At 39.6% G+C, this 144,179-nt stretch overlaps 7 protein-coding genes across 10 annotated transcripts in view; 4 read left to right on the top strand and 3 right to left on the bottom strand.

The window, feature by feature from the left end:
- Positions 1-1,552: 1,552 nt before the first annotated feature.
- On the top strand, positions 1,553-24,626 carry tet2 (tet methylcytosine dioxygenase 2). Its single transcript, XM_026359746.1, has 10 exons — positions 1,553-1,928; positions 17,745-20,699; positions 20,780-20,870; positions 20,960-21,053; positions 21,159-21,367; positions 21,587-21,737; positions 21,820-21,909; positions 22,228-22,365; positions 22,562-22,916; positions 23,218-24,626. Exons 2-10 carry the CDS (start codon positions 17,789-17,791, stop codon positions 24,555-24,557), a joined length of 5,379 nt encoding a protein of 1,792 aa, XP_026215531.1. The 5' UTR covers positions 1,553-1,928; positions 17,745-17,788; the 3' UTR covers positions 24,558-24,626.
- A 2,745-nt stretch (positions 24,627-27,371) lies between these two features.
- On the bottom strand, positions 27,372-33,251 carry ppa2 (inorganic pyrophosphatase 2). Its single transcript, XM_026359751.1, has 12 exons — positions 33,010-33,251; positions 32,198-32,262; positions 32,058-32,102; positions 31,925-31,978; positions 29,745-29,864; positions 29,374-29,460; positions 29,074-29,200; positions 28,594-28,721; positions 28,336-28,421; positions 28,170-28,239; positions 28,029-28,068; positions 27,372-27,927 (listed from the first exon to the last, which is right to left on the bottom strand). Exons 1-12 carry the CDS (start codon positions 33,194-33,196, stop codon positions 27,905-27,907), a joined length of 1,032 nt encoding a protein of 343 aa, XP_026215536.1. The 5' UTR covers positions 33,197-33,251; the 3' UTR covers positions 27,372-27,904.
- A 3,460-nt stretch (positions 33,252-36,711) lies between these two features.
- Positions 36,712-47,470, top strand: arhgef38 (Rho guanine nucleotide exchange factor (GEF) 38). Its single transcript, XM_026359747.2, has 14 exons — positions 36,712-37,052; positions 40,799-40,983; positions 41,154-41,271; positions 41,375-41,522; positions 41,678-41,695; positions 41,894-42,093; positions 42,221-42,354; positions 42,603-42,707; positions 42,801-42,920; positions 43,781-44,140; positions 44,226-44,363; positions 44,623-44,824; positions 45,943-46,217; positions 46,850-47,470. Exons 1-14 carry the CDS (start codon positions 36,836-36,838, stop codon positions 47,030-47,032), a joined length of 2,403 nt encoding a protein of 800 aa, XP_026215532.1. The 5' UTR covers positions 36,712-36,835; the 3' UTR covers positions 47,033-47,470.
- Positions 47,471-47,556: 86 nt separating this feature from the next.
- On the bottom strand, positions 47,557-51,922 carry ints12 (integrator complex subunit 12). The gene is made up of 7 exons (XM_026359749.1): positions 51,791-51,922; positions 50,754-50,917; positions 50,451-50,609; positions 49,940-50,121; positions 49,621-49,780; positions 49,346-49,489; positions 47,557-48,361 (listed from the first exon to the last, which is right to left on the bottom strand). The coding sequence occupies exons 2-7, from the start codon at positions 50,907-50,909 to the stop codon at positions 47,798-47,800; spliced, it is 1,365 nt and encodes a 454-aa protein (XP_026215534.1). The 5' UTR covers positions 50,910-50,917; positions 51,791-51,922; the 3' UTR covers positions 47,557-47,797.
- A 227-nt stretch (positions 51,923-52,149) lies between these two features.
- On the top strand, positions 52,150-93,936 carry gstcd (glutathione S-transferase, C-terminal domain containing). The gene is made up of 12 exons (XM_026359748.1): positions 52,150-52,276; positions 52,362-52,795; positions 53,420-53,878; positions 55,520-55,789; positions 58,889-58,982; positions 78,307-78,422; positions 78,786-78,830; positions 79,134-79,262; positions 84,219-84,352; positions 87,339-87,369; positions 89,267-89,336; positions 91,090-93,936. Exons 2-12 carry the CDS (start codon positions 52,379-52,381, stop codon positions 91,257-91,259), a joined length of 1,935 nt encoding a protein of 644 aa, XP_026215533.1. The 5' UTR covers positions 52,150-52,276; positions 52,362-52,378; the 3' UTR covers positions 91,260-93,936.
- Positions 93,937-94,799: 863 nt separating this feature from the next.
- npnta (nephronectin a) lies at positions 94,800-134,803 on the top strand. 4 transcript variants are annotated; one of them, XM_026359974.1, is made up of 14 exons: positions 94,800-95,301; positions 102,010-102,110; positions 106,760-106,810; positions 109,101-109,193; positions 113,549-113,644; positions 118,184-118,303; positions 119,630-119,749; positions 122,048-122,182; positions 123,376-123,498; positions 124,853-125,248; positions 129,686-129,775; positions 130,958-131,056; positions 132,824-133,083; positions 133,311-134,803. In XM_026359974.1, the coding sequence occupies exons 1-14, from the start codon at positions 95,231-95,233 to the stop codon at positions 133,419-133,421; spliced, it is 1,866 nt and encodes a 621-aa protein (XP_026215759.1). In that variant the 5' UTR covers positions 94,800-95,230; the 3' UTR covers positions 133,422-134,803. The 4 variants fall into 4 exon arrangements, with proteins under 4 accessions (XP_026215759.1, XP_026215760.1, XP_026215761.1 ...); XM_026359975.1 differs by lacking the exon at positions 106,760-106,810 and having other exon boundaries at positions 94,801-95,301; XM_026359976.1 differs by lacking the exon at positions 113,549-113,644 and having other exon boundaries at positions 94,803-95,301.
- Positions 134,804-141,433: 6,630 nt separating this feature from the next.
- Positions 141,434-144,179, bottom strand: part of LOC113161829 (hydroperoxide isomerase ALOXE3-like) — a 2,772-nt gene continuing 26 nt past the window's right edge. Inside the window, exons 2-6 of the mRNA XM_026359633.1 lie at positions 144,013-144,131; positions 143,190-143,311; positions 142,973-143,073; positions 142,172-142,342; positions 141,434-141,981 (exon numbers count right to left, since the gene is read on the bottom strand). Coding sequence (XP_026215418.1) covers positions 141,802-141,981; positions 142,172-142,342; positions 142,973-143,073; positions 143,190-143,311; positions 144,013-144,131 — 693 coding nt within the window. The 3' untranslated portion in view covers positions 141,434-141,801. The remainder of the gene's footprint in view (positions 141,982-142,171; positions 142,343-142,972; positions 143,074-143,189; positions 143,312-144,012; positions 144,132-144,179) is intronic.

The raw sequence follows: 144,179 nt of genomic DNA, 5'->3' as shown, positions 1-144,179 counted from the left end.
TTACACCGAAATGCAAATGAGAGGCTACGTTCTTATACAAATAATTTAACATTGGATAAACTGTAATTCACTGAAAAATGCTAAATTAAGTATTTCTTGACACAACAGGAGGATGCTGATTAAAGTCCGAGTACATTAGTGCAGAATGTGCAGTGAAGATAACACAGACTTTATTCTAGAGTATATCTGCACCTTTGTAAGCAGAATAGATTGAAAGGAGGATTAATGAGAGCTTTCAGCTGGATTCCTCTCACTGCTGCTCCTCGTGAAAAGGATATGTGTTCCTGATGGTTTGGAGATTTCTGTGTAGGGTTTCCTGCTGAATGCTGAATAGTGAACCACTGCCACAAGCAGCAAGAATGACACAATTTTAATTAATTGGTGCTGCATCATAAGGTTTAAAGACATTTGACTCAAGCGGTCACCTTTACCAATGAGTTCTGTAAAGACCAAGCGTCAGGCTTGTTGGAAAAGGCCCTGTTTTGTTTTTGTAGTATATGGATTGCAGTTGACTTCTCTTTCCTCCCTCTGCCTCTTCCCCTCCCCCATTCTGTGAAAAAACAAATCTCCTTTTCTGCTCTGAGCCTGAAACTATTGAGTCAACAAATGTCACAGCAGCTAGGCAAAGGCTTCTGGGAAAGAGGTGGGGTCTGAGTTTTAAGCCTACACAGCAGCTAAAGGCAGATTATTTTCAGATAAGACCCACCTGTTACTAAAGAAGAAATGAAATGTTAAAGTAAATAGAGCATCAACTCAATATGTTGGTAAAAGCTGAAGAATGACTACAGACTATTTAGAATATTTTCTTGCCAAAACGTGTGTTGAAAATTTATGATCCTCAAGTATTACTGATTACTGACATCATAGCTAGAGATGTGAGATTATGTTCTTAGCAATAAATAAATGCAGGTGCCTCATTAAAACCCATTTTCACTCAGTACTCCAACAACCTTCCAGAGCTAAATTTGTCTTTTAAAGCACCTTCAGCCCCTTTCACTCTCACACTGGTCTCTCTATCTCTTTCAAGCCCCACGTGGCCAGTGTCAACAGGAGGTGGGTCTTGGCAGACACACGAGGTAAAATATGCTTCCTGTGTGCAGGCTGGAGAGTTGTCTTACAACCCCGCTCTAAAAATGAGTCAGACAGACAAGGCGTGCCAAAATAAGACACGGCCGTTGGAAATGAGCGCATTGCTCAACTAGTTGGACTCCAAACTGGCTTTGTGTGATTGCTGTTGTAATACTCTTCAAATTGAGTGGTGTAACACTAAAAGGGGGAACATATGTAGGCAATGACAGAGGAAGAAAGAAAATGAAAGAAGGAAGTTGAGAGACAGTGGAGGGAAAAAACCCTGAGTCACTTGACTTCCTTTCTGAAAAAAGGTAGGGGGGGAGGCATCTTCTGTTCTGCCACTGAGACAGTTAAAACCGATGCAGTTTTCAACATAATGTTCACTAGGGGTGGAGTCCTTTCCCGCTCACTAAATCCACTCCAGTGCTTGAGGGCAGCCATAGCTGTAGTGTTCACTATTGTGTGCGGCTGAGGGAAGAAAAAAAAAAGAGGAGGGAGCAGAGAGGGCAAAGAAAACCTGTCTCTTTGTGTAGGAAGGACTCAGCAGGAAAGTTATTTTATGATTATTTGAGGTTGCCAGCAAAGCAAGGCTCCTTCCCCTGACCTGCAACATCTTGCCTCTGCGCCGTTGCACTAGAGTCACATACGAGTGTGCTTCACAGGCCGGCAAACAGCGACACCAGGGCTTCTCCTGATGATGAGAGCTGACGTCAGACTGGTTTCCATGAATATTGATGTGGAGGATAGTCTGTTTCATAGAACAGAAGGAGGCAAGATGGCTGCCCTTTAGGATTGGTTAAAGAGGAGATCCAGACGTTTTTTGGAATTTCTACAAAGTGGAGGGACGTAAAAAGGAGGTGAGAGTTTGCTCGGTGTGCTAATACCCTGCTTAGCCTTTTCCACTTAAACTTTGGCTGTATTTTTGGTGGGTTTTGTCAGGCGAGGCGTAGCAAATGTCCCCCACCGTATAAGCAAGAGCCAACATAATAAGGAGGGGATATTAGATAAAGGTACTCCAACATGGCTGACAATTTTCTTTCTTTTTTTTTTTGCCAGCTTGAACTCAAAGACACCCTTTATGTTTTCCTGTGTTCTGTGTTCACTCAACTTCCTACATGCTTTTGAATGCATCATAGGAAACGGTGTACTTAGACTGCTTGTTCAGGAGTTTTTCTTGAACCATAATGTATGCATGTACAATGCTCTTTTTCTCTTCTTAACAATTCAATCTTTCTTTCTTATGAGCTATATATTATTAAAGAGGTGTTTGAGTGTGTCATATATATGTGTTTTTGCACGAGTGCCTTTGTTTTAGGAGTGCGAACACATTTTTAACATTTTAGTGCAATTAAAGATAATTACAGAAAGATTATATTTTTTATTAAATATGTTTATGTGGATGCAGTTTTATCTCCTGTAACTTATTTTCTATATAGTTTGTGGTGTTCAGGAGGGAGACTGTATGTAGGACAGCAAAAGTCCAACCTGGACAAGTCTATTAAGTGCATATTTGTCTGCACAGCGGTGGAGCTGAAATTGCTTCTGGCTTTGTGTATCTCTGTGAATCAGCTTTTATTGATTTCAACGCCGAATGACAAGTAGACACAATGGCAAATCAGAAAAAAAAAGCAAACCAGAGGAGAATAGTGGTGATAGAGTGAAGAGAAGGGAGACAAGGTCAGAATGTGCTGAAGGAACTGAAACTCAATCCTACTGCACCATTAACTGAATGGTAATTCTGGAGCAGGTTTTCTTTGCCCCCCCCCCCTCTTTTTTTTTAACTAGAGGCTAAAAAGGGGATTGTTGCAACAACAAATATATTAAAATTTACTACTTAAACCAATAGTATCTTTAGTGGCAACACTGTATTTTGTTGGGAATGCAGTGTAAGCAGTAAATGTCATAACAAACATACTGGTGTGTTGTTTTGAACACAGACTTATTGACAACTAGATTATTGACAATACAAAGAGGAATGTGTGTCTTGTTTGTGTGTCTTGTTTGTGTGATTTATAATCATTTTAAAGGGGCTCGTTTAGAAAATGGTGACCAAGTATTTGTGGAAACAGAGAAATACACTAGAGTGATATCTGGGCGATATATATTGTATTTGTATATAGAAATGTGTTAGTTAAGTACATGATAACATCAGATTAGTTATAAAACATCAGGACTCATCTCAATTAGCAGATAGCTCATTATTATTTCTTTGCTTGAATTCACAAAGTTCTACTACAAGATTAACATCTGAATAGCCCATTAGAATATAACAGATCTCCCTCAGGTTTGTGTATTGGGTTGTATATTCTACTGACTGCAGTCGTAATGTAGTCACAGCATGGCCTCAGGTGAAAAACAAAGTAAAGGCATGACTGCAAGAATAATGACAGACTTTTGTTTGGGCACTGTAACTTAACAGTGTTGGCTGCCTGCATGTGAAATGCAGGACTTTAGCTTTATCTTTCAACATTGCCCGTGTTTTACTGTATGATATCTGGAGGTTAAAGCTAGCAGTAAACCGTGCTTCACTGATCAAGCGAAAATAATGGCAGAATGAAGAAGAAGAAACCTTTGTGTTGTTTGTTGCAACGCTGCACAAGTATCTGCTTGTTGTCGAAGAGAATGCCAATTTTTAGTCCAAGTGACCTTAGTCCTGTCAGAAAGCCTTTGAAAAAGCAATGGTAGTTTACCCCCTGAAGCACCAGCATCGTTATGTTTTGATTTGTCACTGGCTTTGTGCTTAAGCTGGATGTTCTCCATAATATTCATAAAGCATATTGTGTCTGCATGAGATGTCATGAATGTGTGTGTGTATTTCCATGTATGACCATGCCCTTTTCATAATGTTAAGGCAATGTAACCATGTCTCAAAGATCTGATTAAGTCATGTCAACATGATTAGTCATTATGTTGAAATTAAAATTAAATGCTAATAATTAAATTAGGTAACTACTCTGTAAGCACATCACATTTATTAAATACCTACTACATAGTTTCACTGCATTTCATCTAACATTGCACGCTAAGATAAGCTCAACAAGCACAGTATGTATATATAAATATATATGCACATATTAATAGTTGTCATATTGTAGATGTACAAGTTATGTTCCCCTTTGTGTTCAGTTGCAGGATGTGCAAATGCTAATCCTGCCCTAACTCCACATTATAAAATTAAAAAATTAAAACACACTATCTTACTGGATGTGTTTTCATGAGTCTCTGCATGCACACCAGCAGCTGAAAAGGCACCACAACATTAATGGGCCCATAGGGAGCTGACTGGGGGAAGGGCCACATAGATCAATCACATGCACATAGCTTCTCTCATCTATCTACACCTACAGATAAAACTGTGTGGTTGGATTGCTCTTTCGTCATGGCTGTAAGTCCCCTTTATGTCATTCCTAGGGCAAAGACAATATCACCTTTGGGAAGAATGTCCAGTTGCCATAGCATTCTACAACAATGCTGTCCACTTACATTACCGAAGCCTTTACCCCAAGCCCTCACCTTTGACCCTACTCTATCCAGCCCAGGCATCGTATTTCTACCCAGGGGCTGTGGCACAAATGACACAAAGAAACTGCCCCAGTGGCAGGCTAGACATTTTAGATTGCACTACCTGCTGGCTGGTCATAGCTCGACTGCTTTCCTGAAACAAAATGGCAATACACTGAGCACTGTATTGATTTCTCTAATATTGATTTTCTTCTTGTCTGGGCGTTGTTTGCTCACAGAGAGCAAGGGAGAAGCAGCAAGGCACATTCATGTGTTTCTGCAAAAGAATCTGAGCACTATAATGTAGATTTACACAGATTTGTTTATATTTGCATTGAAATAACCATCAATAATGAAGTGTGAAATTAACGAAAGCAAACATGCAAACTAGTACTAAAATGCAAAAGTGCAAATAAAAGTGGATTGGTTGGATAATGCTGCACAAGTGCCTCTGGAATTTGAATAGCACAGGTTTAATTTCAAGTTTTTTTTAGCATGACATGTTGTTTTACCAATTACTGGACACTTATCCATGATGTATAAGTTGACCAGTTCAGATGCATAAAACATATTAACAAGCATATTTGTCAAACCAGATATACACCAAACACCAACAGGAATCTTGGATTTCCATACTATCAGGGCCCTACACTGTTAGAAAGACTTCAGTTTAATTAGAACGTGGGATTAGTTTATTGGTCAAAGCTGCAAATGTGTAAATGTGTTTAAGTTGTTTAATGTTTGAGATGCAAAAGTGTTCCAGATCCATTGTGAATCTCAAACATGACTCTTGTCTTTCTTTTTAAACAAGGCCGCGTGTTGTTAGCGGGCTGAGGCGTAATTATGGAGTGGGAGTGATAAGGCCGTGTTTGAGTGGCACAGGGCCGGAGGGAGTGTTGCTGGCCCTGTGAGCATGTATCGATGTCAGGGTTTACCTCAGGGGTGAGACAGCAAGGGCAGCGACTCAAAAGCTTCCTCCACGTGAGCACACGCACATGGCCGCTGTGTTTACAAACACTATCCTGGCATTCTGCAGAGAGGGAGGCAAGTGAGATGTTGCGTAACCACCCCAAAGCGAATAGCATCACTTCCCGCCTCTCGCCAAGCCGCTGCTACTACGCTTGAACAATCTTCTTGAAAGCCGTTTTCGCCAGTTCCGCTGCTAGAAGTTGAGAATAAAAGAGATATTAACATCAGAGCCAGAACAGCGTGTGTGTGTGTGTTTGAGAACGTGGCGAGGCTAAGAGCAGGCCTTTTCTCATAGTGATGCCACTCTGATCGCTAATAGCTCATGCCCAGGTGAAGGCCTTAACAGTGCCAGATGCAGGAGATGAAAGTGTCTCTTCCAAGTCCGTTTACAGGTCTACAGCTCTTTCTCTTACATTGCACTCCTTCAAATAAAAATTTACTTGGATTTATTAGAATGAAAGAACCTTTACTGATTCAAGCTCTTGGGAGGATTGGTAACATCATTCACTTGGCTTGGTTGAAAAACTGCTGGTGTTTTTCTGTGGAGAATGGAAGATGCCTTCTTACCATAAAAGATGTGGCCTTTTTAAACAATGGTGTAACAATGTGCGATGACACAGCAAACTCGCACACAGGCCGTCAAGGCCCCTTCCAAATCTTGAGGTGACCTAACCTCATAGTAGGGTCTGACCTTTAGTAAGACTCTAATGTCAAAATGTATAAAGGTCAGTTCCAGTTAAATCTAATCTGTGACAAAGAGTTTTAATCCCTGAACGGTTCATTGGAAAAGAGTTTGCTTTCAGGACAATATAGCTCATCATAAAGCATTTTCTGCTAAACAATGGGCTAATCTAGATCTATATCTGGAAAGCAATTTCCATGGCTAATGCCCATTACATGATGTGCAAAGCTCTGTCATTTTAGTGCAATCTCAAAGGGGTCTGCAGTAATCCAAACAACTGCTTCTGATGGCAGTTTACTTTTATTTAAAATGGCTGTCAGACAGAGACAGTTTGATTACTGCAACTACTACTGAAAAGGTTGGGACCCGTAGCCCTTTGTTGTACACAAAGAAAGACAGCTGGTCCTGAATGTCATTTAGAAGAGCTACCCAACGCTTTGAATGACATCACTATGTACTACTCAAGCTTCTGAGTTGCTCAGGCTCAATATTAAGTTTCCTAATTGGAATGAACGAATGCAGCAGCTGGTGATTTTCTGAGCCGGGCTGCTCAGTGACAATCACTTCCACAAGCCTTCCACAGACCTTATTTAGGACCCTAAATAGTTAAACATCTCAGTATTTCCTGTTGATTTGCAAAGCTGTGCAAAGGGTTAAGAGCTGAAGCAATGAATCACTGCAAATCAGAAGAATTTGTGATTTTCATTGAATGAGAGTCACATAGCTCCCACTCAGAAAGAGGGAGCTTATCAACAGGGGTTTAAGTAAGGCTGCTTTGAATCCAGTGGGGGGAAAGAATATGACTACATTTGCACTCCAAAAGACAAAATAGCATAAGATTGCATATGAATTTGTCTTTGTCTTGTTGTCTTTTTGTCTGATAAACAGAAGCAATAAAACTAGATGACCAAACTTGCCTGTTGTTCACAGTAACACTATCTGTAGTTCGATCTTGCATAAAACCTAAATCTGCCCTGGTATTTAGCCCATTTAGAATTCCTTCACTGCCATGTTGTGTGCCATGTTTTCATTTCCCCCTTATAATAATGTTTCCCTTTGCTCTGTTTACTGTTCACCTCCGCTTCCTGTTTAATTGGAAGCTGGTTTGGATTTGGATCATGCAAACAGAGAGAAAATATTTGCTAAATAAATGTGCCTGTGAGTTAATCACATGCAAAAAGTAAAAAAAAAAACTGGAGGGTGAAATTAAACACAAGAATTGGAATTTGTACATCACTTGGTTTTTTGTGTGTGTGTTCCATTTCCTGGCTGATTGTAGTGGATGTGAAAATGAACAAAGAGGAAAATGCCAATGTAAAGACTTCCTTCCTTATCCTTACTGTTTTAGCTGAGAGCAAGTAGAGTAACTTTCTAACCTAAATTCAGACAGAAGTGCACTAGAATTGTACCAATTAAGGTTTTATGGCTCAATATGCACAATTTCAAAGCTGTTAGTCCGGGTTTCTAAATATGTGCCATTATTGATTTCCTGGCAGGATCAATGCATACAGAGCACATGTGCACGCCACAGCTCAGCCTATTCTGCTGTCAGCCACTCTGGGATAATGTTTAGACCAGATGGGCTCTGGAGTGCTCCTAAGATGGTCGCCATGGCTACCATACACTCTGAAAGAAATTAACTTGGTGAACTGCGCACAGTTCACCAAGTTAGTCATTGACTACTGCATAGACAAAGGGTTAGAGAGGAAAAAGGACAGGCAGTTTGGAAGGAAAAGTGAAGGGTTGTGGGGAGGTTACTGGGTTTGTATGCTCAAAAGCCCATTACTTAATTAGAGCCTCCATGTGATGCAGCTCGAAGGCACAGAATAAGGATTTGACTCTGCATGTGTAAGCCTTGCACAGGGTGATCCCATGCAGGGTTAGGGTTATTTTTCAGGTTGTGTCAATTAAACAGGAAAAATCCAAGACTAACGGGTTTATGATGTCAGATGTAGGCTAATGTTCAACTGCTGTCAACTATGAGGATTACCCTGTAATGGAAAAACATCCTACACTGACTGTCTTTGAGCAAAGTCACTGTTTCACTGAAATGGTTTTTGTATTTGGAGGGAAAGTTGATGCTTAAGAGATCTGATCTATGATAGTGCAGGCTGTTATTAGCAGTAACTTAGACAGTTTTGGTTTTAGTCATTTCATCCTATTTCTTTGTTATATTTACAAATAAGTAAAGAAATATATTTATTACTGTTGAGTCTAAACAGATCAGGTTGAGCAAACAAAGTGTAAATGTCGACTGTTCCAGCAAGATCTTTTGTGCATATTGGAAGTTTTTCTAGAATACCTGTCAAACAAGTTGTATCAGAAATGTACAGACGTGTGGGTTGTCACCGGCAGCAAAAAGCTGTTGAGTTCTTCACACCCATGTCATCTACAAACACAAGAACATCTTTTATCAAGTTATGAGCACATTACAATACGTGAAAGTAGAAGACCAAACTTGCCATTTGGTTATAATAACACTATCTGTAGTTCAGTCTGGCATGAAACTTAAATGTGCCCTGATATTTAGAATGTGAATATTTTCCATCTCTCACCTTTGCAGAAATCTTCTTCATATACACTGACTAATCACACATTTAAGAATCCAAACCTTAATGCACAAAATAAGGTAAAACTCAGGTATAAAATAAATAAATTGTGTCTGCTTTAAAATTCCCTATCTAATTTAACAACCTCAAGACAAAGGTCCTGAAGGATTCGTTGATCAGTCTGAGGGCTTTGGATCCACAATATGGACTGGGTCAAGTAACTGTCAGCAGACCAGCCCGTTCAACATTGCTCGACAAAACCAGTCGTGTTTTTGAGTCCTTTTTAGGTTGACACAAATCACAGACTCCTGTATTCCTTGGAAGAGAACCTTGGGATTATTTAGGAGTAAATATGTTTTACAGTCTGTTCTGAGCTCCACAAACAAATAGACCACTTAACCCTGCACAACATTATGAAATAATCTTGGATTAGTGTTGACATTGATCTTAATTATGGCTTTGAGCATTTGGATAGAGCTTATTATTATGATGCAAGTTGATATAGCCTGTCTTTTCCATTACAGTTTATCTTTTAGACATGAAGGGAGGTCTACTGAGCAAATACACAGACTCCTGTGTATTTAATTCAAATACAACAATAAACTAAACTTTTTCCAGCTTTGCTTGTTTCTCCTTTTGAGTATTTGAGCTTTACAACAGAGCCATTTTAGCCATTGAACTATGTAGTTAAGAAATGTGTTTTGTAGTTATTAATACAGCCTCTACTTTAACATTGACATTGTCTTTTCTGTCTCCACGTATCAATATATGGGCCTGAGACCTTTTTACACATTTGTTATATCAAAACAGACATATATTATTCAATGCATGAAATAATAACTCAATAATAAATCAATACAAAGAAGGTGAAGAGACAAAAAGCTACAGGAGCACGAAGTCTGCCCCGGGATCTGCCCAAGTCGGCCACATCTGTCTTCCATTAGACATAAAGAACAATGTAGATTGTACAGATTCTTTCTTCTTTCAGTGGGGGAGGAGGCTCTCTAGGGAAAGAAAGAATTACAAACAGAATTGCATGTCCTCTGTATTTGTGTGGTAACATTTTAATCTTATCCTCACATGCAAACATGAAAAATCAAGATACCACGTAGCATTTACACATATTTGCATGCATACTTAGTTAAATAGCTGATTTCCCAACACAGGCCTTGAAATTTAGACATGTAAGAATTAGATATGTAAGAAGATTTTCTGCCTTGTCTTTAACTGGAATAGTGAGTCTGTTTTTGTCTGTTGAGAAGAGGAAAGAAAAATAGAACTACTGCTGCAGGCTGTCATGAGACACAGCCATCATTACGTCAGACAGTCCTAGTTACAGTGAGCATCAACAGGAAACTGCACTACCTGGCAGAAAAACATAAACTGAAGGCTGTACAGTGCAAAATTAGTATCCTTCCTCTTGCATCAAATGTTAGTGTTAGTGTTAGTGCATTTCAATGTAAAATGGAAAACTTTACATGTCCCAACAGATATGAGCAGAGTTAATGTATATGAATAAATTTGGTTCACAAACATCCTGGTATTAAAACCACCAGGATATTATTGCAGGTGGAGTAACAAGAGAATAAACAAAACACCTTTGCTGGTAACACGGCTGCTATGGCTAGCTGCTGAAGCAGAATGAGAGAGTGGGATGGACCTCCAGGTGTAGAAGTCACATGGTGGGTTGGGAGGAGAACACCTGCTTAGTATACCCATCCGCTTAATTGCCTTTTGTTAGATGAGAAGATTGGTTATTGTTGTTGTTAAATTAGCTCAAAGATTGGAAACAGATGGAAAAAAGTCTGATTCGGTTCAAAGTCTAGCTCTGTCTACAGTATAGGTTGCAAAACAGAACCTCTACAGCTCACTAATGAACACTAAATGTCATATACGTGTTACACAACCTTTCCTTCCTGAAAGAGACAAATGTGGTACAATACCAGAAAGTATGGTAAACATTTCCCATCACTTCTGGTTTTGTGCTGAGAAGATCAGCTTAAAAGTAATAGTCATTTGCTTGCTATGAATCCTTCAGACATATTTACACTTTTTAACTCTTAAATTTTTTATCAGCTGCTGCTTTGCGTAAAATTTCACACAAACTTTGACCATTGTAGAGCTGTTTTTCCCTGCTTCAAGTCTCTATGCTAACCTATGCTAACCAGCTGCTCATATAGACTATGTAGACTTGAGAGTGGTGGATCCAAAAATGTCAAACTAAATTTTTAAAGGAAGAGAAAATGATGGGTTCATAGATTCTACAAAAACAGATTTGAATATCTACTCTTCTTTGGATCTGGCTTTAATGCACAACAGATGAGGAAAATGTCCAGATCAGACCAGTGCGTGTGGTATACTTTTATCTATTATGGTCTTGTTCAAGATTTCATTTCCATGTTTAGTTTGTTTAGATATTTAATCTTTCTATGGAAGCTGAAGTTCTATCAAGACTGTAAATGCCACATGTTTCTAAGGATTATAGAAATGACTGCAGACACAGGAGGCCTTTGTTTCATAGCCAGAGTGGAGTGTGTCATATGTTTAGAATGAGACAGGGGGCACAAACAACCATGTGATGTGAAATGTACAAACTGCATGAGTGTGCCGTGTGACATAAATCAGAAGTGTTGAGATGAATGACTGAGTGACTTGGTGGGATACAGAGGATGAATGAACATCTGTCTGACTGTGCCTGACGAGCATTTGATCATCAGTTACAACACATGCTACTCTGCCTTTACTTTATATTGTGCTTTACGACTGGTGTGTTCTGACCTTTCGAATACAATCCCTTAAATTTTCACCAAAACTCTCCAGGAGACTCATCTCCCAAAGTTCTTACACCATCTATATGTCTTAATATAAAATATCTACACTGATATGTAAAAAGAATAATTACACACCACCTTAAATCACACAAATATGTATCCATATGGTGTTGACAGAGCTTTTTCAGGCTGTTCAATAATCATTGGCATCAAAAACTGGACCTAGTACATAGCCTGAAGCATGTAACATGTATGTCAGTAATTCACATTTAGATTTTAATAGGATCTTTGAGAGATTATGTACTGTTTTGAGCCCACGTCTTTGTTTACATGGCCAGCTGGAATGCAGGATAGTGGAAATGTTGTCTGAGGTCATGAGGTTTGCAAAGCAGCGATCCCAGCTCTATATTTGCAGTAGGGATTTAAAACAGTGTAGAATGCAAGTCATCTGACCTAATTACACTGGTAAGGGTTGCTAGGGATGAGGTTTCACTCGCAGCTCTACTGAATGCACTCTTACTGTCCAACTCCAGCCTGTTCAGTCTATACACTAATTGTCAAATGTGATGTTTCCATACCATGATTTGTCTTTATGTGTGACTGAGTAAGAGGTGAGAGGTTATTTAATTTCCTAAATTTCTAGAAGGGTATCTTACTTTATTTTATGCTGGCTCCCCTGAGGCTCATACATTTAAACTTTACTGACTAAATATACAACAGCACTGGCACCGTCATAGTCTAGAGATGTATCCCAAACCATTACATTTACAGCAATGGCAAAGTTTTTTTAATTTTAGTAATTCTTCAATGGAAATAGCTTTTTAAAAATATGTTTAAATACTTTCATGTTTTCATATGAATATGTAACTGAACAATTAAATAAAAAGATATAGTTTAATACTTACAGGTAGTCATACTTAAGAGCTTTAAATGCAGTTTGTACAATTATTGTCAAACTTAGCCTGGTCACTTTAAAATTGTGTTAAAAGTTGTAGCTCGTATAGCATTAGAAATTATTTATAATGGTAGAGGTATGGTTTGTTAAAGTTATATTATTCTGTCAGGTTATATTTTGTTGAAAATTAGTGCATGTGGCTTTTACCTTTACAAAGCAGTCTCAGAATTTATAGTCTCTGGACTGAATGCAGTCTCCATGTTCTTATCTTTTAAACAGGAAAACACCAATGAGCCCATTTATGCAAAGAAAAGGAAATGTACACTTGAGATTATGGCTTATTCTGGGGACTATACTGCAAAACAGTGGTGTGGCTTGGCAAGTGTGTGTTTGATTTACAGAGCTGCTCTACATCGCCCCTTCTTTAGTTGTTGCTCCTCCTCAGCAGGAGCTGAGCCTAGCCTAGATGCCTAGGTCTTACCCTGAAAGTGCAGAGACCTGAGTCTCACAGCAGCTGTCGTTAATAGTGAATGTCACATACGGCTGCCAAGTCACGCCAAATAGACCCCATCTACTATGGCAGCTCTCATATTTCACTAGCTCTGTCTGCAAATAACAAAGCATAGCACAACTCCAATGCATTAACCTCTATTAAACCAGTGCTGGGAAGATAAAGCATCACATCAAACTACTGAAAACTATAAAATACCCTTTTGTTTATAATTAATTTATTATTCTCTAGTAAAGACAAAAAGATGACCTTTCAGAAAGTCTATGGACAAAAGAAATTAGACTGTATATTAAAGCAAAGCATATTAAACACACTCAGCTGGCATGTGTATTAAATCACACCCTTAAATAACTCTAAAGTAAATCTATCTTTGCCTGCAAGCAAATACATAACTACAGAGGCAACAGCTACAACAGTCCTTAGCAACCAGGTTCATAACTACACAGGCTAGACTGAACAGGAGGGAAGTGCTGTAGATGAACAGCAGATACAAGTACAGAGGAAGTGTAATTACAGGGCAGAGGACTGGAGGTGGGGCTGTGGAAGAGGGAGGGAAACCAAACAACAGCATACAGAGAAACTGACTTCTGGAGGGAAAGGAAGCTTTGTTGGGAATCTAGTTCAAGCCAAGCAAGTCGAGTAATTTCACAAACTGAAAAAAGGGCCTCGCTTTCCTGGTGGACATTAGCTACTAGAAAGAAAACCAAAATAGATCAAAGCATGATCGTTTCCATCAGTCGGACAGAGTAAAGCCCCTCCAAAAGCAGTGCCTCTGGTTTAGTTTAAGGCTCTACTTCCGGAGCAAAAATAGATCTCCATGTGAATCTAATAAATAATAATGAATAATCAGACAATACACCAAATAACTTGAAGCACAGTCAAATTGGCGACTCTAGGAAATGTGTGTGTATTTATAAATTTGTACACGTATAGACGAGCACACACTCAGCTGGGATCTCTGGCTTTGTTCTGGCTTTGCAAAGATTTTTTTTGTTGTCAGTGTGGGTGTACCCAACTGTGACAAGCTGCTTGGCTCGGCTCAGTCCTTTGTAAATCCTGGAGTGTCCCATAGGAATGGAGCTGCACAGAGAGAAGCTTAGCACTGGTGTTCACCTCTTCACTTATTGTTTTACACACTGCACGGAGACAAGACAAACAAAGGAATAGTCATGTGAGCTTGCTTAGCCCACCGGAATCAGATGCTTTATGTGTAACAGTTCAAAAAAATATTAAAGCATTAGTTTACTTCTTATTCCCTAATCAATTAAAGTTGGCTACAATGAGAATACATACAAATTCTGTATATGTTAAGCGTATATGGGACATAACTCAGCACTTTTTTTTTTAGGTAAGGGAGAAAATAGTGGCTAATACAAAAATCTTTCACAATCAATTTGCAACATCCACACAGACTGATAGATTGCTGTGTTGTAACCTTGTACAACACAGCAAATGTGTAACTCTGCGCAGCTAAATGCAATGTTTGACTGATCATAATCAGCCTCCATTTCTTCATCTTCTTGCTAACAAGCAACAAAAAACCCAACACTAATTCCCACAGCACATTAGCTGACTTGCCACAGACAGGAACGTCCAAACATCACATTGTATGAATGAAGATGCCTTCTGGATGAAACCAGCATTTGCCATTCATATAATGAGGCATGCTTATTTCACAACTCCCACTTGGTTGTTGCATACTAATTTGTCAAAATAATACGTTTCAATTTTAATAACTTTGACGTAATCCTAAAGAGATCCCCTGTCACTTCTGATTATAGTGCTGGTGGTTGTTTCCCACTGTGGCACTTTACATACAACTGTGTATGACAGCAGGAAAGGGGGGTTTAGTTCTCCAACTTGTTGCCCGAGCAGCTGAATACATTTTCAGGTCTCAGTATTTCAAAGTTTCAGTGATAGAGCTGATGGTGATTTTATTTCAGTTTTGCAACTACATTGCTACTAAAGTATATAATGCTTGATGAATGTTTTATTTTATAAATGTTACATATTATTAAAATTTTTAATTTATTTCTGGTAGATGGATATTTATACTGTATCTGTTACATAATGAGTTCCGTTTTCTCCATTAACTAAATAGTTAAGTCTTTAACTAAATTCTTAATTTTTCCTCTGACATTAAGCAGGCAGTTTTTTTAAAACAAAGATGTGTAGTGAATATTTGTGTTGCAATATACCCAGTTTTTAGACACTCTCAATCCAAGCCACCGGCATTAGAGCTGGCTTTGTTTTCAGTGTGTTTCTTCAGTTTTACACGTGCCAACAGGCAGCTGCCTGCTGTTGTGACAACGGTGGGAGCTTTCAGGCACTCTTGTAACAGCCTGGCTCGTTAGTGGGAGATTTAGCACTCTATCTTTGGGGATCTGGAGGGCTGCTAATGTCCTGGAGGGGTGATTGACACATAGAAGAGATCATTATGTCAGCTAGCTAGTGTGCCTGGGCAGCGCTATGACAGTTTACTTTGTAGAGAGTTTTGGTTCAGACAGTGGATTGGACCACAACTGCAAAAGCATGCTTGTTGCTTCATTCATGGTCAACATAACGAGCTTATTCACTGTGGTAAAGGCAATACACAAGCCTGCAAAAGACTAAGATAAAAGTACACAGACTTTTAAGGTCTTAAATTTCTGTATGAAGTGAAGGCCTTATTACGTGTGCACATGCATGTATTAAATATTTTTTTTCTAACTTAAGTTACCCACCTGCTCAGTGAAACCTAATTTATTTAGGAAGCTCCCATGCATCGCAAAACATTGTAACACATTAGATCAATTTTAAGTCATTATCCAAACAATGTTCATGATTAATATATAATTTTTCTTCAAAAAATGACAGCTCTTCTGCCAGAATCACAGGCAGCTAAAATAAGTTCCAGCTTTAAAAAACAGGCCCAGGGATGATGCATGATTACTGTATGCCAAATGAAACATGCTATAGTGCCTCAGATATTTTTATATATTTCTTCCCTTCCTTTTTCCTTCACAAACATCATCCTGTGTCAGTCTAATGTATGTTTAGAATAATAGCAGGGCTTTGTGGGAATCTAAACCTGTATTCAATTATGTTTTCCAAGGTTATATGGCATAGTTTCCTCAACCATAGCAGGCAGAAGTTAAGTACACACAGATTGTTTAGCAGAGTTAAATTTCTAACATTAATCAGGAAAAGTCAAAATCCACACAACATTCTCTATAACTTACTGGAAACTAAACTGCCTTGATTAACATTTCTTCCCATATATACTGGAGAACATGCTATGCCAAAGCATTTCCATAAAACTAATATAAACTGACCCCCATTTTGACCACCAACTATGTAGTGTGATTGCAAAGATTCGAAAACGGAACTGCAATGCTGTACAGTGCTTGTATGTAGGAAGAAACAAAACCATGACACTAATTAAAGTTTTCTAATCTTCAAGATATGTAGTTAAACAAGTTTGAGGGAAAAACATGACTTATTTGAGAAGATGGCAGTTTGCAGTCTGTGCTATATTTGGTATTGATTGCCAAAATCTTTGCTTAAGTCAGGAATAAAAGTCAAAACCAGGTAAATGAACTTCAGCAGAAAACAAAGATATAAGTGTAACTGTATTGCTTATTGTATATTTAAAGATGACTGAGGAGAAATTGTATTACTGTATTAGGACATCTGACTTATCTTCCTCTCCTGCCAATTATAAATCTCCATAACCGGTACTGTCAACTTCTCTCTTTTTTCAACAAGCTTTTATGTCCAACACTCAGCCAAAACAGTCTTTTACTTTAACACTTAACATTCAAACTGGGTTCCTCTCGGTGCTCATCAGCTGTGATTCCTTCAGCGTCTGCAGGAGAGATGCTTATAATTATGATGGATTAGACTGCAGCTCTTTGTTCCCGCGCACTGCAATTGTTGTGCAGATGCTGTGGATGTGACATGCATTAATAATGGAGCACGGCAGACAAATCAATGCTGTACTGGAACCATTGGAATGTAACTGCTTTGGGCAGAGAGAAAAAATGTTAAATACTTAATCACAATAAAATCAGAATGATTCTCAACCCTCTGTAGATTTTTGTACAAAGTGTTTTATTACCTTATTTGTATTACTTTGTCAATGGACCTATACTTCCTAATTTACAAAAATATTAAAAGCTAGCTTGTCTCATTATTTCTCTCATAATTATGTTATGTTTTGTTATGTTCGGCACTTTTAGGCTTATGTAGCTTCAGTTGTAATTTAAGCGAATACATATGCTTAAATGACAGCTCTGAAAAATAAAAGTCACAGAACTTTATTAGGATGCTTGAGACAGTGTGAGAAACATTTGTGGAGTGAGTTTAAATTTACTCATTACAACTTCATGAGACATAATAGTACAATGCTATAGTTTATCCCTAATAACAAAAAACTGAATTGTATTTGCATATTTGACATTACAATGTGGTAGGGGTGAGGAATACCACAACTCGACAGCTGACAAGCAGCCAACTCTTCCTCCCATCTAGCATCTGGGACATTAACCTTATATCCTAGTGCCTTCAATCAAGTAGACATATGTTTTGTATATATATTCTGTCTTTAAAAATTCTAACTAATGAACAAAACTATTTAAACATGTCCTTAAAATCTCTGAAAAATCTCTGAAGAAAACAAGACATATCTTCCCATTAGGATAGAAGTTTGTATATTTATGAGTAAAATAAATGTATTGAAAGAACATTTATTAATTATTGACTATTTATCTTCTTCTTCTTATCCCCTTCATTCTATCTATCTATCTTCTTACAGGACAGACAAAGGGCAGCTCTGTGGATGGACTCAGAGCAAGCCAGATGGAAACAGAACAGGCCAGACATGAGACGGAAGAAGGTCTGATATTAGCACAATTTGGCACATCCCACATCTCCCACAAACTACAGAATGGAAGTGTATCATCAGAGGGAGATTCTCTGCAGGTCACTGGGGATACGAACTGGAACCATTTCAAACCCAGTATAGGTGCAAACTCCATGAAGAGGCACAAGGACTGCAACAGCCCTTCTTCAATGCAAGGACTGTTCGATCAAGGACCCTACATGATGAATGGAGAATTGGTGAATGGAAATCTAAAGCATGCACTTGCTGAGCAGTCTTTGCTTGTCCACCAACCTAAAAAACTTAAAGTAGATTCTGAGATTAAAATAAATAATATGACCTCCACCTTGGTGGACAACTATTCTGAGTTGACAAAAGCAACAGACTTTTTATGCAATGTCCCACAGACAGATCTTACATTAGACAAGAGGACCAGTAACTTTCCTAATGGAGATATTTTCTGTATGCCAAGGAATAAACAAGTTTCAAATGGTGCTGTATCATCACCCTCAACCATTGAAAGCACTCCAGGTGATCTGTTAGAGAAAACGTTGTCTCAGTATTATCCTGAGCAAGTATCAATAGCACCACAAACATCTGCTGCACAGATAGATGCTGTCAGAGAGTCACTGGCAAATAAGATACCCATTGAAGGTGCTCAGCCCCCCTCTTCAACCTCAGGATTGCCCAATTCAGCCCAAATGCCTGACTCACAACAGCAGCCTGGAGCATCTGGCAATGCTGAAGGAGGCAACAATTACAACTCTGTGAACTATGTAGTGAATGGATACTCCAATGATTTTGGAGCAGCCCACCAGCAGCAACAACACCAGAATCAACAACGGCCACCATCTTACTCTAAGCAGGAGCTGTCTTTATGTCAGTTGCCTGGCATGATTCCACATTCAAATACTGCCAATAGATCAAAACAAAATCAAAATAGCCTACAGTGTTATTCAGATGGTACAAATCATCAAGGTATATACGCAAATGCCAACCAGGAGTTTAATCAGAACTCATTTCGAGAGTGCAATGCTCCTCTACAAGCAACAAAGGCAGATAGTTACGGACCCTTTTCCAACTCGAGGATACAGAAGATGGAGCAAAGTGAAGAACCTGGATCTGGTCAACATCAGCATCATAGCACTGACAGGGGTCATCAGTATGGGATTCAATCCCCAAAATTCAAACAAAATGCTGGAAACTTGCATGGAGCTGACAATGCAGGATCAATAGCACCTAGTCTCCAGCAAGCAGGTCATGGTGAGTTAGAAAATGGGCTGGAGAACATGTCTCAGCAGAGAGATGGATTATCAGGTTCAACTCCCCAACAGAGAGCATGGTTAGAGATGAACTCACATTCCCAGCAGCAAACAGCAAGTGGCCCATCATCTCAGGCACAAGAGCAGGACATGTGGAAGGGGTTCCCTGCTAATCCTCAGTCAGATCAGCAGACAACTAAACCCCACTGTCAGATGTTGGAGCCAAACCCAGAACAAAGATTCCAGACACAGGGAGTTTTCACATGTAGCAGCCATGGATCTAACAGCTTCCAGCAGCAACAGCAGAACTATCTCCAAGCTCAAACACACCACCCTCCAGCTCAGCACAACACTGCCCCTGAGTGGCAGCACTCAAATTCTAAAGCACCTCAAATACAGCAGCATCCACCCCAGAAAATGCCTGAGCAGTGTAACCTCCCACAAAATCAGCAAGCAGAAAGCTTATATCACACCCAGATGAAGTCAGTGCACTTATCTGATGACCCTGACGTTCAGGATATACTGACACCTGGGTTTTTAGTGACACAGCAACAACAACAGCACTGTCATCTTCCACGTCCTCTGTCCCACCCACCACAATTTGAAGAACAGCAGCTCAAATCTCCCAATTACAGACCTCACAGTCAGCCTCAGCCTGGCCAGCAGCAGCTTCAACCCAGCCAACCTCTTAGAAACAATTCTGCGCAATCCACAAACCAACAGCAGAGTGACCACCCAACACTCAGTTACACAACAGAAATGCAACAACTACAACAACAGTATCAAAACTCAGGCAGCAGTAACCTCAAGCAACTTCAACCACAGCGGCCTGACAACCACTGCCACCAGCCCAACCACATGGACTTCCCCCAGACCTCTACACAGTCACAACCTCACTTACCACAAGGTGCGTTAAACCAACAGGTGTCAATGCAGATGTTTCCTAAAGCTGAACAGCAGCTGAAGTTATCATGCGATCAGTTCCATAGAGGACCTCGACTACCTCAAGGACCTGTAGGTTCTCATGGAGACTTTCAGAAGCATGCAGCCCTTCGCGTGCACCTATTACAAAGGCAGGAGCGCCAAGGCCCTCCTCATTCCCCTCAGAGCACTAGTGACCCCAAACATGCCCTGAGAACGGTGAAAATTGAAAATGGACACCGATTTGAGTTTCCTGGTTCACAGCAGCAGGAGCAGCAGTTCCACATGCGAGAGACAGGCATAGGTGGAATTCACATAAAGCAGGAGAATCAACAGTCCATGTGTGAGCAAAGTAAAAAGCAGGGCAGCATCCTGGCCTCTATGGAACAAAGCCTGAGGCAGTACCAGCTTTCACCTGTTTTTGAGAAGAAATCCATTGTCATCAATTCATCAAATAAAGTCAAGGTTGAATCTTCTGGGCCTGTCACGATCCTGTCAACCAACACTGACCTGAGTGGAGTGGAATCATCAGCTGCTGCGTCAGCCACAGTAGTACTAAAGAAACCACCTGATTCCACTCCTAAGAAGGATCACCTCCTACAAAGCTTTGTGGACTCTCCTATGAAGCTACTGGATACCCCTATAAAGAATCTCTTGGATACTCCCATGAAAACACAATACGACATTGCATCCTGCCACTGTGTCGGTGAGTCCCATGACATTGGCTGTAAAACATGATCGACGACTGGAGTACAAATATGAATGTTTGTTCTTTATTATATTTAGAACAAATCTGTGAGAAGGATGAAGGACCATACTACACTCACTTGGGTTCAGCACCTAGTGTTGCTGGTATACGGGAGCTGATGGAGAAAAGGTTAACCACAAATCTGCCCTTTTGAAAAATGAATGTAAATGTAACCACTGTGTAGTGTTTCACTTAAATATCTGCATTCTGTTTTAAAGATCTGGTCTTACTGGTCGTGCCATAAGAATTGAGAAAGTTATATACACCGGAAAGGAAGGAAAAAGTACACAAGGGTGTCCAATAGCCAAATGGGTAGGAACCACTTTTGTATATTTTTTCTTTATTTGTAGTAGAATACTCTTATATTTTCCTGAAATATCTTCACATTGACAAAATCCTATATTAATAATGTTTCAGGTAATTCGTCGATCCAGTGAAGAAGAAAAGCTTCTGGTGCTGGTACGGGAACGTAATGGTCATAAATGTGAGACAGCCTGCATTGTTGTAGTAATCCTGATGTGGGAGGGCATCTTGCCCAGCCTGGCTGACCGCCTCTACCTCGAGCTGAGTGAAACTCTAACAAATCATGGAACCCTCACCCAGAGACGCTGTGCTCTTAATGAGGAGTAAGTGACAACACTACAGAACTAATATTTTTTTCACTAAATCACAGTTGCCCATTTTAGGCATATCACGTGCATTAGCAGTGCTTGGTTCTTATGTTGACTTATGTAGACTTTTTTTATCTTCAGTTCCCAATTTGATTCTCAGTCATCAATTTGGGTCACTAGTGAATTAACCCAGACAGCAATGACACAATATGATTTTTTTTTGTCCTCCTTCAGGAGAACCTGTGCATGCCAGGGGTTAAATCCTGATGCCTGTGGAGCATCTTTCTCTTTTGGCTGCTCCTGGAGTATGTACTACAATGGCTGCAAGTTTGCCCGAAGCAAAATCCCAAGAAAATTTAAGCTATTAGGAGATGATGTGAAAGAGGTATTATAGACTAAATGCACACTATTGCAATATCAAGGTAATATATTTAAAGAAACTCACTATTGCTTATTTTTGTATTCAGGAAGAGAAACTGGAGCACAACTTTCAAAATTTGGCAACCTTATTGGCACCCTTGTATAAAACTTTGGCACCTGAAGCTTATGGAAACCAGGTTGAGTATATCTGGACATTTTACTTGTTGCTTATCAAGTACATCTAAGTATTATAATAAAATATGTAGAATAAAAATGCCCCAATAGTTTAATTGATATTCAGATCAAATATAAATCAAGTATATTTTTTATTTCATACAATATGTATACATTTATTCCATAAGTGCAACCAATATGGGGTATTTCTGAAATTATCAACATTATGGGACAAAGTAGTTGTGTAAAGAAGATTTATATAACTCAATGACTTTTAACAAACCACAGTGTGAAGTCTAAATTTCTCATTAAGATTTATCTACTATTGTTCCTGGAAACAGGTAGAACATGAACACAGAGCAACTGACTGTCGTCTGGGACTCAAAGAGGGCCGTCCCTTTTCTGGGGTCACTGCTTGTCTGGACTTCTGTGCCCATGCTCACAGAGACCTCCACAATATGCAGGGGGGCAGCACTGTGGTAAGCAAAATCTAGGGAATGTCTATGTTTTTAAGTAAGTCTAAAGATGTTATATATGGGACTTGTATTGTAGTTCAACTATAGTTTTGAGGTCTCATCAAACCATGGCTTTAGGGGATATATTTGAATAGCAAAGGCAGACTTATATGATGTCTATGACCTGCCCACCAAACTTTAACTATCTTTGTTTTTCCAGGTGTGTACGTTAACAAGTAAGGATAATCGAGAGATTGGAAAAATACCAGAGGATGAGCAGCTCCATGTCTTGCCTTTGTATAAGCCTTCCAACACTGATGAATTTGGCAGTGAGGATGGTCAGCAAGAGAAAATCAAGTCAGGGGCCATCCAAGTCCTCAGTGTTTTCCGCCGCCAGGTGCGCATGCTTGCAGAGCCCGCCAAGTCTTGCCGACAAAAGAAGTTAGATGCTAAGAAGGCAGCTGCCAACAAGAATGCCATGCTGGACACCTCTAACGAAAAGGCAGAGAAAGCCCTCCTAGCCAAGTCAAAAGCTGGCACTTATGAGAATACTGCACAGAGCACTCCTATGGCAGGTAAAGTAACATTTGTTATGATACATTTAAAAAAGTGTGTCTTTGTTGAGATGTACTGCCAACATATTTAAGTAACACTGAAAACCCAAGAGCAATTAATTAACCCAGTGATTCTCAAAGCCAGTACTAAGGCTATCATGCCCCACTAGTTTTACAGCAGGGTAGCTGGAAAACGGGCAGGGAGGGGGAGTTCGAGGACCAAAATTGACATATGACTGGAGATTTGTGCATTTTTGTTTGTCTTTTTATGCTGCTGCTGCTGCTGCTTATGCCTTTATCTTTTTGGGGTTTTTCTTTCTAGGACCCATTCCAGGTGCTGTGGGAGCAACCCTACAGCTAGGTCATCCAAGACACCCACTTGGGGCCCATCCTCAGCAACTACAGCAACAACAGCACCAGAGCATTCTTCCCCCTTATCCTAGAAATGCAGCCAACTACCCCAGATTTCCCAACCACCCTGGGTCTTTTCCAAGTACTTCCCCTCAGCCACCAACACCAGCCAGTCCTTACCCCTCCCCACTCCATGTACCAAACTCCCTCATTAATGGATCAGGTCGCCCACACCCAGGTTATCAGTCCACTGGAGGAATGCCCCTTGACAATTACCATCCATTTTATGCATCAAACCCAAAGCACTTGGACATGTATCGGCAACAGCGACCAGCGCTTTACTCAGAGCAGCAGTACAGCGTACATCCATATTATGAAGCAAATTATCCACCAAGATACAGTGAGCCAGGCTTACATGTTAATGGTTACAATGTCTCTGGCATGAGGCCAGTTCACCCCATAAGACCTTATGCCCCTTATGGTCCCAATGGAGTCCAAGAAACCCAGTTCATAGACTCCCCCTCAAGAGCACCCTCAGCCCATGGAGGTCTAAACTATCCGGCTGCTGTGAGTAAAAGCAATCAGTTTGGAGGATATCCTAATCCATACCGGAGCCCTCAAATGTTAACCCCAGGCCAAGATTCCTTACATATGCAAATCAAAAAAGAGATGGGTATGCCTGGCCCACAGCTGCTTTCTTCTCAATTAGGTGGTGGGTGTTTAAACCCCGAAATACAGTCAGGGTTAGGTCTGACAAATGGAAGCCACATGGGCGCTGGTATTAAGCAGGAGCCTGGGACACCAAAAACACCCGAAACCCCACAAAAGCCTGAAATGTGGTCAGACAATGAGCACAATTTCTTGGACCCTGATATTGGTGGTGTGGCTGTGGCACCTAGCCATGGTTCAGTACTCATTGAGTGTGCAAAACGTGAGCTCCATGCCACAACACCGCTTAAAAATCCAGATCGGCACCACCCAACACGTATTTCCTTGGTTTTCTACCAGCACAAAAATTTGAATGAGGCTAAGCATGGTTTGGCAATGTGGGAAGCCAAGATGGCAGAGAAGGCTCGAGAAAAAGAGGAAGAAGCAGAAAGGAATGGTGGTGAGGGAACACCTAGCAAAGGAAGCAAAAAGGGTGTGAAGCGCGAGCACCCAGAGACATTAGAAGCCATTGGGGAGCGTTCTTATAAGCGTTTTATCCAAGCACTAATGGAGGGGTCTTTGTCATGCACAACAAACACCTATGTCAGTACATCTCCTTATGCCTTCACTAAAGTCACAGGGCCTTACAGTCGGTTTGTGTAGACATCACAACATTTGAAGAAGAAAATTAAGGTGCTTAATTTCTGGATAAACGTATGTTATCAAATGTGTTGCTTAGAAAAATGAACCTGTGATCAGATGAGATATACATCACCTTTCATATCAGGTCTTTCACTTCTTTAGCAGCCAAGCTTTACTAGTTGACCCTAATAAGGACGTATTTATTTTTGTTTGGCAACTTTGCAAGACATGCTGTCAGAATCTCTGGTGCTTTTAGTCTGATACATAAGGAGCTATTTTTACTGGAAACAAAGTTTCGTTTTTGGTGGCTTTATTTTTCTTACAAGACTTTTTGAGATAAAACACGGTAAACACTTTGTAAATGACAACATTCACGGTGCTAAAGGATGTGCTTATTACCATTTATTTCGATCTGAATGCCTTCACACTATAACCATGACACATTCTACAAGTGGCACTCATTGACCTATGTTAACAGGACATTGAAAATATCATCCCACTCTTAAATCATCAGCATAATAATGTTAATGTCAGTGTTTAATGGAGCACTTGCTGACAGTGACAGTTTTGGTAATACTTTAAAATAATTAAATCTTGGTATATTGTATTGCTACAATGATAGAATCACAAAAATCTTATTTAACAAATTTATAGAGGGTTGGACAAGGAAATCCACAAAACCATTTTCAGTTCATGCAAAAAAGATTTTTAAAACTATTATTGCATTGGTGCTTCTTTCACTTTCCTATGTCATTTATACTGTAAATTGAGCCATTCTTATGGTGCATTTTAAACATTTTGCAGAAAATAATCTAAGTTTGTGTTAAATTACTTTATTCCAGGTTTATTTTGTTATCAGTGACTGTTTTAATGTCCCTTACTGTAGGTTAATTGAACAAACCTGAATTGTGAATATTACATGTAGTTTTATGTCTTTGGTGCTTAGTAAATGTGCTTTTAATACACTGAGGAAAATGAAACAGGGTAGGCTCAGTGTCAGTTTCAGAAGGCAGCTGGCTTGCTGTTGGGTCTATATTGTAATCTAACTGTAAGATAAACCAGTGACATTTGTACAGTAAATTAATTTCCCTTTTTGGAATCACTGTTTTAGATTTTGTGTTGTAAAGAATGCTAACAGCCTATTCATTCTATTTGTGGGGTTTCAACTGATTTTATTTCATAAGGTGCTATTCAACTTACTAGAATCATATAATGTGATACTCTTTGAACAGTGAGAAGGCTTTCAAATAATGTACAGTACAAACTTGCCACATACCTCAAAACTAGTTTGGCAATAGGATTATAATATTGTTTTCTTTCTTCCTTTGTATATTACTGTCAAAATTGTAACAACAACAAACTTCATGCCACGAAAAAGTAAAGCAGTTCATTTCTTACTCTTCTAGAAAGTATTACTTGAACTTAAATCTTTGATATTACTGTAAAATCAGGGACATTTTCAGCTGATTTTGTGTGCATCTTTATCACTTGTAGTCATTGTCTATTCTTCATTCAGGGATTTGCCATTGCATCCTGAATCCCAATATACTATACTTCAAGAGGAAATAAATACTTCCCTGCTATTCTCTACATATCCAATAGGTAATAGGATGGGGGTAAATGTCTAAAAGTAATATGAATATACATGCACTGAGTTGACAAAAGGGAAAGTATGATTTTGAGGCTGACAATAAAAGCAACGCATTTGCTTTTGCCACGAGGCAAGATTAAGGCAGTGATCAATGTAGTTGTGCATCTTCGTGCCAGAGTACGGCTTCATTTATTTATAACCACTAATCAACTGTATGATTTTTTTTTCCCCCCTATCTTTTTGATTTAATTATGTCATATATTGAAATTACTGTTGTAACAACTCACCCCACTCTTCTACAAATTTATTCATTTCTGAAAGCACTTCCTTTCTTCTTCAGTAAAAATATGTGATAAAGAATTGAAAAATGTTTTATTTAAACAGATTGTAAATGTGTTAAAAATAAATTATGTCACATTGTACATACAAAGAATTTGTATTACAGGAAATCACTCATTCTTTGATTCTTCTTGTTCTGTCAAATTGACCCACAGCTCCTTTATCAGCAATCCTCTTATCCTAAAATATCCTCTTGGCTCATTTAGGTTAAGAACGATCATAGTTAGATTACCCAGGAAGTCTTTGTAATTATACCCACTGTCACAGCAATGTTTACAGTCGTAGTATCCTGCCAGTTCAGACATTAGAAGTCCTACTTTTTCCAACTGTTTGAGTTTTGTAAAATAAATCTAAATTAAACTAGATCAATTTCATTGTACAGAACCCAGCTTGAGTAGCAGGTTGAGTTGAGAAAAATCAAGGTGTCTAAGATATAGCAGGTAAAAAGCATAGCCATACTTGGAGATGCTTCAGAGTGTTTCTAAATGAGTTGACATTACTTGAATAACTTTCTGGGCTTAACTAGTGCACTGATGGTGCTCAGCTCAAAGGTTAAGCTAGCAGTTGATACACACTTGGTTTTTTGCAATTAGACACTAAATGTATAAATAAATGTGCATTTTTTTGCCTGTCATTTTATTTTTATGGCTTCTCTAGTTCTCTTGAAGTTTGGTATGCTACAAAAATGGAATTAAGGATGGGTATTAATACTGTAAGTATTGTAATGTATTGAATGCAGTCTATTTGAAAGCTGTTTATTATATCATTCCTGATATTGCTGAGATGTGGGTGTTTTTTTTTTTTAATAAAATGTATATTTATTTAAAGCAATCTGATTTGTTACTCAAAGTTAATATTGATTAACATTTTAATTGTGTATTTACAGATAAAACTGGAAAGAAATCTTGTGTTCATGCCTTACTTTATTATTTATCACAAAAAGAAGAAACCGTTTACTTATTGCAAGCGAGTTGTGTTCTCTTTGTGAGTACAAGTACAAACTGATTACAGTACAAAGTACAAACTGAGTCTTAAAGGCAAGTTAGAGTGTATCAGCATGACTTTCAATCTGATACATGTCTGAAGCTGGATGTCTACCTTAAAATGCTGTGTATATCAAGACCGCTTAGTTTTGTGATCAACCTGTAATTTATTATACAGGTTAGGAACAATAAAACAATTTACAATCCAACATGACACCAAAAAACACAGCTTCTTGGTTTTTCACTCTGCAATCTAACAAAAGCACAGGTTGCCTCACTATTTTCATTTTCTCTTTTCCAATAAATGATCGTAAAGTAAATGTAGATGGCAGTGAATACAGCTGAGCTGATCTCAGTCCTTTTACAAAGTAAATCAATTTCCAAACGAACATGTAGCAGTATCACTGCCACATACAATGTTACGAATATCGCCGCTGTCCATTGTCATTGGGTTTTCAGACAAAATGCCACTTGTCAACTGTAGAAGAAAAGATTTTGAATCATATAAAATGACCAACAATACAGAACTCAAACCACATTCAGTGTGGCTTATTTGTGTGTCAGTGATTATTTACTTACCCTCTGGAGACACAGGATGTGCAGCACCAAATGCAGGGGCCTACAAATAAAAGATATTCTGAAGAAATGCCAAAGCTAACTAATACTTGATTTATGTTATTATTGTGTATACTATCATTAACAACATATAGAAATTCTCACCGACTGGACTACAGCTTTAGCCTCATCTGCACTGCATTTGAAAGGACTCTCGCAGCAAGAAATGTTTTTGCTGAACAGAGGATTGTTAAAAAAAATTACACATATATAGCTAGGAAAGTATGTTCACTTCACGTTTACATATACCGCATTGCCTCTGCTAGCTTACCATTCAATGCCTCCATTATTCATCTGCTTTTGCACTAGTGCCCTCCAGTGCTCATGGGTGGACTTAATGATGTCAACAGCAAAGTCCTGAACAAAGGACAAAGAGCAAAGTGGAATCATCATTTTGATTTTTTTGTGTGCAATCTATTTGAGCCCATTCAGTTCTAGTCACTAAAACCACAATTGGACTGCAACTCCTAGTAAACAACTCTCATGTTTTATCTACAGTATGGCTGTTGTATTCCAAAGGTCTCTGTACCTTGTCTTGGAATTGTCCATTGAATCCAAAGTGGTTCTCAGGCTTCCCATCAGGCACCTTATATTTCCTAAACCAATCAACAGTGGCCTCTAAGTGACCAGGTCGCCTGTTAAACACATCCTCTATGTCTGAGACAAACAAAACACTTCATAAGACAACAGCAATTGCACCCTGCTTGTGTTGGTATAAATCAGATATGAATCAATATGTACTCTCCATTTTCATTTCACTTCTATTTATAATTCAATAAAATCTGTTATATTATAATATATTAATCTGTTGTACAGCCTGAAGCATGTTAATTTTAAAAGGATCTAAATTTATTCTATTCACATATCTCCTATTAGAAGTTATTTTATTTGTACTTTACTGTCATAAGAGATCCTAATTTCAATAATCATGCCAGGTTGCCTGGACTAAATGTCTTCAAGGTAACAATGGATCAGTTTAAGGCCATATCTGTGATATGTAAACACCCACTATTCAGGTTTTTAGCATCTGGGTCTTTAGCATTGATAGCAATGACCTTCCAGTCCATTTCTCCCTCATCAATCATGGCTAAGATGCCGAGGATTTTCACTTGGATCACCTGACCTGGAAAGCACACCTGAAGAATAGGATGGCAAAATACATCAAAAGTCATCAGCCATCCATGCAATACCAAATGTTATCTTTGAAATATGTTCATAACATGAATCGAAAACATCTTTAATATATTTAGTTATATAATTAGAGTATCACTAATGTACAATATAATAAACACATCTCAAGCAATCTTACCTCTGTGCCAATGTCACAGACATCAATGGGATCATTATCACCACAGCACTTTGTCTCTTTGTCTATGTGGTTTGGGTTCTCCCATGTCTTTTAAAAAGGGACAGTTCAAAAGCAAACAAATATGTACATTTAGTAACATTGCATACATAAGTGACAGACTGACATTCTAATGCATTCATAACTATAAAGATTATGAAAAGTTAAAAAAGAAATTCTAAAATTTAAGAAACATTGGAGCATTATGTATTAAATTTTAGCAGATAAACAGCATGAGAATTTGTGGACATACAAACAAAAGTTTGAAAGTCTTAATAGCTTATGGTCTGACATAATCAACCCAGATCCCGTCACACTGTGTATTTCCCCCTCACCTGTGGAAGTGCCCCATAGTTCCAAATGTAACCTTTATGTGGGAATATGTTGGCAACATATCGGAGCTTGCCTTTCTTTATATCTTGTTTGATTGGATTCAGTGGTTCCTTTGTTGCAATCTGGAAAGTGCAGCGATTATTAAAATGTATGTACATCTATGTATTTATATATTTATATATGTATTTACATGTGTCAGAGCATGTTTTTGCCAGTGTTAAATCACACACAGTTTAAAAGTCCAACACCCAAAATCTCAGCTTCTGCCTATTGCTGCTAGCTAGCTAGCTACTGTAAGTAACAGTAGCTATGGGCTGCTGCTAATGCTAACTGGTAAGTAAGACATGTAGTTCTGTTACAGCTAGTATTGTTAATTTAGGAACCCATTTTAAAATATAATTAACGCCTCCAGAGTACCTTTGTGCCAGCTTATTTATAAACCAAACAACTAAAATGCAAACTTGAAAATAAATGTAAATGTAACATTGATTCAATGAAAGATGACAAACCTGTTCAGGCAGCTCAGTAGTAGTAATAGTGGTTCTGGTAGAAGTAGTGCAAATGCTATCTGATTTTTAAAATTGTTATACTAAATCCATAGTTTATATACAGTGCCTATAAAATGTATTCACCCCCCTGGATGTTTCATTATTTTATTGACATTATAAATTGATCTTGGTCAATAAAAGTTGTCGACTTTGACAAAACAATTTCAGACAAATACCTCATTAATGTCAAAGAGAAAACAGGTTTCTACAAAGTAATGTCAATTAAATAAAAACATGTAAGGTGAAATCAGTGTTTGCATTAATATTCACCCCCTTCAGCTCAGTATTTAGTAGATGCACCTTTGGCTGCAATCACAGCATGGAGTCTGTGTGGATCTCAATTAGCTTGCACATCTGGACACTGGAATTTTTTTACCATTCTTCTTGGAGAAACTGCTTAAGCTCTGTCAGGTAACGTGGGGATCGGGTGCGAACAGTCCTTTTCAAGTCCATGCACAAATTCTCTATTGTATTGAGGTCTGGGCTTTTAAGGGGACCACTCCAGAACATTCATCTTGTTGTCTGTAAACCATTTCTGTTTAGCGTTTGCTGGATGCTTCAGGTCATTGTCTTGCTGAAAAACAAATCTTCTCCAGAGACGTAGTTGTCTTGCCTACTGAATCCAGGATTGTCCTAAATTTTTCCGCATACATTTTACCCTCTATCTTAAAAAGCCTTTCAGAGCCAGCTGCAGGAAGAAGCATCCCCACAGCATGATGCTGCCACTACCGTGTTTCACAGTGGGGATGGTGCGTTTGTGGTGACGTGCAGTGTTTGGTCTACGCCAAACATAGTATCTTGTCTGATGGACAAAAAGCACCATTTTTGTCTCATCACCATAAAGTCTTTCACATACCTATTGGCGAACTCAATTTGTGATGTAACATGAGTTTTCTTCAACAGTGGCTTTCTCCTTGCCACTCTCCCATTTCTTAATGATGGATTTCAATGAACTCCAGGGGATGTTCAGTGCCTTGGAGATTTTTTTTTGTATCCATTCCCTGACTTAGCTTTTCAGTGACCTGTTCTCTGAGCTCAGGGAGTGTTCTTTTGTCTTCATGGTGGCCAGGAATACTGAATAACCATGGACTGGACCTTCCAGACTCAAGTTTCGTTATACTGCAAACACTTTAGACACATTCACTGCACTCAGGTGATCCCCATTTCACCAATTGTGAAAACACTGTGCAAACACTAATTTCACCTTACACATTTTTATATAATTGACATTGCCTTGTAGAAACCTGTTTCACTTTGACTTTAATGAGGGATTTTTCTGGAATTATTTTGTCAAAGTCATCAACTTTTATTGACCATGACTGATTTATACTGTAATGTCAATAAAAGGATGAAACATTTAAGTACATTATTCAAGCAAAAGTGAAACTTTCTTCATCCTGGAAACATTTCATGGTCTTCTGAAAGGTAAGTCATGGCAATTGGAGTTCCTTGCTATGACTCAACTTCCAGATAACTTCACCTGGACGACTGAGGTATACACGACTGAGACATATTGGATTCATTGTCTTTCATTGTCTTGGTTTGCATAGTTGTCACATGAGATGCCACTGAACGAGAATACTTTTTATAGGCAATGTATATATAGATGTGGATATAATGCAATCTATACTTACCTCCATTTTAGCATTTGACCATCGAGGTACTTCTACAACCATGTTGAATAGCACCTGAAAGTAAAGGGCTAGATATAGTATATATTGGGTTTTGTGGTAAAACTCTGATAAAATTATTTAAGTTTGACAGTACCTCACTGTCATTCTTCTTGGGTTTTTTAGCTGGAGTGTCATTGTCCTGTTGACAAAGAGAAGAAATCTGACATTTAATCACTGGTTTGACTGTTACATTTATCAAAGACAAACTAAAACCTCAGCTATTACTAAAGTTACCTGATCAGTCTCCACTTTAAGTGGAATGTCATGAAATGGTGAAATGTATTTCCCTTCAGAGTTTTCTAAGAAAAAGAACAACAACAAAAACAAAACAGTGAAAATACAAAACTATACATGTAGACACACGGCACATTGAAACCCAGAATACAGTTTTAAAGTCTCGGTGTGTCTGGGTTTGTACTGTTCTAATTATAACAGAACATGTTGTGCAAAACTCGTCACCATGCAAAATTTAGTAATGCAGTTTTGTCTCAAGTCTACAGATATTTGTTCATATGTTTGCTTTTTTCTAATGTTTACATTAGATTAGATAATTACATTAGAAATGTTAACATTTAAGCAAAAGCGAAACTTTCTTCATCCTGGAAACAATACTTTGCTTTCAATGACATTTCACGGTCTTCTGGAAGTTGGACTCCTTTGCCATGACTCAACTTGCAAATAACTTCCCCCTGGACGACTGAGAAACTTCACCGACATATTGCTATTATGTTCTTCCTTCCCAGAATTGATTTGCATAGTTGTCACATGAGATGCCATTGAACGAGAGTGCCCTTAGTGAGTTTTTTAATTACAGTTAATTATGGGTGTCAAGCCTTCATGAAGGGTGGCTCTGTCATAGTTTATGTTGTACTCCAGTGATGCACATTTCATTATTTCTAACAACTTAATAGTGAAAAAACCTTTCAAACGTTTCCCTTGACCTGAAGGTCAACCTGTAATCGCCTGTCAGACACTGCCTTGGTACTAAACTACTTAAATACTGGGGGTCCACATGGTTCCTTTTATTATGACGATAATTAACTTACTAAAATAAATCCGGTATTCAGTAGAATTGGGGTGTCCTCTCTCCTCCGTTTGATAGTGCATCGTTTGCCTCAAATAACACAGGTGAGGTACAGCTGCTGCTTGTGCCACGAGTTTGTTTCGAGAAGCGGAAAATGAGCCGAAAGTTGTGACCAAGCTGCAGAAAGAGCGCAGGAGCGGCGAGCTCATTTTAAACGCGGGGTCACCGCCTGGTTCCTGCTTCCCGTCCTGTTCCTCTGCTGCATCCGGAACCGTCCAGGACGTCCGGCGAGGGGTTTTCAAAATAAAGGCTGAGACTGCAGTTCAATCAGAAAAGTCGCCTGTCACGAATCTTTCATTAACATATGACTGCAACATGTTTAAATGTTTTGACTGAACTATAGTTAAAAAAAAAAAAAGTAACGTAAAAAAACATAAATAGAAAGACTGAAGTAGGGTATAATTGACCTCTAATTATTGTAATGAAAGTCAGATTGTGCTGCTGCACCAACTTTAATGACCATATGTTTAAAGATGAAAAAAAAAAGCCTCTGGAGTATCCAAAATAATGATAGGTACATTTGAATTAATGTGCACTGAATTTGTTTTGTCCAAAATATTTGTGTTTTGTAGACTGTGTTATTATTATTATTATTATTATTATTATTATTATTATTATTATTATTATTATTATTATTATTATTATTATTTATTTTGTTTTGTTTTGTTTTTTTATTTTGCTTGTATCTTTAGGCTGATTATTAAGAAAAGTTCAGGCCAATCACCAAAACAGTATAGATAGATAGATAGTAAGTTCATAGACTTATGTTTTTTTGTATATTTATTTTGTTATTGGTTATTGTTATGGTGTTTGAGCCTTCACTTTTATTTTCAAGGTAACATCCTGTGACAGGAAGTAAGTTATTATCTTGTTAACTTGACGGGTTTTCCGCTCTCATGCTTGTGGTCCATGTGTCGCAGCTTTGGTTTATTGCGACCTAGCTGCTCCTCCACATGGATGCACAGTGCATCCACAAAGTTGTTTCACATTTTGTAATGTGGAAGCCATTATTTTCCCCAGAATTATACAAAAAACACCAATGTCAAGTTTAGAATAGAAGTTTTTGGGGAAAATAAAATGTAAATATATTAAAAATAAGAAACAGTTAGATGTTGACAAATATTCATAACCTTTGCTGAGTACTTTGTTGAAGCACCTTTAGCACCAATTACAGCCTCGCGTCTTTTTGAATATGATGCTACAAGCTTGACACACCTTTTGTTGGCCAGTTTCTCTTATTCTTCTTTGCAGTATGTAAAGGTAGGCGCTATTTATACTTTTCAGATGCACTGTAGCTACTATTAGAGCATATTCACAATTTCTGAGTGAAACCTCAGTAGCACAACTGTTACAGTATGAATATCAGGGAGAAAACATTGTCTTTTGTTTGTTTGCTTTGTTTTGTCTTTGCCTTTCTTTGTTCTGGTCAACATTTCTGTTACACAGGTATAGACTATAAGTGTCAGTATTATCTATAGGCCGAGTTAGTGTACAAATTATAATTATCTAAGCTAATCAATCGTTGGAATTAATACATATAAATCAGAAAGAAAGAAAAATTGGCATATTTGTGTCCAGTTGTGCTATTGTACATTGGGGCTTAATAAAACTGAGCCACCAAACAGGTGTTTGCCACTTTCAACTAATGTCTCCCTGTTTTACAAACCTGAAGTTAATGGACTCAATAGTAATCTTCACAATACATCATAAGATCAAAGTCCATATGTATCCATTGTGCCATAAACAAACACCCACCCCAGCAGCCTTGGTCTGTCTTTTTACTGCTGTATAAGCTGCTCTTTGTTTAAACAAATAGCACATATTAGCAGTCATGAAAAGCCGGTTTATTAAAATCTAAAAGGTGATTGTTTCCCAGGGACACTGTTTCCAAAGAACTTTGATTTTTGCTGTGCACAAAATCCTATAATTCTGTATGTTTCAGCCAGTTTGGACCAATCCCACTAAAGTTAGTGAGGCAGTTGTGCTTGATGCTGTAGTGAAATGCAAAGAAGTAGGTTCATAGATGGCTTTCTGAGTGAGGAGCCAAATTGGGAGTGTAATGTATGTCTCTTCCATAATCGAAGCACTAAACCACGACTCTTCCCGTGCTAGTGCCAAAGTGGGCAGCAGTAAAAGTATGCGGCTGAAAAAGACATGCTTCAGGCATGGGTGTGTTTTTATTTTCTCTGTTCCTATTCTATCTCCTGCAATTACTCACTATAGTTCTCTTTCTAATTTTGTGTCACCGAAAAAGTTTTGAGCCTTTTTCTATTCATTTGAACCTTTTTTTTTTTTTAGATAATAATTCTGCATGCTGGCTAAAAAAGCTGATTTTGTAGGTTGCAAGTTGTGATGTTGCTGATTTTCTGTGCATAACGTGGAATCTAGAAATCTGAAATAATCTCTCTCTTTAAAGAAAAAGCATGTAAGTGCCAGCATGTCCCATGCTGTAAGCTCCTTCAGGAAAAAACAATGAATACTCTCACCTTGACATGGTAGAAGAGATAGCATTGTTTACTCACTAGCGTGTTTGTAGAGTATGTGATTTTTGAGATTATGGTTTACTTTTCTAAGTGAACTAACTGCACTCATGGAACAAGAATGACAAATTATTGCTCAATAGTTTAATTCTTGAGTTTTTTCTTAGATACACACATAGCGAACAGGGATGAAGGTGCAGTCATGCAGTAGTGTAGTCGTGCTGATAACCAGATGAGATATAATTGTGAGCCATTTGTGGGCACCTAATACAAGTTCAACAGGTGTGCTATGAGCACACTGCACAGTGATGTGAAAACACAATGGGATCCCTCATTACCTGTGCTACAGTGGGAAGAAGATGCATCCATTCATTGTTCTGAAGAACATGCAGGTTTCTAGTTGCTATGACCAGAAATGGTTGTGGTTGCCTGTGTGTTGATTAATTACCAGTCTAACCAGATTTGACTTCTTATGAGTATCAGTTCAGAGGTTATTACTAAATGAACTGTTCAGTTTTCTCAAATTAGTTTTCTATAGAGTGAAAAACATAGCCTAAAGGTACAGCCATTGTATTTGTGAATTAAAGTGAGTTTGTATCACTGTATATTGACATACAGTGAAATTATGAAACTTGTACAGTATAGTGCACCTGCTGAGGTAATATGCTGTATACTGTGCACGTTTCAGGTTTCTCATCACTTTTATTTGTCAATTAACATCATCATCATCATCATCATCACTACATGTTGAGGCGTTTTTATTTTCTCACACTTACAGAGTACACTGTAGATATAAATTATTTCATGTCCATTTCTGTGTGAGTGTAAAACGTGTTGTATTGCCGCTTCTATTTTACAGCACCTGCTTCATTTACATGTACTTAAATACTTCCTTGTCAACACTGGGAACACTGTGAGTGTCATTGTGAGTCTCTGTGAGGTTTCACAGGTTTTTTTTTCTGAGGATATTTAGTTGTGGTTGCAGACTGGAGCCGGTGGTCATTTCTCCGTTGTCAAATCTTCAAGAAAAAGCGATGATATCACTTGATGACATGTAATAGACTAAAGGGAAAAAAAAGAACTGTGTAGAGAGGTGTGGCAACATAGGTCTCATTACAGGTTGACATGGGGAGGAGCTACAATACCTGTGCAGAGCAGGCAGTCAGTGCACAGAGAACAGTACACCTGTTGCACTTCCCAGGCCCTCTCTCTCTCTCTCTGTTTCTCTCTCCTCCTTCCTGTCCCTCTCTCTTCCATTTCTTTTTTCCTTGACGGTCTGAAAGCACAAGGTAGCTGACGGCCACAACCATGGATCCCAAGGAGGCCACCGGGAGTGAGAAGGAGAAGGAAAAAGAAAAGGAGAAAGTGATAAAGAGGAGGAACCGGCCTGTGTTCTTGCGTTACCTGGAGAGGAGAAGGACGGACACTATTGTGGCTGATGACATGGCCAAAGGTGACATCAACCTGGGGACGCTGGTGAGGAGGAGTCAGTCTGACAAGACGGAGTACAGCACTAAACTTAAAGGTACATTGACTAATGACCTCCCCAGGGATCAAAACTATGGCAACAATCTACACACACACACGTGAGCCAGCACTCTGAACAGTCGTCAACTTTTCACACTACAACCTTGTTCGTGGCATATGGGCTAGAAAAAAATTTAGGGCAACATGACCACAATAGATGTACTGTCAAACAGCATCTGTGGCTTGAGAGAAACATTTCAACACACACACACAGACACGCGTGTGCGCACACATACACACACTGAGTATCCATAGCTCTGGATACTGGGCACCTGTTGTGTTACTATGTGCTAAGCAGGAGATACTCCCAGAGGGATGAAGCCACATATGCAAACTGTTCTCCAAACTCATGCACAGAGGAGTGGCTTTAGAAATGTTCCAGAGCAGCTTGTAAACAAGACACTAGTGACGGCTAAAGAAGGGCGCATTATACTGATATTCCTACACCCTGTCAAGTTTAGCCAAAGCGTTTCAAGATATTCCAGGATCTACAGTATAGTTTACACTGATTATAACAATTTACCAAAGGCTTTGCTCCGTTTGACCTTTAAAGTAAAGGCCAATTTGAAGCAGAACACGAGTTGTGATAACAATAAAGCGCATTGTAAATGCAACCGCTTGTTGCCTCATCAGCTGCTGACACAGTCTTTACACCGTAAAGTGTTTCGGAAGAACTGGCCTCACCTGTCCTTAAAGTGCACTCAGTGAAGGGGAATGTTGCACTTCAGGCAAAATGACTGACATCACCGTGTCAGCAGGGGTAACTATTATCAAAAATACTCAAAGTATGTAGGCTTTCCTGTGCTACTTGTTCTTATCAGGTCCCAGGTTGACCAGTGGCACCGTGTCTAAAATAGTAGAGCCTACATCTCACTTGGTGTTATACTGATAAGACAACTTCCACACTCAGAAACACTCACATTATCAGCAGCTACGCAGTTCACCTTCATTAGAGCCGCAGATAAACGGTGTAGCTGAGGTTTTTCTTTTTGTACTTTCTGTGTTCTTGGCCAGCCTGCATCACGGCAGCCAGAGTTGCCAAAAACACTGCTGTGTTTTCAGTAAACCAATCACCTGCCCTGTTTGACTTTAGCCTCACACCTGACAAGCGGTATTACATATTTACAGTGGTATTACCATTGCAAATATTGACAAAATGATGACTTCAGTGAAAGAGGAAACATGTGAGCTGCTGCTTGACAGTCTGTTCTCATCTGCTCGTCAGACTGGTTAGTCAAGCGGCAGAACCATAGCAACATGACATCAATATCTCTAATTATTTACAGTAACTAGTTCTGGCAATGATTTACCAACACAAAACGTAAAGGGACAGTAATAAACCAAATATTCCTATCCACAGTAGGCGGACACTGAACAGTCACTTTGTTTGAGGGTTTAGACAGTTTAAGAACTAAACTTTGACGTGATAAATAGAAGCATACATAAAGATTAATTCAAATTCAAAACACTTTTTCCAAAATTTATTTTCAGGAATCTCAGTGATAAAATCCCATTGTGCACTTTGCTGTGTAGCATGGTCTAAAGTGTCATTTTTTCTAGATGGTGATACGTGATACATGCCCTGTGTTCTTTTCTGGTGCTGTCTGTTGGATCCCTTTCAGTGAGCTGAACAGTGAAAAGCCCTGTATCCACTTTCATGGGAACTCCTGTGCCGGAAACCATAGCTCACTAAACATAATGCTGTCAGAAAGATAAATCAGCACAGTCTGAGATCGGCTGCCGAGTCTTGATAGGCTGTGGAACTTGTTATTTTATACAACACAGAGAATGTGTGAATGTAAAAGGATCTTTTCAAGGTCAGTTTCAAGGCCAGTTCAAGGCCAAATGTGTCCCTTGACATGTCTCACAAAGACCTGAAAGAACAATCTGCATCGCATTGTGCTTAGTAATGCTACAAAAAAAACAGCTGAAATCAGATTAAAAACACAATGTGCTTCAATCGAAAGAGCCATCAAGGATCCCCTCTTGAAAGGTGGACTTTCCTCAAAGGAGGAGGTTTTCTCTGATCCTGGCTTCTCTTTTCATTGTTAAAGTCCATGTAGACATTTCTTTACTGTACGTGTTGACTTGTAAATCTGTGCCGTTGATGCTCTTTTTGGAGTTTATGATCATCTTATCCCATAGTAAATTTATGAGCTCCATTAAACACATACACAGAGATACATTTGTCGTTCTCTGGAGATACGATCAGGTTAAGTTAATTAATAACTGGTGAAGCAAAGAAGTAACATTTATTTTCAGTCTTTTGACGGTCGATGGTGATGTTGTATACACACAAGTTTACCAAACATGGTATTACTTAAATAGCCTGTAGATTAGATTTTGCCTGTTAAATTGTCTTCAATCAGTAAGAGTCTATTAAAATAAGAAATAAAACTATGACAACTTCAGTTTATACACTGTACAAAATATGTACACATGTCTACTGTGATATGATGTGATTAGTATCAAGACACAACAATCCAGCCCAAAGTCCTATCAGCATAAAGCTTATTATGTTTAGTTAATTTCATTTTATTGTCAGAAAAACCATCTCAGCTATTCATTTCATCCATATTTTATTTGAGAAGTGAGAACATCTCTGCTGCAATCAGCCATACGACCATAATCTGTGTAGCATTCACGTTCATAAAATAAAACTTAACTACAAACCAGAAACACATGGTTTACTGCAAAAATCACCAGTCAGTAGCACTCCTAGTCCCATAAAAAGACACTTGTGAAATTAAACGATAAGGAAAAAGAAGAGCTGCCAAACTACTTTCTTTGGCACCGCATCTTAATTCTAATACTTTACTAAACGTAAATGCACAGTGTAACTGAACTAATCATAACCCAAACAGCTAATGTGTACAGTATTCATGTGTAAATGGTGCTATGCTAAAAATGCCCCGAGCAAGATATTTTGTACACGTTAAGTTGAGTTGAATTTAATGTGGGTCTGTGTAAATCAATGTCAGTGTATGTGTGTATGTGTGTGTGTTTGTCAGTGTGTGCCACTCCCCCCCCCCCCCTCCACACACACACATGCCCAGCCCGAGCAGATGGAATGTCTGAGCAAGCCGTAGCATTACATCAGCGGCACGATTAGTTCCGTAATCTGACACGGGCCTCGCAGCCTCGTATCTCCACCTCTCTATCACTCTCTCTTCCCCCCCACCCACAGGAGGAAGTGGTGTGTGGCGTCGATTAGGTAGCAAGAAAGCATCCCTCATCCCTGAACAGACACTCCTGCCTGCCATGCAAAGCTCAGAGCAGCCATGGACTGATTAGGCAGCAGAGCAATAAAAAAATAAATAAATAAAAAAAGCAAAGTGAGCTTGACTGGCATGTTAAGTGAGGCCTTGTGGCGTTGGAGTCAAAATAATTAGATCACCATGAAATACCGATGGCTGCTGAGGCGTCTGCTGGATGTGTTAGAAGAGATGTATGTTTTTCCAAGCATGCTCAGCCCATGGGGGCCAGGTGTTTAGCAGGATTTGAGCAAATGCACATATGCTGGCAATCTTTTTTTTTTTATTAATTCAGATTTACACTGAATTGTAGCTGTACTCGTGTCATCATCATTATAAATCTTGTGTGACCTTGTATAACTTCTAACTCATTAGACATGCCGGGTGCTGAGTTTGCTACGTGATTACACATCTGGTCTCTTCCGAATACAGGAAAATTAAAATCTTTGTTAACTTGAGCATAATTATTTAATGCCATTCCTTCCCTCAGAGAAAATGACACCACACGACCTGTCCACACCCCCCTCTCCAGCGCTGGACCCAGAGGAGGTGCGTTTGAGGAAGATGAACCGCAGGGCAAAGGTTATTCAGGAGCTTGTACAGACTGAAAAGGACTACCTCACAGACCTGGAGCTCTGCATCAGAGAGGTGGTGCAGCCTCTACGAAACATGCAGGTTAATGTTTTTTAACATGTTCCTAAAGTCCAATGTTAAAACTCAGCCTGAGGTTCAGCACTGTTATTATTATCTGGTGACATTTGGATAGGAAATGCATTTTGAACTAATTTACTGTGTGATTTCACTAAATCAAACCCATATTTTACACTGTCCTTACCTTCTGTTAGGTTGTGGATGTAGATCGACTGTTCACCAACATGGAAACAGTGTGTGAGGTATCTGCAGCGCTCCTACACAGACTGCGCAGGGCGATGGCTGACCCTGACCCAGAAGCAGTTGTGATTGGTAATAACATTTTATTGATTTGTTGACTTTTACTTTTAAATTTTCCTTAACTTTAAAGTGATATTTGAAGATCTCATGTAATCTTTTTTTTTTTTTTTTGAAGGAGATGTATTCATTCAGGCAAAGGCAGCTTTAGAAGATGTATATAAGATTTACTGTTACCATCATGATGATGCCAACACGTCACTCAAATCCTATGAGAAAGAGGAAGACATAAAGCAACATTTCACCACCTGTGTATTAGCACTGAAGTAAGTCAAGTCACTTCCTCCAAATGCTTGTCACACCATTGAGAACTTCAGCATAACTTCCCTCAGTTACTAAATGGTTTGATCAATTGCTCAAAATATTTAATGGCAACTGTTTTTTTTTTTGTTTGTTTGTTGTTTTGTCTTTGTAATCACAGGAAGATTTACGACCAAGAGTAAGTACCCTTACAGTAAATCAAAAACCAAGGTTGACATATACTCAATTTCATATTGCATATATTTATTTGGATTATTGTATGTATTCAGTTTTTGTTGTCATGTTGCATTTTTCTTTTTTGATTATCAGTTCTGTTTGTCATACTGTAACAATAGAGTAGATAATTGTTTGCTGTATAACTTAATTATTTTCACAGAGGAAAACCTAATTTGCTGGACATGGGTTCGCTAATCATTAAACCCGTTCAGAGGATCATGAAGTACCCACTATTGCTTGGGGAGCTGTGGCAGGCCACACCTGAAGACCACCCTGACTCCCGGCCGCTGCAGGAGGCAGTCACTGCTGCCAAGATCATAAATGTTAATATCAATGAGTTCAAGAGGCGCAAGGATATAGGTGAGATTATTCATCCCTATCTTTTTTAACAAATACACACTACCTAGCAAATTTCTTCACCACATCCTGCCCATCCTGACCACTTCTCATCTTTTCAATTTTGCCTCATATCCTCATTTGTTCTCAGTTATGAAGTATAAGAGGTTGGAAGATGAAGGCACTTTGAAGGGCAAACTACACAAGTTAAATATACATTCTATTCGTAAGAAGGGCGACCGGTTTGCTGGCTATCTCAAGATCCTCACTGGAGTTGAACCACAGGTAAAATACAGTGACAGATACGTTTTACAGACCACTCCATGCTCACTATACCTGCAATAACAAAGAGTAAATGGAATAAAAGTTATCAAGCTTGTGGACTTGACAGTTCAATTAAACTATAGTTCCGGCTTTGCTCTAATTGCTTCCCTCGTACAGTGCCTAATGGCATTTGCAAGTGTAAGACAAAGGCATATCTAATTGGCATTTAGCTTGTATTTCAGCTACATAATTCAAATGCTCTTTTGTAGGTGAGAGATGAAGTTTTTGATCGAGAAGAGAAGCTATTCAGGAGCCTGGAGAAGGCTGTGAGGCAGCTGGTCAAGAATGTTCAGTGTTACCTGCAGCATGCTCAGGTAAGCACAGATTAGACACCATTGAAATGATGTCTTGCTAAATTAGTATGTTCTAGTGTGATTTTAATGCTAATAGTCTTTTTTTCTCTGCAGGAGTTGGTCACTGTGGCTGTCCAGAATATCCAGGACATGGAGAACATAGTCAAGGATCCAAATAAAAATGACACAAACAGCTTATTGCACACAAATGGAAATGACCCCTATAAGCACTTTGTAAGTATGACACTTGTTGTGCTTCACAACAAAAATGTCCACGTCTAATTCAGGATATAATTTACTTCACTTTGGCCTAGATTTCCCTTCTCTTTTCGTTTCTCTTTTGTCTCTGTCCTTGCTTTGCTGCCCTTTCCATGTGTGACTTTGCATTCACCCGCCAACTGTGAGTCATCTGTGACTTTGCCCATGGCTGCCTGTCATCAGTCCATTTCATTAATCCTCTTCTTCTATGCCTGCAACCTTTCTGGTAGGTTGTGTAGTTACCCTGCTACCTTCCCTTGCCTGTTCACTTCCCTTTGTGCATTGCACTGTTGCCAATTCTGATATAACCATAGCTTTGAATAAGATCCTTTGTGCAGTAGCTCTTCACAGTAACAGCTCAGTAGTGCCCCAACGTAGTGTGTAATGATCTTCACTAAGTAGGACACCAAAGGCACACATACTCTAGGAGGACAAGCAGCGGACTTATTTTCTATGAAAGAGTTCCATTGTGCCGGCTTTACAATCAAAACATGGCAGCTGTAACTGATAGCTGCTTACAGGAAGCAGAACATTTGCACAAAAGGAACAATTCTTTTTACTTTGTGTGTTGCACTACCCATTACACGGTCCTTACTGCAACAGATAAAGTCTGTTGTGTTTGCCAAACCAACAACGTAAGCTGAACAATATCACTGCCTCCAGTTTGTCTGCAGGCAAATCAAGCTGTAGCAGATTAATGTTGAAGTGTACTTCACCATCTTCCCTTGATGAAAACTGTTTATAACAAAACTACAGAGTACATAATAGAGAATACATGATGCAAACAGGAAAACACTTCACACCTCTGTTCTTCTTCTGCCACCTTCTTCCTCCAGAAAGACAGTATGGAGCGCTTGGTCCTCGCCCCCCTCTCGTCCCTGCAGGGAATGTTCACAGGCCCACAGAAGCTCATTCAGAAGCGTTATGACAAATTGCTGGATTACTGCAGTCGCCTGGAGCGCTCATCCTCTTATTCATCCACATCCTCGTCATCTCCATCACTAGTGCCAGAGGAGCCGCCTGGTCCTGCCAGGAGGGACTATGAAGCTCTCAATGCTTTGCTGGTGGAGGAGCTGAAGAGGTTCAACACGGCTGCCTATACTATCCTGACCAACTGCGTGGTGTATCTAGTGGCCCTACTCAGAGGGCTGATGGACAAAATACTACTTCGTGGTCCGTCCATGCATCAGCTACCAGTAAGAATCCAAGTCATGATAAATATTAGTAGACACATTTTAATTCGACCATATTGCAAATTAAATGTGCTATTTTCTTCTCTAGGCTCCATTGTCCAACATTATTGAAGTGCAGAACAGCATCATGGACGAGCTGAATAATCTGACTTTTGTTAAGGACAATGCGCAAAAGCTAATGGAGCGCAAAGTCAGCTTCGAGCGACAACGAGACAAGAAAATAACTGTAAGAAAGTCAATAATATTTACTACTTAGATCCCTGGTTAGTGGTTTAAGCACCTATAAACTTCTCACTGTTCCCTCTGATCATTTCCATTTGTGCCTAGGTACAAATCATTATGATCAATAGAGACTTAGATCTATTAGAAACACCTTATCACCTTTCGCTCACACTAAAATACTCTGGTACACTGTTAACCAACAACACACCACACCCATTTCCAATATTTACACCAACACCTCTTTGTGCCGTCCTGTACTCCAGATGCCAGAGGTGCAGCATCAAACAGAGGAGCAGCGTGCCTGGCTGCTGGCAGAATACCCAGTGAACAGTCTGTACCAGCTGAAGAGAAAGTGTAATGGCTGCCAAGACCAGGACCTCAGCCTGCTGGAGGGAGAGCTGGTGGCCCTGCTGGAGGACACAGACCCGTTGGGCAGCAGTAGCCGCTGGCTGGTTCACACTGGAGGTGTGTGTGTATGTGTGTGTGTGTGTGTGCATGCATTAGGATGCCTCTGGTGCATACCGTTGGTAAGACATGCAAGGTGAATTAAGATATCACACTGGATCATCTGCAGGTATGGGCGGTATAGGTCTCCTTTAATACTTATTCCTCTGTGAATATACTGGCATCTATTAGATAACTGAGGCTCCGTGGAAACACCAAACTTTACTTTCTGACACTGACGAGTCAGCACACAAGCATCAGTCCCAGGAGCTCCTCTGATGTCATGCTTGCTCGTACCTCTTTGTCTGCCTCTAGAGATGGTTGCCTTACAACAGGGCCAACTGCATATCTTGTCTCCATCTCCCCTCTACATCTCGCAGAAGCACCTGAGATCCCGGCGTCTTGTTTGGAACAAACCGCTGTGCGTTGTAAGCAGTGTTACTTAGAGTACAAAACCTTTCTGAATACCCCAGGGTATTCAGAAACAAGGACGGAGAGATGCTGCCTGCACGCCTCTCTGTACTCTGCAATAACAAGTTTCTTTTTTTATGAGCTCTAGAAAAAAGTGTGTGTATGTGTCTGAGTGCGCGGAGTACATTCTTCACAGACATGTCTTTTCCTCTGGGATTGTAAGCATTCCCAGGAAGTTGTTGTTCACCCTTCTGTTGATTTCAATACCATGAATATTCTTGCCTCATATTTACACTCTCTTCTTACACTCGGTGGCTTCTGATTTCAGGCTGTGTAAGCAAATGCTCTAGCTTCTCCTTACCTTACGTTACATTAGACAGTCCCACATATTAAACACACTTTATCCTCCAGAAATGTTATTTGTTGTTTATTTTTTAAGAAACAATTTTGTGATTATGAAAGAAAAATCTGTTTTTGCTATTCATCTCTGAGATTTTGACTTTCATCCAGCCAAACTGTTTATAACCGTAATTTGTTGTTGTTCTGTAAAGTTTGTTTTTTAGCACAAACCCTACTTTAGCTCAGATATGGATACAACAAAACCTAATCAAATCTCTGCATGGCTAGACACCACTACCATTATTTTGTAATTTAGTTGAACCAACACTCTAAATGTGACCTAGAAGTCAGGCCTCCTGACAAATTGTCCCCGCGTGTCACTGTTACAGGTACACAAGGCTACGTCTACTCCACATTCCTGAAGCCGTACAACCCTCTGAGGGACTCACAGAGGGCAGGCCAGATGGCCAAAGAGCAGCAACAGCAGCAGGTGCCTGCTATGGTGGATGATGACTTCGACAACCTCAGCCTGTTTGTGTCAGGCAGTGGCAGCAGCAGCCTGCGCAGCTTCAACCTGAACACCACTGACAGCAGCTCCACCCTGTCTGGTCTACAGGGGGAGCCGGAGAGTCCTGAAGACCTGGAGGACACAGAAGCTCAGCAGGTGTGTGGTAGAGGGCATGTTACTGGACCTTATTTCTGTCACTTTAAGACAATCTATTGGTTAAAATATCCTCTTTCATATCAGTTGAATTTCCATCATCAGAACAGATAATAAAATAATAATAATAAATAATAATAATGATGTCTCATGCCCTTTCCAACCTATTGCACAAGGTGGAACGGAACCTGGAATAACTCACATATGCATATGCACACTTATTACACTTAAACACACCACATAAAACCTATCATAAGAAAACCTAGAGAGAGTAGAGATCATTACAATAAAACAAAGTGTCGGCAAACTGTGGCATCTTAACTCAGTTTTCAGGGTGAGTCTACAGTAGAGGCACACCTATAAAGCATGAGCGTTATCACAGAGTAAGAGTAAAACAGAGGTGTCACATCTTTTTAAGCTTTACAGTTTCTATCTGCATAAACCTAACAAACAGTGCCACCTTCTGGATTTCTGAGCATCATTCGCAACTGTCCAACCCACCTAGAAAAAGTTCATTTGCTCAGTTTAATCTTTTAACGAAAAATATTGAAATGAACCCAAGCTGATGTCAAATTGTAAAACTGTTGTTCTTCTTTTTGCATCTTTTGAAATCCGGTTTGTGTCTCTTCCTACAGTTTTATGCCGTGTATGCATTTCAAGCTCGCTGTGACCAGGAGCTGACGTTGCAGGAGTACCAACATGTACGCATCCTCCAGTTTTGCGACCTGGGAGGCAATAAAGAGTGGTGGTTAGCCGAGGCGAACGGACAAAAAGGATATGTCCCTGCCAACTACCTTGGCAGAATGTCCTATGCATAAATAGGTGGTCTCTATCAATCCAGAAAACCCCAAACCAACCTGTGGTGTTTGAAACAAACCTGCATGTAAAACATGTTCCATTTCTGCACTAGGTTTCACTAGATGTTATTATCAGATGTCTCATACCAAAAGTGTTGATGCTAAATCTGCTTCATAACAAGAGCTCACCAATGGGATTTGACCAATAATATGTGATAAATATGGAAAACACAGGGCACTGTGTTGATGAGCACTTTTTGTACTTCAGTGTTGTTTACATTGATAATGAAGTGATTTATTGAAGTAAAATCTATATGTGATCTGTGAAATCTATGTTACATGTGAAATGATTTATATGTGAAGTATATATATATATTTTAGGTGAAATGAAGAAATCTATTAAGTCATTTATATTTGAACAACTGTTGCATTAATAAACATGTCCACTATGATAACTGCTGTGATGTATTCTCCATTTGCTCTGCAGCATATAACGATTTTCATTCACGAACACCAAATGCTACAAAATGACTGCTACTGCCAGTTTTAAAAAGGGAATATTTAATGATGACTTTGACTTTTCAATGGTTCAATTTGTTAGGATAGAACGAGGAACAGAGTCCAGCAGCATTTTCACAAAGTTAGATTCAAGTATTTGACCAGATGGTGTTACTCCATGTACAGATGCTCTTGCAACACAAACATACTGTTCTGGCACTAATTTCACACTGGTTAAGCATTTATTTTGTTTCCCCCCAGACCTTCTCAGTCTGGTTTCTACCTCTCTCATTTCTTCATTTTCTTCTGAGCTGCTTTCTTCTTCACCAGTTGTAAACGTTTCATGGCGTTAAGCTGAGACTCTTGAGATGTTGGCGCTTTGTCTCCTGGTGCCACCTTTGACCCATTCCCATTATTTCCATTTCCTCCTCCATTATTGCCTCCGTTCCCTCCTGCATTTGCCTGGGAGCCACTTGGGGAGCCGCCCCCTGATGGAGCAGAACCTTTCCCTTGGTTTTCACCGCTCGATGAGCGGTTAAGTGGCTGCTTACCCATTGTCAGGGGTGGAGGAGGTTTCAGAGGTACCTGGCTAGAGCTGTTTCCATTGTTGCCTCCGGGTACTTTTGCACTTCCAAGTCCTGACTTGTTTCCAGCTAACCCAGATAGCCCAACAGGCTTCTGGCTAGAGGAGGTTGCCAAGGTCTTGTTGCTCCCACTCGGGCCAGAGGAACCCAGTTTGGTAGTGGCAGGAAGAGAAGGGCTTGTCTTGGCGCCAAATGCTGCCCAGCCTGTAAGACCACTGCTTGAGGAGGAGGAGCTGCTGCTGGTGGGATTGGCTGATGTTGTGGATGCCTGCATAAAATTAAATGATAGTTGTCACAGTGTAATACAGATTCAACAGATTTTCTAATAATATCTTTTAAGGTTCTGGTATTAAGACTTTAGAAAAAACACTTCTGGGGCTTTATGTCCACAAAATAATCTCAAGCATTGATTAAAAATAAAATAAAATTGATAAATCCTATGTATAATGTACAACAATTTGTTGAAGTCTGAAGTTTCTACTACTACTGTGACCTTTGCAAGCTTGAGGTTCATGACATCTCAAATGAAGGTAAATTATAATAATAATAAATAATAAATAAATAATACAAGTACATATTTTGTTAATAATGTATCACTGCAAGCCAAGCAGGATAATCCACCTTTAGTTGCACATTAATTATTCTGTAGCTTACACATCATGTAAACATATCTCCAGATCACTGGGTAATAGAGCAAATACATATTTATCAAGATGTGTCAATCAGCAAAGTTACTCAACGGTACCCAATGCCTCAACTTACACTGAAAACTGACAAAGCTCTCACTCCCAGTGTGGCTGGAATTAACATAATCAAATCACTACAAGGAAGCATGTTTGCTGCTAAAATAACTTTATGGTGAACTCTAATAAGTAAAACTACTCTGAAAAGTTTCAAACCCCTTCCCTCCGGGAAAAGGCATCCTGTGCTGGAACACAGCAGAGGAAGTCAGCGGTCTAATCCTTAACAATAAATGTATACTTTCTGTTCCTTTTCCTCTGGTGAGATTTATGCAGTCTGCATTTTAGAACTGTTTGACAGTTGCTGATCTTCTCTCTCTTGCCACCAGTAATAACTTGAAGTAGAATCCTGGTTTGTGCTTGACTTGAGTGTGACGGCAGAGCACATATGAGATGACCAGCAGCAAATAGCCATCAAACAGGTTGGCAAGATGCTTCTTTATCACAATATACCCTGTTCTACTGATGTTTGACATAATACATTGTAACAGCCATAATGAGTTAACACCTACCTTCACTTCTGTTCTTTTGAAGGCTTGGAAGGTGCTGGCTGTGTCAGGTTTAGATTTAAGCTCTGTCTTTTTCACCAGTGTGTCCTTTACAACAGGAGCAGACGATGCAGATGCAGGAGATGGCTTCTGTGGAGGTTTCTGGGCCTAGTTGACAAACAAAAACTCATACTTTTAGACAAACACAACACCAGGACCCATTAATATGTCTATGCATACCTCAGTCATTTGGTGACATGCTACAAAGTTGATACTGAAACACAATTGATTTTCCTTACCATACGTTTCATTTGCCTGGTGCAGCGGGCACAATACCACACAAGTCGTGGATCATTAACTTCTTTGTCTGTCACCTGGGGCTTGTGACAATCCTGGTGGTAGAGATTATGGCACTCCTGGCATTCAACCAACTGGTTTCCCATGGTCACTGTCATTTGTCTTATGTAATCAAGAAAGACAACAAAGATAGTGAACAAAACAAGAACACAGCAAGAGAAACAAACAGAAGATGGTCACAAAGTTGAATTTTCTACACTTGAAAATGCAGCAGTATAAAAAAAATTGCATTCACTTGGTTTACTTATAATTAACGTGTACCTGCAAACCACACAAGCCAGGCCCATTTCCATGGCAAAATCGTCAGCATTAGTCTCATCATAGTCATTTATGTTTGGCAGCAGGTCTTTGCTTGTTTGAACAGTAATTGGAGAAGAACGATTCTCTTGTTTCTCCAAACGAGGCTTTTTTGGAGGGTCCACATCACCCAAATCAACCCTGAGCTATAAAGACACAAAGAGGTCAGTTCAGACAATGCATGCTGACATCAGCAGCATAAATAACAACACAAAATTATGACCTGTACTACTTATTCCCAACACATATTCCCAAATCAAAATACGTATCTGACCAAAGAAATGCAAAGCAATGACCAGGGTAGCCACACTGACAGTGATATTTTGAGGTTCTGGATTGATTTTCCTCACTGGGGTGACACTGGATATTTGTCACACCTGTGAGTGTGCAATTGTGGCAAAAATGATCAGAGTTATGCTAAAGAATTCTATAACACAAATTGTAAAATGATTAAAGCAAAACATTTATTCCATACCTTCTCAGAAGGTCTCTTCTCTCCCTCTTTCTTACTCTTCTCTGAGCTGGATTTGCTACTGCCACTGCTACTGCTGGAGGACGAGGAACTTGAGGAGGACTTCGAGTCCTGTTTAATTATGCTCAGTTTTGACACAGACCCCTTGGACACTTCTATATCCTGAGAAAATACAATAATAGTACAGAATGTTTAGAATTTAGTTGTACATATTACATACCAGCCAACATGAAATAGAATTGACCAAAGTTGGGTGCAGAGTAAATGAAAAACCAACCAGTGTGAATATGAATGTAAAGAACTTACCTTCTGTAATGAACGGTAACATGAGTCACTTCCTCTTGAAAGGGACTCATCTAGCAGAGCTTTGAGCTTGTCAGCAGAGTCTTTACTCTTGGAGTGCAGGTAACTCAATCCTTTTAGGAAGATGGGATCCAGCTCCAGACTGACAGGTCCAGCCATGGTCAACACTGGGAATCGTACAAAAATGAGCGTTTTAGTCTTCCTTTACAACTTTATTAAATACCATAGCTATGATCACTCTAATACAATTTCAGTTACAGATGTTACAGAAATATAAAAATCAGAATTCATAGGTATTACAGTGTTAACTTGGACTGACAATAGATTCTCATTCTCTACTTGCTACAGTCAGTACAACCCTGTTACAAAGCATTTGTTGCAGATAAAAAGTGTCTTGCATCTTCTGTCTCTTGGCTGGAATCACTTACTTACTCAATGCACAGGCTGCAGGTTTATTCTCGCATATGTGTTCTTAACATTAAATAAGGAAACACATTTCCCCTTCACAAGAAACATTTAAGAGGGATTTAATATTTAGTGGTTACTGTCTCTGTTTCTCTTTGGTGAAGCTTGGTCCCAGTTTACGACTCATACATCACCGTTTGATATGCGAGACATTTGCATTGAAGACAATAATAAGAAATATTAACTACACGAGATGGAATAATAGACAAAACAGAATGACAGAAAAACGAAGAAGTAAATGTCTGAAGGGACACACAGGCTGTTACCACTGATTCTTCATTTTCAGTTCAGTTCAGTTATGTGTGTTACAGCAACTTGCCCTATAATTCAACTTTTTCTGAATGTACATCATTTACATAGATGCGATACCTTACACCTCTGGATTAAGTCCTAATTGTCGATATTTCTCTGATTGTCTGTGTTGGATTTACAGATGAGACTATTTTGTTAACGTTAGTTAGTCCGGTTGAATCACAACAGAGCAGTCGCGGTACAGTAGCTAAATTTGCCTTTTTATAGGCTGTCACTTACAAAACCAAGCTCAAATATTCATATTTTCACTTTAGTTAGATTACCTCACACGCTGCTTCTGGTAGAAAACAACAAAAGCTGTGCCTTAAACCGGTATTTTCGTTTTGATGCGCAACTGTCGATTGAGCAACACTTCCTGTAACAAGAGGCGGACAACCGGGTAGGACGCGTTCTCCAGCGGTGCAACCGTTAAATATGTCCGGACCCTGCACAAGTGGAACTCCATGTAGTGTCACATTATTTCTTATTATTAAGCAAAATTTGCTTTTCACAATATTTATATTGTTATTTCTTTCTATTTATTGTACACATGTTTAAACATTCATTAGGTTTATTTTTGTGCACTTTCTGTGACGTGTATTAACATTAATATTGACTGGTACGTTCTGACAGCAGCCTGCAGATGGCGCTGTGGGGCTTTGTTGGATTTGTCACAGGGAGAGAAGAAGCAGCACTGGTTAGCACAGTGTACCATAACAACGTGGTTTCATTGAAGCAGCCGGTGATCTGATCGCATTTCTTAACCTGTCGTGAGTATCTGTCAATGCCATTTCATGCACTGGGTTCAAAATAATAATAAAAAAGCGTGTTAAGCTTCCTCTGTTTTTATTTCAGTGTTGACTTTATCTACAATGAATCACATGGAGGAAACGCAGCGGCGTCTCTCTCTCTATTTAGAAGTTTCTTCCCATAATGAGGAGCCCTGTCTCCCTCTCCACACCTCCATCGTGCTGTTCCTCCTCTCCTACTGTAAGTGCAAGTCTTTCAAACTTTATCTGGTCTCCACCGAACCTGCCAGCACCCAGTCCCTGAAGAGTCAGATACCAGAGTGTCTGGATGTGTCTGAGACCCAGACTGAGTTTTTGCCCCAGCTGGTGAGGGGCTGCCGCCTCCCTGCAGTTTTGGATGAGACTGGGCGTCTGTGTAGGGCAGGACTGGCAGTGGTCCTGAGATATATCATCAACAAGACCTTAGACGCTGACCCTTCAAGAAATGATGTGCTAGCACTGCTGGGCTTCAAGAAGACGTGTCTGAAGGCCTGTGCAGAGGTTCGTGGAAAACAAGACACAAAACAGTGTGCCTGATTGACTGGCATTTATTAACAGTAAACTGATGCTGCAGCTGCATTCTCCTGAATCAATTGCAGGATGCAAGAGAATGCAGCTTTAAATGGCTAAAGACGTGTAGTATCAACAACAACTTCACTGTGAGATGACTAGTTTGGGCTTTTACTAAGGTCAAAGATGATGCAGAGAGCTTAGATTCTTTATCTATGCATCAGCCATGCATCTGAAATGGTTCAGTACAACTCCTTCACCACTTTGTCCTAATTCTAGTTCTTCACTAGTAGTTTCTTTAAAATAAAGCAGCACTGTTGCTTGGACTTCAGGTGATTGTGAGTAGTCAGTCAGTAATTCTCTATTCTCTAATAATTCTTTGACTAATAACATTTTAAACTGTGCTTAAGCCGTTGTTTTTATTTCCCAAGGTCTCAAAAGATTTCAGTCCAATCTGGGCTGTTGCCACAGTGTTAGAAGTATTACATGCCTTCATGTTCCTCAGTAAAACATCACACAGTGCATTGTCTTGTGACGCGTTTCAAATGAAAGCTTTAATCTTTTGAATCTGTCATCTTTAAAAATCCTTTTCTCGTCTGCTTCCCTCGCTCTCAGGTGAGCAAGTGGACCAGACTGTGTGAAATTGGCATTCCCTCTGCTGTTGAAGAACACCTCCGAAATCCCACAAATCAATATCAGCAGCTGCCTCTCCCCGTCCTCACCCTGGAGCAAAGGCTGGCAGAGCCCGTGAGAGTCCACAATGATGACAAAATACGAAGGAAGAAACTTCAAGAGCAGAGACGGAATAAAAAGAATGAGTCTGCTGATGGACAGCGTGACACGGACTGGGAATCTAAATCTTCACAGTTACCTCCGGTCTGTGATGAACTTGAGCTCAGGGCCGCTTTAGCCAAGCTTTCTGTGAATCCAATTCCAGCTTTGACCACTAGAGAGAACTCTGAGATCAGGAAAGTGAAGACCACGGACCTGCCTCCGCTGGAGCACGTGTTTGCTGAAGGACTGTACTTCACTCTGACAGATGTGGTGCTACTGCCATGCATCCATAAGTACCTGGTAAGAGCCTTGGAGTTTAGGATTTATATTTGCGAGTATTGTCAAGAATGAACCCTTGCTGCTCAGTCCCCTGCTTGTATTACTGCAGCGTAATGCCTAATTTGGATCCATTAGGTTGCATCATATGCACATGTTAGTTTAATAACAGTGATCATGTGCATGGATTATTATGAAAATTGTGCAAGGACAGGTAAAAGAGTTCATCCCTGCTATAGCTTTCTGTCTCTTTTGGTTAATTTTTATACCATTGGGATAATTTATAACTTTTTTTTTTCATCCCTTTAAACAAGAAATATTAATATAACACACCTTTCACTTATTTAGAGGGTCTAGCAGAGGGGCCCCCCTGTTAGATGAGTCTGTAATTAATCCATGCTTGCGTGCCCTGTTAAGCTCTTTTATTGCCATTGAGAAACAATGGCGTTTACAGATTTTACCCTGAGAAAAATGTCCATTAGCAATCTGGTGTAGCCTTACAACATAAATAGCAGCACACATAATAGGTCTGATGTCAGCAACTCAGTGGTATCATTTAGGCTACATACCCACCATAACATGTAGTTTTTTGACTTTTTAATGCATTTAATATGATAATTTGTCAAATTATGCGTGACTTATGGCTTTGATACTCTACTCAGGGTGAGCAGACAGTACACCCAGCTCCTTTCACATCCATCCAGGCAGAAACTTGAGTCAGAAGACTCACTGCATCAGACTTGGCACAGGCTTTGCTCTCAAAGGTGGTCTAGAGCCACCTGGCAAAGAGTGATAACAGTGTTTGGTAGGGTTTCTATTCAAATGCAGCAGGTTGAAATGCATTTCAATTACTTTACTTTTGGAACACTTTTCTCTCTGCAACAGATCAAGAGGAGTGTTATGTTTACCTTAAAACTTTTAGCTTCAAAAAACACCTCTAAAGGACTTAAAAAGCTCACACACAGTTTCTGAATATTCATTACAAGTAATGATTGCATATTTTAGCAGAAAAGTTGGTAGCAATTAAAATTAAATTAAAAGAACTGCAGGGACCACAGAGTGCCACAGCTATTTAGTTGAGCGGTGTATTGTTATTGATCAGAAATGCCGCACTGTCGGGCAGTGAAGTGGGTCCCAACCTCCATTTCACCCTTCAGCCGTCTCCCAGCTATTCCTCGACTGTGGGAATGAACTGAAGTTCTCACAATGAGGCTTTTAGTAGTCAGCTGTGCTCCAGTGGTTTCCAGTTTCACACTCAGCCTAGCGTGTCTCCTCTTAACGGCCATCACTGTCCACGACACATGCAGCCACGACGGATCCTTTCCACTCCACCCACTTGTCATACTGCACAGCGCCACTTCTCCCCCTCTGCCTGTGTCCCTCAGTTTTGCTTTTGTCTTCCGCACACAGTCACACAGACAATGACACCGCTTCTGTGATCATGTCTGTGTTTGTGTTCGTACTCTCCCCACCTGCCAGCGCTGTTTTGATGTTTTTCCTGCCTCCCCCTTGTGTGTGTGTGTGTCTCTCCACTAGTGTGATGAGGGAATTCTGGTGGAAGCTGACATCTCGCTCCACTGGAGATGACACATCAGACGAGTCAATTAATCAATATGTTCTTGTTTTTTTTCTTCTCTTTTTCATTCCTCTTTCTGTTTCTCACAGTGTTGCCTCCAAGCTCACAATGCGAGCACTCTACATCAACTTCCCCACCTGCTGCGATGGTACAACCGTGTCCAGGAGGTTCCTGGGGTCCTTCAGGCAGCCACAGAGTGTGGGATGACTCTTTCCAGCCCCCAGGTTCCTACATCTGGCCTCTCAGAGCCATCAGCCGAGGACAACCCAACTAGTCTATTGGAGGAGGAAGAAAACCAAGAGATGATCACACAGCTTCCCTTTGTCGGTGGCCCGAGACCCACAATGACTAAACTTAAAGTAAATTATTACTTTTCCTTACTTATTCCTCATCATGCTTTGCCTCTCTTTGCTCTTAAAACATTTGTTTTAACACACACATATACAGACTGCACATTTGAAGAGCTTTCTCTCAGTGTCCCTTCATAGAGCAGATAGCGGGTTTGGAGGCTACAACTGGTTGTTAACCATTATCCCTGTAATTTCATGCACACATTTTCAGCTTATTGTGCCTTCAAGAGTGTAGCTCTAAGTTAATGTTTGAGCTTCTGGCAGACTTTCTTAATTGTTGAATTTTTAATCTTTCTGCCACTGCTTTAATGTTAAGTGCTTTTAGCCTTTCAGGATTAACATTTGGAGTGAGGCTGTTTAAAGGTTTTAGGATGCTTGTCTGTGTGCAGGTTTTTCTTCTCACAGATGTTGTTTGTATCACAGGATGTGGAAGTAAAAAAAGGGACTTTTATTAAAAAAATAAGAGTCTCTATAACAGTATTTTACTGTCCCTGGTGCTTTATAACATGCTCACTTCAGTATTCTCATTGGATCCATCCAAACAATGCACATTCAGCTTCTTCTTATTTCAGATGCAATAAAAATGATGAATCCAGTCCAAAACAAAACAAAGTTTTATAGCCAGACTAAGTAGTTAATAGTAATGGCTGAAAGTGAGAAGACAGCACACCGTACTAGAATAATGTGTCCATAGTCCTAAAATGCAGTTCCCTCAGGAAGCATTGATAAGCATTGAGACACACACACACACACACAAACAGTCGCACACGTTGCATAGCTCCACAGCACAGCAAATAGAGTGCCTGCAACATTTTCAGGCTAAATTTTTCAGGAGATAAGCAGACCCAGCTGTTTAAAAGGAGGCTGTTTCATAAGCCCTGACTACCCTCACACTCCTGAGCCTTCAGGCTGTTCTCTTGGCCTTGTTGCTCTGCTCTCTCAGCAGAGATATTTCAGTGATTCCTGCTGTCTACATGTCTGTAACAGTTTGATATTAGGTAACAGTAAGAGAGGAATGAAAGAAAGCAGCAAGAGAGGGTGTGGAGCCAGTTTGGATGAGACTGGCTGGGTGGTCAGAATGGGATGTGTCTTAAGCGTGCCATGTTGCCGGATGAAATTCAGTCAGGCACAGATGTACACAAATGACAGTTTTCATGGCAGGTTGAAATCAGACATTAAAACCGAGAGGATTGTGTGAACACACAGCCACACACACAATGGCCATCATTCTTTGTTTGCCTAGAGGGATTACAAGGATGGCTGCGTGTCGCCACCGTCGTGTCTGCAGTGCAGCTGTTTAGACGACTTGTCCAAGGTGTGTGTGTGTGTGTGTGTGTGTGTGTGTGTGTGTGTGTGTGTGTGTGTGTGTGTGTGTGTGTGTGTGTGTGTGTGTGAGAGAGACATAGAGAGAGAGAGAGTGGGAAAGTGTGTGTGCGTGAGAGTGTGAGGATACATCCATATATTGTGAGTGTCCCAAGGCAAGTACAGTGCATAGAGACTGAGAGTCCTGCCATCTGAAATGGTGACACACCATCCTTCATTGCTGCTAATCAGGGGCACTGGGATCATCTCCCTGCTTTCCACAGTGTAAATGACTCATAAACTGTGCCTCTGTCTAACTTCAGCTAATGCACACTGATGCATGCCAGTCAAACTGCCTGCAGTGCAGCAAGCTGTAGACGCACAACCTCTGATTCAGATGTAAACAAATGGACGGCCAGCACTGAAACCTGTGTGCCATTAGTCACTAACTGATTTAACAGCCTCTTAAACCAGTTACTAACATTACTTGATCTAACAGTAAACACAGGATTATTGTGGTAAGATGTTCACTTGAAATTCAGGAAATCTTTTGCTGCAAGAACAGGAAAGCTGGAAAATAAATGTGAATTTGACCATTAAGAACACAGAACCCGATGTTTCATTTGTTTTCATTGTCGTCTTTCTTCAGTTGTTGTTCTACCAGGTTCATCTCAATGCTGCTTTACTAACTGACTAGGTATTTTGTAGATTTAACTGTGCTAAATATTTAATGCAGACTCACAAACATACGGTATTTAAATGTAAATGGAATTTCAGTTGAGTCTAAAACAATTATTTTGGACCTGGCTGGTTTGTGCAATAGCCGAAAGCAGAACAACTTAAAATAAATTAAGTGTAGCACAAGTTTGCACAAGTTCAGCTTGATGTCTGAAATACATTCAGCTGGCAGTTTATTATGTGTACCTAGCTAAAACTAATGGAGTCTCACATAACAGTCAGCAATTTTGGGGGCAGTAATGAAGCATATATTCACATACCTTTATCCAGTGACCACAAAATGTGAGCTCCAGGTCCACTGCAGTACAATTCAACATATATACTATATGTACCATGTGCTACACATCTATATACTGTGTAAAAAATAACTTTTGAATTAAATTTAACTGAATTAACTCTTATAACTAATTTGACTCGCTCCAGATGTTTGTAACAGAGACAAAATATTATTAGGTGCAGCAAAAAAAGATGATCTCAAATTTGCAGTAAAACATTTTCATTCACACTTACAGTCCAGTGTAATTATGCAAAAAAAAAAAAAAAAAAAAAAGTGAATGAACGTTTATCTGCACCACATGCCTTTAAATTGTCATTGTCAAAACCTGTTAGGCTACTCTTGGACAGCAAACTGTAAGGCAGCTGGCAGAAATGATTGTTCCCAAAGACGTTTTCCTAATTAATTGTTTAACAATGACTGTGCACCTGCTTTTAAAGACTGTGTACATACTCTTTCTTTTCGGACACTCTTATTATCAGGGTGAGAAATGAAAAGTGCATTGTGTGCCTGCAGTTTTGTGCTTTTCTTTAAACTGTTCAGTGTTGGATGAGCACTAGTATGGACTTTACTGGTGCAACATTTGTTCTCTTGAGAGAATAATAAGTGCACGAGCAGTTGTTTGTCCTCAGGTGGAGCTTCAGATCAGTGTGAGCAGGGGAACAAAGGGCTTGTTCAAGAGTAGTTCTCTTTAAATCGCTTCATTACAACCATTTGGACCACAGAACCTCAAGGCTGTAGAGTGGTTTCTATAGTAACGTGTATCTGCGTGTGCTTCTGTGTTCCTCCCTTAGGAAAATGGCATCGAAGCAGACTTCGCTCCTCATCCTTGCCCTGCCTGGACCCTCCCATGGGACAGCTTACCGGGAGCCATCAACCCCACTGAAGGTAAAGACAAATCTCTGCCTTATGGCATTTGTTTCCTCCATTTTCCTTTTGCCCTTCTGCCCTAGCAATCTTTTCTTTAGGCTTGTTTTTTTTTTTTTTTCTTTTCACGCTTTTTTGCTTTTACTTTCTCCTTATTCACCTTCTGCTATATGAATAAATCACTCATCTCATCCTTTTTTTCTCCCCCATCTCTGTATCTGTATGCCTGTACCTCACTCTCTGCTCCCTTTTTTCACCTCATTACTTGGTCAAAGTCAAAACAAATATTATTGATATTGTATATGGAGCAAGAGCAAAGATTGGGGCTTAAATATTTGCATAAAACCATTCTGTACCTCTCTGGGCCAGGTGATTTTCGTTGGCACCTTGGCTCACCCTCTAAAACAATTTTGCCACTGACACTAGACATTGTTTTTTTTATTCAACCTCAGCTGGATGTATTTCCCCATGAGCCCCCCTAATGAATTTTAAAGTGTTTATTTTATATGTGTTATCCTCCGTACATTGTTGGTTGAAAGTTTGAAATAGGTCTGTGACAAAACAGACTAAGCACAACAAAAACATACACACAGAGAAGGCACAAACAAACAAGTAATGTGCAACATTGAACTTGAGCACATGCCTTAGTGGATAGTGATTGCAGTGAAAACAGCATCTAATAGGCAGTGGAAGGGTTGTTGATTGCTGCCTCAGGTGGCACAGATGAAGCAGAGAGAAGAAATCTCTCCCTCATCTTCACCCTTTCTCTCGGCTGCATTGTCTTTCTTCTTATTAGCAAGATGTGTCTGTGCTATCACTGATGCTTGTGTTGTATAGAAAATGGTGAAGTTATTGAGTAAGGTCACACTCGGTGACAAGAAATAACTAGAAGACAATGGTTTTGGCAATCCGACTATCACACAGTGTAAGGGCCTTATGAAATAACAAACACATGGGACAAAGAACATGAGAAAATGAAACTGGAAAGCCATTTTATTTTGAAGGTATACGCACATGTGATGCTGTAAGTTTTCCTTCCTCCCTTTAATGACTGATGTGTTTGTGCAAGTTTAGCCTCCACTTTATCATTATATTATCATAGAAGAATATAATTTTAAGTCTAGATAACAACACACATTAATAGTAAATGAGCTTTGTCTCTATAATGTCTTAAATCTTTAATCTATAAAGTCTTAGATCTTAAAACAACATAACAGGCACGGTGGAAGGTCAATATCTCATGTTAGTAGAGTCTGAGGAAGATTTTGTTCAGGAAAAAAACAATAAGTCTTTTAACTCATCTGGGTTTGGTTTACCTGTGGATCTTCCTGTAATAAAACAAGCAAATGCTTTAATAATGCCTTGTCCTAATGCTATTTCCAAATTTTGACAAGGATTCGGGAGAATTATTAAAAAATAATTGGGAAGGATCACTTACTGTTTGCGTTTTCTCATCTGTGGTCAGCCACAACACATAAAAACCACTGATAGGTCAACATTCATCATCTCTTCACAACGGCTGCTGTCAGTTAGTCGGGTATATTAGAAACAAGTGAGCATGTTGTTCTGAAAGTTAATGTGTTAGACAGTGGATAAATTGACAAGTTTAAGGATCTGATTGACTTTGACAAGGTCCAAAGTGCGATGACACGATTAAAGCCAGTATCTATCAAAAGTGGTTCAAGGAATCGGTGAACTAGCTGTAGATTCATGGGCACCCAAGGGTCACTGATGAAGGGTTGCTCAATATGAACAGGTGTCAGGGCACACAGAGCATCACAGTCTATATCAGTCTCCTGTGAACGCACTTTTTTCTTTTATTCATTGAACAACATTTCCACTTTTCCTCATTTGTGTGACTTAGTGTCATTTTCTGGTGTTGTTCTGTGCTCAAAATCTGAACTTCATTTTAAATAAATTTGTGATACATGAACAGTGCAGTTTGAACTATTATGGCAGTGACACAGTTCCACCGACCCCGCGGTTTGTGGTCGACTGCTCTACAAACTGATCAACCATTGTTGATAGTTCCCCAGTTTTTGGGCCAGAAAGTAATTGAACAAATGAACCACAGTCATTAGTTTGAAAATCTTTCTCTTTCTACTACGCTACACTGCTTCTACACTTTCTACACAGATGTGTGGTCTATTAATTCATTTCTGTCATACACTCTAACCATTTTATTCCATCCCAAAATGCACACATCTAACAGAAGTGCTCTTTTTACTGTGGGCAGTGCATCTATTCTAAGAGTGAGAATCATGGAGAGAGACTCAATTTTTAGCTGTCCCACTCTGTCGACACTTTGCATGATAAACAGCACTATTGGTATCTCCTTCTGCAGTATTAGGTTGGTACGCAGGTAGCCCCTGCGTTTCAGTACTGTGTAATTAAAGAGGAGCAGAGACGAAAGGCAGCCAATTTGTCCTGAACCTCAGCGCGTGGGATTTCCCATCTATCTGCTACTACAGTATACACAAATGGCTGCACACACGCCTACACGTACAGTACTACAGGGAAAATTTCTACATTTTCCCCTTACGCATGCATAAATGTTTCCATACCTGCAAAACTAATACAACACACACCTCTTTGAAGGCTGTCTTGTTTATGTGTATTGGCTTATCTTTTTCATGTAAGTGCATATGCAGTTGAGTTTGTTCAAGTGTTTTCCCGGCTATGTAGTGACAAAGAAGTTAAAATGCTGACAGTGTTAATGTGAGTTTTTACATTCAGTTAACTCTGTACCAATTTTAATACCCCTGCAGTTAGAATTTACATGCTCTTAAAGTTAAAATACGGCACACTAGTTCTCTAAAAATCTTGTTTTGTATTTTATATATTGCTCCCATCTATTGACCCAACTAATTTTCATTCAGTTGTCCTACTCAGACACTCAGGTATGCACAATGTATAGAGGAACAAAGGGTCCTCTGTGAATAGGAGGTCTTTGTGCTCTGCAAAAAGTGGTGAGGGCTGTCTGCAGACAGGTAAACAGCAATGTGAATACAGGGGCCATTGTATAGAGCAGCCAACGACTTGTCTCGTGCACCTCACTTAATAGAAGGAAGAGGGCTTGGTGGCGGATAAAGCAGGCTAGAATGATGGAGAGTGTGACAGTGGGAGATTGAGATAGGGGTGAGACACCACGAGGAGAGATAAGGGTTATCAAGAGAAAACACCTCAGGTGGAAAAAGGGTGAACGAGACAATGAGGCATAAAAAAGGGGAGGGCTGGTGAGGAAGCCGCATAGTTGTCATGCTTGAGACATGCCGCTATTAGATCCTCCAGGGCTGTTTTGGTACAAGGCGATGAGATGAGTTCCCATGTCTTTGTCTTACATTACAAGACCATGACAGAAGTTGAACCGCTGGAGTGAAAAACTGGCTCCATCCGTCTCTGTCTTCCTGCTTCGACTGCAACAGAAATGTGATTGAGATTTCACTCCATGGTTGTCTGGAATGATTTTTTTTTTTTCTTGTTAGTTTTTTTTTTTTTTTTTTTTCTAAACACAATGAAGCCAAAAAATAGCCCAACAACATATTCTAATAACCGTGTGAGTAGTCATCCTAGTTGTGTTGTGTTATTCCAGCATGGAGTCTACATGCCGTCTCTTGTTAGTGATAATTTAACTTGGGAAATTGCATAGGGGCCCGTTTAGTGAAAGTGTTAGACATCTATTAAAATACTCAGTATTTTTGTTGTTTCTCCTGCAAATATCTTCAAAGAATTTCAAAGAAAGTCAGAGCTCTGATCATTGGCTTTGATGGTTTATTAACTCCATTTGTCAAAAAAGGAGCATTTGGAAATTAAAACCATTTTTCTTTCACTCCTAACTTCTTCTTTTTCCTATTTGTGCAAAGTGAAGTAGCTGGAAACATCAACATTGACATACAATATTATCACCTTTGAAAAACTTTAACTGCCCATGAACTCCTCCAGCAGATGCTTAACAACAATATCAACAACATTCATTAGGGGTCGTATTTCTAGTTACTTTGCAGATTGAATGCCAATATTCATTATCTCATAAACCTGGCGAGCCCCTTAGGGAAATATCTGGCTCATTTAGTTGCTGAATACCCAACTAGTCGCTAACTTTGTGTGTGTGTTGTTGAACAGTTAGTGTATAAAGGTTCTTAAAAGCTTTCTGATTGGAAACATCTGCCTGCTGTGTCTCAAAATGATGTTGATGAGAGAGAGAGAGAGGCGCGAGTGACTCGAAACAGTGAAGTCGAGGGCTGTTTAACCAAATAAATGAGCTGAAAGACCCTGAAAGACAAGTATTTATGTAATCCAGTGTTGTGAATGAATCAGAAAATATTCTGTATAACTAATCGATTACCAGTGAGATATCTCACTGACTAGACATGCAGAGACACATTTTGTAACAGCAGGCAGTCAGTACTGTTATAATACACATGGTCAACCTACAATATTGCTTGTTATCTGATTGTATAGTGTTGATCTGTGCAAAAGCATCTTTGCAACAATGTCAAATGTTTTCGCTGCATCCTGAGGCAGGCGTCATGCACAGTTTTTAAAACCGCGTTTGCAGCTGAGCTGGAACGTCCTGCTCTTTCACAGACATCCGCCTGCATCCTTTTCTTCCTTGTAAAAGTCCCAGTAGATGCGTTAGAAGCCGTGGCCCACGTTTTTCGGCTCTTTGCTTATTTTTCCTACACTGTACATAGGTCTAATGAGTAGTTAAACATCTGTCATGTTTATCTTCCAGATATCCCTCAGATGTTTACCAAATTAGTTTAGGGAATTTGGGAGAAGCTGTCTGTAAGATACATCAAAGATGGAAAATCAATATCAATAAAAGTGTTTTTTCATTGTGTAGGTAGATATAGAGTGTTTTTTTCTTCTTTTTTTTTTCTTTATGTCATAAATATAAAGATGGTAAATGTGTTCTGATTTCATCTAATGTTAAGTTGTTTTGGCTGTAATTTCCCTCAGGGCATATCATCTTACTGTTATTGAACTTAGATGAAGCTAATTAGCTGGGTTTGATTTACAGTCCAGGTTTATGAATTTCCATTTACATTTTCTTTGTTGATTGCACTTTCTGCTGGTACATTGTCATTATTTTTGAATAAATAAAAAAAAATATGGTGCTGATTTTATTTTCCGTCATGCCGAATTGTTTCTTCAAAAGGATCATGATGCGACATCCTTAACAATCCATTCTGTGTATCTAACTATTAATACTGATCAAAGGCATTTCTAGAAATAATACTGATTACAAAATACCTACTAATGTAATATGTTTCAACAAGAGATCAGATAAAAGGATTCTGTGTTTATTCTTCTGAATGCAGGCAGCAGCTTCTGTCCTACAACATTCACATCATTTGACAGTGAAGTCAGAGTTGAAGCTGATCTTTTTCATGTATTTGTATTAACAATGGTACAAATGATGTGATCTGCAGTTCCCCTCAGCTCTGTGGAGCATTTCAGTGTGTGAACGTGGAGGATTTAGCAGCTTTAGAGCCAGCTATTTCCCTCAGGAGTTCACGGAAACGATATCATGACTAAAAGCAGAGTGAATATTGAAGTCAAATTTGCAAAGTAGCCAAATACAAGACTTAATATGAATTACAGTGCTCCTCCATGTGTGCTGTATGTGTGACTAGGCCACTGATTGCTAACACATTCCATTTGCAAGTGTTAAAGATCATAATGTGTTGGTAGCTTGTTGTGCTTCTTAGCAGACACTAAAATCAATTAATGCAGCTGTAGAACCACAAACAAGCCGGTAAACAAGCATATCCCATATATCAGTATGTGAACTGAAAAGTCACTGACTGTCATAGTTTGTTGTCTTTTGTTGTCATTGGAAAGGGTTTTTGTGTGTCACCTGTATTCACCCTTTTGCATCACCTTCAGCATCATGTGTGTAGAGTGGAAGAGATGACTCACATGCTGTATGCAGCCCTTTGCCTGCATATAGTTGTTTTTCTAGGCTGGTCCTCCAAGGTCAACTCCACCACAAACGTGAATTTCCCTTTACTCTTCTAAACTAGTTGCTGAAATGATGCACCCACATGCAGATTTATAGTGCACCCTTCTACAGTACGGTCATGAGCATAATGTTTTAGTAGTTAATGGAAGAACTAGTTTTTATCTTGAATGTTTTATTTTATATTTAGAGTCCAGTGTTAACCTTTAATAATATACATTAGTCGTCTTTTAAAATGAATTCATTATCTTATCCTTGCAGAATGGAAACATCTGTAGTTTCACGGCAATCAGACACGTAAATCAATCTAATTGAAGCCATTAGACATCCGTTGTACACTTCACTTCAGTCATGCAACTGAGTCAGTGCACGGTTGTTTTTTGTGTCCTGTCTAGCTGTCAGACTGAATAGAGCTCTGCTGAGAGATGCTCAGCAGGCTTTGTCTGGGATCTGTTTAACCCTTTAAGTGCGAACCACATCAGTTTAGTCCAGAAATGATGTTCACTGTTTCTCTCTCCCTTTATTCTTCTGTGTTGTTCTGCAAATGCATTTTGGGTTTGTTGTGAGATCAAAACAGGTGACGGTAAACCTGAGTGCTTACTCAGTTACTCATAGATTGATTACTCATAAAGCCTACTAGGGGCCCTAGGGGCCCAAGAGACCAGGGGGCACCTGAGCCAGAGCCTCTGTATGAAGTAAGTATTAATATTTTTTTGGAGGTCTTAGAATTGTTATGAGATGCAAAATGGCCATAAATAGATGCAAAACAATCCCAATTTGAAACAAAAGACCTTTAACTCCTTTCAGACGTGTCCTTGTCACAGGAAAGCAATCCTTTCGATTTTTAAAGGGAGACAGGAGTCTTCAGCCATTTTGTAGATTTTACATTGATTAAAAGTTATGACCAAAGAAAGCAGTTTGAGTGGTAGTTTTTCATAGTTCATTCTGGACTAAATTGGCCGTCTAACTTCCATCCCTACAGCTGAACCATTAGCATAGCTCAAGCTGTGTTCAGGTTTTCTTTTCACCTTCAAATAGCTGTGTGAGTTCCAGATTTTGTAGTTACAGATGACATGATGAGTATAAGGTGTCATTTAATGTCAACTGCCTGTTCTTAAAACTAAATATCAGAGAGAGAGAGAGAGAGAGAGTGAGTTTTTGGAGAGCACATGTTGATGTAATAAAAACACAGAGATCTGATTTAAAATGTTATTATTGAGTGTTAGTGGGGATCTGTTTGTACTGTGTGCAAGCATTTGGTTAACACCTCATTCCCTCGGGCTTAGAGCTCCAAACAGCAGGCTGTGACTTCCAAATCACTCCTCTCATTCTCAATTAATTGAACTCATTAAAGCATTTAAATTGGAGATTTAAAGATACGCGGTAAACATGGGACCAAGCACAACAGGCAACCAGCTTTGTTACTCCCAATTAGAGGGATAATTGGCACTTTATTTCTACAATTCAAGTTCAAACACATCTAAACTCCCTGGAGGGTTACTACAGAGTTTCACTGTTTGCAGTGATGTTTGAGTTGTGCCCATTTAAACGCAGAGCCACTGGCTGACTGCGTGGTGAACTCTTTGCAAATGTCACATCATGAATATTCATTGGTCTCCCCAGTTTTGTTTTGTTCAATAATCTCTGGTGAGGTGAGGTATTGTGGCATGGGTATGAAGCAGGAGACAATTTGCCGAACCCTCAGTCAGCTGTCAGTGGGGTTTGGATTACATAGTGTCCCTTACACCGTTTCACTACATGTATAATTAATTACTGATTAGTTTTTTTAGCCCTGAGCAGAATGTAAAACCACAGTTTGCTGTCCAGACCTTTCTCAGGAGCAGCTTGACACAGTTTGTCCATTTAAATCTAGTACATTTGGTTTGATTTGATATTTGAAGGCAGATTCAATCTAATAACCTTGGCTTTATCTTCTAGTTGTTGATACTTTGCGACTTATTTTGTGCAGTGACTGAGATCTGGAAAAAGTGTTCTGGATTTTGTCTGACTAACCCATTTTATTTTCCTTCAGAATCACTGATCAAAGACAAAAAAGTAGAACTCTTTTGCAACACATTTCAGATACCTTATTATGTCAGTAAAGGCGCTGTTCATAAGTTTGTGTGTCTTTATGATTGTAATAGAACATAATGATGATCTCCAGCTTAGACTGAAAACAAACTAACAATTCATTATTTCTATTTATAAGTAAACTGAAAATGTTTCTTATAGATCTGGGCACAAAACACACATGGAAATAATTAAGTCAAATCAATAAATCACCTTTTTTTGCTGTGAGATCCATATAAACATACTGTACATAATGCCAAACTGAAAAATAAGAATAGCCTGGCAACGTCCTTGAAAACAAAGCAGTTCATCCTCTAATTTTAAGTAATTGTGCTGCCAGTGTCCTTTGTTTTGTTTTTTTTTTAAAGAAATGTAGTAAAGTTGAAACTGATGTTGAGTTGCATTGCACAATGTAAAGAGGGGCATTAAATCAAAGAAAACAATACAAATGGAGGTGAACAGCTGCAGATCTGCACTTGTTGTTACCCTGAGTTGCATGCTTAAACCAGAGGGTGAGAAGGAAAATTATTCCAAATTACATTCTGGTTTGATGAATAATATGCTCCACAGTGTCTTGAACCAATTACAGTAACCCAAATTAGACACTCAAGCGGTAACATGATACTTGATTTGGAAAGAAGCTCAGCACATCTGTCAGTTTCATTTGCACAATTTGTGTCTTGGCATGTTATCTAATGTATGTTCACAGGCTGTGTTAATTACAGGAGAGAGATAATTTACAGAGCAGGTCTCAGTGAAAAGCAGTTGTGTGTGATCTATGTTTATTTTATTGTTCTTTTCATTGTTTCCCAGGGCCACATTCACATAGCTTTGTAAGTCCAAAGAGATGATCATGGTGATGAAGAATTTACCCTCAAAGGTGGATGCTAGATCATAGTAAAGATAGTTAATGAAAAAACATCTTAGCCCTTAACAAAACTGCCATCGTGCATGCCAAAATCTTGTATTGTGGTGTCATATGGGAAGAAAAAATCCATTGCTGGAATAACCTGGTCATTCCGTATATAGGGTTGATGTTAACCAACACCACTGCTTAACTAGACTGGCCATCAGTCACATTGTTGTTGAAAGGCGATCAGTCTACTTTATTACATACTTATATTATGACTTAAAGTTTATCATCACCAAGAACACATTTTTATTTTTTTTACAAGCCTACATGGAAGCCTAAGAGTCAGGAAACACGACCTTAGTCTTAGTCAGACTTAGTTTAATGGCCATGAGCATCACTTTGCATCAGATGAAGGGCAAACATTTAAATGTATTTTCTCAAACTCCCTGACAACAAAATTATCGCATTTTGCCGTTATCACTACTGCGTGCATGACTTTTTCATTTGTTCTTCTCATCCCTCAACAGAGTGATTATAGTGGAAGTTCTCATTTATTCTGCAAAGATTTCCTGGCTTGGTGTTATGTTTTGTATTTGGCGAACACAGTAATAGATGATGTGTCATATTTTGGTTTCAGGATGTGCTGTGAGATGTGCTCCTATTGTATGAGAGACCTCCCCCAGTGCCCGCATCTAATTTCACTCAAAACAAGATTGTGTGTGGACCCTGGCGTGTATGTGTCTGTTCTCTGTGTCTTGTTAGTGGAGCTGTCCCTCATGTTTTTTATTCCCTCATGGTGTTGTCTTACATTAGTATAGGGGTGAGTTGTAATGTGTGTCCTTCTGTGTCTGTGTGAGAGTCAGTGCATGTTTTGTCTAATTCTTTAGATCATTTAACAATAAACATAAGACACCTAATGTTTTCCCTAGCTTTACCTTTTCCCATTCTGATGCTTTAACAGATTGTAGATGTAAAATTGGACACACTGTATATGCCTGTTAAAATGTGGACGTCTACACATATTTGCTCAGTTACTGGAATGGACCTGTACTTTAGTCAAATTCACATTGCATTTATTAAATATTTTTGGCTTATGTCTTGTGAAACATGGTAACAGGGAGAGTTAACCATTTGAGCAGCAACTGAGGAAAACCTAGAGAGTACAAATAGCTTGTATAAGGTGCTATTTTGATATGCAGGTGGCTCAGTAAGACAGAATAATGATTCATCTAAATCTGGCTTTAATTATCCAAAGGGCACATGTAGTGTTTGTGTCCTGCAATCCCCTGATTCTTGTCCTACTTTCCTCAATAAGAATATCTGTGCAGTGCCAAGATATTTGCAGGTATAATAAGGAAATAGATGCATATTGAGGCTAAGTGTGTACTTTCTATCACCAAAATACAAAATCTGTTCCACATAACATCAAAGGTATAATGATCTGCAATCTGTCAAGAAGGAGTGTGTTTTGCACAAACCTTCTTATTCCGTCACCAAAAAGTCTAAACAAAGCCAGTGTTCTCTTACTTTTTGTTCTTTGGAAAAAAAATAGAAATTTAATTTTCAGTCAAAACCGAAAAGATATTTTCTGCACAGCATAAGCTCTCCAAACACATTAACTGTCGGGACTATAGTCTGTAGCAGAGCAGAAGAAGGATAGTGATGGAAGTGGTGCAACAGAGGAGACTGAGGCTAAAGATTAGTTTTTGGAGTGTTTTCTGCACACTGCATCGGCCTTGCTTAGTATGGGTTCATAACATATCAACGGTTGTTACAATTAAAAATCCCAAATAGTATAATATGGCCAGTTTAAAGCACAGAGCTGAAAGGAGAATCTTTTAATGTCTCAGTAGAAGGGCCCTGGCGTTGAGAACCCGACATTTCATAAGAAAAGCAGGAGGAGCAGAGATGCCAGCTGGCTGGAGTCCAGCCAGCCTTTATTTATCCTTGAGTTAGCACCGCAATGCTACATGTAGGGCTAAAAGCCAAACTGACTGGAAGATTTTACAAAGGTGGCAGGCCAAATGACGCTGACACGGCCCTCCACAGATGCCAGCATTGTGCCTCTGACTCCCCGACTTTGACAGCTCTGCCAGTGAACAGAGAGCAGGGGATGAAGGGGGGGGGGTGAACCGAATAAAAACAAATGTTTAGTGGGAGCGAATAATTGTGGTGGAAAGTTTTCACAAGAAATACTGTAACAGGGAGAGCTGAGTTTAAATATATTGTTGGCTTTTTTATTTATTTATTTATTTTTTTAGAAAACTTTTCTTTTCAAGCTCATACTGTTATTTTTAGACAAAACCTACGATAGCACTGAGGAAAACAGGTAATCCATAGCATTTACTCAGCTTTTGCTGCCTACTCTGATCTGAATGAAAAGCTGCTTCTAACAAAGCAGATCTGGCTTTGATTTTATTTTATCTATTTTAATACTAAATAAAACTCATACTTGGCAGTTTTCATGCCCTCCTTACTCAAAAGATCTTAGGAAGTTAAAAAGTTTGTTGGACATAAAATGCATCGGAGAGCATCCATGGACTAAAAACAGATCGGGGTATTACTTTACATTTGCCACAAGCTTCCACCTGGTCTCAAGGATGAACTGATGAGATTCTGGTGACCAGAGTCACTGGGGTGAACTGGCACAAAGCAAAAACAGCAGGAAAATGAAATAGTGGAGGACTTGCTGCACACTCACCAACACATATACTAATAATTACTACTATTACTATTAACATAATTACTATTATGTTAATTTCTCAGTAATCAGCTTAAGTGTTTTCATTGGTTAATTCTCTATTTACTGTTGGTAATTTGGTGAGTTACAACTTTTAGGTTAATATGTGACAGTAGTGTGAGGTCATTTTAAGTCCTTTGCAGACAGTCTTGTTTTGTTCTTTGCTGTCAGGTAGACCAGCTTTACTTTTGTCACAGGTTGATATTTTGAGGGGTAAAATCCTGTGTTTTACTTTTGAGTGATGTGTTTTACTGTTGTGTCAGCTTGTGTGCAGCCTCAGGTCATTTGTTTCTACCCTGAGCTCAGCTGTGAATGCGCTGGTCAGGATCAGTGCAGCTCAATTATTTGAATCCTTTCTGAACAAGTAAACACATTTTTTACTGCCCACGGCAAATACAACTTTGCTGACGGGACGAATCGATTCCTAACTCGCAAAGTTTTAAAGCAGAGGAATGGAGATGTTGGCCACATCTGCTCCAAACAGTGCATTGAACAGCACTGAGGAGACGTTTATCCGGCACAGTGAAAGGTTGTTTAAAGATGAGAGATTGCTCTGTCTATAGTCTAGTGCCAAGATTAAAATGTTAGGGTCATGATCTTTTCCAAAATCTTATTGTGATAAATATAAAAATAAGATGGAAAGTCATATTGTTTATTCGTGAAACTTTATCATTGTACAGTTTGTGTCCATTATATATTTAAAGTAATAACTTGATTTATTTATATATCATTTTTTTCCCACTTCTGTTATATTAACCAAAACTTTGTAAAAGCATTAAATTTACACTGGTATCAATCAAGCAATAGTTTTGCTGTGATCAGCACTGATCAATTGATTATTACTGCAAACCTGTAACTCTGCAAGCATATAGACACATTTCCAGTGTGATAGTTTGTACAGAAACATCAGTAATTGGATTAATTAAAAACTGATGTCAGTCTGCATGTAAAGCTAGTTTAAAACAAAACGGCGCAGGCAAACAGGGTATGTGCTGTGACCTGTAGGAGGGACTGCGGGGGTTTGATGGTTTGATAGACCTCTCGCCTACAGCCACGTCTGGTCGTGTTTTGACAGACATTCCAAAACTGTTGAAGGACGAACACTGAGATTTTTTTTCTCCTCTTGTGTTTGTCTTCATTTCATTTTTCTTGTTTTTTTTGTTACTACAGTCAAAAATTTATAGAAACATTTCAGCGACTGCTGATGGGAAAGCAAACCTTTTATTTTCTGACAACTTGTCAGGATTTGACGCTTTCACACCTGTGAAAGTTTTTTTTTTTCCCTCTTCAGGTTGATTCAACAAGGTTATATTTAGTTTTTGCTCAATTTAACTGTGTAGCTTTAAATATTTTTAAATATGGTACAGCACAAATGTTGTGTAGTATCAGCTATCAGGATTCATCCTGAATCTAGATTTCTCTCATGTAATTACCATTAATTTCCTCTTTCTTTGACACAGTGTCCTGTAATTAACAATGTGATAAATGCAGACTTTTCCACACCAGCATCATCAAACTAACCCTCACAGCTAAATATTATGCTGATTGCTGATTTACTGGAACGTTTTAAAGACGGCACTTGTGATAAATCATTTTGAGTACCTGTTGTCACTTCCAGTCTCATCTGATGGAGGGATAATCATCATGAACTGAACTTCTATGAACACCAGCTTCATCGGCACATATCAACAAACTGGACTAAAATGATAAAACATACGCTGCTATATACTGCTGTTATTATTATTTTGTTAAAGGAGGACAACACCAAACACTTTTCCTATTTAACTCTGTTCCTGAGCCCCTTTTAGTTCCTGAGACAAGTTTATTTATCGCTGTGGGTCTTCGGCAGCATCTTTTATATTAGTTGATCAGTTTTCTCCTGCAAAACCCTTCTATACAATTCACAGTACTTTGGACAACAGCAGTTTTCACCCCTGCGGTCACATAAAGGAAACACTCTTTCTAACCAGGAGTCATGGCTGCTTTAACAAGCCTTTTGTTGGCGCATGGCAGATTCATGCTTTGTGAAGGTACACATTTAATATTTTATTAAGCAGTTACAACACTTTCCCTGTGTGGGACTCGTGTCAACAGGTTAAGTCCGTGCTGTAGTGTTGGTTTAGCGTTTCTAGTGTGCTTTAGTTTTTACCTTTTCTAAGAGCTCCCACGCTGTGTTGTTCTGAGCGGCTGACAAGACAAGAAAACATTGTTATTGTTCCTCAGAAGGACTAAAGCAGTCAACCTGATCCTGTCTGAACTGACACACGGGTACATTCATAACTACGTGAGTGGGGATCCAGGCATTTGGACACGATACAATCAGAGGAGCTGCAGAAGTCAGGCTGAGAAGATAATGATCCACCACACCTTCCTGTTTCTATTTCACTTCCCAAACTCCTGTACGTAGCGTTTGTGCCTGTGATAAAATGAACCGTCACTGTCATGCCCCCGATTCTGCACAACCCAGCGTACGCATGCAGCATCATTCTGTTCCTACAGATTGACACTAAACTATCCAACAAACCATGAAGTAATCACTGCCAAATACAGTAAACAAAAAAACTGAAACTATTCAAGTGTGCTTTTCAGTCACATACTCAAATGTTCTTAGAAACAGCCATAGCAAGAGTTGCTCTGCAAGTGTTTTTAAGGCTGTCCTTTCAGCTTTGCCTTCTTCTTACATGACATGCTGTGACACCATATGTTTTGGTTGTTGACAGATGTCTCTGTCTGGAGCTTTTTCTGTTGTAAACACGTCTAGAGACGCTTTTCACTTCATTTCTGCTGTGGCAGCATAACATGAGCAAATGACAAATAACTCTTGTAAGTTACTTACAATGGCTGAGTTACTCAGGTGTACCTACTTAAAATGAACAAATGGAACCTGTAGCTTAACATTAAGGCTACAGAGAATATGCATTTCTATACACTGATAAAATAATAATAAAATAATAGTGTAGCTGGAGCTGCTTCTTTCTCTTTTCAATGAGAGCATGTAAGCTGTCACCAAATATACAGTAATTAAACTGCAACTGTTGCAAATGTTTTTTCATAAAGAAACCTTTTCCCATAGTTTGGACAATATAGAAATAACTATAGTTAGCAATATTTCATATTTTAAAAACAAACAAACCCGAAGTAGAAGTCATAAACTTAATCTAAACTGGAATCTCAATCTTTACATTTGCATTTTAAACCAGCATGTCCTCTGAGAGATGGTAGCTGTTGAATCCCGAATGGCCCCAACCAGAGACCCCCCCTTGTGCCCTCATAGTGTGTTTACATTCTAAACTGCGTGATGGACCTCCTTGATAAGCCCATGGGCAATTCTGCAGCATCAGGGGAAAAAGAAATAGAGCAGGGCCCGCTGCCAGCAGCAGCAGTGGTAGGCACCTTTTAGCAGTAGAGGACACACAGGCTAATGGATGCTCAGTCTCGCATGATGACACAGCCACAGCATGTTTTCTCCTCACTGAGCTTCGGGAGATGTCAAGGCAGAGTCAACCTACTGGAAAAACAGAAAACTTGTTTCTCCAAGACTAAGACTTTTACTTGTTCTGTCATCTCTGGCTTTGTACCAGTAGTAATCCGAGTGGGTTCTTGTTTGTGTGCTTATTCATGCACACTATCAGCATCAGTGTTTACTGCTTTCTGCCCAACTTAGCTTGTTGAGGTAGGTTAAACAGGCAGGTTTTTCAGCAAGAAAACACCTGAGCCCCATCAGATTCCAGCCAGTGAAACATGACAGGAAAATATACTGAGAGGTCAAGGAAACATGCAATGGAAAAAGAAAGTAATTACATTTTGTCAGACTGCGAAGAAGACTAACCTGTTCCTGCCTAGCGTGTTGGACATAAATTTATCCGCTGCACAGCAAATGCAAAAACTATAAGAATATTGAAATTATGTTACAGGAAAATTATTGTTCCTGTTGCAGTTTGTGGCAAATGTGGTGAATTTTGCATTGAAGTTTGGAATGCAAACAAATAAGAGTAATATTTCCTTATTGGTGGTTTTTTTATTTGTTTGTTTTGTTTTGCTTGTTGTATAAGATTTTATTATTTAGTACGGCCAAACATTGTATTTTTCTTTGCCCGTGTGCTCTCATTGTTTGTCTAATATAATCAGAGGAATAAATTCCATACCGTTTTAATATTCTGTTACATGGTTTTAAATGTATAGCTTGGGACGATGTTATTTTAGTTTTCAACTCTTCAGAGATAATTTCATTTCTGCATGGTTATATTCAGCCGTATATACAATATATTTGACGTAATGCTATAATTACTGAAACATTTGAGCTCATCTTCAGTCTTGCACTCGGTGTGATGTGAGTAATGGCAGGGAAGGATAGTTGAATTAATGTCCACCTTTCAGCAGCTCCTCTTGCTAATGGATCATTTGGACCTGGTTAGATGACACTTGCAGTCTATTTCTGTCAAACTTGGGATTGCTGTGACTTTTTATAAAGTGACTGGAAGATCTAGTTTAGATGCATGAGGACAAAAAAAAAAAAAACACTGAGCAGGTAGGCCTATCTTCTTCTGAGCTGCTGTTGAATTATATGGTCTGTGATTGTTTTTCTCTTGTGAGTTGTGGTTGGAGGGGGGACTTTCCATGTCAGAACTGCTTTGTGTTTTCCTGAGCCTTATTCTGATGCAGCATCCGTATATAATATCACTCAGACTAATGGTAGTTGTCATAATATTGCATATTCTGGTTTCGTCACACAATGATTTTGCTTATTGAATAGGGAGAAAATACTTCAATCAAAATACCTGCAACAATAATAATGGGACAGTGAGAAGTGTTAACAGCTGCTGTAAATTTATCTCCTACTGGAAGGGTAACAGTGGTGACAGGGCTGCCTGAAGTTGGTCATAAAAAAAGTTCACATACTGTACACACTGTATGACATCAGGCAAATGATACCTCATCCATGCATCCACTCACCTGTCCTGGGCAAAGCTGTGGTGGCAACATATAGAGTAGTGGTCTCTACCCTAAGCTGCATTGTGGGAAGATTTAAACATGCATACAATACGCTTCCATCCGTATGGATTATAGTTGCTGCAGTGATCTCGTCTTGTTTAGTGTCACCATCAGGACTAAATTTTAAACCGTCCAACTTTGTTTCTGTAATATTCTTTACATCTGTAATATTTCCTTAAGCATATATTTGCAAGGTAACGGTGAGCTACGATTGTGACCATATTATCATGCTGACCTTATACCTATAGAGTTTTTCTTTAATCTTTCCCTGGTTTTTAGCAGTGTGAGTAATGCTTACCTAACACATAACCACACAGATACCCACACTGTGTGTTTGCTGTGGATATTGTATAAAGAACTATGAAAAAATAGAAAAAACACAGGTGCACATTAATTCAGGGTTTCACAAAATCGTGCAGTATCAGCATTGTGCTTGGTAAGTGGATTGCATTTCAGTGCTAAGATTCTCCAGAGAGATAGACAGTGTCTCATGAAGACCCCGAGGGAGGTGCTCAGCCGCGAGTCGTGTCTGGGTGACCCTCTAGCAAAGAGACAGTTGGTGTAGGAGCATTATCTCATGAGCTCATTACCTGGGTGCACTGTCTAATAGGCAAGAGGCAGGGTCAGGGGAAATATCTAGTCTAGAACTAAATACACCTGATACAGTAGATTGAAGAGGGAGAGGTCAGTGAGGCCAAGGTGCAGACACGAGTGAATGTGAGAAAATCCAACATTTTCAAAATTCAGTGTTTGTCTCCATCTCTTACTGTGTAGTACAGTAAAATACTGTCAAATGTTACGAGTACGAGTACAGCCACTGAAGAACAGCTTGTTAATTATTAAATATCTAACTCGATTCAACCATCCACACCTTGAGGTGTGTTAAAGATGCAGTATGTAAACATAGTTAGAAATATGCTCCAAAACCTTGTTTTATTAAGGGGAGGTCAGACTCTCTGAACAGCACCACCAGCTTCGCAGAGAAATTCACTTTTAATATTAAATGATAATGAAATGGTCAATTTTTTATCTTTAATTAAACACTTTTTTTTTTTTAACTTTTCATACTCATCCAAAGCTTTGTAAAAAATAAAAGAAAATAAGTACATTTAAAGACACTAAGATTCCCATTCACAGAAATGCAGGATGATGCCCTTAAATCGCTCACTCAGTCCTAAGTAGTTCACAGCCTTGACCTTAAGTCATGTGGTGCCTTTTCCTTACACAGAGCCTTGTTCAACTAGAAATGCTAAAAGTCCGATTCTGAAAGTCAAACGCTGTTCACAGACTGTGAAATCAAATTATACTTTTTTTTCTATGACAGAAACTCTCATACCTTTTCCGCTTCAGTTTTGTGTTATTACAACTTGTGTAATTGACTTCGACCCCTTGTTCCTCTGTTCTCACTACATATTAACAACTTGGAGGATGTGCCTGATACATTTGTGCAGCCTTCATCGGTAAAGCATAGAGCAGACTTTGACCGTGCTCACGCCAATACATCTAGAACAAATCAAAGTTCAGTTACAGATTCTATTAATTAAAACATATTGCATGTTTAAAGTGTTCTATATTATGCAGAATCTTATAATAATAATCTAGACTGTTTATTTGTTTTGTTATACTTTTGCATATTCCTCCACACTAATCTATTTCTGCCCTGTTGGATTTTATTACACTATTATTATTAAAATCTAAATGTGTTCTATGTGTCTTCTCTATTCTGAGGCGTGTCTGAGCCTTGAGATACAAGTGCCTGCCCTCGTGTGAATCACTCATCCAAATGAAGATCAGAGTCTTGTCAATACCCGCCGACTGTTTCTTTGTATTTGAATACTTCTCTCACTTTCTTTATTGCGCTGTCCCTACAACTGGGATCAGCTCAATAACAGCCAGGATGAAGGCTTGAGTTAAATTTCCTATTTATGTCAGCAAAATGAAAAGTGTCCACCATCTGTGTCTCCTGATGTCGTATACATAGCAGCAAGAGCAGGAAAGTGTTGGAATAGGTTTTTTTCAGCGATTCCAGTTGTGTGTGGATTTGAGGGTGTGACTCAGATGAATGAAACACTCATCATTCTAGATTTATGGACCAGAGATGGCTTTGGCACAGCGCGTCAGCGGCTCACTGCCGACGAGCGTGTTAGAAGACGGTAGAGAAAGATGCAGGAGACTGAAATGTGCTTTGAGTTAATGGGGTACATACTGCTCGCACAGCAGCAGAAAGTTCTGCTGCAAACAAGGAGGATATATGATTTTGGCTCGAAGGCTCGCTCTTGATGATGTTGAAAGATTGTTTGCTCTCCCTAGTTGGCAATTGGCTGGAAACATGCTGATGAGCAAGTGGAGGCCTTTTCATCTCTGTGCTATAACCATTACCTGAAATGGCTGGTAGTAAATCAAAATTGAAACCGTTGCTGTAGCTGTCCTTTGCTCACAGACAGCAAATGAGGGGAAGACATTAGAGTAATGAAAAATGTGTAATGTAATTTATTTATTTATACATTTTTTTAGCAATTGTTCTGATGTCTTTTTATTGATAAAGTTGAGTTCATTGTAATGAGTCAGTATTAACTGAAAGACCTTTATAATCATACCAAACCTTTATGTATATTTCATATGTTAGAGTAGATACTTTTGTTGTTCCCTTAATTCTAAAAATCAAAAAGCTGCAGCTTTTCCGCTTCATCCTCTGATGCAATAATGAATGTGTGCTCTTTTGCAGGGAAAATGTCCAATATCCGTGCAGACAGGAAGAGGCAACAGCTGAATAACTTGGTTGCCATGGTTACACAGCTAGCCAGACCAGGATACACTGTTGTGGATTTCTGCAGCGGAACGGTACGTGTGCTCATCCATCAGTGCGGCTTTGCATGTATATTTACCACTGCACCTGACCACAGCTCCACTCGACTGCTGCTCCATTAGCAGCCAACCCATGAAACAAGTCCTTATATTGGCACATATTTCACTTTCCCCTTTAAATATTTTGTTGTTAACCAGTGAATGCAGGTAGACTAGTAATTACCCTCATGAAAATGCATGTTCAGAGTGATAGCGCTGCATGGCTAAAGGGTCAATACTTGGTTGGAAAGGGCAGCAGTAATCATAACTCTACTGATGCCCTCTGATGTGAGCTGTCTTCCTGTTGTGCATTTTCATTTCTTAGTTTTCTTTTTTTTTTTTTTTTTTGCCGTCTCTCAGGGCCACGTAGGGATTGCTTTGGCTCACACACTCCCAGATTGCCAGGTAATGTGTTTTTTGTTCAAATACGAACATGTTGAAGACTTCGCTTTAGACTCTGGTAACTTGTAATAGACATGTGTCATTATTTCACAAAAATAAGAAAGATACACCAACAGAAAATACTATGCTGCTGTACTGGGTTTAAAAACATGATGTGAATGCTTTCAAGTGTAGGACTCTAAAATCTGATGCTGCTGCTGTTTCACTTAAATTGTGCATTTATTGTTTTTTTTTTCCTATATGTCCATCTTGGCATTTTAAAGACTAATATTTCTCATCCGAAAGTTTGTTCTGTCGTTATTCAAGGTCATTCTCATAGAGAACAAAGAAGAGTCCTTGGTCAGGGCACAGAGTCGCAGTGCCGAGCTCGGTCTGAATAACATTGGCTTCATTCAGGCCAATTTGGACTATTTTACTGGACCTTTTCACGTTGGGGTAAGAACACAGTAGCACCTCACACTACACTATACTTTGCAGCGGTTTTTCTTTAGAGCCTGTTCCTTGTGGTGACCATTTCTGTTGACTGATTTCCCAATTTGCGAATAACTAAAACAAAACAAGTGCAAGGAAATTCAGGGTTTTCTCTTCCTACTACAGTTTGGCGGTATTTGTAGAACTGATTTAATTTCCTTTATCTTTATGCTTTTGTTAAAACTGTATTTAATATCCAGCTTTCAAATTCGGCGTCTATAAGCTAATCAAATTACTTTTCTGCCTTGTACAATTCCCCACTAATAGAAAAATTAGGAAACAGGGATAATGGAACAACTCAAAAGCTTAGGAGGCAAACTCTCATTTGTACATTGCAGGGAAAATGTGGTTTTATTAGCCCATTACGTTAATTTATTTTGGTGCATTAAACATTTATAACAGCCCTATCATCATAGTGATTATCCAATCCTATATAGCTATGATTTCTGTGAAAACAGCTGCCACCATTTAGCCTTTATGTCAGTTTCAGTGACGTCTAACATTGTGCGTATACACATCAACCTTTTTCGACACTGAGGCGTGACACAACCTTAAGGGTTAGAAGTTGAAATATTATAAACATTAATTGAGCTGATATCGCAGTGGATGTAATTACTGATGGTGGATTGGAACTGAGAGGCACATTTCCTGAACGCGTGCCTAAACATTGTGTGACTAGGTGCGCCGCCACCATCAACAACTTGACTGCGAGGTATTTGCACGTTGTATTTTTAGTCTTAAAATATTTATATATTTCAGTGAAGCACAATCACACATCACACGGAGAAACATGTCATTCCCTCATCCTTTTCCAGAAACTGAAAATGCCACGGTGCAATTATTTTTGTCAGAGCACCTAAGAAGGCTTTTCATTTCCTGAAGTGGAGCTTTTAATCAGAACCCTTTTAGTGTTCTGCACTTCAGTCAAGCAGTGTATGTCACCATCCCCTCTCTGATTATTGGAAAGCCAAAGGCTAGTTATACCCAGAACACGAAGGATAAAGATAATGTCAGGGTTAAAGGATTTCTTGAATGAGGACTATTAATGGGTTGCTTGTCTTTGTTTACCATAAAAATCTGTTATTCCAGAGATGCTTTTGGTATGCTGTCAGAAACATTTTGCCACGATCTTCGTAGTTACACTCTTCTTAAAGGCTTAGGAGTCGTTCTTTGGAAAGTGTCATCTTTGAAAAGTAAAAATGACTGCTAGCCATTTCAAGTTTTATGCAGGCAACATGCCGTGTCACCTTTTTTACTTCTTCATTCATCGTACATTTTCACACCTACATCTCTGCCAAGGCTGCTGTTCTGCCGGGTTGTGTTAAAAAGCCAGAGGATATCCAGCTTTGCAAATAGGTTTAATTCTGCACAGCTACAACAACAGAATAAATATTTTACGAGCTTTCAAATTCTGCTTAATGGGGGAAAAAAACAAAAACAAACGGAAAATCCAGCACTCCTGGCTTTCCAATTACAGGTTGAAAACGTTCCGGGTCTCATTTGAAACACCCACCTTCACCTTCTCTTGACTTCTCTAATAATTACTATCAATTTAGAGTGAATTCATGTATGTCCTTAACTGCAGTTATTTATGGGCTTGTTTGAATCAGGTGGAGTCACACGAAATAGGTCTGTGGGATTAAAAACACATTTACATTCTCCAGTCTCTGAATTCTTGTTCCCACACAGGCAACATTTTGCTTTCCCACAGAATCTTTATCATCATCACTCTTGATCATTGTCATTATTTATTTGTCCCAGGCCAAAGTCCTTCCTAGACATTTTGAGGAGATCCATCTTCCTGCTGTGTGTCATAGCCCACTTTCAGAAAAGCCAGCTGTTCCACTAGCCTTACTTTAACTCGCGCTGGGACAAAGAGGAGTATATATGCACCTTCGGTAATTAGACGCAGATATTGTTCCGGCATCGTCACTCCACTGAGACCTGTTCCACTTGGCAAGAAACAAACAGTGCAAATTATTCTTGTCTACAATATGTGGGCGTTTTTTTGTAACCTAGTCAGAAAGTTTATGCACAGACGCAGGTTTTTTTTTTTCCCCATGAATGTTAAGATTTATGTACGAGACAGGTGCTTAAGTTTGTCCTTTCCTGCACTGCTTTAGATTCCCCCACGTTTTTGCAGTCTCAGCTGTTGCTTTGGTTAAGCTTCTTCCTGCACAACACAGATATTTCTACCTGAAGGAGCCACCCATCACACACTGATTTTAATCCTGTTATGTATTATACATGGTCCCATTTTTAGTCATGTTCATTTAATCTGGCTAATTAAGTTGAGGTGCCGCTATTCTTAGTCAGTGTCTGCTCTTCCTGTCAGCAGATGTGTGACCCAGGTGTTAGACTGGGATCAAAACCGACCTTCATATACAGTGTATTCAATTTTTACCCTTTCTTACATTGAGCCAACAGACCTCAGAGGTAGGAAACGCTGTGGAGCTTGAAGTTGATTTGGGTTTTATCGGATCCGGGTCCATTATTGGTTCTGCTGAAGGGTTGGATTGTTTAAAATAGATTTTTTCAGCTGGCCTCTTTGTTTGTGTGACGAAAATTGTATTTGCTAGCATTGCTTTAAGCCTAATGTAAAGTGAGTATTGATCAATTCTAATGAGGTTTTATCAGGTGTAAATCCAATGCTGATGTCATGTAAGGACTAAGTTCCCTTTTTAAGATGTGAAGATTAAATCTGTTGCAGCATTGTATCAACCTTTGAGAGGAAAACTATGCCTTTATTTGTGTAATCATTTTACTCTAATCTGGTCCACGTCAACACACATAGAACAACACAGGACAGCTCAGTTGTTGAGCATTTAGTGCAAGAAACTAAAACATTTGTGCAACAAAAGTGAATTTTCACCAACTTTAACGCAGCAGAACTGTTGCAGCACCCTTCTACAGCAGCATGATGCAGAGGGGCGTTGATGAACTAGAGTATTAGTACTGCAGGATCATGTTGTGTGTCAGTTCCAAATAGGACGGGGCACAAATGTAATTACTTGAATTAGAGTGAATAATGAAGCCTCATTATTTCTGTAATGTGATTATTGAGAGAATGATCGAGACAGAAACGGCTATTTTGCTCCTCAAAAGACAAATGGATAAAGAACAACGTTGTATAAATGCCCCTTGGTCCTTTGGTTCTTGCATATTAATTTATAATATCCATAGTAAAATATTTACACAGAGGTAAAACTTAGCAAGGCATGCAGAAAATACAGTATGTGTACGAGATGGTCTTAAATCTGCCTGGCATACATTTTCACCTTCCATTATGCATTTTAATTAGCAACACACAAACCGCATTAAGCTGGGGTAATGCACTATCAGTGCTGCTAAGAACTGACAAAATTATCTGAACAGTAGATAAAGCAAAGTTTTTTCTTTCATATCAAGAACTAAAATTCACAATTAGTCATCAAAACAATGTGTTTTAATTCAGTTGTGTTCAGTGGCTTTGTGTTTGTGTTAAATCAAGGCTAAAGGTTATAAAATGTAATTAGGATTTACCACAGCATGACTAATGTACAACATTAAGTAGCTGGGTAAGAGTGATGGCATTACTTTTGCTAATTATTTCTGCTTTAGATGTGGAGGATGTAACATTATGCAATCTCCGATCGTGTCTCCTCTTCCCAATCAGCAGTCTGCAACATGGTGTTGGAAAAGATTCTGTCATGAATAAATGCAGGATAGAAAATAAGTTGTCACATAGATGCATGACCATTCAGGTAATTGATGCTAACTCCCTAAGTTTCACACTATGGTTATTCTTTTATGAGTCTCTGCTTGTATCATTTCATGTTTAAATCAATGCACATATATTCAAAGAGGAATAAATGTTTCTTTTTTGCTGATGAACATTCAGACCAAGCACACCACAGTTCCACAGAGAGCTCCTCATGCATGACAGAAAAAAAAATTTAACTTCAACTACAGAATGTGAAATTACACATATAAAATCTGCAGGATTTCAATAAACGCTTGTGGTGTCTTGTGTAGTTGTGAGTTAAGTTGTTGTTGTAACCGTGCAACTTCCAGGGAGAGCTTATGCACCCCTGAAAAATGCCCCCCCCCACACACACACACACACCCAGACATCTCAGTGAGCTTGACTGGGTTTGGCTGTGTTTAGAGTGTCTGTATCGTCCTTAATCTTTGGAGCTGCAGCCAACGTTGGCTCAGCCCTGTCCTGACTGGCTCTGAACTCCTGCTCCGTGCCGCTGCTGCCAAGCTAACATTGCAGCAGATTGAGACTCGCAGACGCCAAGTGAAAAAAATCTTGTAAAACGACAATACTGACAAAAGAAGTATGAGGTGGCTGCTCGGTGGGACGAGGTTCATTTCCGTCAACCTGACTCGCGGTTGTCACATATGGCTGTTCATATTGCATTTTATTTGGATCATTAACAGAAAATCTATTTAGCTAATGTACACATAAGAGGAAGTAATCACTGTACTTTAGACATTAAACTCATTGCCTTTCAGGAGTTATAGTGTATATTTGCAGATGCACTAGGTGAGGGATGTGGCTGGAAAACAGACTGACTATAATATTGGGCCTTTTAGTCCCTTTTTTGCCATTCAATAACCACCCCATGATTAATTCATAGCTAGGTGTTCATCACCACGCACAGTTTACCCACTCAATAGGAATCCTGATGCACTCGTGTCTCTGCTTCAAAAGCACTAATACATTTTCTTTGCCCCATCTCACTAAGTCTGCACCTTTGAGAGCATAGATTTCTTTAATAGCAGCAGACATTATGGAAGAATCAATGGGATTAAGTGCATGCTCTCAAGTGTTTTCACTTTGGTCTTGCCACTGGTAAAAGAAGGTTTTTAAGAACGATTAGATTTCATTTGTCAAACTAACAAGTTTTGCATTTGTTCTCTTCTTCCCTTGAGGTTGGGCTCCATGCATGTGGCGTAGCAACAGACATGGTGATGGAGCACTGCATCCAGGCAGGAGCTGCCTTCGTCGTCAGTCCTTGCTGCTACGGCTTCATTCAGAACGCAGTCAAGTTCACGTTCCCCAAGAGGTTTGCACCCGTCCATCACGCCTCAGTTCAGCGTCACCTCGGGTGTCTGCTTTAAAAATGTTGTTTCAGACCTAGTTATTGTCTTGTAACAGTCCTGCTTGTGTCTGTTCTTCTCTCTTGTTCCCACATACAGATTTTTTCAATTTCCTTTTAGTGCTCTCACTCTCCATCATATTCACACTCATTCTCACCCTATGTCACACATACACACAATCAACAGTATATCTCTTGCCTGTGTTTTTTTTTTTTTTTTTGGTACACCTCCTGGCTCTTATCATCACCGCTGACAATATGAGGCAGCAGTGGCACATCGCCGTCACAACAGTGTCCGCCCCTCACCATTACAGTCTCAGCCTTGTTCTGTTAGCAACAGAGGATATGATTTCCTCTGTAGAGGGTTGTCATGGATATTACACAAATCTGAAGGTACAGACAAGAAACGCTACAGTACTCCCAGGTTAACATCACCACACATTGTGTTACGGAAAATGAAACGCTTAATTTTCTGTCTTGGTGGTGTTGTAAGCGAAAATATGAAGCTTTTTGAACAGAGGTGGAAAAAAAAACAAACGGCAGAGGAAGAAAAGTAGAGAAGGGCTGTACTTTAATAGTGTTGATCTTGTTGCTATAGCAGCACTCTGCTGACTAATGGTACTGTAATGGCTTATGAACATAACACTGTAGTATGTAGCTAAAACAACTTTTGGAGAATTAAGGCGACAAAGCAAAGCTTTTGTGCAGGACTGATGTTTGTAGCAACTGAGAGGTTGTGATCACCAGCAACTTTAACCAGGTATAAATCACAAGCCAATTATAGCTATGCTTTTGGTGTTAAGATTGATTTGGGCAGGTTTAGCTGTGTGTGGGCTGCTCAGAGGTGGGAGACATACACAAAGACAACCAATAGTCAAGTTAAAGTCTAAGTAATTTGATAGGACATACAGTAGTCCACTACAAGTAGAAGTACCACTTCACACTTACTGGCCACTTTACTGAATGCATCTGTGCAATCTAATGTGATTTAATACAGCGGCTCTGCTGTTAATTCAACTTTTACAAAGTCTTTGTTAAAAAAGTCAAGTGATAATTCTACTATAGGTTTATTATAGAGTTCATAGTGGGTGGTGGAGTCATACTGCAGTGCATTATTACATAAGAGTTGTTGCTAATGTTTGGCCTCCTCGTTTATGTAAATGGAGAAGTTTAATTCATGTGCAGCTTCAAGCAGAAAGCCACTAAAAAAAAAAAAAAAAACTTTTACATTACACTTTTTTGTGCTGAAAGGCTGCAGACACAGAGAACAAATACTGTTGCTGGTAAGAGTGGAACAAATTTGATCTATTTTATATATTGTCAGGTAGTTGATTTATTATAATACCTCAGGATTCGCTAGGGGATTAAATTGTGTCTTCTGAAAACTATTATCTATATGCTATATGCAATAAATATACTATAGCACTGCATATTTATTGGTGCCATCCAAGCCAAATTCATCTACTTCCTGTTTTCTTTATGAAATGTTTCTGTTTTAGAACAGAAACACAACATAGTCATCACGTGAAGTACTTCCAGTTGTTGTGTCAATAAACGTAACTGCACCCTGCAGATCTTTCTGACTAGAAGCAGTGGTAACGGCTGCCAGCAGTGACATTTTATTCTCACGTGGCACATACGGCAGCAGCATATTGCAACCACCAGCAATAAGGAATAGTTGCAAGCCAGTGGGGAGTGGTATCTGGCAATGGAACAATAGTGACCTGCTGTTTCCTTGTGCCAAATGCGTGTCAAACAGCAGTGATATACTATTAGTGAAGTGACAAACTACATGTGGCAAAAACAAACACTAAATGTATGTAACTATAGTAACCGACCTTTGTGGGTCATGATTTGTTTTAAAAAAATAAAAATATATAACAGCACGATTTTACAAATTACATCTTAATCGTCATCTGGCTGCATTAAGAGTCATTTATACTGATCCATAATTCAAATAAAAAAATGAGACAGGAGTGGCACAACATTGGTGTAATGCCAGCGGACAGCTGCAAGTGAATGAGGAATGAAAAGCCATTTATAACCTGCATATAATGGTTGAACACAAGCAGCATACCAAAACCCAGCAGGGACCCAGTTGCCATTCAGAATCAACATATGCCACAACATCAGTCACTTATTATATATTATGAACAGTATAACAATGGGGCTCATTTAAGACTGAGACTTTAATATACTTACTGTACATACTGATGTAGAGCCGTGTTCTCGTACTATTTTCTCTATTCTTATATTATTTTAAGCTTGTACTCCCCCTAAAATTGTGCTTGGGGAGAACCGGGAGTGTACAGTAAAAATATTTGGGAGTTTTCATATACTAAGTTTTTGTCTTTCCTCACATTTACTAACTTGACACTTCGTCCCTGTTGACTCCTCATAAAATATTAAAGGATGACATAAAAGGACTCTGCAGCTGTAACAGGCAACAAGAAGCTGTGTTTCCACAGGGTACTACTGTACTGTATATGCGAGGGGCCTGCACACCTGACTCTGTCAGTCTTCGTCTTGCTACTTTTAGCGTTTTCCCCTCAGGTCATGTTCCAGGTACTCATGTGGATATTCTGCAGGTGGAGATATTCCAGGAAGTTCACAGATTTTTATGGGCTGTGAAACTAAACTACCTATTTCATTCAGGCCACAAGTGTTCGAGTGAAGCTTCTTTCCAGATGACCTGACTGACCCCTAACCCCTTGACCCTCCTCCTGTTGATTTTTAATTAGCTTTAGCAGTGATCTATGTTTAATAATTACAAACACACTGACTTTGTTCCTATGCAACAAGAAAACACCTGCTTCCTTATTATGTTCTGTAAAATACAATTTATGCCCCAGGCGCAGGCTAGTAAACATACAATATGTCAGTCTATACATTTTGCTCCCATGTCTCAGGTAAAATATAATTTATATATCTTCTATTTCTTCTTCTTTTACAGCAAAAGGTTCCAAGAGACTCTGACTTACAAGGTATGATTTTAAATGATTTAGCTCTTTTATTGCATTTATTATTCATCTGCACTGAGGCTAAATTACAAGGATTGTTTTTTATGAATTTGTAAATTCATTATTAAGTCTGTATGTAAAGTCCTATATAAACATGGCATTACTGTAGCATCACAGTCAACAGACATTTTTTTAGTTATATATCAGATCGGATTGACCATATCCATCCATCAGAAAGCTCCTTTTTTAATTTAAAAGACTGAGAAATAAAATGAATGTGATCACTGGGCTCATCGCTGCCTTGGGGAACAAAGATTTCCCATGTTACAAGAGGGAGTCTCACAGCCTCTAGTCTCTCAATCCCTTATCGCTCAGCACAGGCACAGCACTGTACTGTGGAAGGGTCCATCCTATGATGATGTATGGGACCTGTCATTGCCCCCGGGGATAATCTGTGCAAAAGTTGCTGCAGGTTCGAACCGTAGCAACCTCAAGAGTTGACATGTCATCAGACCACCTCTAATTTATTTGCTTTTGTGCACTAGAAGAGGCAACTTGAGAGGCACAAATTATTTAAAAGATGTTGGACAATTACACTCTGTGACAGTGAGCTGCGATTCTTGTGCTGCTTGTTCAAAAGCCCAGTGAGCAAATTGCCACATTTTTTTGTCCTGAGAATAAGATGGTAAACACGCTGCCACACAAGGAGAAATCTATATTCTATTTAAAACTGTAAACACATTATGTGCCACCTTAAATCTGAGCTCTTAATCTCCCCCTGTCTAGCTCTGTAGTTTGGCTTCCAACAGCCATGTTTGGTATTTACCATTCATCTGGGCTGACTTTCCAGAACGGCAGAGTTTCGCCTATGTAAGGTCCCAAACCCCCAGCCGGCTTTAGCTGATATGAAAGCTGCATTGTATTGTTTTATAGCAGAAATGAGGTCGTCCTTCCTGAACTACAGCAGTTAAAAAGAATGACCGCACATTGGTGAATGGTGTATTGGCAGTATAAAAGGCTAATGGCGTGAGATATAGGTGCTAACGTGTTAACTTTGAACGCCTGCTCCATGGCCTTGCATTGAGCATTGACCCTGCAGAATGAGGAATGGAATCCATTAAAGTAGACGCAGGTTAGAGATGACTAACCACTCTCCTGAGACACTTTTTCAATGAAACATATTTATGTAAAAACAAGACGGCAAAACCAGCTCTTAGAAATACTGTAAATTAGATTCATTTGACTTGAGTTTATAGAATCTGTCAATGTTTTTTTTTTCTTTTTCTGTAAAGTGGTTTACAAATGATAGACAGTGAAGAGTAACCAAATGACTTTTAAAGACTGCAGCAAGTTTGGGAGTCACCAAAGTTATTTCAGTTTATCCAGAGGGAGACGTGAATGTATGAACCAAATTTCTTGGCACCGCATCCAAGAGTTATCATAACCAAAAATGGCAACTTGCTGTTGGCAAAGGAAGAAAAATCAGATGCTCATCAGCATCATTAGGCTTTATTCTCTGCTTCAGGGAACATGACAATCCATTCAATAGCTGATGAAATATTTAGGTTTCTGTTTTGGCAGGAGCTCCTAGAGCCAAGCTGCTGCTGCTGCTGCTGTGGCCTAAAAGGACATTAAACACTATTTAGCTTGAGTCCCCACATAGACCTTTAATCCACGTGATCAACCAATGATTCGATGGAACAGCTTTGTGCAGCTTTATGCATTTTATTACATGCACATAATATATATGTGAACGTATTATAGCATTAGTTTAACTGAATATCTCTGATACTCTATGTTTCACTGCTATCACGTTATTTCCAGTCGAACCTGTTCACATCCAGAGCTTCGTTATTTATATTTATAATGAATAAACCTGTTTTAAACTTTTTATCTACTTATTGTCTGCCCTCTGTTTCAGGAACACATGATCCTCTGTCGCTTTGCAGACCAAACTGCTGTCCAGCTCCCTCCTGAGAGGCGACTCATAGGTACTCCTATCACTCCTGACTTTACCATGAAAGTAGTCCAGTTTATATGATGGACACCGGCGAGACACATTTACACCGTAACCTAACCTCGCTACTCCACTTTTTCCCAAAGGCCTGGACTTTGTGAGAAGCGTGAAAAATGTTAATGCAAGGATTTCATCATTTTGACAAAACAGCTGCAGTGAACAGCTGCCAGATCCGTGTTGTCAGATTGAGGGGGAAGTGTTCTGTCAGACTGAAACCTCCAGGCCTGTGCTGGAGCTTCACTGTACGCCGTTTCATTATGCTGCGTGCTCTCTTCACCCTGATAGCTCTCCAGTTTATCAAAGCTTCCCACGGAATCCGAGGAGGTTCCCCAATGCCTTGTCAGTGTGAAGCTTTTTCATGCGTACCTGACACCACCAATCACACTGGGTTTCTGCTCTTTAACAGTTAACGCGGCTCAACCTCTCTCACTAACATTTTCTAACCATGTTTGATCACGTCTCCCCAGAGTCTGCTGGTGTGGCACACCAACATTTGCATTTACTGTCATGCCACCTGCTAACAAACTGCTAAAGTGCATGATGCAGTTGAAACCTTGGTTTAAAGGAACCTCTAATAGAAAAGTGGAAAATGCTTTAGATCATAGCCCATGTTAGTGCATATGTTTTGTAATTATGGAGTACATGTACGGTACCTACCAGTACTTGTAGGTCCAAGGTAACCGGGAAATCTAGGAACAAGTGTTTTCTATTTAAGTACAATTTACTCTGATGTTATATACTGTAGTTCTTAGTAAGTAACAAGTCTTTGTGTTTGAGAGCAGCTTAACAAGAATTTCTATTGGAAGTTTTTTTCTGTAAAAACCAAAAGTTAACAACATGAGCTGAACCTGAACCTCATTTGAGTATTACAGCGTACAGGACGACCATTACTGAACAACAGAAATGGAAATCAGGGGAGGATGGCATAATGAGGTTCTGCTCTTATTTTATTTCAAAATTACCATATAGCATAGGTGTCTTAATGTCACTGGAGAGGTACAGACGATGTGTAGTTGTAGGGAAGCCAAACCAGCACTTCACAATAGTCTGCCTGTAGTGTATGCAGACTATTTAACTAAACCTGTAACTACAATAAACAAGCAGGTGACAATCACAACTTTATATTACAGCCCACACATCTTGTACTTACCCTGTACGCCAACCTCTCCAAGGATTGTTACCCTTTGTTCCTTGTCGTTACCGGGTAAGTACAGCATGTGCAATCTGTAACATAGGAACGACTTCTAATATACAAACAATCCAATACAATAGCGCTACAGTAAATGCTGCTTTATTAGGACTTGACAGAAATGCTAATCCGCTGATACTGGCAGAGATGTAGCAGCATAAGCAGCCCGCGCAGATGGGTGACAAATTAAACAACACACCATGGCTGCCACCACAAGCTGCCAGAGCAGCTCCAGTTCTCCTTGATGTACGTTCCACATCTCCTCTAAATCTCTGTAACTCCTCTGGAGGGAGGAGGACCATTCTTTCACAGGATGTCATACAGTGTTCAGATGATGGTGGTTGATATTCCTCGGTAACACATCGCTCCGAAATATCAAATACTTTGATATATCAACATATGATTCACAATATTTTCTTCCTCAACAAATTTTTCAGTGAACCCGTTGTGCTCCTCAAAATTAAATTTGGTAGGATGTTGTTATTTATTATTATTTATATATGATTAAAGGTTTTCATTTCTTTTTGGATCACTGCAGGTAAACAGTGCATGGGCCTGGTAGACTTGGACCGGTCCTGGGCAGCAGAGACTCATGGATACTCAGTACAAGTGATGACTATGGAACCTGAAAGCTGTTCACCCAAGAACAACATGCTGGTGGGAAGGCCACTGCAGAAGATCCAGCTAACTGGAAACACCAATGCATAATTAGGACTGCAAGCCCCAGTGTACTACAAAGCAAAGCATCCTCGGTGTGGTCAGGGTTTGATTGAAGTACTCTGTGGGTCCTGGCTGTGTCTGGGAATACAACTATGTTTTTTTTTATCCACCCCCAATGTCTTTTTATTCTTTACAAGCTCTTAAGAAATGGCCTACACCAGCAAAAGTCCTCTTCTTAAATTCCTTGGCTACAGATAAAAGCAATAGTGTCACGATTTCTGACTTGATAAGCACATGGAAGAGTGCCCTCTCATAACTACCCCATTCCACAGTTAAATATGCTCAATTACTGGGCACTTGGTTGTAGTAAAGGAGCCCAAGCTTCTCACCAACTGCTCCATTACGATTGTGACTTTGCCTAAACTGTGTGATCAAGCTGTCGGCGTAAACAGAAGCAGCAGGAGTCACACATCCACATTGTAAATCGAGTACGGCGAACGTCCACATGCTGTTTTCGCAAACAGTTTGGATGCAGCCTTCTGCGATAGCACTCAGCGGCCAGCTCCCTCCGTGGCCAGGTATTAGCAGAAGGAGAAATCCTACACTAAAAAAGAAAACTGAGGACATCTGATGATCTGCGGATGAGATGGAGAGTTATCATTATCTGCCACTCTTCTGTGTGTGTGTGTGAGAAGCTGCAAAAGAGAGAAGGGGGTTACAGAAAGAGAGACTGGATTGAAGCAATAACACATTAGGTAGAATACAGCATTTGTCAAGCTTCTACAGAGAAGCTGATTATTCCTCATAAAGAATGGATGTGAATGTAGTATGCATCCTGTAATACGTTCAGCGGCAATGAATATTTTATGACGCCGGTGAAAAAGGTCAGTGTGCTTGATTAGAAGCGTGGTGTTCAGAGCCCAGTAGCTGCACGTCACACAATATGCTCTGTATTTCCAATCCTGTGCACTGGAGATACACTCTAGCCCCTTAAGCTTTCGCTCTCACAGGTGGAACTGGTCATCTTTTTCTCTCTCTCGCTGTCACCTTTGACAGCGTGTTGCAGCTTGAGAAATGTTGGGAAGCAGCCGGAGAGCCCCTTTTTCCCGCTCGAGAGGTGCAAGCCTTTCCAGCACCGAACTCATCTGAATTCAGCCGGCAGAGTCAATCTGTCCCGAGGTGAATGGCCACAGACACAGCTACTTCCAAGGACTGGAATTATTTCAAAAGGAGACGTCTGACTCGCTGTTCACGCTTGTGGCTCTGCACAAGTCCACATTACAGAAATGCATATAGGCATAAAGGGAGAGAGAGTGAGTAGGTGGCACAACGTAAAGCTTCCATGAGAGAGAGGAGAATATTGAGGTGAGAAGTGGGTTGATTCAGCTCAGACACCCGGGGCTGGAAGGTAACTTGACAAGATCCTTTGTTTAGACATAATTGGTGCGATTTCTGAGCTTATTTCTATGCAAATGCAGAGCCTTTCTTTACTAATGATCAGCCTCGTGAAGCCTTTTTGGCAGCAAATATAGGAAGCTGGATCTATTTTTTTTTATTATGGAACCAAGTGACTCACCTTAATCCGAAAGTTATGGGGATCTGTACCTGAAACAAATTGAATTAGTTTTTATTAGAATATGTTTGAACAAACATGTTTGGCAACGTTTATTTTTATTTAATGATTTAAGGCTTTCAGTTTGTTTTTCTTATGAATATGATTATCATGGTTTAACACTCAGTGGACACATATCTTCGGACGCCATTCATGGCCTTTTTCAAAAGCAGCTCTGACCTGAATAATTTGCTGCGACTACGAGGGGATAATGGAGGTTATATTCATTGTTTTATTAACTTCAGTAATTATTTTAGCAAATCAAATTCAGCCCGTCTCGGTGTTTTGGCTGGTGCTTTCAGTTACATTAAACAGGCAGAGTTTATGGTTTTATGTCTGTAACAGTTCCTTGCTCTATATTTGGGGTTCGTCCCTGACGGTGTGAAACAGTGACCTTGTTTGTGTGTTCTGGGTCACTGTAACAGCCCCGGATACGAAGAACAAACCCCAGATGTAATGGATACAAAGGGCCTCTGTGCTGTCCCTTCTATGATATTAAATACCTTGCTTTCTTTTTTTTATAATTACCACTTACGACACATTGCCGCCACTAAAATGTGTTTCATTTGACTTGTGTCCTTTTCTTTTAATAATGTGCACAACTGAAGGTGTTCAAGTAACAACAAATGATCACGCCTGCATTTATTCTTTTGTTGCCTACAGCAGGTTCACAGCTGCTGTTATTTTGCCTCCCTTAATAACATTGCAATCTATTCCTCGATGCTTCACGTCCTTCCTGACACATTTGTTGTCACCGTCGCGTAACCTCAATTTAGGATTTGGTTGCTTTTATTCTATTTTCGTGTTCATTTTCTACTTTTCTTTGCTTGTAGCACAGTCTGTTTAGTTTACGATGTAATGAGTCATTTTGCTTTAAGGGATTATTAAATCCTAAAATCTTGATCTTACTCAAATGGGCAAATCACTAAAATAAGTTTTGTTTTTTTCAATTATTGCTGACAGCAGGTTTTTGTGGACAGCTGGAAAGGCCCTCTAGTCACCTGTTCACCACAGTTCTTCATAATGTGAACAGCTTGTTGCAAATTCAACTCTATTCTAACTAAAGAGTTCGGAGTTGGACATATCAAGTGACATGTTCTAAATTCAAGACAATTGGAGACAACATGCATTTCTTTGTTTTGGGTGAACTGGCCCTGTTGTGAAGTTTTCCACAACATAGTAATGATGTTGGAAACGAGACACAATTCCTTTTTAGATGTAATAAATCCTGTATTAACCTGTATTTGTCTGTTCCACTGTACAGATTGATGATCTGAGCCGTGTATCAAAGGGCTGTGATGTGTAATCACACATCACCTTCAGCTCATTCTCCAGCTGCTCCATTACTGAAAATCACGCTGTCACTTATTTCTTTTCTTCTCTTTTCTTTTCTTTGCTGGGGAATCATTTTATTGACTGACTCGTATTGTCGAGGCTGAAAGCTGTCACATCACCAGGGGGCAGGGCGGGATTTTCTGATTTCAGCCCCAGACACAAGTTCAATTCAGCCTATTTTAAATATGAAGTGGTGCTCCTGAGTGAAGCAGCCGATAATCACCCTGCTAGAAACGGATGCAACCTCCTGTGGAATAAAGGGGGATAATGAAAAGAAGGCAATTTGATGCGGAGGCGTTTGGTGAAAAGCATGAAATAAAGCTGTTTGTTACTAAATATCTGACACAAACGCTGAGAACTATGACAAGAAACAGTTCAATACAACACTTTGTGTTTCCATTTCAAATGATGCCACCGCTCCACTAAACCCAGTTCGCTCTGGCGCATCTCAAACTTTATCAAACAGCTCCCGCTGCGTCTTCTCCACGTTCAACCCGTCGTTTTCACTGCGTCGTGTGCAGCATCTACCTGGGTGGGCAGCGCACAGCGCACCTTGCGTGCCTCGGCAGGCTGCGCAATTAATTAAGGCATTCCCAGAGCACGCGAGGCGCGGAGCTGCGTGCGGAGTGTGTTCCCTCTCGGGCTGGACGGGTCGTGACGTTGCACCGAAACATCTGCGCCGCTCGTTGTTCAGAGGGAGCGTGAGAAGCTCCGACTGCAGTGGGTGCAGTTGGTTGGAGAGACCGACGACTGAACTTGTGAGAGGAGGAGGAGGAGGAGGAGGAGAGACGGAGCTGTGCGCTCTCCTCCCGGCAGAGCGCGTCCCGCTCCACACACACACACACACACACACTCACTCACTCATCCAAACACCAGGGTCACTCTGTTCTCAGGCTGCGCACTCGTTTCTCTCTCGTTCCTCCTGAATATCACAAATGAACAGCGTGAGACGCCGGCAGACCTTTCCTACCTGTGCACCCTGAGCGTGCGTCACAGGGACTCCTCCGTTTCTACCGGCGATCGTGGACTACGAAGAATAACCAGCAGCGTGCTCGCGTAAACTCTCCAAACCATGGATTTATGGATAAAGTTGATGTTGCTGTGCAGCTGCTGCGTTGGAGCGAGTGCAGACTTTGATAGCAGGTAAGGCCACATGGTTCCCGTTTCCTCTGACAGACGATGCTTTTGTGGAATAACACTGATTCTGACACAGACGCCGCTAGAACATGAATCAGTTCAACCAATTTAAACACTTTTAATATCAAATCTGCAAATAAAGGTAGGACTTTGCAGGCATGAACGCTAAACTAAAGCATATTTTCAAGCTCTCCGCTCCGAAGCTCAGTTTAGATTCTTGTGAAAACGTGTTGCTCCTGTGGTGAAACGATCTGAGCTCAAGTCTCCAACTTTCTTCAGATGAAAACACCAGGCCCAATGAATAAAAAGCGCATTCAGCCCGTGTTGTTTTGCGCCTTAGCGCGCACGTTCCCACCGCGGCGGCACAGTCGGTGCGAAGCGTTCACTAACCGCGCCGGCGCTTCTCGTCTTGTGCAGCCATCGGGCTGATTATAAAGTGATTTGACAGCACGTCGCCCGGTGCTTCGTGTTCAAACACGACACCCACTAAACATGTGAAGATAGAGGTGTGGAGACGCGCCAGACCCCAAAGAATGCAAGTGTCCGAGATTTCCATCTGCCTAAAGGTGCATCTGAGCTGAACATGATGGATAATAGGTGCTTTTCTTTTTTCTTTTTTTAACAGCCATGCATCATAAAACCGAGTTGTAATTAAAGTCTTTAAAGGCATGTTTGGGTTGTGTTTGTGATAACTGCATCACTCAGTTGCTGGTTGAATGCTTCTTTGAATCTTTTTTGGGAACAGGACTATTTGTTAAGATGACTTAAAATAGAAACTATTCCTCTATGTCTCCATGTTGAGATGAACTTGTAGAACTGGACTGAAGTCTATCCAAACACTGAGAGGGTTACACAAACTAAGTGCTACTGCCAAATCTCCAACAGAGAATGCAGCCAAGTATTGTACTTCATCCACCCCTCCACCCTCCACCCCTCCATGTATCTCTTTCACCCAGGCTGCGCCCCAAAGCTGAATTCTCACACATGTTCAAAGTCTTTCATATGAATGAGAAACTCTGCAGATTATGGAGGTAATAGTTATTGAAATAGTGGGCGTGCATTTCAAAAAGCCCCCTTCCAGGCTGCTTGTTGATAGATTGTGACATCTGGAGGAATACATGTGTAGGATTTTTGAACTCCTCAGCTCTTTAAATCCAGTTTTCGGCCTCTTTTAAAAAAGAAAAAGTGATTTGGATATCAAAGGAGCAAATGTGTAACTGTACTCGATAGAGAATGAATGCAGCACAGAATATATATTGTTATTTAGAGCCCATTGTTTCTCTATCCCCGTGGATAATGCCTTTCATCTGATGAGATATGTAGGGCTTTAGCTTTTATTTCACACATTGCCTTCGTGTAATGATCATTTACTTTAACCTAACAGCAGCATATTGCACATTATTAACATCCCCGCTGATGGAGTGGCTTGTCACCACGGCCATAATTTGCCAATTTTTATGGGTCTAAACTTGCCTGGGAATGTGTCTTAGCTTCAATATTAATTCATCGAGGGAATATCCCCTGAGAGTGAGCACAAGCGAAAAAGTAATTTATTACCGAGTCTCCCACACTTATTGCCTTTTAGAGAGGCTTCCTAAAAAGCTTATTCATCTAGTCCTGAAGGGTCCTTCATGGGCATCACTGGCAGAATCAACTCGTTCTCCAATGCAAAGACACTTACCTGGAAATCTGTGTCTACAAGGATTGTGCTCTTGGTGCAACATTTTTATTCCAACCACAGACATAGCAACAGCTAATTCCCTGTCCTGCACGGACGACTTTGCCAAAACGAAAGGCAAAACACATACAGTAGAGGATATTCTTCCCTGGTGATGTCACTAAATTGTTAAATCCATGCAACGCGGCCAAGCAGCAAATACCAGACCTCCACAGTAATAATCCAAAGCTGTGGACGGGGGCCCGGTTGTGTTGGTGTTGTAATATCAGACCCACATTTGGGCTTTTAGATTTGGGGAAGGAATGAACTGAAATGTTGCATTTCATGTATTACAGGCACTATGAATTAAAATATAATACGTTATCTTATACTGTATGTGAACATAGGAATCAATAAAGTCAGATTACTGAACGTCTAATCTGTCATATGTTCGCTGCAAGTGAACAATAAATAAGACAGACCAGAGCATAAACTGGAAGTGCAACATAGGCTATTTTGTTATATATCATACAGTAAATATATTATCAACTAGGAATCAAAATATAGATAGTTGTAGTTTAAGTGTTGGATGAATCAGCTAATCACTGTAACTCAAATGATGTTGCTTACAGGAACATAACTTCCTGTGTCAGCAGGTTCCCCACCAGCTACCACTTCCTCTGTGACTAGGAATAAATATGACATTTGCATGTAACATGAACCTCCCTTTCAATCAACCAAATGCTGGCATGCCTACATTTGTCATTTGTCATAATATCTAAATAATGTGACATCATTCTAAAGATGATGCAGATGAGTTTACTAAAACATTGGAAGGGACATTTTTGTCCTCCCAGGATATTGTGAACATGTCAATACGGAGTGCACATTCTAGAAAAAGCATTTTATTATACTGTTATAGTCATTTTTAAGATTTCACTCCACCACAATCTTACACATGCATGCAAATGTGGGTATAGTTTAATATGATGCTCTCCAATGCAGCACGGTTTCAGTGCACAGCCTGAAAACCTGTTAGTGTTGCACTGCACTCCATCTTATATGTTTTTTCAAAGTTTGCAGTGAAAACCCTCGACTATTTTCTTTGTACAAACAAGCATTTAGAGTTACCAGTCAGGGTAATTTCTCACTTTAAAATTTTTACCTCAGATATTTGTCAGTATCCTGCATGGTGCCGTGTGTTAATTTGATATCCTTGGCAGTCTGCGTGTAGATCTGGCAGCGCGTGCAGCCGAGGTGGTTCATTAAAACAGCAGACACCTTATGACTCCACAAGCTCATGCCTTCAGCTGAGCTCTGCACGTTCCAGCATGTCTCTCGCCCAAGATGCTACCGACGCAGCAGTCAACATCTACGAGTGTTTGTGATAAGAATCCATCTAGCAGTCACGCTTTGCATGCCTGAATATGGTTTCATGGATGGATGATAGATAGATTAAATTATGATGGCTCCGAACGAGGGCTTCATGGTTCTGCTTAACACACCGCGCTCCGCACCGCTCCTGTGTGAGCAATGGGCTGACTACACTTCACTGTCAGGCGGGAAAGATCAGCCAGCTCTATATCCATTAGTAAAACAAGGGAAGAAGGATGGTGTCCCGTGTGAGGATATCAACCTCTCAGGTTCTCCTGGAAGAACCTTATCTGATAGTCTTTGCTTGAGAAGAGGTGTTGCACGGCATGCGTGAAGGGTAATAATTATCTGCTTGAGTTCCTTCGAGGCATCGTGCTATTGAGGATCATTATTCAGACTCTCTTGATAATAAATACAGGTATTATTCTCAAGTCCACTGACGTGTCAGCTTTCTGTTCAGTAGAATATGACTGGGACAAGATACATGTGAGAAAAAGCTCTTCTCCCTTTTTGCACTGTCACTGTAAATCCCATTGTTAACTGAGATGAGCTATGTTGCAAGAAATAATCAATACATATGCAGTATCTGACGTTGCTACAAAGTTGATGTGATGTGATGAAACTGTGAGCTGACGCATTGTTCTAAAGCCTCAGTTTCGAGTTCTGTGTGGTGCACAACTGCTGCAGGCTAAATACAGCATGAAGACGACCGAAGGAAGCAGTGAGAACATATGAAACGTGATTCTATACTGTATGCAATCAGCGTGTGTATTTATACACGAGTGTGTAGGAGAAAACATTAGTGGAAAAGATTGGATTTAATAATCCAACTTGTTGCATCTGATGAGGTTTGTGTCTCCTTATTGCTCCCACAGCACTGAACAGACATCTCTCGCCCACCATCCACTGGGAGCCCGTAGGAGTTCAGACTCTGCTCCTTTGCTTGTAGTCTTCACAACATCTTGTACTTAGGGTCAAATGGCATGCTCTTCTGACTCTGACATGCAGGAAACTGGAAATACATATACATAAATTTATGTTTCTTATAAACCTCTGGTCAAACAAAACATCAGCTGGACCACATTACATAATAATTTTAATTAATAATGTTATGTTTTATAAACAATTCAATTATCAATAATCTATTGATAATGATTTTACACTTAGTATTGACACTCACTCCCATCTCCTTTAGTTAAATGCATCTAAAAGAATATGGCTGAAAGGGATTTCAATTTTTTTATAGCTAAACACTGAGTCTCTAAACAACATGTGGCAGTTGTTAAACCATCTGAAACACTTCCAAAGGGTGAAAACAGACGGGGTGACAGACTAACGCCAGTGTTGGTCACACATTTTCCTATTTTTAGGAAATGGTGTAAAATGAAATAAAAAAAAAAAAACTAGATGTTAGATGCTAGATGGAGGAACAAAATTGGTTCTAAATACGACTAAATAACTGTCACTGAAATTACTAGAGTAGTGAATTAACACATCTATGGCATTAATAACTGTGCTGCCATTTGAAAAGAGCTTTTATTCAAGGCCATTGCGGCACAGTGAGTGTGTAAACAAGACAAAACCGGGATTCACGGCTCTCAAAGAAATTAAAGTGTCTCTTTTATCCACATAATCCTTTGAAATTTGTTAAATGTGATGGTTTTCCTGCGGTTGCACGAGAAGCTTTCAGCTGGGAGTCATTAGGTGAGATCATAACTTCTAATATCTGCAGAGCACTGTGAGGGCATAACAGGAGCAGGTGCACCCATAGCAGCATAAAGATGATGTTTCTATACTCTTAGATGATAATTACCCCATATACTGTACACTGATGAGTAAATTCAGAAAAAAAGAAAACACGTGAGGATGAAATTAGCTTCTAGTCACCAGATTTAAATATCAGTGGAACGTTACCGGAGACTTTCTGTGTCGCCATCCTCCAGGTGAGGTGAAGTTTGACACAACTGGTTTGGTTGTCTTGTTTTGTTTGGTGTGACAGGATTACAGCGTGGAGGGACAGCAGGTGCCATCTTTGTGCCAGCAGGTGCCGTCTTTATGTGTGTGTGTGTGTGTGTGTGTGTGTGTGTGTGTGTGTGTGTGAGAGAGAGAGAGTGATGCATATGAAATCCTAAATAGTGGCATCTAAACCTAGCAGCTGTCCAGACCTTTCCTTTCCTTTCCTTTCCTCTTCTACTGTGTACTTGGAGTTTTTCCTCTGCCCGACTGGCTTCTTGCTTGCCAGTCAGCAGACAAACATTTTCCCTGGATCTGCCACTCTCACTTAGCATCCATCGTGTTTTTTTTTTTCCCCCCCAGTAAGGTGATTGGCAGCGGGAGCAAGCATTAGCATTTCCTCATCTTGGCGTAGAGACACTAACAGGCAGGGATAGCTGCGAAGGATGTGCTTTGAATACTGATCAACAACCCCACTCTGTCATCAGGGAACAAAAGAAGGCATCTTTTGTGTAAAGGAAGTATGTTAAGAGAGCATCTCTTTTGTTTTTAAAGTGGATTACAGCTTTTCCAGGTTCTTGGTGCAACTAGTCAGTTCACATCATTCATCACGTCATATTGCATTTATTCAGCGATCAATGCAAAACTCTGATGCACTCAAGACATTCTTATAATAACAATGATCTTTCAGATCATTCAGATTCATTTGTTATTCACTAGATTTTGGGAAACATCTCAGAGCCAGGTTCTCAAAGTATGCAGCTTGGATTTTCATCAGTATCCTTAAATGGACTCATTCCTTCGTCCTATTCTCTCCATAAATATGTGGTGAGTCTTGGTACAGATAAAAAGGTAATCCACATGCACTGTCTGCCAAGAAGCTATTTCTTGCTTTGAGCAGAGCAGAACATGGTGTAACAAAAATATCCAGCTGTAATTTTTCTTAGAGGAACTGCAGAGCTCGGCAAATAACCTCTATCTGTATAAAAAACTAAGACCAGCATGTTCTCTGTGTAGCAGGTGATGATATTATCTTCCAGTGCCATTAAATTCTCTGATAGGGTCCCTAAACACACAATTCAGCAATACATACTCTGCTACTCATGTGTTAATGTAATAAATGACCATATAATGAACATAGCAGCAGTGTGGTCTAAGATTTGAGTGTCAGTGGTGCACTGATGCACACTGACGGCTAAATTCAAATTGGACCTGGCAGGCTTTCAGCACAGGTTTCCAATTTAACATCACATGAACCAATGCGATCTGATACGTTATCAGCTTTGCTTTTGAGATAATCTGCTATAGTGAAGCAGGGAAAAGGCAGGGAAAAAATGCAGAGTGGGATTTTTATATTATATTAATTAATATGGAGCTGAAGCTATTAATCAGTACGAGCACATTGAACTACTGTGAAAATCAGTATATATGATTTCATTCAACTTTCAAGCATATATGGCAACGTCTTGTGAAGATATGCTGCTGTTCCTTATATCAAATAATTATTATAGATAGAAAATGGTATTCAAAAGGCCTTAAGCTCTGGGAAACTATAATATCCACGTGCTCAATGCATTTACTTAAGAACTGGGTTCTCTCTTTAGAGCAGAAAAAATACATGAGTGTGTGTCCTGAGCTGTGAAGCCTCCCTCCAAACAACATTTAAAAGACCCTACTTTTCATTCAGACATTTTAATTGACTGTGAACTAATTATGTCATCCCCTCACAGGTGGCCACGGCAGATGGCTTCGTCCAATGGCCTGTGTCGATACGGGGCCAGGGTGGACTGCTGCTGGGGATGGACACGCCGCTCCTGGGGTCACTGCCAGCGTGAGTGTCACCATGCCTGCTGCTGCTCAGGGCAAACGGGGCTAACAAGGTTGCGAGGTTTCAAGCTGGGGTCAAAGATGCTATTAGACGGAGGAGTTGCTTTAGCAATACCACAGTAGCTAAACTCTTACATGCACACCGCCACCACAGAAACACATACGGCTAATAGAGCATCACACCTGGGACGATCTTTGAGAAAAGGATTGATGGTAATGGCTGCTTGGACAGGAGGACCAGCTGACATTTATATTCACACTGCTGGTGGCCATGACGAGGGAGAGACTCTAGCTGCAGGTGGACACATTCAAGGGTAGACGTGAGGCTGATATTACATTACTGCTCCGCGAGAAAGAACTATCCAACACTGCCACAACAAGATAAATATCAACTGTGGAATGGGCACAGTCCCTGGCGCCGTCAGGTGTAATACCTAGACTCGCGTGTGTATTTTAGAGGTTTCAGAGGATGTGTCCTGTCATTACCTCTAATTGCATCACAGCACCACATGCCTGTGTCAGACGGACTGTACGAAATATTACCATGTCACATTTTCCACGTATTTACATTGTGTAAAGATCCTCTGCTCTCCTGCTATGCTGCCCAGGGAGGTGTGAATAAACTAACATGGGTTTCGAATCTGGCTTGTTGCCTAATGTCCTCTCCTCTGCATGGCTTGGTGCCTGTGACGGTACAGCTGCTGCTTTGGTTCCGAGGTTTTTATCGAGAAGGGGAAAAAACACAGAAACAGGCCTTTTCCACTGCGGGAACTTAGCAACTCAGTTCATTAAATATCAATCTAGCCAATAGTCCATCAAACATAAAAGGGGGTGTGGACTCAATTCATGTTATATCGGCCATAATGTGTAATTAACACCCTGTAAAGGTGATTGTGGGCAGATTTTACTTGGATAGAGAACATTTTTCTTTATTATACCATGTTGCTATGAGTGTTCTTTTTGGGGGACATGCAACAAAAAGTGTCAGTGTTTTGCCCTGTTATCAATCTTTTTATTTTACTCTCAACAAGAGAGGGGAGAAGCATATTTTCCCAAAATGTCAAACCAATTGTCGTGTTTTTGTTTTCACTGTTCCAGCCAGTTTCTAATATTGACTAAGATGTGAAACAAATCCAAGTTACAGGGACTGTTAGGAGAATACTGAGATGCTGAGCGGTCTCAGCAGTGTCCAACATGCTTGCTTTGTTTTTCCAGATCTATAGTTTTAACAATTAGAAAAGTTACATTTTTACATGTAAATTTTCACTAATTTAACACTTTTATCCAATTAATAATACAAAGTAAGCGAATAGCTGAGTCAGAGAGACATCGAAAGTTAAAGTACTTTTCATCTTTATTGATTTACACAGGTAAAAGTGAAAGAACATTTATGCATTCAGTACCGGGATTAGCACCATTTCCTACAATATATTTGGCGTACTCACCTATCAAACAGTGTTAAAAATGCCTGTTGATTTTACCTGTAGAACAATTCAAAACAATGCGTTCTTTTTTAATTTGTATATCTAAATGTCCAGTGGAAACTAAAAACTGGAGCCTAGTTCCAGTTCCTGAAGTTCTTGAATATTTGAGTACGAGTTATTGGAAGCTCCAGGTTACGGTTTATTATGTTCCTGCAGTAGAAAAGGCCTATAAAGATCCTAATTCTGCATGTTGGGTCTGGCCAAAGCATTTGTTAACAGAATGTTCCCTAATCCACTTGTGTGTTTTCACTGCTGAAATGACCATTTTTAAAGTTGTTTTTTCCATGTTGAAGCTCATCATAAACTGACCTTTTGTTTAACTCATTGTATTTTGTATTTTTGTTTTAGAGGAATCATGTCACACACTGCTCGCAACTCTGAAGATCTGTGCTGCCGCGTCTAAATATTGCTGAAAATAGTGGATTAAGTGTCTATTTTTCGCTCCAATTCTAATGCAGACGTGGCGCGGTGCCATGTTTTCACTTGATGTTGGATAATACTGCACAATTTCTTTTTTTTTTTTTGTTCAGGAGAATACAAACAATATTATTTGAGTTCGTAGCGCCATTGTTTTGTTTTCCTTTCAGCGCAGCCAGATTAACCTCAGGTCTTCACAGGACACATCTGCTTTTTATCCACCTCTCACTTCATGTCTATTAGAAGCAAAATATGGTAATTTTATTCTTACATGAAGACTTGAAGTCAGAATAACAAGTAATGCTAATGGTTTTTCGGGACAACCCGCCACATTGAAGGGCCTTGATTTCACGGTTAGAAAGTGGAGGTTTGTTTTATTTCTTTTCTCTTTCTTATAAGCCGTTGACACTTGAACCACCACAGTTTTACTCAGACAGCTCAATTGTATCATTTGATACTGTTTGTTTGAACGTGCAGCCAGACTCAGCAGTAATCCTGGCAGGAGTCAGCCATGTCGTTGCCCAATACCTCCCAGTGCATCTGTACTGGGCTCTCTGCCTCGACACATTCTCATGTTCAGAAAATTCAAGGTGGAAGGACAAAATAGACAAAGTTCAGTTTATTTACATAGAAGCACGACATCACTGATTTGCTTATATTTCAGCCACTTAAAAACCAAACATTAATGAAAATGGCCACAGCACAGACACTGTACAGTCCTACGATACAAAACATTCAGCGCTTTTGCTCTGGAAATAGTGGTAATACATCATAGGAGACGTTTATTTCACTATAGATAAAGCAAAGCCACATAAAACGTCATCTTTGCGTGAATTACTGGACCAGCTGTGCAGCAGTGTGTGAGCATGTTTTCCTCGTTGTTCTGGAGTTGCACATGTTCCACGTTGAGCCAAAAAACATTATCTAATTGAATTTACAGTTTCAAACCGCCATATCAAGCTAATAAGGTATTATACACCGAGAAAAAACTGTTCTGTTAGCTAAATCTCTCAGCGAGTGCTTACTTCAATGCATCTAAACGCTCCTGACTGTGCACTGCAACTGAAATTCATCCACTTGAGACTACAATCAGTATTCCATCAAGTCAGTAAGGTGCTGATTTAAACCTTAGAGAAAGGAGGATGGAGGTTTGGCGGAGAGAAAGGGATTGTAATCATGGGCGTGTGGATGTGTGTGTCTGGACCTCTGCATGTGTGTGAGGATGCAGTCACCACAGATTTCAGCTCTTGGTAAGAGATTATATCGGAGCTAACAGATTGCGGCTTTCTCAGCCGTGGGGTTCAGCAATGGGTTTGAGAGTCTTCGCTCAAAGAATAAGAAATGGATCAACCTTGATTTTTTTTTTAAATCTTCCTGAATCCAAAAGAGCGAGAGAGAGAGAGAGAGAGAGAGAGAGAGAGAGAGAGCATGGAAGGAGTGATCCTGAGGTGTAAGGGAAATGGTTTAGAGGTAAGGAGTTAGAAATGATTGCTGTTGGATGTCAGGAGAGAAAGACAAGTGAGAAATCAAGCAGATGGAGAAAGAGAGAAGCTTTAGATTTATAGTAGACTGAAGCTCCACTTATAGTGATCTGACAGGCCATCGGCAGTCAGAGCCACACTTGAAGCTACTTATTCCCAACGGCTGCCATCGTGATCATTTTACTGTCGCTGTGAGCATCTGAGCATTTGCTCAGCATTTGCATTTCTAAGTGCATTTTCCTGTGTAATACATTACTGTAATCACACTAAATTGGCTTTCTTTTTCTTATTTACTCTTGATGAAGATGGAAACCGTTGATCACCCCGGTCTTACGATCCAGTGGTCCTCTCAGTCAGTCATAGTACGGGTTGAAAATGGCATCTACATGAAATATATCAAAGCAGTCAAGGTGGATTTTACAAATCCACTGAGACGGTCTGGTTTGATTGAGTGCTCTCTTTGTTTCTACAAACGGTGTGGACATGGATCAAGGCAGGACTTCTGAATTGGTTATATGAGCTAACAAGTGAGTGATGAAAGCAGATATGTGATCCCTCGGTTTAAGTAATTCACTTTATCACGATTGTCTGCGCTATTTCCTTGTCTGCTCTGCTTTGTTTCTTGATCACTGGACTGTAAAGGCCTGTTTCAAAGTGAATGGAAAAGACACACGTTCAGAATGACTTGACTCAGTTCAGATGTTAAAAGCACTTTGAAAGCCGTCGCGATTTAAATAATCAAACGCCTACTGATAATGCAGTTTCTTCACAGTCAGGTAGCCGCCACGTTTCTTTTTATACGGAAGAAGCGAGATCTGAGTGAAGGATAGTGGTGGTACTCTCATCACTCAGCGATGTTCATTTAAAAGAGCGAATTATCATTTTACTGTTTCACACCGTGAGGGGAAGCTATTTTATTCATTCCTCTTCAAATACGAGCGATAAGAAATATGTAGTTAACGTTTTCAGAAATAAAGGAGCCTCACAGGAGACAGTGATATTACTCGGACATCGTTTTAATTATTAAAACTCAATTGTAAGTGCATTCAGAATGTACCCATCACCTAGAGGCAGCTGGGAATATGTGTGACTCCAGAACTTGTGCATTTTATTTTTCCTCTTTTCTGTTTTTTTTTTTTTTTTTTTGTTCCAGGAATGTTTGCTTGTCAAAGTGACCAGACCTGCCCTCTAACATCATGTTAATTTATTTTATTCACACAAAGACTTATCAACGCCTGCAACCTTTGTTTGTTCGGCTATTTGTTTTGCAGCTCTCTTCGCCTTAACTCACAGAGTAGTCGGGATAAGGTGCCAGCCCCAAGGTTAGCTCCACATGTTTCTTGAAATAATCTTGTTAGACATGTTTTGCTGGGGCCACGTCTCCTGAATCCTGGCCTCCCTCACTTATTTATAGAGCCGAGCCCCCGCTCCTCCAGCCCCGTCCCCCTCTGCTCAATCACCACTAACACTTCACACCACTTGGCCGTGGTCATCTTCTTCCCTGTGGCCTAGGATCTATGCAAACGACTAACACTCTGCAGACCTGATTTCTCCTGAAGCCATGTCTGACGAGAATCATGTTGAACTTCTTGATATTCTGCGGCCCCTCTAGCCAAAGTCGTGGAAATAATAATGAAACACTTAAAGCTGTTTTTTTTTCTATAAATCATTGTATTAGCAATAAATCAGTCTGTAAAAACTAAGATTCACTGCACTTTAAGATTCTCTGTATAAGAAGCATCTTAAAGCACTAGTTGTAAACTTGATGTCTGGTGTATTTCACATTTCTGTCTCTGAACATCTCCGTGATTTTAAGCTTAGTTGGTATTTTAAGGGCCAAACTATAAATTGATCTAAAAAGAAAATAAAAGCAAATTAACTGAACATTGAATAATTAGTGGAAGTAGCCTTAGGTAACAACTTAGTTGATTGCAAGATGATGCAACTAAATAATTAAGTATGTAATCATTTTATTTGCTTACACTGTGCTAATTAAAAACATTATACTTTCCCCTATGTTTACAATCTTATCAAATGCCAGGAATCTGCGCCAGCACCAGCCTGCTGGAGTCCAGAGGAATGGCTGATGTAAACCACAGTGAAAGTGTGTCATCACTTGGCATGTTGTGATGGTGATGTGCGCTATGTTTGGCCTTCAGCTGGTACGGACATTTTTAGTCCTCAGTCTCCTTCGCAAGTGGTTAATGAAAGCTGCCCATTTCCATGATCTCTGTGCCAAGCCAGAGGTTCAAAAATACCCTCTGAGGCAAAGCCCGCTGATGGCTGCCTCTGATCTCGCTAATCAGATCCTCCGCTGTGTAGGAGAAGAACATAAAGCACTCCACTTGAGTACCCTGTAACTAACAATATCAGTAGCTTCTTTTCTTTCTTTTCTTTTATCTGCTGACTAGACATGGTCTAATAAACCTCAGCTCACAGAACAGTACAACATGTTTCCTTTTTCTTCAACAAATTGGGCCATATTTAATTTATAATTGTGAACTTTGACTGCTCGGTGTGTTAACACCCTGGCTAATATCACAGTCCTCTGCAGGTGGGCTAACAATACTTTCTTAATTACACCGCCTAATAAAGGGGAATGAATCTGGAGATGTTATCTACTCCAGTAAAAGGATTCATCTCATACCTTTGTGCCTTTTAATTCAGAACGAACTATGCTATAAACCGAAACCCGAGGAGCTAAAGTTGCTCTTCCTGGATATCGCTGCTACTCAGCAAGATGAATTTGTATAAATCCTTTTCTTTCTTTTTCTTTCTGAAGCGCACATGCGTGCGCGTGCTGCCTCCTCCACTACAGTGATAATTAAGTCCTTTGATTGCACTGTATTATGACAGAATTAATGAAGCTTTTAATGGAAATTAGTAACACTTGGCTGAGGCCCCATGTATCAAACATGCTTTGCAGCAAGCTGCAGTGGGCACAGTCAGATAAGCAGGGCAAACTTCCAGCTCTCTGAGACAGAACACAGAGTCAGTGAAGCTGTGCAGCTCCTGCAACTACTGTGTCTCTGCATACACTCAAAATATCACCATCAGTGCACTATGTGCGATCTGCAGGGCAGCTCCTCACAGAGGCACTAATTATTATCTACTATTTTGGTGCTCTATTCGTTTCAGCTTCAGTCTAAGGGGAAAATAGTATTTGCCTGGGTAATCCTCATTGGCTGATTGTAAATAGCGTTGCTAAATTTTAAAACCAGAAAAATTTAAACTTTGCATCGCTTTAAAAGGTCGATCTTCTCATTTATCCCATACAGTCAGATTTTTTCTAATAACAGTAAAGACAATAAAACTGAAGAAAATGATTATATATATTATGTGCTTAGCTGAAAATGACTTGATTATCATTATTCAGAGATTACAGTAACACTGTCACACAAGGAGAAACTAACAATAACCTACAATATGTGAATGAAGCATCATGCTGTCTTATTTCTGTAACGTGGAGTAAACACATAATTTACAGCCAAGGGTTTGAGGAAGTAAAGAAGCAGTGCGATTAAGTGCTTTGTCATTTTGATCTGGTAGAAGACGTCTGCCAGGACACCGCAGTGATCTGTCTCTTCCTCTCTCAAAATCCTCCATGAACAGCTGTGTGCCAGCCTGGCTGTAAGCACGGAGAGTGCGTGGGACCCAACAAGTGCAAGTGCCACCCTGGCTTCACTGGCAAGACCTGCAGTCAAGGTGAGTTCTTGTCTGAAACTTTGAAACACTTTGAAAACACAGTGGATGGAAGTGACTTTATTTTTATTTCCCACACTGCACTAGAATCGAAGGATACACCACAAATGAAGTGGGACAGTCAGAATATATGGTCCTGCTGAACATATCATGACTCATAAGACCTCCCCTCTTCCCAAGCAACACACAAACCCGTTGACACGCACATTTTACACCTGAAAACTAAGTGAAGGAGCCCCCCCTGCCCGGGGCAGTCACAGCGTAATCACTGTTTATTGTGGTCAGATCTTCACCGCACACCAGCAGCATGTTAAAGTTGCCACTTACTCATCTCTTTGCCACCAGCCAACAGTATTGAGATGCTTTAATCACAAGTGGAGGAGGCGGAGAGAGAGACAGAGTGAGAGAGCTGATTCAGCTCAAATGGAAATGACTGGAGAGGCCATGCTGAATGATCCACTGAGTGCATCCTCTCCTCTGAAGATAACATCTCAATTACTGACCTGAGATAACTCGGGTCGGCTGAGTGCAGCCTGTGCTACCGAAAGACAAAACGCGTGCGTCTGTGGGTCAGTTCATCAGTGACAGATTGGACACGTTGAAAAGCGTTAAAGCTTCCCAGTTAGCTGTAGGTTGACGTGCGTCCAAGCAGCTTGAAAACACTTGTGGAATTCACGCCCTAAGACAGGAATAGGATAGTGTGTAATTAAAAACAAGAGAGCGGGAGGTGGGACGGGGGGGTTGGGGGGTGGGGGGTGTTGAAATCCTTTCCGGAATGTTCCAAATGACTCATCGTGCGTTTTGAGGCTATAGGTGGCTCCTGTCTGCCCGGCCAGACGGCTCTACTTTGTCTTAATCTTCAACAAAGCACAGAGGAAAAAGGATCTGTGTCACATATCCAACTACAATAGACTTCGCTGCCAACCATTCAGACAGACTTATCTGACAAATGTGATTCCAAGACCTTTCAAGATGAAACTGTACTTTCAAGTGTCTATCAAACCCACATTTGTCCAATAAGCACCAGGCACTTTAGAGAGCTTTTTTTTTTTATTTGACTCAGCTTTGAGTGGCAGACTTGCCCTTTCAGCCTATTTAGGGGGAGATAACCTTGGATCCAAATAGGAAGCATGCTACGGAAACCTATTTAATTATTCAGAAGCCCTAGATTAGATTTTCTCATTTAAATGCAGCGTCCGTTTAACATTGATTTGAGGTTTACTAGTGACGTGCCAGGTGGCCAATGTTTTGATGCGTTCTAATAATCTGTCCCTCTGGAGCCACACATTTATTTTTAGGAGTCAACTGAATGAATGAATTAAATAAGTTGCTGGAGCTGCTTCCTTGACCCCGATGCTGCTAAAGGTCATGTAGACACCATAATAAACTCTACACCATCATACAGAACGTTAAAAAGTTTTAATGTTCTACCTACTACCTACTACATCTACTATGTTCTCTTATATTATACTAGTAAAAACTTTTTCTAGTTGGGAGAAAAGCAGAGATGATGGAAACTGGCTTTGTGTGGTTATTTTTTATTTTAATAGATCGAACTAGAGCTTTAGTTAACTTAGCTTAACTTAGTCTTAGCTCAGCAGGAAAACTTCTGTTTTTACACTGAACCAACTTGTTTAAAAGCTTATGATTTCTATATTTGTATGGTGCATGGCCACGTTCCTAAGGAGGAATAGGTTGACTCATGGATTAACAGCCTGCACCTGCAAAGAGACTTGCTGACACTAACGACCACACCTTCGCTATAAGTGGGAGGTGTGGACAGATGCATGACCCCAGAGGCGAACGGAGTGTTAAACACCTAAGGAGCACCAGTTGTACAGTGCGGAAACAAACCACAGAGGAAACAAGCGTGTTTAGACTAAACACAAGCACAGCAGATGCTGTATTGATTTCATCACTCTCAAAATCAAAGCCTGTTATGAGAGATTTATACTTCAAGGACTGCACTTCTATTTTTAGTGCCAGCTTTTTTTCCACTTGCCAAATAATCTGAACTTAGTGTTTTGCTGGACGTTTCTTTCCCTATCCTCTATACACGAATGATCTAAAGACCTGAATGGGTTACGCTTTGAATGAAGTTGATTATTTTCATCATTACATTAACAACCTGTCAAGAACAATAACCACTGCACTGAGAATAACTATCATTTTGAACCGGTGCTTCACCTTCGGTGCTGATGAGAAATGCATCTGTCATACAGCGCGGTCAGGATAGATGAACACGCACTTGCTGCACAAATAAACTCATTACAGGGATAATCTGCTCAACTATTTGACAGCACACTCCCGGTGCTGATCCAGTCGCTTTAATAAGATGATTGTTCTGTGCAGCTGGATTTAATTAGGTGAAGTCGACCTGCTGTTAAGACACTTTTAAACGATTTTGTTAGCCGAGACATCACAAGCAATACAGCTGCAGTGTCTCCAGTTCATCCTTCTGTCAGCCAACTATAAAGTATGATAACCTAGCACTGCAGCTGCAGTTTATTTATTTATTATCTAATATCTGGGCTTTTGAATGCTTTATGTTGGCAAAGCCATCACGGTGTCTCGAGTTGTATGAATAGTTGTGGTACCCTTCTCTGTAGGTGCAGGCATACGCTATAGAGTTCGAGTTCTTGGGTTGTCTCCCTGGGTATCTGCTGTTGACAGTCAAACAGCTGCAAGTATTTAAAGTATTGCTTGCATGTCATACTGTAATACTGTGTATTTTTCTTCAATTACCATCTCATTATTCCAGATTGTATTTGTTTTTTCTTTGTTTGGCTTTATAACAAGGTCATTAAGAAGGCATGAAGTAATATTTAACCTGAACCTCAATTCAAGAAGTAGAGATTGAGGGTTCATGAGCTGGTTACTACCAAGGTTGAACAGGTGCCTATGAAAAAGTAAAATATTATATAAAATATTGTATTATAAAACACTTATATCTCCTCTAACACATGCTTTGCTTGAAGGACAGTCGAGTATTACGGAGTCAATGAAATGGCACAGAGAATGGAAGGAAGGTGTTGCATGGATACAGATCAGATGAGTCAAGTCTCAGCTCCTGGCTAAATGATTGTTGACATCAGGAGAATAACAGTATCAGTGTTTTGCAGGTTCTTTGAGGTTATATTTTTTAAATAAATGAACAAGTCGACACAAAAATGCTTTTAATTTGGCCTATTATTCAACTCTGGATGTAGTGGATTTGAGCTAATACCAGCTGCACAGCACTGTCTATTGCAACAGTTTTATTATTCAAGACATGCACTTTGTGTCATTTCACTAACATTTGTAAAATCCCATGGGTATAGGTCTCTGATAATCCATCAGATATCCCTGACTCAGGAGACATGTTCCAGTAAAGCTGCTCTGTCTTCCACTTTCATCTGATAAAATTCAAGTTTAGCTTTTGTCCAAACAGTATATACAGTATATAAACATCTGCATTGTCCATTATATGAGTGTAAATTTGAACTGGCAAAATTCAACAAACACATGTGCACTGGAATAACGAGGGACTGTTAATATTCTCTCTGTGAATTTTCGCTCTTAGCCACTAAAACCTCTTACACTAATACCCATCATTTGTGCCACTTAGAATTCAACAAGTGTTTTAGTTTTTCGGCAGAGTTGGCAATAACACAGTGGGTTTGCATAACTTCTGGGTTGAAATTACTGCCGCCCCTCGATAGGGAGACACTTGAATGATGTGAAGCATGCAAAACAGTCAGAGGTAATGGTATCATCTTCCTGTCGCTTAACAATAGGTGTTGTTAGCTCACTGCCAGAGGAAAGATTGCTGGATGGATGGATGGGTGGGTAGACCGAGAGCGAGAGGGGAGGGTCTAAATTCCCGAGGCTAAACTATATGTAGTCAAGCAATGATGTGCCTCTTTAAATGGAAACTCCTTCCTACCTTTGAACCTCCAGATACAAATTGAGCAGGTATCCCCTGAATCTGTGAGATACTGTACTTCTCTGAGATCCCATTTCACCTTTGTGACAAAAAAAGGAATGCAGAAGAGAAGAAAGAGGTGGAGGAGGAGTGGCGCTCGAACTCTTTCTCCCTTGTGCCCTCAAAAATCTTTTTTTCTGATACTCAGCTCATGTCCAATTCCCACAAGTGTAATCCTCTTTGTTGCATAATGTTCCCCTTTACTTTCCAGGAATGTGGTTCGGTCAGAGGTGTTCTAATCCATTGGTCGATGCTTTTCATTCTCACTACATTTCTTTCTGTCTCCCTTTGTCGTCCTTATTTATTCTCCACCCTTTTTACTACTTTATCTCAATCAAACCCCCTCCATCCCACCTTCCCCCACCCCCTTCTAACCCATTTTTTTTGTCTAAAGAAGAAGAGCTGGACTATTTAACCCCACCAGTGTGGGCCAGTCACCTCCCTATCTTTCTTCCTGTGGACCATCAGCCAGCGAGGGTTTCGATGGAGGGTGAGATTCGTCGATTGACCTCTCCCGAGAAGCCTCTCTTTTTCTCCAGCTCGGCAACATGCATGGTGCTGCACTGTGCAGACTGAGGAGCAGTGAACGTCACTCCCAACTATATTGTCACTGCTTTCTGTCCCCCCGGCACAAGAGACACCACCTGAGAGCAGCTTTTCAGTAGAAACGGCAGCATGAATGCCTCGCATGTCACAGTTTTTACTACTCTACATCTGCCTTTCTTTCCTTCATTCTCTACCCTAAAAAACTATTTCTCACTACCAAAGAACCATGATGATTCTCTCCTTACTGCTCCGCTCTCTTCTGGTTTCTCATTTTCCCCTCCATTTTTTTGAGCACCTGGAACAAAGCGCTCCTCCTTCCCTTCAAAACCATGATTGACATGGACACAGCACTCATGGTTCCTCCAACACCGCTAGGACAGGACCTTGACTTCTAACCAGTGTTATTTTCTTTAGCAGAAAGCATATGCCCGAGAAAGAGCCCCCTGCTAATCTCTCTGTCAGTGATAGAGAAGTGTGTTGGGAACGTAGCATACACCTCAGTGGAGCTGACCCAGTAAATCCCTCCACTTTGCATCACTTCAGATGTGTTTTAGCAGTTCATTTACCGTACAGTGAACACCCCAGAGGGGCTCTCCACCTCTGCTATATAGCACATGTTTCTGCAGTCCTGGGGCCATGTCGAGCTGTCAGTCAGTGGTCACACTTTTCTGTTGCCTCTCAGTATTTCACTCTTTCTTTCTCTCACCATATAGAGGAGGCCCTGGCTATGTCTTGTGTCTGGCATGTGCTGATGCTCAGAGAGCTGCCTCTGTCTGAGAATGTGACCATTTCACTAATCCCTCATTTACATTTTTAAGCTCTTTCTCAGCACAACGGGCAAGTTGAGACCTGTTTCTCTCCCACACTGACAATGGTGCAGTGTTGCTATGGTTTTCTGTTATCGCAATAATGAGAATGCCAGTTGTTTACTGTGAACCAGTGAGGAAAACAGGGTTGACACTGTTAATTAAAAAAAGTTGAGAGTGCAGGTGTGTGTGTGTGCAGATGTGAGTGTTGCAGACACTATCTTGGGAGAAGGAAATTGTTGGGTTTGGATTTTGGATGTGAAAATGATCAGATCTAAACCCTCTGTATCCCAAAGACAAGACAAACAATTGTGATATTTTTTTGTTTTGATCCAGAATTAAGAAGCACTAATATTGTAAAGAAATAGAGTAATTTTTTAAAGAGACTTTTAAAACACAGCAAGTTCATGTGGCGCGCACACACACAACACCATCAGTGCAAGTCAGCGTCGTGCAACAAGCAAGTAAGCAATCTGTTTTGTGTGTGCAGTGCAATGTCACTGTTCACTTTGGTATGACATTGCACCTGTTTCTGCCTGCTTAGAAAACGTCTTTCTGCAGGTGCAAATGCAAATAGAACATTGTGTGGGTTTACCTTGAAGAGACAAACACACAGACCTCAAGTTTTTATTTCAAATGCACCAGATTTCAGAAAAATCTCTCTTTATATGTGTATTCATTTAATCTTTTTTTTTAATTATTAGGATACATTTATTATAATATTAATCAGATTATAGATATACTGTATTTATAATATTGAGTTTAAAAAAATCTGTTTGCTTAACACCTATTTCTTGTCTAATTCTTAAGTGTCCGCAATGAAAGTAGCTCCATAAACCTTTTCTCATAGTGGCCCTCATCTAACTACTGCATTCATAAATGAACCCCTGTACTACATATCCAGAAGAATATCTATGGAACATGGCTTTTAACTTAGTAGGGTTTAACAGGACAGGCGGTCACACCCGGCACATCCATTCGTCACTTGTAGCTTTAATAGACCAGAGGCTACCATTAATAGAAGGTGAGATCTGTTGATATACTAACTGGGCATCTGCTCCGTCATTCATCCATATTAATCTATGGTATCTGTTAAATGCAGAAGGTATGTGGCATGCAAAAAATGAACCGTAAATATGTCCACAGATATATATATATATATATATATATATATATATATATATATATATATGTATATATAGTTGGAGTTTCCCTCATTAGGCCTGATAGTTCCAGCAGACCCCTAACTGTGAGTGCAGGAGCAAAGAAATATTTTTAGTGAATTATTAATATAAGTAATATTCTGGCGAGTTAAATATTCACTCATTGCATCACCTATTGTCTCTGACCCAACATCCTTAAGTCGTTAAGCCCTACCTACTCACTCCATCAAAATTAGAATACATGAAAAATAATTGGACCTTTTCATAGTAAAAACCTGAAATGAAGCCAAGAGTGGCCTTAAATGATTACATTCATAATGTGAGGCTTTATTTGAGCATCCAGCAAAATTTAGCTAAGTTATACAGTACAACCACCTGCTTAATATTGTTTAGGCCCAACTCTGCTGCCAAAACAGCTCCGACCCATCAATGCATGGACTCCAACACAAGCTCTGAAGTTGTTCTCTGGTATCTGGCAGCAAAATATCAGCAGCATATCCTTTTAGTCCTGTAAACTGCAAGATAGGGCTATATTTCAGACTCCTGTATCTATATTGCATCATTTGACAGGTGCCATAGTAACATGATAACAAATAAATTGGGTAAAAAATTACAAATGATAAATAATTATCAATATAAAGGTATTTGTTTACCTGAAACAACTGAACAACATTCATTGTTTTCTTTAAGATCACTATTAACAGTAGAATCTGGCTTTTTTTAATTTGTTAAATGTGTTTTCCTGCTTAGTTTCACAATTTTAATTCAAGCGTTCAAGCCAGACAGCAAGAATATATGTTTTACAGTGTATGGCTAAAGATAAATGGAAATAAACCTACTCAATTCTACCATCCACTCTTATTTCAGTTCAATGATCTTCTGTGAAAGTAGTGACACTATTTTGTTTATGAGAAAACTCAATCTTAAAAAAAGAAATTGCTTTAGGAGGAAAAAGAAGTTTAAAGCAAAGTGAAATGAAAAATCTGCCTCTGTACAGAACAGCATAACTCCAGGCGACTCTTTAATCTTTCGCTTTCTGAGAGCACGAGTGCAAAGAATCTTATTTAAATTATTGACTCAAGTGTACTCAGGTTGTACTAATGCTCGACAAAGATTATCAATTACAGTAATGAAAGTAATTACTTACTTTTGAATACAACTAACGGCAGCATGATCGATATTCTTGATTTCCATCATGAATTCCTAAACAGTCTTTTCTTAGAGCTAAACAAACTCTTTTGGGTAGAATTTGTACATTTTGATTGTGGACTATTTCCATTTTATTTGCTTTTATCAAAAGAATAAAAGAAAAATGTAACGTAAATTAATATAAAAAAAAAAATGAAATCAATACTAGTCTACGCTTAAGAGATATTTGTCCCAAAGAGTCCGCTTTTATCTGAATATCTGTAAAAATGTTATAAAATATAATAATAAACTCTATTTCCGCTCTTTAAAACGAGTGTGCTGTAGGGGATGAATGAATATACACTGGTACACACACTGTAATAATGATGGTTCTGTTCCCGTGTCACCAACTAATCCCATGAAGTGCATGCACACCACCAGGGCCCTAAATGGGGCGTAAGTACCTAAATGGAGTGCAGACCTTATGATTGCCATTAGTTACACCTGTGCCTTTCATGCCACGATGTGTGAAAACGTCCTGCCATCACAGAGGATTATCGGTTCGAGGTTTTGCTAAATTGAAGTTACAGTATGTCACTTAAAATATGATTTCAGTTGAGTCTACAGCAAAACTATATGCCCTAAAAATATACGTATTTAACTTAACGTCTATTAATCCTCCACACAGAGGACACTTTGACTTGAAGTACACAGGTGTAACTAATACCATTAGTGGTGACTCACTTTCATTTTGTGGTTTCTGTTGCTGCAGTGAAGCGAAATACACAACAACAAGACTCTGAGACGGAAATACATAAATGTAATGCATACATTAATAATGTTATTAGCTACACCTGTGCTTGACTAGCAACAATGTCTGCTGCGCTGTGCTAAGTATAATGATTTGAATTTGCATAAGCATTTGGCAGGTGTTGAGTTTAGGACATATTCCTCCTTCAAAACGCATCCTTTTCCAATGAGATTTTCATGGAGTGTTTTTATACGAGCTACCAGCTCCAGTCTCACCAAGTTGTGGTGAGTGTGAGGGTAATAATAGCGTCTTTTATCACATGCAGGTAATTTGCAGGTTGGCAGCTGACACTGTCTTCCTGTTAAATCATCAATGAGGGGAATTGCAGGCCTGTCAGGACATGACAACACTTCAGCTCCTTGAAGACACCCCCACTGCTTCCATAACACACACATCAACAGACAGACAGACAGACAGACAGACAGACATCTCAAAACACACAAACTAAATGGATGGGTGAGGTTTGACATGACTGACCTCCTCACCTCTGCCCTCTGACTAATTTCACCTCTGTGTAGGAGGGCCCCTCTCTGTCCGTCCATCAGTGCACTTACGCCTTCTGTCTCTGTCCGCAGACCTGAATGAGTGTGGCCTGAAGCCGAGGCCCTGCAAACACAGATGCATGAACACGTATGGGAGTTACAAGTGCTACTGCCTAAATGGCTACATGCTGATGCCTGATGGGACCTGTGGAAGTGAGTTTCACACACACACACACACACACACACACTGTATTGTTGGCAGAAACGTGAATAGTTTCATCACAGATGTATTCTTCCCTCGTCAGTATCTTTTTTCTTTTTCTTTTTGCTTTGTTTGGATGTGATACTGTCAATCTTTTTTCACTTTCACTTTACAAATGCATTCATCTGCAGGCCTGCAGGCCTGCACGACAGAATGCAGATGTTCTGTGTTATACAAATGCATTTTGCCGATGTGAATGCGTCTGACAGAAGCCTCGTAATCATTTGATAGACAATTTTGATTAAATCCTGTGCTGATCTGCTTCAGTACAACAGCTCTACAGTCTGAGGAAACATAGGTGGACTAAAATATGAAAAGGATGTAAAAGAAACACAAAGTTAAGACACTTGAGAGCATGTGCAGCTCCTACTGGTTGCCCTGAGGTATTCAAAAGAATAGAAGTTGATGTCTGTGCATGCCTCTCTGTAAATTCTGTTTCCCACCTGATAACTATTTTCTCCTCAGATTTCCACTCAAGGATGGCATGACTCCCAGCACCTCATTTTAATTAGTTCTTTTTTTATCAGAAGAAAATTCATTTTCCTCTCTTTAAAGTCTGTATTGCTCACCACTTGAGGCACTTCAATGTGTTGTAGGTGTTGTTGTGTGATGATAGCGTGATAGTGTTAAACACCATGCCGCTCTTCTCTCCTCCCCTGCTACGGCTTTGATCAATAGATCACTGTAGCATTTAATCAGTGTGGCCTGCCTCAGTCATCGAACTGTGCTCCAGGGTGTCTGCAGCAGCTCAAGTAGCAGCAGCACCAGCATGAGCCCCGCTTTTAATTTCCTTTTTAGAATCTGAAGTTATTGTGAGCTGAGCAAAAAAATATGCTCCATTATATTATTATTTTGGAGGGTCTTGATCTGCCCAGCATGGCTCAACAACAGAGGCTCTGCACACCAGCGCTTTGATAGAGTGGAGATGGATTATTAGTTTCTAAATGTGGGGAAGAATAAAAGACGGTGAAGGAGGGTTGTGTGGGCTAAAGTGTGGGCACAGAGCGACTGCGCAGCACAGGAATCTAATAACACCAGATTGTGTGATGTTGTGTTGTCTGCACCCCAGGGTCAACCTGGCTAATATCAGAAAAGGCAGGCGAGTGCCCTGGCTCTTACACATTGACTGGAGGATAATGATATAGTGTGAGTGTCATGGTGAGAAAGAAACTCAGTGTGGGTGAGTGTGAGAGCTGTATAAACTGTTCCCCGCCTTTGCACAGCCTTGTTGCACCAGCATGTGCTAAAATGTGTTGTGTTTTCCCTGTGTCCACCAGACGCTCGCACTTGTGGGATGGCCAACTGCCAGTACGGCTGCGAGGTGCTGAAAGGAGAGGTCCGATGTCAGTGTCCATCACCAGGGCTACAGCTGGCTCCAGATGGAAGGACCTGCGTTGGTACGTCCCAGTCTTAATATATGCCCTGACAACTGGGCCTTTATGTTAACCACTCCCTCTCATAAGTGACGCATGTCGGGCATCACAAACGAGTATGTTGTTTTATGTGTTCTTGTCAGCTTTTAAATTTGCTGAGTGATAATAATCAATGCAGCTGTGTTGGCAGAGCAAGAAAGAAAACTTGGCAGTGAAAATGCTTTTAGGAGAAACAAAATCTCTTAGCAAACAAAACTGAAATTTAGGGTAGATGGGTAACTCACTGATGAAGAGTGCCAGGTGAGGTGGTTTACCTGTGGCAGGTTTAAATACAGGCCGGGCCGTTCCTGTTACACTGCTGTAAAGTCCCACTTAGCTGCAGGCTGGTTAATGTCGACGACTTCTAAAAGAGGACGGACACCAATCATGAAAAATGATGGAGGAGGAGAAGGAAAGGTTGCCTGCCACAGGTGTTTCGACAGTTTAATGGATTGTTTCCAGATCCCTCTGGACGGGGATGTTTTATGGGGAGTTTCTAATCATATTTATGGAGGTACATTACTTCTAGTAAGCAGAACCGGAGTGGGAGAATTTACAGAGCTTTTTTTTTGTTTGTTTTAGTTTTATCATTTGTTCTAGTTTTAAATTAACCTGGGTTCTTATTTGTCAAACTAAAGAATAACTCATATTCCCTAAAGACCTAACCTACAGTTGGAGTAAAACATTTCTTAGCTGACTCTTTATTAAACAATTTACTCTTACTTACAGTACAGCACATTGCATTTCTAGACTCATAATACTGAAATTACACTTTTCAGATTTATACTGTTTCAGGTAATGTATTCATGACCAGTAATAGTTTGTACGAGGATTTAAAAATGTGCCACAAAAGGTATTTTATTACCTCATATTACGCTGTATCTCTGCCAACTCTTAACCAACGTAGATTAAAATACATCCAAAAGTATTAAAGTTGTACAAGATTTCATATAAAGCTTTTATTCTTAGTTTGCAAATAGAAGGTGGAGGGGAAAGATCCTTGCTTTTATGTTTGATTCAAGACAAAAAACAATCACAGTGAGCATTAGACGCTGAGGTTTTACTTCATAACTTTTGCCTAAGCTACAGGATTAATGATTGATAATATTTTAAGTTTCTATTAGACCTTTAAGAAACTGCACACCTGCTACAGCACTTGTTTGCCAGAAATGGATTTGTCGAGGAATCCCTTAAGAGGCATGTCTTCTGATTCACTAGAAAGAAGTATTGACTTGTTTTTGCACTTTGGCAGAAATGCAACAAGACCCTCTGATTAATGACAAGGTGTATTGATGTTTTTGCATTGTTGCAGAAGTTTCAAATATGACAGCTTCATATTTCAGCGCTGCCTCTCATGGAAATTGCTTAATGTATCAGACAAGTTGTCAAGCGAAACTCAATTGCAGAACTTAATATTGACTGATATTTTGTAACTGTGAATATGAGTTGATCTGTTCTCTTTCAGAAAGAAATGTCAGTTTTGTCTTCAAGGCCAGATCTAACTGTTCATTAGAACAGGGATTTGTAAGCAGCAGTATTGTTGCTGTATTTATGCATGCTTGTGTGCACCATGTAAAACACAATAATTCACCCATGTCCTGGCAGTAGCTGAATAATGCAGCTGCAGCCTCCAACTGTTGTCCATTAAGCAGCTCCACTGGAGCAGTTTGGGATTAAGTGCCTTGCTGATGGGAACCTCAACAGACAGCATTAAGGGGATAAGGGATCTCTGTCTGCTAACTTCACTTGATTGTTTTCCCAGCTGGTCCAGGTGTCTCCGTGTTTTTAAGGTCATTTTAAACAACAGTCCCTTCAGCACAGCAGAGGCTCAGCTGCATTATGCAGCAAATAAATTAATGATTTTAAAGCAAATGCTTTGAGCCTCTTGGCGTCTAAATATTAATGCCCACATGCCTGTAAAGGTGATCAACAAAGACACTCAGAATAGTTCTTTAAATAATGAAACAAGGTAGTGCGCATTGTATTCTGTGCACTGAACAGAATGCATAATGTGCTTTGTTCATGAATGAATACTAACAAGTGCAGATGAAAAATACGTCTAGTATGAATAGAAACCTTTGTTTAGTTTTTCATTAAATAGCTTTTTCTTTTTTATCTTGAGTTTATCATTGAGTTGTGATGTTTTTTATGCATTAATATATGTGGTCAACTCCAAAAGGCAACATTAGGAGAGAAATGATGAATGCATCGTATGTTAATTTAAATATCTTCTTGTGTGTAATAATTTCTATTGTTTTGTTTTGTTTTTCATGCATCTTGCAGATGTGGATGAGTGTGCAGCAGGGCTAGCAGTATGTCCCAGGTTCAGGAAATGCATCAACACCTTTGGTAGCTACATCTGCAAGTGCCACGAAGGGTTTGACCTGCAGTACATCAATGGAAAATACCAATGCATAGGTACTGTCACATAAATAAAACTTACAAAGGTTATAGATGTTTTGACCTTTTGGTGATACAGGTGTTGCTGTAATAGGAATCTGCGTCTTAGACTTTGACAGCCCCTCTACCCACAGTAGAAAAATATTTGCAGTACAGAGTTGTTTTATTGAGCCACAACATTAAATAGCTGCTTTCTTCTTATTCTACCTATAATAACTTCTAATAATTAACTAAGATTTTATTATAATAAACAAGCAAATGAAAAATTAGGTATTAAAATACTTATGATTTCATGAATTTCACCAAACCACTCCAAAACTAACTCTAACCGCTTCAGTTTCCTGGTATTAAATAGTGTCCTAACAAAGCACCATGCTTATGAATGCCTGCGATCTAAAATTTAATTTAGTAATCTCGAGGTCAAAAACACTTCACTCAACCAAAGCCAAACAAGTGGGGTGCCTATAATCAAAGTTAAAATAAAAACAGCACAGGCATAGCAGTGTATTGAGTTCAGATCTTGTGTAGTATCTGTGCACAGACGTTTTATCTACGCCGTCTTCACTGCTATTAATATGTTTAGTTCACTTTTTCACAGTGGCTGGTGGTTTGCATGTGTTTTTTTTTAATGTTGGAGTGCATTGAGCTCTCAGGGCCACCGTACTTTTTGCTTTACATTGCTGTGAATTATATATGACGTTATTTTCATTACACTCAAAAGAAGACATAATGTCTGGGCAGCCCCCCCGTCTGTGCTTATGTGACAATTTGAACTAAATGAAAGGAAACATCTCACTGAGAGTGTCTCATTTTTTATGCTTTGATATTAATATTCTACACAAATCCACATTACCTTGAATCTTAACAGCACACACGAATATGCTGAGTCCGATTTCTATTCATTCAAAAAAACAAGGTTGAGCCGAGGTAGTCAAAGGATTTGGTTGTAGTTGCTCTTAAATGCTTCAAAGACCTTGTAGCTTTTTATCACAGCAGAAGATTTTTACTCTCACGGTGATTTTGCTGTGGCGTTCCTAGAAAGGCAACTCTTATTCACAAACAGAACATACTGTATGACTTTGAATTTTGACCCTGCTTTGAGTGGATGTGAAGAAATTAGTCTTTTACATTCAGTCCCGTTGTGTCTGAAGCCTTTTCCACTTGCACCGACAGCTGAATGGCTGAATGCTTATGTTTCCTTTATCTTTCAGATGTGGATGAGTGCTCTTTAGGTCAGAGCCACTGCAGCAGCTTTGCCACCTGCTACAACACGCCGGGCTCGTACAAGTGCAAATGCAAAGACGGCTACAGGGGGATGGGCCACGACTGCAAACGTAAGACCTGAGAACAAAACCCTGGCCCCGATGTTCACTTTTGCTATGAAGGAAGGGGCCTCGCATTTTTGTTTTCTTTGCCTCTGGTTTTTTAAAAAAGGAAGCAAAGCAAGGAAGAGGCAGACATAACCTTGCAAGAACAGAGCTGGAACTGACATTCCATTCTTTGTAATGGCTGTCAGTCATTTCTTAAATCACCCTGTTCCCATGTGCCCCGGGTGAGCCTTGACTCCATTTCTGACATCTGGCCATTTTAATCAGTCTAAAAAGAGGAGTCATCATCAAATGTGAAATAATTCTTTCTATAGCAGTTTGTCTCATTCTGCTTGCTGACACACAGTTCATTAGTCTGCGTGTCTGCAGTTTTTCCAGCAGCTCAGTTGACAAGAAGCCATATATTTTCCACAGTTATTTAATCATCTAACAGACACAACTGCTGTAACAGTCCATAAAGCAGAGAGGATGCCTCCTGGTGAAGTACACTGCTAATGCGTCACCATGTCGCCTGCCCAAGGGGCCAGAGACAAGTGCTGAGGGAGTCCAGTTGCAGCATCCTATTTGTGTATCACATATCAAAGTTGACTGCAACCTGAGAAAGCAATAACAGAGTTCAAACCACTTGCCTTTGTCCACTCTCATTCCTCACTCATGAAAACCTTATGACCCCCCTACCCCTCCTCTCTCTCTTCTACTGCTGTGAAGAATGTGTGGGGGAGCAAAGAGAGGAAAAGGAGGTGTAGCTCTGATGACGTCAGCAGAGCGAGGGTGATCTGTGGGGCACTGCAGCCTGTTTGAATGCAAAGATCATTCCACACACAGAGAACAGCTTTGGCCTAATGCTGCGAGGCCTCTGGCTATGAGCACACAAAGAATTTCTAATCAGGACAAGCCTGTGAATAGACAGAAATACAGAGTCCGAAAACAATATTGATTTTACAAAACCAGTAATTCATTTGAACATAGGGTGCCTTTGTGGCTCAATTTGTGAAGGCACATGCCATGGACCCATGAATCCATCCCTCTTTCTCCCTTTTAAAAGCCCCACTGAGGAAAATAGGTCTAGAACTGGCTTTAAAAAAGCCCTTAAATGACTGAATGTGAACACGCAGCTTGCTGATTTTATTGGGTTCTTTCACAAGTGTGGGCTTTTGCTTCACTGAGATTTGAGACACCCAATTTGTTTTAGAATGATAACATTTAGTTAATAGATATCAGGAGAAGTCTCAGTAGATGAAAGAAAGCCCTCCACTGCAAAAGTCAGGCTAATCATTGCAGTTAGTCTGCAATTCTACGCCTCATTAACTCTTAATTGCCCATATTTCAGTGCTCCATCTGCATTCTCTTATTATTTCAGCCATTCCAAAGGTGGTTATTGAACCCCCGAGACCAGAAAAACTGCCTCCAAATCATCACAACTACATCCCAGACTTGGATCAGAAGAGGACCACTACCACCGTCCGCCCACCAGTGACTCCAAAGAGAATCTTCCCCATTATCCCCAAACCAACAGCAGCCATCACAACTACCACGACCACGACCAAAGAACCTCCAAAGAGAGTATCACCGCCTCCACGCAAGCCGTCAGTTCCCGTGTGGAAGCCCTCCATCCCCACCAGGAAGCCACCAATACCTACACACAAGCCCATCCCACCTGTACCACCCACCAGACTGCCCCCAACACCACCACAGGTCACTCCTGTAGACAACAACATCCACAAGGAAGTCACCAAACAGAGAGGGGACGTCCATAGTAAGAACTAGATTATTTTATTACTAGTAATAATTCTCCAAATGTGTACATTTATTTTTACGCCATTTTAAAGCAACACACAGTATGAGGTTCTACACAAATCTAAAGTTTATCTGAGTTACATTTGGTAAATGGACCCTTGGGAGCAGTGCAACAAGCTATAAACACAATGTGTATATACCACCTTTTAAGTTGATACTGAACTAATAGTGAACTTGTTAGGGAACAAATGCCTTTTTAAACATCCAGGAGGCACAGAGTACCGTTCCTTTGGAGCCTCCTAATGAATGTACATCCAACATTCAGTCCTTATTAAGCCTATTTTTAGTTTGAATCTACCCTGAAGAGACTTAATCTGCCTTTTAACTACAATGCGAGCAATGAATTGAAACATAGCCAAACTTGACTTAGGCCGTTATTTGTCTCACCATTCTTCTTCATAAACTCCCTGACAAGTCTCCGCAGTTCTAATTGGAGCAAATCTCCATATTTCTTGATCTGAATCCTCAAACACTGTGTTTATTATGAAACATGCCACATTGTGGGGAATCAGGAGTGATGTTTACCTGACAGATGATGAATATTATCATACCCATTTACCCAACACATAAATATGTGGATGTAACTTATCGGAGCAGTTGGCAGTCGGTTCACATGTGTACACAGTTCATCTGACAGCTAACTACATGGCAGATGTAAGCGGTAAACATTTGGAAAGAAAATTGAAGATTGTTTCAAATGCAAATTAGTGAATGAAACAGTCACTGCTGATGTCAGATTCATTGGAGTGTCCTGCGTGTTGATACTTACACGTTTATTAAAGATGGAAAATTTCGCTATATCCACCGTCGAATCAGTAGAATGCTAAGTGTCAAAGTCCCTCACAGTAATTATCTTTACGGCTACAGTTTAAACCTGTTGCTCAGCCAAACTGTTGTTTATCCACGTCACATTGTGCCGTCTGTCAAGCATGAATCTTTGACACCAATTACATTCCAAAGGCATCATTAGCCTTTGTTTTAGTTTGACGTTGTAAAACAGAATTCAAAATACTGTGGCGGTGAGAGGTGGTTGAGATTGTTCCTTTTTGCTTTAACAAAGAAGGTAATCACTGCAATCATCTGCTGCTTTCTTTTCCCAGTGCATGTACCTTTTCAAAAACTCTGAATAGTTAAAGCCCAAACATTCAGTTCAAGGCTCAATTGTAAAAATTTCCCAATAGTGAATTTGGAAAGCATGAAGAGATGGGCTAGCTTGATGTTTATTGTTATTACTAATCAATACATGGCACAAAAACACTTTTTGAAAGGGGTTGAGCAGATATCCTCCAGTTTTTAGCATATTAGCAGCACAATAGATGTAAAATGTCCAGATATTGTGCTAAAAAGTCTAATTAATTATATTGGAAGTGTCCCCCAGGTCATTTTTAATGTCATGATCCCTTATAGACGCAGCAAAACTCATTGTTTACCAAAATCTAACATTAAAAACAATGTCCTTTGATCTAGAAATGTTTGGTGAGCTACAACAGCTAAGTAAGGGATAAGAGGTGAGACACTGTAGTTCCTACTCAACTTGCCAGATGGCATCACATAATTAGAAAAAGGAAAGAGATGAGAAATTACATTAACACCTGTCTGCACAGCTTGAGGGAGACATCAATCTAATAGTTCGCACCGCTGCAGAGCATGTGCCGAAATCAGAGCTTGAAGATGGTTTGAATAAGATGAGAGAAGGAGGGAGGAGAGACAGCGCTGAGTTAGTTTTCAAATAATTGGAATAACAGTCCCGTTATATGAAGAACAGCTCAGTCAATATTATCATTTCTGCCCAGTCAAAAACTAAACAGAAACTGCTGTAGAAAAAGTATGTGAACCTGGAATTCCCAAGTTTTCTGCATTAATTTGTCATAAAACATGATCTGATCTTCATCTATGTCAAGAGTATTAACAAATATAATGTGCCTAAAATAATAACACAACATAAAGTTCATATCTTTCATGTCTTTATTGAGAACAGTGATAGTTACAGTGTTAGTGAAAAAGTATGTGAAACCTTGGAATTAATAACTGGTTGAAAAGGTGAGTGTTTCTTTTTTTTTTTTTTTGTCAGTCGAAGTAGCTCTAGTCCAAATCCTAAGTCAGTCCCAATTTTCTTAACTTACACTAATACTTGACTCTAATTAACTTTGTTGAGGTCATTATTGGGAGGGTTCACATACTTTTTCCACTCACACTAGTGAGTTTTTTATGGTTGTTCTTAGTAGAGACACAAATAATCAATTTTTTTTGTTATTAATTTAGGCACATGAAAAATTTCAAATACTTTTTCTGGTCACTGTATCTCCTGCCTGGCAACCTACCGACAACAAAACTACAAGAAGTTGCTGCTTCCATCATGTAACTGCATGTAAAAGAAAAGAAAGAAAATGTCTTTTACATTTCAAAAGTATGGAGTTTATTAGTATTCTTTTGAATTGCTTTTCATCTAACTCTCAGCTAGGAAATTAATAATGTAACTAAATTTCATCCAACTTCTACACTGGTTCTATAAAACCAATCCAACATAATTTTGGATTCAGTCAAAAACACATTTATATTACAAGGCTGCTATGTTTCCCCTAAAAGCTGGCGGTTTGGAGATAGAAGACTTTCACTCAGTGACAGTGATATGAATGTGATGTTTTAACACCGTATGAACAAAGGGAGAGTTAAAAAAACACAGCATGAAATGAAAGATTGTCTATTTGTTTCCAAACCTAAAAAAAAAAAAAAAAGGAAAGTGTTTCATTGATTGGTTGAGACTGCGTTTGCTCAACATTTTGGCAGAACCTAGGAAATCCCTCTTGAGCAGCTTTCATCGACCTTCCAAATATTTGGATGGAGTAACTCACACAAAAGATGAAATAACAAGGTTAGCCGATTTAGCAACATGTAGAATGACATGTTTCAACCTACAGTACAGTAGCTGTTGAACAAATCCATTCTTCCCCTCAAATTACAGACTCCCACTCGTATTTAGCCATGCAGATAGTTTATTTTGCGCTGTGAGGTTTTGAGATATTTGACATTTCTGCCAGCACCTCAAAACAATGAATGTGAATGCAATTTAGCATATGTTGCTCAAGGTATTAAAGCAACACAGTTGAAAAAGTCAAGCAATTTGTCTTCATAAAAAGCTGGATAATCTATTGACCCTGCTGTGAAACGTTTTTATTTGAACTACTTTCTTCTCTAGAAAATTATTGACAGTGAGGTCTGTAAAGCATAAGAAGTAGTCGGAACATTTTTTCTGGAAATATATTTTTCAACTCTATATTTTCAGTGGTTTGAAATGCACCCATTTTATTATTCCCACTAAATTTTTTTTTAGTTTTATTTTTTTAGTTTTCATAGTTAGTCATTATATTATCTTCAGAACAGTCAGTGTGGTTTTAATTTGGTCAAAGTGTCCTTAATTACACTGCACTTTTATTGGCATATCACCTTATTTATTCTATATTCACTCTATGACCAGATGCAAAAATTTCCTGGGTGTGGTGGACACGTTCCTTAAAAGCACAGACACACACACCCACATAGATCTGGATGCCTGGGATTGCTGGAGAGCCTGGTGTGAGCTGACCTCCCCACTCTCGGATTCCTACGACTGACAGACTACCCTGAAGTCTGTTGGGAGGTGTGACCCAGTGTGGGGATGAGCCATTTCAGTGCTCAGGTCGACTGGAGAGGGCACATGTTGCGGACTGAGGGGGGGCTGACAGGTCAAGCCCCGATTACAGCACATTTGTAGCATAGGGTCAAGCATATGCCTGGTATGTTTTCACATTACATCCCACTGAGAGATCAAGATGTCTATATGTATTTTACATACACAATACTTCCTCTTCTTGAAGAAGAAGCAGTTTAGACAGCTGTCGTTTTGATGGAATGAGAAGGTCAAAGCACATTTTGCTACAAAGATTTGTCACGGCAAAGTATAAGTAACAACTTTCTGCTGTATACTTCACTTGTCAGTTGACCTTTAATAAGACAGCATGGCGTATAGTATTTTGGGCAGTGTGACTGGATCACAGAAGAAAAGAGGCTATTTCAGGACTGGGTGTGTATTGTGTACGTGTATCTGCGCATGTAGCTCTTGGCTGTGCAGTAGCAACATTTACCCAGACGTTGCATCAGATGAACCTTCGCCCTTTTCTTTGTTATGATTTTGATTTCTGCAGATTTTCTCAGGTATTCTCGTCTCTGCTTTTATGAATACAATGTTGGTAAATGTGCTAAGATCTGGAAATGCGGCTACTAAACCGTGACATTGATTCATCCTTGTAGAGTTTCAAAACAACGCCACACAATAACCACAAGCGGAGATGCCAGGGAGAAAATATAATACCTTTGTTAATCCTTTATCTAAACCCATGTCTCTCACCTCTCTCCTCAGTCCCTCGTAATCACGGCCATAACACCGTCCTCGGCACCGAATTTGACATTGAGCTCGGCAACACAGCGGATGAAGCCAAGGACGACCCAGGTAAATACAACACGTTTGAAAAAAGACAACTGCCTCACGGCAGACTGCAGGGCTCAAACGATGACAGACGAGCCACATTTGCTATGGGCAAAATGAAAATGACAGACAATTCTCGCAGTGTTGCTGCTGAGACAAACATATTACGGTGGCCAGATGTGTTTTGATAGGCCTTTCACCAGGAGGTGACACATGACATCTGGCCACATCCATTTAAATAATGATTCATAATCCAGAGCGCACTGCCAGTCTTTTCCACTTTTCACATTATGCTTGCTTGATTGCTTGACTGCTTGAATGATTAATTGATCATTTCAAATTGAGTGCTCAGCGCACAAGCTCTACTGTATATTACTTGATGTCAAGTTCCTACAACAACAACAACAACAACAACGAGAAAATAGTTTCTGTGAATAGACTTTTATCTGTCATATTTCCACATATTACAGTGGTATGCAGATTAAATTGCTTAATGATTTGGTTACATGTTTATTTTGGTTCACAGTTTATCATTTGATATGGGATTCGAGAGAGAAGGCATTTTCATTGGCTCCAAAAGTAAATGGAGAAGTGTTTTTGAGAAACCTTATTTCAGGGGAAAAATAATAACGAATGTTATTCTTATCTTCAAACCAATTTGTACAGAAATGCATGGAGAGTACTGCCAGTGATTTGCCTCTGATTCCTTAATGTTATCTTCTAGACATCATTGCTGCAAAAGAAATCATCAGTCATTGAATTTTATGACTTTGTGTTGTGACCATAATGTATTTTATTATGGAGCAGGGGCGTGCACACAATAAACTCTATGTGTAGAAGCAGACTCTCTCTCACACAGACACGCAGTGATATCAGCAATTCAGGCAACTCATACAGTACAAATATTTGTGAATTCTTAGATGAATGCTTTGCTTCTTGCGATAGATGCCGCTCCATTTCCACTTGATTTTTCCAATATGCATCAGCTCTCTTCGGAGATTACAATATTACAACAACAGTTTACACTTTTATTGTATCATCATGCTCGTGTGAAGGTTTGACAGTCCTCTTGCTCCTGGCGAAGCTAGAGGAACGCAGCAGGGCTCTTGCGAAACATTGCTGAAAGCAGACTGAAGCCTTTTTGCATGTGTGTGTGTGTGTGTGTGTGTCCTCTACTTTTCTGAAAATGTGTTTTATTCTCTTCAGAGTCTGGGTATCTAAGCTGCTCCTTTGATGGGGGTCTTTGTGGTTGGATCAGGGACAAAGATGGAGACCTGCACTGGGAGACAACACCTGATCCGTCAGGTAATTGAAGATAGCGGGAGGGTATCAACTTTCCTCACTCACACTCGGATCAGGATAAGTGCTTACTGTACAGTCAGTAAATGGGAATGGGAATAGGTGTGTGCCTCCACAGGCACGCACGCACATGCATACACACACAGACAATCTAAGCAGCCGATGTTTGTTCTGCTCAATTACAGGTCAAGATGAAAATTACTTAGAGGAAGTAGTTTGTCTTTTCTGCAGATTAGCGCTTTGCTCTACAAAGTGATGCAAATGAGGAGTGGGTTACACGATCTGTCAGTGATACCTGTGGCTCCCATTAAATGGGAACACAACACTGTTTTCCATGGGGCTTAGATGAGGAGGAATTATGTTGAGTGTACTCAGAAGAGGCTGTGTGAAGAATAAACAGTGCAGTATAATGGTGCTGTTTAAGTGACACCAACTACATCTGGCTCGCACTGCCAGCTGGCTCAGTCCTGCAGTTGCTGGTGTTTTTTCCAGACTGAGGCCTCATTTCAGCCAACGTAAGTCATTTTGTGCTCACACATTAGTGCAAGTGTAGATTTTAGCCAGACCTGCTAAATTATTTACAGTCAATCACAAGCTCCGACCTGACTGAGAGTAACTCCACGGCTCCAAACGGCTGTAGCATGTGATGTATGCGGTTAAACAGAAGCTTTAAATAATGGATATGGGTATTTGTGTGTCCACCTATACGCAGCTTTTACTACACCTTCAGAGTGTTGTGAATCCTGTAGCTATTTACTATTTCACTTTACGTTCTTTGATGGACAGCCCTTGGCAAACACTTATGCCTGTTAAAGGATTGGCACAGGTTTGGAGGGAGCTCATATCTTATGCAAAAAGCCTCTGAGGTCTACAGATACTTATTGCACCCCTGTGGTTAACACCAATTCTGCTACATAAGCAAAATACATTAATCAGCTTTTACTCAGAAGCACTTCACTAACCACTGCATTAATTAATAAAAAATGTGTTTGCCACTGGAAGCTGGCTGTATTTTAAGGTGAAGAAACATATTATATCAAGAACAAAATAAAAAAAAACATACCTGTTTTTGGGCTCCTAAATACAATGAACTGAAAGGGATTTTATTTCTGCTTGTCAAAGCATTTTCGAAAACCTAACCACAACGTTTCGCATATTCAGGACAATCCACAGACTTTGTTGTCAGCAGTTATTGTGGAGCCTGAAGTTGCAAAGCATTTTGTGGTGAGGTCTGGCGAGCATCCAAGTAAACCAAGACGCTGCTTGTGAAAAACCAAGTTGGTGTTGCAGTTTTGTGAATGTTAAAATGAAATGTGAAACGTTTTTTGGTGGGGAAAATACCACAAATGACACCACATTTAACATTTTCTGTGGCAGAAAAAAAAAAACTCAAAAAGCATTGAAACCATCTTAATGGTGCCATGGAACTAGTTAGTATACCAGCATTAAAAAATAAATAATGCACAATGTGTATAAATGATAAACAACTTAAGCATGTATTATTTTATCACTGTATTGTTAAGTGATTTGTTAGCATACAGTCACACATAAAGGGGCAATATACAAGAGAGCATCTCTGTGCCATATGTGAGGATCACGTTTGTTTTGCAACTACATCTGAGTCACTTGTGAGTTGTTGGAAGACGCTGCAGAGAACAACCTTCATGGGTTAGGAACTTTAAATATACCTCGCCTGTTAATCTGTCAGGAAAAATATTTATATTCACATATATTCATTAAGTGACTGTAATGTTCTGTCTCTTGTCTCTCTAGGCGGACGGTACCTCACCATTCCCGAGGTCACAAACAAGAGATCTGGGCGCGGGGCGCGGCTGGTCCTCCCACTTACACCACCCTGGAATGATGGCAATCTGTGCCTGTCATTTCGACACAAGCTTGCCGGCCACCACGTCGGCATGCTGCAAGTGTTTGTGAAGAAGGGAAAGCAGTACAGTCCAGCAGTGTGGGGCCGAACAGGTGGAAACGGCTGGAGGCACACCCAAATCACATTATGGGGCACAGGCCTGGAAAGTGTAAGTAGGGCAATAAACATGCGGCAACTATTGAATTTTGAATTGTTATTTCTACAGACAGCAGAGAAGAGAAGATAAATCACAGATACTACATTTTAAAGGAAAGGTTTAGTTCATTTCAGATGCCATTGAGCAGTAAAACCTCTTCTGTCTTAACATACAGTAGAATACCATAATTGTGGCCTTGCGGTAAACACCTTACGGAGCACTGTGCTGTTGTTCACCAGGTGATCCTGAAGGGAGAGCGTGGGCGAGGGAGGAGTGGAGAAATGGCTGTGGATGACATCACACTGAAGAAAGGCTCCTGCACAGAGGAGCACAATCTGAGGAGACTCTGACTGACGGAACAGAGAGAGGCAGAAAAATAACAAGAGGGGAAATCATCTCAAGGAGAACGGACTCTGTTGTGACGTTCCCTCTCTCTGCCTGGGCTGTTGCTGATCCCTCCCACAAGCCCCCAGCCATCCTGTGAATGATATCTGAAAAATTGTACATCTGCAGCACAGTGGGTTTCTCTTCCTCAGCTGTCCATGAATAAAAAGACTGAACTAAATCTCATGGGCGGACCACAGCAGCACACCTTCATCTTCTCAGCCTCCTTCTCACTCCATCACTTTCTAACTCTGAAACCTGCATGTACCTACTTACCATGGAAATATCCTCCACCAGCTCTGGCAGCCTTCCAACCACACCACAGAGAGACCCACATTCACCTCATTTCTTCCTGGGGAGAGGATCACTCCCTCACTTAGGACTCTGTTCTTCATTGCTATGTTCCTTTAAGCCACAAGCCATTGCTTTTTTATTTGCTTGATGTTAGAACATGTGACCAGGAGTGCATTTTGTGACTGCAGCGAACTAACTAAGGGGGTACACATTTATTTGATGGTGGAGTATGTGAAATAATTTGTCATAATTTCCTTGTAATCTGGATGATTCCAAATCTAATGTAAATGTAAAGTATGAATCCAGCTGCAGGATTAGTTTACCCCCGATTATGTTGGCCTAATCTGACTTTTTAAAACATTACTCGTTCTACAGTTTTGATGGAAACAGTGCACTGTTTCCTCTTTTGTCACCATATTAAAAGATTTAAATGGTAGTATCAGTATTTAGTATCTTTTCTACTCCGATCATATATTGAAGTCATCTAAAGTTGTTCAGACGTCCCCCATCATGTTTTTCAGATACTCTTAATGTGTCAAAATGAATCAGTGTATGATTTTTGACCATTCAACAGTTACTTCCTATTATACAGTATGTGATTTGTTATATTAAGTGCAGTTTGTTATAAAGACAAAAATACCAACAACTTTTTAGGCTTTCGGAAATTGTATTATTGTAAATGTAGTTGTGTGTACATACTCAAAATCCACAAACCTATTTGTTGTGTGGTTTATACATTATGTAAATTCATACATGAATATTGATTGGACTTCAAAATGGTTGGTATTTGCCACTTTTGATTAAACAACATGTATACAGATGGAAACCTTGTGTTGTGCAGGGCTGTGCAAGTGCACAAAATGTGTAAGTTTCATGTATTACGCTGTACTGTTCTGTAACTTGCAAAGCACATAGTTGCATATTGTATGCTGTGATAATGAAGGGCATCGGCTGAAATGTTAAGGTTTTCTGTATGCATGGGTGCATTCGCCAAATTCAAATATTATCCAGACCAGTATGTAAATAAAATACATTTGGCTGATATGTTATGAAATTCAGCGTTATTGTTTTTTTCCTAGGTGCCGGCAGGAAAACATTGCTTAAAAAAAAAAGCTCTGGTAAAACTTATTTTTAAACGTATCCTGCTGAAGTTTTGACTATTAAATATCTGAAGAAGTAGGAAATGTATTCATCATATTAGTTGAACCCCAAAGTTGCACACATTGTATTTTGGTGAGGAACAAACAAAACAGCAGCGATACAGTTCTATATAGTGTAGAAACTCAAAAGGGTACCTTTAATATAATGATGTCTCAGAACTTCAAACTGCTTTGTGTATGCTGCGGCTGGGAAAATGATCAAAGAATCAAATCATAATGTTTCTCGTGTTTATTTTTTTATGTCAGTGTTATTAAAGTAGAACTGTATTTCATTTATACAGAACCAGCTTTCTAACAAAGTCCAATTACTGCTGTAGTTCGCAAACAACTTTTCAGCTCACACTCAGCTTCACAGGTTACAGTGGTTTATTTGGCACAATGTAATATTAGAACATTAGTGAACTTTGAAACTCAAGGTTTCTTATGAGGAGCAATAATAATTCATTAATTCAGATTTAGAGATAGAGACACATCCTCAACAAATCCTAATTCAGGACAGTGCACTCAACAGATGGCCCTGTTGAATTTATTGGGAAATAAAAGATTAAAGGAGGTCATCTGAGTTTATTTGAAGGTATTAAATGTTTTTGTTTTATGTTCTGTTCTGACAACAGACACAACCTGATGAAGGAGTGCAAACCGCTTCTACTGACCGGTAAAAGGCAGAAGGACGCGTGCTTTAGTTTCACATTTCATATACCTCACTTACATTTAAACCTACATTTATTCTTTATTACTGCCTGAAGACTGACCACTGTACTGTGATATAAACACAGCCTTCCTGTGCTTTCTGTGATAGGTGGCCATGGCGCACTATAGTATAAACATAATAAAGCAGTCACTGGAGGAGTCCTTGTCAATTTTCCTAGCTCAGAATACTTCATCATGCATACTGCACTGCTCTAACATTTTCACAATTTCACCTATGGTGAAGTCTGGAGTGGAATTCATGGTGGTCATTAGAAAATATTTTTACTGACCCCTCGCTCTCTCACATACACATTCAAAGCAAACTCAGAAATGAATCATGTTTCTGTTTGTTCAAAGACGGTATGCAGTTTCGATATTAGATCAGTCTCCAGACAGATGATTCTCCAAAGTCCTGCCATTGACCTGCGATGAAATACCTAAAAAATTTTCATTTTGCCTCGAGGCAGCTTATTTGGGACAAAAAGGGCAAGCACACAGCCCATTTATTAAGATAAAGCACCATAGCAGAAAGAAATCCAGAGGACAGACTGTGTGTGTTTGTGTGTGTGTGTTTTTCCTCTCTGTGGTTTCCCAATGATTTCTAGAAACTACAGCAAAGTCGAACATTTCCTCTCTTTGCCTACAAACACACATGAGGTGACAGAGCACGCAATAAGAGAAGCACATATTAAAACACTTTTTCAGATCAGATACAGTGTGTGAACCTTCCTCGACCCTGTTATACCTCTTCCATAGATTTATGAAGTTAGATATGAAGAAACATTCTCTCAGTTAAACACCTACTGTATCACTGAACGTTATCTCTTTATCAGAGGTGTTTTTTCCAGATCGATCAGTCTGAGCTGTCGACTCAGCTTTCGTTTGTTGGTGTTTTTGTGTTTACTGCTAAGTATCTGAACTATATAAACAATATTAGCTAGTTATAATGTTGAAGTCAGGAAAAACAACAGCGGATGCTGCAGATACAGTAGCTCCCGATATATTTAACACATTAATGTTTCAGTGGAGCAGAGATCTCTGTTTGATTGAAGCATCACACACATTATATTTACAGACTAAACCATTGTACTTTATTGGAAGCTATCAGTACAACATGAAGATGTTCTGAAAGATTTCTGCCATATTTAGTTTGTAAAAGATTTTTTCATGTGTTGTGTTTTCACAGCTTCACTCACTGTTGCGCTAAAGTACAAGTTGTCCAGGTTCGGATCAGCTGACTCAACAAAAAAACATTGCCAGGTTAGAGCAGACGACCGCTGGGTGCTCTCCAAGAAGTGGCATGCAGAAATAAATTGAGGGATAACCTCACCTTGGAAAGTGAAAAGGGCCACTTTGAGGAACTTGTTAGGCCCGACACACCCTCTGGAGAGGAAAGAAAAATTAAAGCAGAGAATGAGCAGCAAAACAGCATCTGAGCAACTCACCCAACACAATCAATTTCCATCTGTCTCTGATGGAAATGTATTTAACATCCAAGTGACAAAATTGCTGTAGCAGGAGGATAACATTCAGTTTAGTGTGTTTACAACTTTCAGTCAATATGTCACAATTCACACTTCATCTTTCTGCTAAGTGTTCTCTAAAGCATACAACAGCGTCTTACGCTTGTGTAAGTATTCCAGCTTCCAGGCAGCTCTCGCCGTCATAGTTTCCATAGATAAGTAATCCATTTTAACCTTTTTTTTTTATAAAGTTATCGATGCATGGTGCGAGCATAAGCTGATATCTGCCATGTCAGAATCATATCAATGCTGATAGTCCCATTGAAAAGGTAAAGAAATCTGTACGAGCACAATTCAGCTAAAAGCAAAGAAACAAAAATAACCAAATTTAATTTGGTTAATTAGGGATTCTCTCAAGAGGACATTACCTGTGGGATAAATAGATGTTTAATCAGCAGACTAGCCAGTTAGAATGGTGGCCTTCATCTCCATTCACTGTGATGTTCAAATGCCCACACTGTTTTCCATCAGCAGACGGTCAATGCGTATATGAGGGGCATGCAGACTCATATTTCTGCTTTGATCACTGCACTTATAAATTCAAGTGCTCCTTATTATCTTGCAGGGAACATTTTCATCATCAATTTCACAAATCACTGACAAGGGTTAACAAGAGATGAAAGCATAACGTATAAAACCATGAGAGGAAAGTTTTACAAACATTATTTGTGATTCAAGACTTAAGTGCTCTGAACGATGTGTCATAATTTAATGTAAAAATAAAAATTGATGTCCCAGCTGAGTGTTCAAGCCACAGTCAAGGAGGACTCAAACACAGACAGACAATTGGGCAGGTGCAGTAGAATAACTTCATTAGCAGAAATGATGACGAACACGCTTACAGACAGACAAAAGACGTGCAGGCGAGTTACAGCCAACAGGAAGCAAATTGCTAGAAGCAGACATAGAGACAGGTCCACAGCATGAAGTGAGACACAGAGAAACGTGACAATCTGGCAGGGAGCAGGTGAAACTGGCTGGTATTATACTCTTTGGACTGATAGAAAACAGTTGTGAGAGTGGTGAGTGGGTGGTGAACATCAGGTGACTGGAACTAGAGATCAAGTACAGCATGGTGGCAAAAAAATGTTAAAACATTTCAACAGCAGACTGCTTACACATGAAAAGTTGCAGCTATGATGTCTGTTTAGTTTAAAGTCAATCAATCAGTTAATCAATTTAACCACTATGATAACTGTAAAAAAAAACATCTTCATTTATTTAGTTGAGAAGAAAAACACAGTGTCATCAATGAAGTTCTTCAGCAGGACAAATTCCTCCATTGCTGCTGGAAAATCCTGTCTATTGATTTTAGTTCTTGTCTGACTAGTTAACTACATCACAGAACTTTACAGTATATTATGTTAGAGAAAAAACGAAAGGTTTCAGTGTCGTGTGCAGATCAGATTCTGCTCACTTTATGTGTTATGATATATTGATTTTAAAGACTTGAGGATTTGATAAAATTTCACTCAACAACAGCAAGTTGGGAAAAGTGGAGCTGATGTACTTACAGGTGGTTAACATAAAATAGAAATACTCCAGTACAAGGTCCACAGCAGTAAAATACAAAATCATCAGATGAATGGTGAACAGTGAAGTTTGCAACACATTGTGAACAAATTATTTCGACTAATAACCTAATGTAAAGAAAAAAATAATAATGCAGGCTGTAATTACCCTGTTTCTGAACCGTGCCTGTGTATGACTCTTGTTGGATCTGGACCCTGCCTTTCCCCTCTCCCTCCTGAAAGACTGTGAGTTTCTGTATTCTGTGCTCTGGACCCTTATTTTGTCCTCAGATCTGTCTGTCTTTGTGTATCTTGGGAGGTCTATAAAGGAAGGAATGGCTTCCCTAGGACACAAATGGTGATAGGTTCCACTATCAATAATATTTCCCAATTCTAGGTGTTTCAAGCAGTGTCCTTCTTCTTGTAGTTGCTGGTGGGGTCTCGCTTCAGCTTTTCATATGTATGTTTGTGCCCCCAGGACACGTCATAAATATTTTAAAAGCCATTGATTGTCATTGATTTGCTTTATGGCCAAATACCTGCAGAGTTCATGACATGACAATCTCACCTGTTTTGTGCTACTTAGCAAATATTAACATGCTAACAAAGTGAACTGAAATTGTAAATTTGATAAATAGATGTAAAACTGTACCTGAATCCAGCCTCACAGCTGTTCATTAAAGACTTTTAGCATTAAATGCTAAAGGCTTGTGAACAGTCTCATATTCTGGTCTGAATTCATCAGTATTTCACCAAAGCAACAGTATCACTGATCATGCTGATTGATTTACCTGTCCACTATTCACAGCTGCATGCTGGCATGAGCCAGGGAAGATCACCATGGTGACAAACTTGACCAACTCAACTCAGGCACTGATGGAAGACTGCAAAAGATTTGTTCAAGAGGGAGCCAGGGTCCAAAAACACAAGGCAAAGCTAGGCTGAGGCAAGTTCTGACTAAAAACATGGTTGCAATGTGGCTGGCAGGAGATCTATAGTATATATAGTACTCATCACTTGCACGCTCACAACACTAAACAGGGTCTTATAGTTTCATCCTTCAGAGGCAAAACCTTTCCACTAAAACATCCTGGAATGAGGAAACACTTTGAGGTAAGAATGTGTTATATATACTGTACGGTGTCAGTGTCAGCATATTCATGAGCCAAAAACTTAAGACACTGAGGAAGTAAAGTGAAAAGAAGAGAAAAGACAACAAAAGATATTTAATTACAGAAAAAACCTGACTACTGAAGGTACCTTTAGAGATGAGCTTTTTTAATATTCATCTTTTGTGTACAAGCCACTAATGACATAATAAAGTGGGCTAGTACTATACCTAACATTTAGCATTTCTGGAATACCTATTTCAAAGACTTATCCTGATGAGACAGGATTGTTTAAAGGCACAGATCAGGGGAAGGGTACAAATAATTTCTGCAACACTAAAGGTATCAATGAGCACAATGGCCTCCACCATCTGTAAATAAAAGAAGTTTGCAATCACCAGGACTCTTCCTAAAGCGGACTGTCCGGCCAAACTAAGCAATCGAGAGAAGGGCCCAAGTCAAAGAGGTGACCAACAATCTGATGGTCACTCTGAAAGAACTTCAGTGTTTGTGTGTGGAGAGAACGTCCAGAAGAAAAAACATCTCTGCAGCATTCAGGATACTTTATTATGCATTGTCACAAAAGCAGTAACATTTAAATAAGTGGATTTGCCTGAAGCTGGGAATTAAACTGTTATAACATTTTCACAATTTCAGCTATGGTGAAGTCTGGAGTGGAATTCTTGGTGGTCATTAGAAAATATTTTACTGACCCCTCTCTCTTTCACATACACATTCAGAGCAAACTCATGAATCATGAAACCACTATGAATCATAGATGGGATCCTAAGGCAAGACCTCATTGTGCTTACCCTGCCTTTGCCTTGTACCTGATTTGTAAGTTGCTTTGGATAAAACCGTCTGCTAAATGACTTAATGGAAATGTAAAAATTAAATAACACAACTGTGTGTGTGTTTCTTCCTGTACTACTAATAGTGTTTTGCTACTGTAAAATTACCGTAAGAAAAAAAAAACATTTTCTCCTTTCCTCCTCTGCAAGTATCCTCATCCTTGGAGCTGTAGTTTTCCAGAGTGCAGTTACTGGTCCTACCAGATTTTAAAGATTTGAGGATTTGACATCATTTCACTTACACTTAGTGTGGAACAACAGCAGTCAGTAAAGGTGAAGCTGATGTACATACAGGTGTCATTTAATCTATTAGCTGACTATATTTGTAAAAATGCAAAAATTAAAACTAAAAGATATATTATATAGTATAAAAGTACAATATTTCCCTCTAAATTGTAGTGGAGTAAAAGTAACAATGGAAATACTCCAGTAAAGTACAAGTAGTAGTAAAATGCAAAATTATCCTATAAATGTTTCAATCAGATGGTCTCAAAACATTAAAAACACATTAATGTGACTGTTTGTATGGTTAAGATAATGTCTGTTCTTATGTTTAGAGAAGCTTTTTGTCATAGTCCATCAATATTCCCATTCAAAGTTTTACTATAGCTCCTGCATTAAATCCACTCTACTTATCTCCCTTTTTCTTTCACAGGTAACGCTAATCTACACAAATTTCACTTAAAATAATTCTAATATTAGGAAACTAACAAATGACACATCGGCCAGATTTCCAAGCACCATGATGGTTGTTTAATGAAACAAATGTCATGAAAAGTGTAGTTTCTTCTTGTTTAACTTAAAAGAAATAACAATAAAACAAATATTAAGTATGAAAAGTTTCTATTGTTTAACAGATCAGGTAGGCTCATATACAGATCAAGCTCTGACTCAACATACAGTTGTTCTTGTGTTGAAAAAGGCCAAACAATAATTCACTGACAGCAGAAGCAGAGTGAGTTATTCCATTTATTTCATTTCAATGTTTTTTGTGTAATCTTTGATAACATATCCTGTGTGTTTAAACAGGACAAACTATGAACATTTAGGATGTGGATAGTGATTCCAAACAGTCATTAACCATCATACTTTACTCTGAGAGGCTATATAAAGTAATTTATCAGCACAAAATGATCACATACAGTTATTTTTGTTTATGTGAAGCTGAATTTGGCCACGGCAGCTGAAGATGTCACACCTTCCGATATTCAAATAGCAACACTGTTTTCTACCTCTGCTGGATCCATGTATGTGTATGGGATTTCAAGAGTGCTGTTTCTTTCTTTGATCTCTGAACTTAATGTTTTAAGCTTTGCTTGAAAATCTTTAATCAGCTGAAGGGGAAGCTCCTCAGTGAAATGCTCTTCTGGATACTGGCCCAGAGGAACCTGATGAGATCAATGACATAAATAAAAAGTTGGTTTTACAATAACATATATGAAATCTTATGTAAAGCTGCTAGAAGTGAACAGGATTTTGTCAGTAAAGCAAATGATGCATTTCACCTCTAATGATGTACTAGTTTTCATAAGTTGGATATAAATGTGATTGAACTTACATGAAGTCTTGGTTACTTACAAAGTCAGAGGACTGTTTGCTGAGTAGCCACAAGGTGGCCATGCCCTGTGCTGTTGAGTTGACATCAGGTAACGTCTTCAGCAACGTCGCCTCATTTGTTGTCCCCTTTTTGGTTGGTGGAGGTTGTTGCAGGGAGGTGGGAGTGTTGGGCATCCAGCCACCATAGTCAAACTACAATGAACCAATGATTGGTGGATAATTATTAATATTTGCTGAAGCACATTAGCACTATGATCACACATTTCAATTGGTGATAAAATTGTTATGTAACAGTAAAAACTTTTTAAAGTGGCATGTTTTCGATCCCACTACAGACCTGGCTCTATAGTTAGTGTCAGTCAATCCATTACCTTGGTAATAAATATTTTAAAAGCTATCAAATGGATTCCTATGTAATATTTTACAGACATTCCTGGTCTGCAGAAGATAAATTCAAAAGACTCAGACTGATCCTGACATTTTGAAATGAATGTCTCAACAATGTTTAGCTGTATTAAGGATAAATCAACATTTTTGATTTGTACAATACTTAATGCTTAAAGGCCAAATATCTGCAGAGTTCATGACATCACAATCTCAACTTTTTTGTGCTAATTAGCAAATATTAACATGCTAACAAAGTAAACTGAGGCTGTAAATTTGATATGTGCAACTGTACCTGAATCCAGCCTCAAAGAGTTGTTCATTAAAGACTTTTCACATTAAACACTAAAGGTTTTTGAACAGTCTCTTTCATCAGTATTTCACCAAACCATTGCTCAAACAAAGCAACAGTATCACTGATCATGCTGATTGATTTACCTGTCCACTATTCACAGCTGCATGCTGGCATGAGCCAGTGAAGATCACCATGGTGACAAACTTGACCAACTCAGACACGGTGGTAAATCTCTGTGGAATTCCTGAGAATTACAGAGAATCAGCTGCATTACTTAAAGATGTGGACATTACATTTAGATGACTCAATTCAAGTTGGATGTATGATTGCTGAAATAAGCTTTTTTTCCTTAATATCTACCTGTGCCTGGTTGAGAAAGGAAGCCGTGTTCAAAAATGTCCCCAATCCACTTCTGCAGCTCAGAGTCTTTTTGGACCTCAGTCTCATCCTTGTAATAGTGTTCAAGAATTCCCTGAACAAACCTACAGTATAAGAAATGTGAAGAATTCAGTAAAACATAGTCCTGGTTGAATTATCATTTTTGATTAACAGTCAGCAGTAAGAGACTCTTTTGAGAGATACTAAAACATCCATTCGTTTAGCAGAAGGTAGTGGTGTAAAGAATGATCAGTTATTTTATTAGGAACATTGTGGATTAACCCTGAAGAAACAGTTTGACCCTTCAGAATATGAAACTGACTCAGGAGATAGGAGAAAGATAATGTTTCACCATTAGCTGTTGTAATGATGCAATACTTATTATACAAGGGAAGTGTTGGTAAAGAGCAGAACAAGGAGGATAGGAGGGGTAAAAGTCAAACATGTTTCAACTTTTCAGACAGACTGATGAGGAAAGTTATATGGCAATACCTTAACAAAAGGTAACTGATTTAAATGGTCAATGTTAACTTTGTTATTAGCACAATTTGTTGCAATCCCATGCTTTATATTTTCAAGTTGCTTGAGGACTCATGTTTCTCATTAACAAAGATATTTAACCTTGGCGCTGTCCAGCTAATCTGTCCTGCTCTTCATCATCACTTCAGCTGATAGAAGCTGGTGATTCAGTTTACTCGGTTTCTACCAATGAACTACATTCAATCTAAGTCCTGGCCACATCTATGACTTACCAATATCATATAAATAAAAAAACACAAAGCAGAATTACAACTGTCTGTAATACCTGTGGATGATTTCCCAAAGTCTGAGTCCATCGTCTCTGTAGTAGAAGTTTTGGTTTGTTGTTTGTTTAAAGAGAGCTGGGGTCCAAAAACACAAGGCAAGGCTAGGCTGAGGCAAGTTCTGGGTAAAAGCATGGTTAAAAAACAAAAGATATTTAATTACAGAAAA

This window comes from Anabas testudineus, chromosome 1, assembly GCF_900324465.2.
Source record: "Anabas testudineus chromosome 1, fAnaTes1.2, whole genome shotgun sequence".
Lineage (NCBI taxonomy): Eukaryota > Metazoa > Chordata > Actinopteri > Anabantiformes > Anabantidae > Anabas > Anabas testudineus.
The sequence above is the reverse complement of the archived record's forward strand: the minus strand, read 5'-3'. Positions and strand labels throughout refer to the sequence as shown.

Bases quoted from the DNA above. Each gene is read 5' to 3' on its own strand.
- tet2 (XM_026359746.1), top strand. From the start codon at position 17,789: ATGGAAACAGAACAGGCCAGACATGAGACGGAAGAAGGTCTGATATTA. The intron at 21,368-21,586 runs GTAAGTGACAAC...GTCCTCCTTCAG, and splicing joins CGCTGTGCTCTTAATGAGGA to GAGAACCTGTGCATGCCAGG. The intron at 21,910-22,227 runs GTTGAGTATATC...TCCTGGAAACAG, and splicing joins CTGAAGCTTATGGAAACCAG to GTAGAACATGAACACAGAGC.
- ppa2 (XM_026359751.1), bottom strand. From the start codon at position 33,196: ATGAGCTCGCCGCTCCTGCGCTCTTTCTGCAGCTTGGTCACAACTTTC. The intron at 28,722-29,073 runs GTGGGTGTTTAC...TGTTTGTCTCAG, and splicing joins AGATGCTAAAAACCTGAATA to ACATAGAGGATGTGTTTAAC. The intron at 27,928-28,028 runs GTAAGTAAATAA...TTTCTTCTACAG, and splicing joins ACATCCTGTGTCTCCAGAGG to TTGACAAGTGGCATTTTGTC.
- arhgef38 (XM_026359747.2), top strand. From the start codon at position 36,836: ATGGATCCCAAGGAGGCCACCGGGAGTGAGAAGGAGAAGGAAAAAGAA. The intron at 42,708-42,800 runs GTAAGCACAGAT...TTTTCTCTGCAG, and splicing joins GTTACCTGCAGCATGCTCAG to GAGTTGGTCACTGTGGCTGT. The intron at 46,218-46,849 runs GTGTGTGGTAGA...CTCTTCCTACAG, and splicing joins AGGACACAGAAGCTCAGCAG to TTTTATGCCGTGTATGCATT.
- ints12 (XM_026359749.1), bottom strand. From the start codon at position 50,909: ATGGCTGGACCTGTCAGTCTGGAGCTGGATCCCATCTTCCTAAAAGGA. The intron at 49,781-49,939 runs GTACACGTTAAT...TGATTACATAAG, and splicing joins CTGGCTTGTGTGGTTTGCAG to ACAAATGACAGTGACCATGG. The intron at 48,362-49,345 runs GTAGGTGTTAAC...AATTTTATGCAG, and splicing joins TCAAAAGAACAGAAGTGAAG to GCATCCACAACATCAGCCAA.
- gstcd (XM_026359748.1), top strand. From the start codon at position 52,379: ATGAATCACATGGAGGAAACGCAGCGGCGTCTCTCTCTCTATTTAGAA. The intron at 79,263-84,218 runs GTAAGAACACAG...TCTTCCCTTGAG, and splicing joins CTGGACCTTTTCACGTTGGG to GTTGGGCTCCATGCATGTGG. The intron at 89,337-91,089 runs GTACTCCTATCA...GGATCACTGCAG, and splicing joins TCCTGAGAGGCGACTCATAG to GTAAACAGTGCATGGGCCTG.
- npnta (XM_026359974.1), top strand. From the start codon at position 95,231: ATGGATTTATGGATAAAGTTGATGTTGCTGTGCAGCTGCTGCGTTGGA. The intron at 122,183-123,375 runs GTACTGTCACAT...TTTATCTTTCAG, and splicing joins TGGAAAATACCAATGCATAG to ATGTGGATGAGTGCTCTTTA. The intron at 125,249-129,685 runs GTAAGAACTAGA...CTCTCTCCTCAG, and splicing joins ACAGAGAGGGGACGTCCATA to TCCCTCGTAATCACGGCCAT.